The sequence below is a fragment of the Trichosurus vulpecula genome, chromosome 6 (assembly GCF_011100635.1).
Source record: "Trichosurus vulpecula isolate mTriVul1 chromosome 6, mTriVul1.pri, whole genome shotgun sequence".
NCBI classification, from domain to species: domain Eukaryota; kingdom Metazoa; phylum Chordata; class Mammalia; order Diprotodontia; family Phalangeridae; genus Trichosurus; species Trichosurus vulpecula.
This window is the reverse complement of record NC_050578.1, coordinates 111,556,134-111,700,312: the sequence shown is the minus strand read 5'-3', so window position 1 is coordinate 111,700,312 and position 144,179 is coordinate 111,556,134.

Below are 144,179 nucleotides of genomic sequence, written 5' to 3'. Positions count from 1 at the left end.
ACATAGTAATGAATAGACCATTGGACTTGGAATCAGGAAGACCTGAATTCAAATCCCACCTCAGACACTCCTAGCTATATGACCATGGGCAAATCATTTAACCTCCCTCAGCCTTGGTTTCCTTATCTATAAAATGGGGATAAATAATAACACCTACTTCACAAGATTATTGCGAGGCTTAGATCAGACAGTATTTCTAAAGCGCTTTGCAAACCTTGAAGTCCACTGTTGTTATTGATAGTAGTGGTGGTGGTCCCTCCTTTTCAAAGAGGACCAGTGATATCATGGGGTGATGTCCTGACCTGCTCATGAATTGGATTTAAGTGAGGCAGAGTCCCACAAAGTCATCAACCTCACTCTCTCTTCCAGAGTCATAGAAGTCCAGCAGTAAGACAAAAATCAAGACAACTGGCAATGACCCAGGGATACAGTGGATGACCTGGGCATCATTGGGTAAAACTGTCTCAGCAGCTGAGGATATTCGACAGGTCTCAAACTCGTCACTGGTGAGTTAGGGAGATGTCTACTGCAAGTATGTGAAACGTCTCCCAGCAGAATGGGAGGATGAGAACAATTTGTTCCAACAGACATGAAAGTGGCTGGAGCAGGTGCTGTGGAACATTTAGAGCTTGATCAGACATCAAAAGCACTATGGAAATGCTAGCTGTTGTAATTAAATTAGTGCAGAATTTAAACAGGGGTTAATTGAAGTATAAATCCTTTAGTGTCTTTTAGCCCTTTGAGTAAAGATCCTTGATGGGTGTTAACAAGCAAAAAGAATGGATTCTGGGACTAGTGAAAGTCAGCTGAGACTTCAGCCATCGAAGGTGCTAGTACACTGGGTATTCAGTGTGCTATTGGGTTGAGAAGATAATAGTGATGGTGGTGGTAGTGAGGAGGATGATGATGATGATGATGATGATGATGATGATGATGATGATGATGATAGGGGACCAAATTCTGCAAAGCATTGTACATATAGCATCTTAATTTTTTACACGACATTGTTGATTTGTAGCATTTTATTCTGATATCAGCAAGTTCTGAACCTTGTGTGGTCTCCAGAAGTCACAGAGAATGCCCAGGGGAAAGCCAATGCACTGAGATCTGGGAGAGTGGTTAAAAGTGGAGCTGTCTGACTCCATAGAACCATTGACTCCTGAGTGAAAGATGATACAAGAAAGGACATAGAGCAATGATGTGAAAAATTATATTTCAAAATGGTGTCTTCTGATCCCAGGAAATGTCCCAGGCAGGACAGTCTTCGCTGCCTGTTAACGCCTCCTGGTTTCTAAATGTTGGTTGGTTTTTAGTGAATGTGTTTTTTGACAGTGGGTAAAAAAGGAAAACATGGAATCCACAGCAAATGTTTAGCCTGGCAGACTGATAAGGCTGTTGATGTTTGCCGGGTGCACCTTGTAAAATAATTAGCCTGGAAGCAAGAAATCCAACCAGCAAATATGTGCTAAGTGGGACGATGATCCATCACAGTGAACAGGAAGAAGATTTGGCAGCTGTTGTGGGAAAATCATTGAGACGATCCGGCCAGGGTGCGACCGGCACAAAGAAAGGCGAGTGAAATCCTGGCTTCCCGAAGCCAAAGGGAGGAACACAAACTGAATGGTCCGAGCTTGTTATCGCCGGAGGCACCTGTTGGTGCCCATTCAAAGGCTTGGGGTTGATATTGATGGCTGCACTCAGGCAAAGGCCATTAGGTCGGCAAAGAGAATTATCCTTCCCAAATGCAGAAGTGATGAGGAAAACACTTTGATGAACAAGGATGCATGAGCTTTTGCAAAGAGCAAACGTCTCAGTGACTCGGGAGAAACGCTCATTACAACGAAAGGGAGAGACAGGGCTTTTACACCAGCCTGGCTTTCACGAGCTAGCTGGCATCTCAAAATGAATAAGCTAGCAGCAAAAACAAGGACCGAAAGCTAGCAAGATTATTCCTGGTAAATGAGCATAATTGTGGAGAATAAATTAAGGACGGCAACTGAAAAAGAGAGGACCACGTACATGTTTACCTTCGCGCCCAGAGAGTGTGCAGGTGAATGATTCTTCACCTAATTGCTGGATCTGGATCCCAACATCTATCTCAGTCAAGTTCTCAATCGGTGCCTCTCTAAACGAAGAGGTTGTTCTTCGCTAATGTAAATACGTCTCTATCACACAGCGTTTAATTTACAATTCTCTTGCGCTCTTATCCTGTTCTAGTATATTTGGGGGTTATTTCTCTAGGTGTCACATCCCTCCTACTAGATTATAAGCTCTATGAGGACAGGCACCATGTCTCACTTTATTTTTGTGTCTCAGACCCTAGCCCTGTGCTCTATTCATTATAGGAATAAAAAAGTGGGTGGCATAATGAGTAGGACAATGGAGTCCTAGAGTCAAGAAGACATGAGTTCAAATCCGGCCTCAGACATTTACTATATCTGATCCTGGGCAAGCTGCTTAACTTCCATCTGCCTCAGTTTTCTCATCTGTAAAATGAGGATAATAATAATGCCCATCTCCCAGAGTTGTTGGGAGGGTAAAATGAGATCTTCATAAAACACTTTGCAAACTTGAAAGTGCCATGTAAATGCTAGCTATTAGATTGATACTCCCCATACAGAAATAATAACAAAGATAGTAGACGCTTCATAAATATACAATACAGGAGATTTGGAGTTATTTATGATTTTTTTCAGTGTAATCTTCTTGTGATCTAAGTAAACCTTCTTTCTCAACCTATCCAGCACTCACAGGGCCATAGATTTAGAGAAAGGAGGGACCATAGTGCCAGGAATAAACTGGTCTGTTCTCCTTACTCTTGTGTGCCCTTCATATGTTTGGATTTCTCTGTTAAGAATTTTTTCCTCCTATCAAGCTCAAATTTGCCCCTTTGCAACTTCTACCAATTGCTGCCCTATACGGTCAGAACAAATCTAATCCCTCCCCGACTAACTGGCCCTCAACTATTTAAAGGTAGCTGTTATGTGTGCCCCCCACCTCCCTTGCTTCCCCACCCCAGGGTCAACCTTCTCTTCATTAGGAAAAACATCCCCAGTTGCTTCAAGCAGTCCTCACAGGGAACAGAATTACAGCTCGGAAATTTAGAAAGGTCATAGACTCCAAGCCTCTCATTTTACAGCTGAGGAAACTGAGGCCCACAGAGTGATTTCCCCAGGATCACACCAATAATAAGTTCATGAGGCTCTTCAAACCTACATCTTCTTGATTCCAAATGCAACCCTCTAATCACTACGTGATGCTGCCCTAACCCATCCTGGCTACCTTCTTCTGAGTGTTCTCCAAATTATCAGATAACATGCTCCAGGAATTGGGGAGATCATGATGGCTAAGGGGAACACTCTCCTTCACCTTTTACTCATACTTCTTCCTCATAAAAGAGAGAAACCAGATTTTTTCCCAGACTTGGTGGACTGAGATGGAAATAGTAACGCCAGGAGTTGGAGTACAGATTTCAACCCTGCACAACCTGGCCTCATTCTATTTCCTCTAGTCTCATATATTACTCTTTCCCCCCACTCTCTATTCCTCACAAATATCACTTTATCTCCCATCTCTGGGCCTTTTTAACTGATGATCTCTCATGGCTGGAAATGCCATTCCCTTATTGCTGTCTTCCTTGAAGACCCCACCACCTTACACAAAGCTTTTCCTGATTCCTCACTCCTAAGTGCTGCTGCTATCTATCCCTAGTTACCCTGTATTTAACCACCTTGTATTTATTCTGTGTACTCATATCTGTCAATATATAATATATACAAATACAGAACATGGATATGTACATGTTGTCTCCCCCTACCCAATAGAATGGAAATTCCTTGAGAATAGATTGTTCTGCCTTTTGTCTGTTTCCGATAGCTAATAGCTGCCATGATGCCTAGCACAAAGTAGGTATTTAATAAATGCTTGTTGAATTAATGATTGATTAAGACAGAGCCCTGCCCATCAGGTGTTGCTTTAAAAAAAAGAGAGACATACAAGTACGAATAGAGTTATAGAAATCGATCAGAAAATGACCTTTCTGTGTATTGCAGTGTCTGCAGGTACTTGCCTCTCCAGAGCGTGGATTGCTGAGTCAGAATCAAGGCATCCTGTGCCTGCTACAGGCCGATTAGTTCTAGTGGATCTGCTTAATGTTTAGTGGCTGCCAAATTTATACTTTGCTGAAAGGCTTTATGGAATGGTTGGTCTGTTGGGTGCCCAAATTCAAGCTTTCATAAGAGCACATCCACCCACAGACTATAATGCCAGGGAACATAAATAAGAGCAAAATTGAACCTACTAAAATAACCCTAGAGAATAGAATGTTGATTTAGGCGCTGGGAAGTCTAAGGGTGACCTAGTTCCCTACGGCCGGTATGGACAACAATAGGGTACCAAGCCACTCTTAGTGTCTCTCTGTCTCAAATGTGGCTTTAACTGAGTGTAAACTTCTGCTCTTTTTTTGCATCAGTCAACTTTCAGGAGAAATGCATTCAGACTGAGATGTATAAGGCATAACACATATCGGGCTAGGGGTTGGAATAAGCTAGTTCTTCAGCTCATTAAATTCACTTTCCACTAGCAGTATCCATTAAAAGCCTAAGTGTCTTTTAGTAGATCAATGACAGGTGTCATCGGGGTGGAAAACCTGAGGATGAAGCCCCACAAAAAACCAAGGGACTGCTATAGCTCCTTAGGAGAAATGGGGGCTGCCTCCCACCACACAGAGCTACCATCTTCTAGAAATTAATATAGATTCCCTAATGTCTTACTTCATGCCTCAGGAACTCTATCCACCCTTTCTCAAACTGACATTTCTCCAGTTTGGCAAAAAATTGATTCTTGCATACATATATACACATACATGCACATGCATAGGTGAATATGTGTATATATATATATATATACACACACACACATACATATATACATACATACATGCATTGCATACATATGTAAATGTGTACATATAGTCCACTTGTACGTTTATACACATGTACATATGCATATATTTACATATATACCTGAAATAATTATACACATATCTATCAGAACCATCAATGAATATATTTTATTATATTCACATAGAAATATAATTAATATATTTATTCATTAATTTATTAACCTGTTAATGTTTATTAATTTGTTGGATTTTATTTAATTATTTATTGGTTTATTAATTTATGTATTTATTAATAAATGTATATAATTTTTTTCATTCTGGTATAGGAGACTGATTTGGTATATTGGGTACAATCCCAGAAGGAGATGAGGTATCACTGGAACAGACTACCTACTACATCCTCATCCATCAGGCCTTAAAATATTGACTTCATTTCAATGACTTATCTTGGCTCCAGATGCCTGGGATGATGAAATGCATTTACCTCCTATCACTAGATATGATGAACTATGGGTGCAGAATCGTTTATGTGCCAGAAGACACTGTTACTATGTCAACTTGTGTTGCTTAACCATTTTGTTATAAAGGGGTGGTGAGGTATTAGGAAGAGACAGTGACATGAAATACAAAAATAAATAAATAAGTTTTTCACCAAAAGAAAGGAGAAATAAATATCGAATTCATTGAAAAACTGCAAAACAAATGGCATAACCCCAGGTCCATAGCCAAATCTGATCTGGAAAGCCATGTTCCATTCATCATCTTTCTGTAGCCAAATCAGGTTATTCCTCCCAGAGGTCCAGTTCGGTGAATATTAGCTACTCTGTGACCCAGACTGCCCAGGCAGGCATCTTGAGAGGAGAAGCTTATAGTCCCAGATGGTGATGGCAGCCAGGGCTCGAAAGCCATGACAGAATTGTTCTTTTTTTTAATGATTTGCACCAGGCATCTGGCAGGGGGGCAGGAAAGGGAGATGAGTGCCTTCATTTTCTTTTCTTTTTTTCATCTCATAATATTTTTGCTGCCTTATTTTTACCTCCAGTCCCCTTGGTGTATTTATTATCCATTTTATTGTGTTCTTGAGAAAATTCTGGTTTGGTTTCTAGTGCTTCCATTGGTACTACCTGAGTATATTTTTCTTCTGACATTTGTACCTTAGCTTCCTTTAAGCCATAATTGTTTTCTTTCCATTGTATAAGGGCTCTTTTGGTTTGTTCATTTCCCTGAGTGTTTTTTCCCTTAAAACCAATGTTCTTTTAAGGGTCTGAGGAAGTTTTGTTTCTTTTGGGCATTTCTATTACAGATTTTGAGAGGAGAGAGCTTGGCTTTGTCTTTTCAAAAGTCCCCCTTGTGGTTCTTTCCTAAAATTCCCACTGGGCCACAGTTTCTAACCTGGTCAACATGAAGGTCCAACTGGTCAGGCTTGGAACTCCTGAGACAAGGTAGGTCACAAAATGAAATGGTGGATGTGAAGGCAATTTCTTTGCCTTTGCCAGTGATCTGGGTATTGAGGAGGGAGCTCTAGCTTGGAGTCTGATTGCATGCTATGGCTGGATAAGGAATACCTTTGCTCTAGGAAATATATCTCACAGCACTGGCATCAGAAAGGTCCTTCCTCTAGAACTATTTGAGGTGAGATTATGCAATGCATGCAGATATAACTCCAAGAGAAAAGTAGGTTATATTCAAGCTGAGACCCTCTTAATGTGCCTACTTAAAACTTCGGGGCACTGGTCAACTAAATCACTGTTCCAAATTAAATAAGGTAACTATCAATGGTTTCATCCACCAATAGGATAGTGAGGGATTTCTACATAACTGATATTATGGGAAGAAATGTGTCCTTGAAGTTTACAGAGACTACTGAGTTCCCCAGAATCCATTATGTAGGGCCTAGAAATCAGTCTTGGGAGGTCTGGAATAGGGTGAGTATTGAGATAAAAAGCAACCAGTTTTTAAATAAAATTTAAAAGTAAAATTTAAATTTAAATAAAAGATTAGCCTATAGATTATTTGTGCATGGTGATAGGGATTCACCAGCCCCTTGTCCATGTTGTCAGGAGAACAGTCTGTGGGCGGCACCCTATTAAATGAAAAGACTTAAAGCTAAAAGAGATCTTTGAAGAATAATGAAATTTTAGAAGTTAGAATGCCCTTCAGTGGAGATCTAGTCCAACTCACATCCGAAAAAGAATTCCCTTGTACAATATACCCAACACACGATGTTCCAACTTTTGCTTGAAGATCTCCAGTAAGGGAAATCCTTTTCTCTCCCAAGGCAGCCCATGCCACTTTGGCACCACTCAAATTGTTAGGAAGCTTTTCTTTAAATCTAATCTAAATTTGCCTCTCTGCGATTTTACCAGTCATCCATAGTTCTGCCCTTATTAGCCAAGCAGAACGAGGTTAATCCTTCTTCCATGAAACAGTTCTACTGTCTCAAATACTACGGAGCGTCTAGTCTGATTCCTCCATTTTATAGATAAACTGCTGAGCAGTAAGGCTATTAACTCCAGCCCCTTTCAGAACCAGACATTTGCTTCTACAAGGTAACAAATGTGAGATATACTAGAGCCCTTTTCTGAGCTACATACCTTATGGCCATTGTGGGCTATGGGTATTTTGCATCAGTTGGGCACCAATCAACAATCATATAATAATCATAATCACAATAATAATAACAACAGCTAACATTTAGATTGTGAAAACTACATAGTTTACCCCATTTGATCCTCATAATACCTCCATGAAGAGTTATTAAGTACAATTATTCATCACGATTATTAATTATTCATGGTATTCCTGTTGTGTGCCAGGCACTGTGCTAGGTACACAAGACAGAATGAATTGAGAGTTTTTCATTACATCAAATAAACAAAATTGTTTTATCCTTCACAAGGGGACCAGTACACATCCTAAATTACCCAAGATTGAAGATTACCTTGCTCCATGTCTGGGGAGAAAGAGGTAGGGTAGAATTTAAAATCCAAACTAGTATAAACCAAAGGCTGGGCCAGGTCAGGAGCCGGAGTTTTGAGGGAATGACAGTATTCAGGAAGCTGAGAGAGAATGTGGAAAAGTTAGGAGTAGGAAAAGGGTTTCTAGTACAGGAAGGTCAACACGAGATCAGGAAGCCATGACCAAGAATATCTGTGAAATCACAAAATGACTGTCTCCTGATGGCCTTAGTGTTTCATGGTAGCATGGCAGTTTCCACACTCTGTTAAGTCTCAAGGTCACAGGTCATGTCCACCATTTGCCTGAGACCTTGGCTGAGACAGAGAGGGCAAAGAAGCTTAAGCCCTTACAGCAATTCTGATCTATCCATTTCCTGGGTAAAAGAATTCAACAAAAATATGCCTTCCCTTTATTAGTATCTCTATTTCTCATAGTCCTCTGAAGGCCAAGGCCAAAAATTATACCTTCTACGTTACAAGCTCTGCCAGATCTGATAGCCTCAAGCTTCATTTTTGGGGTACTTCACCTTTCTCAGAAAAAAAAAGGGTCAATTTCTAATCAAAAGAAGCTTATATTCAACAACAGAAATTTTTTTCATTTTTATTTTTTAATTAACAAAAATTCATGTTCTCACTCTCCCTCCTCCCCTTTCCCAACAAATGAAACAAGGAAGAACAAAATCCTTGTAATAATATGACTAATGTGGAAATGTGTTTAATATACATGTGTAGCCTATACAAGATTGCACACTGTCATGGGGAAAGGGGGGAAAATTTTTAGAATTCAAAATCTTATAGAAGTAAATGTTGAAAACTAAAGATTAATAATTTTTTTTAAATCCTTGTAATAAATGGGCATAGCATGAAAAACAAATTCCTGCATTGGCTATATCCAAAAAATATGAATCTCATTTTGCACCTTGAGCCCATCACTTGTCTACCAGGATGTATGTAATATGTTTCACCACTGGTCCTCTGAAATTGTGGCTGATCACTACATCGATCACTTCTCAAGTCTTTCAATATTATTTTATTTTACTGTGTTATTATTATTGCCTAAGTTATTCTCTTGGTTTTCACCTCATCATGCATCAGTTCATAAAAATCTTCCCATGTCTCTCTGAAACCATCCCTTTCATCATTTTTAATGGCTTAATAGTATTTGATTACACCCATATACCATAATTTGTCTCGCCATTTTGCAATAACAGAATTAGCTACCTCAATCCATTCACATGAATTATTACTGTTCCCTTTTCTGAGATCTATTGTTTGGATGGGAGTCAAATGTATAAAGGGGTTGATCAAAAATCATGAAGTTTAGAACTTTCTAACAAGAGGCTGTTATGCATGTTAGGACCTCAAGTTTATGTACTATGAATTCTGTAGCTGGTGGCAGCCCTTGAGGAGTCCACAAACTCCTAACCCTGTTTCACTTAGCACAAATTTACTTCTAGTTTAAAGGAAGGTTCACTCACACCTTCTCTTAATGGTTAGAGTAGCTCAGTGTAAGGCATTACTTTGATAGTATAGTGCAGTCTTTTTTGTGCAAATAAGTAAACACCAGGCACCCTAAAGATTTAGGGACCTACCATTTTTCAGATCATACATTCAAAGATTCTTGTTCTTTAAATCTCTACTGTACCTTCTCTTTGGAATTTCCCTTTTTACCCTATTCTGGGGCAGTTAGGTGGTCCAGTGGACCTTCCTGGAATCAAGAAGACTCATCTTCATAAGTTCAAATCTGACCTCAGATACTTACTAGCTGTGTGAACAAGGACAAGTCACTTCACCCTTTTTGCCTTTCATCTGATAGGTATAAGGTGGTACTTCAGAGTTGTTTAAATTTGCATTTCTCTAATCAATAGTGATTTAGAGCATTTTTTCATATGACTATAGACGGCTTTAATTCCTTCATCTGAAAACTGCCTGTTCATTGGATCTTCTAGACTCTTTTGCCTCAGTTTCCTCATCTGTAAAATAAGCTAGAGAAGGAAGTGGCAAACCACTCCAGTCTCTTTGCCAAGAAAATCCCAAATAGGGTCACAAAGAGTCAGACACAACTGACAACTGAAAAACAAACCCTTTTCTAGCTCTATGTAATAATATTTTCCTTAAGATGAATAATGTAAAATCATGAAGAATTCTTGCCTCCCTGGTTCTGATGTGGAATAAAAGTGATGTTCAGTGGATGTCCTTAAATTATATTTCACATTGTTATCATTTGTATCTGTGGTAAAGTTCTTTTCATCATACTAATTACGCTTTTATATACAGCTCCCTCTTAGTATCACAAGACCTCTCATTGGCATTAGATTTTATTATCATTTTGTCATTCCCAATAGTTTTACTTTTGTTCCTTGCTGGGAAATTTTCTAATTATAAAATCTGCACATACAATATATTTCTGTGTGACAAAAGCCAGTGTGTTTCCTCCTCTGGAAGAAGATTCTAATTGAGCTCAAGGCAAATACAGCTAGCACTGGGACTGTTAGGTTCCTTCTACATGTAAGTCAAGCATGGGTACCTTTCACTTGAACCTCATCTCACCAATTTCAGGAGGCCCTGAAACACTGAACTTCTGCTGAAATGCGATAAAGGCTTCAGTCATATTTATCATGATAATTTTCATACTATACATATTAGAGAAACAAGTAATAACACATCTAAATGTAGAATAACACTGCTATCCTGAAATTATATGATTAACTTAGAGGATGGAAGGAAATTTAGAGATCTTCTATGCCAACACCTCTATTCTACAGGTGATCAAGCTGAGACTCGAACTCTTGAAATGATTCCCCCCCAATGTTACGTAGGCACTAAGTTAAGGGCCTCAGAAACCAAATGATATCATTGCATTGCCAGTTGCTCTGTCATCCCTGTTGCTGACATATTCTTCCCACTGATTCCCAACAATTTTCTATAGATTAAAAACAAGATGAATGCATATCTGAGGGTTTCCCTCTTACTAGCAAAATGCAATACTAAACATACGGATTTTTATTTTAATTTTTTTAATTTACCATCATGAAGGGATCAACTTTTCAGTTTGCTAGGACCTTAACCATCCCTAGATTCATGGAAACAGTGTTCTCAACAACCCATCTGTGAATTCAATAGAACTTTCTTTTTAGGGCCTTCTGTAATACATGCATATTCATATATGCCCAAAGCCCATAAATATGGCTACAATCCATCAAGGAGCTAATGTCTATTAAGAACAAATTAGTAGAGTGTGTCTGTGTTGACATTTCTGTTCCCAGTCTAATCACTGTCATCATTAGAAGTTCTTGGCATATCACAATAGTGTTTTTTAAAAAAATAACATTGGCCTGGGAAATGAAGAGAAATACACGCATAATTTATCTTTTTGCCAGGCTCAATAAACAACTGTTTGGATGTGCTAATAGCTTCCCATGAAAATAGCAGCCATCAGATAAATAAACCATCAGCCTAAGAAAAGAAATGTTAACTCTGGCACAATCTATGAATGTACACTTGGTGGTGGGCATTGGTGGCTACTAATCAAATGATAAAATGCTGGTTTTTTGGGGTACTTGTGGCTAACTAGTCATTAATAAAAAGCCCTACAATGACAAACATAACATGCTTTCTAGGAGGCATTTTGATATAGTAGAAAGAGTTGAGAATCAGAAGACACCACCTCTCCCCAGTTAACACCCAGATCTGCCACGTAGCACTTGCGTGAACTTAGGAAAGTCAGTTGACCACTCTAGGCTCCAATTTCCTCATCTATAAAATGAGAGAGTTGGATCAAACGGCTATTAGGGTCTCTTGCAACACTAGACCTATGATCTCATACATTGTCTTTGAAGGAACATAATGTTAATGGAACAGGAAGATCTTCCCCATCCATTAATAGGCCTATGTGACCACGTGTGTTCAATAACAGCTGTGATACATCCTGAGTCACATAGAGCCCATTGGGGGATGAATTTACCTAAGGAGGAGCTTGCTTAGGGGGAAGCTTGCTTGAAGGAAGGCTTTCACACCTTTTGGTACTAAGCTAATTAGGCAATTAGTCATGAGGGTTGTGATGCCTTATGGCTCTGAGAAGTGTATATATATTCTGAGGTTGGTATTTTGTTTGGAGTCTTGCTCATGAGAAGGAACTTCTGATTCCCTGGACAGAACTCTGAGTAGCCATTTGTTAAGAGCACCCCCCGCCACGACTACTCAGATATACTGATGCTCCCCTGACTTGGTGATATATGTAGGTGGCTGTATTACTTTGTTCAAACAGTTGGAGCCCTGTCTGTTGAATATCTGTGCTAATTTCTCTGCTTGTATTTTCTACTTATCTGTAATTAGAGTAAGATTATTGACTTCTTTAAAAGTTGCCTTTCCTTTAGGAAAGCAGACGGAAGAACCTGTGCTAGCAGGCCATTCTGGGTGTGCCAAGGTGTTTGCTGTTACAAGGAATTTAAAGGGTGATTTAGACATAGTCATTAACCTGGAAAATATGCATGAAAGGGATAGTCAATAAATGTTTATTGAGCACCTACTATATACTAAACACTGGGGATACAAAGAAAGGCAAAATATAGTCTCTGCCCTTGAAGAGCTCATAATCTAATGAGGGAGACAGCATACAAACCACTATGGACAAACAAAAATCAAAAGAAGGAAGGCACTACAATTAGTTATGTGACTCATTGGATAAGAGTGAACAAGACAGTGAGTCAGGAAGATCTGAATTCAAATTGTGCCCCAGATCCTCGCTAGCTGGGTGACCCTAGGCAAGGCATTTAACCTCCCACTTCCTCCGGTTCCTCACCTGTGAGGGTTGTTGCAAGGATCAAATGAGATAATTTGATTGAACAGCACTGTGCCAATCTTAAAATGCTATACAAATGCTAGTTACTATTATTAATTGTTGTTGTGGTGGTGACAGATGTTGTTGGCTTTATTGGCTAGTACTGTTAGGAGAGGCGACTTATCTAAAGTTTGTGAAAGAAATAAGCATAATTCTATGCGATTCTGAATTATCCTAAAGATGATCCAGTCCAACCATTTCATTTTACAGGTGCAAAAACACCTAAGTGATACGGCCAAATAGCAAAGCCAATACTTGAACCCTGGTTCTCTGACTCTAAATTCAGGGTTCTTCTCACTTCACCATATTACCTTTCTTCTAATTCCTAAATCTGTGAGCATCTCAATAGATGTTTTAGGATTCTTTGAGATTATTGATATTCTGTTTCTCACACACCTAGGTGCATAGATTTAGGGCTAGAAAGGACCTTGGAGGTCATCTCATCCAACACCTTCACTTTACAAATAAGGAAACTGAAGCCCAGAGAGATTAAATAACTCGCCTGAGATTATACAAATTCAGTGCAATTCAACAACCATTTATTAAGTGCCTATCCTGTGACAGGTACTCTTAGGTGCTAAAGATAAAAAGACAAAAACAGTCCTTACCCACAAGGAGTAGAGACTCCATTGTTAGAGAAACAAGTATACAGATAAGAAAATGCAAATTCATACAAAGTAATTCTGGAGGGCAGACCACCAGCAACTGAGGGGATTGAGAAAAGATGAATGGTGGAGGTGGTATCTGAACCTAATCTTGAAGGGAACTAGGGATCTCTAGAAGTTGGAAGTGCATGGCCGAAAGCCTCTGCAAAGGCAGAGAGAAAAAAGAGAGAATGTGCTATATGAGGAAAAGCAGGCATGAATGTGTATCATCTTGCGACAAACTTGGTTAAGTTTGGAGAGGCTCATTACTAGAGGGCTGGAGTTATACATATATACATATATGCACATATTCATACACATATATGCAGGCATACATGCATATATATTTTATATATTTTTAAATAGTAGTATCTTGTTTTTCTAATTATATGTAAAGACAATTTTCAACAACATTCTGTTTTTTAAAGACTTTGAATTCCAAATTTTTCTCCCTCCTTTCCCTCCCCCCTCACCAAGACATGCTTATGTATGTGTGTATATACACATATATATTTATGCGTGTGCATATGTATGAATCTATACATATACAAGTAAGAATGTAGATACACAGATACAAAATAGGACCCCTTTTCATATCTACCCCCTCAAAGCATATGTAGCTAACATTCTAGTTGAACTTCAGGGGTTGGCTTTGATAACCTGAGAGTTTGGTTAAAGGAGACAACAGGCTAGGTGATAGAAAAATCCATATTATTTATTCCTTTAAAGCACAGTGGACATGCATGCATGAAGCCAGACTAAATCTGACTGCTGAACAAAGTGATGAAAGCTTATATATATATATATATATATTTTTTTTCTTTAACAGACTCAAAATGTCTGCATTACTTCACTTTTATGATCCCCGTGTATGTCTAACCATGATACAAGACAATGATTTTCCTTAATGGAATAGGTTGTAAATACAATAAGTCAGGATAGTTGACAAAGTGTCAATTGGAATTACAACTCAGGATCTCTGTGTTTAATTTACCATTAACATTCCATAACATAGTATATGCCCATAAAATATTAAGATAAGAAAAAGTCACATAATTCAAGATAGTGTCTGGGGTCAAGGTTCTCACCCTTCATGGCCATGGACAGAGGAAAAAATGCTCCTAAGTCAGCCCCATCTGGGCTTGCTGACATAAGGAGAGGCATTTTCTGAGTAAACTCAGAGAACAAAGAAGCTTGGGTTCAGCTCTTCTTCTAGTTGATCATTAATAAAAGGCTCTGTCCCTTACTGAAAGTTACAAAAATGATATAAAATGGTATTAAATGATCCTCAGCTTCCAGTCATGTATGACTCCTAATTGTCTGCTTAGCCAGAAGAACTAATGATATGGGGTTCCCACACTTGGTGGGAAAAGAGGCCGTTTCTGGCAGGCAACCCTCTTAGATACAATCCTCCAGGGTGAAAGAGAAGATCCTTTCTCTACCGTGACATAATGATGGCGCAGGTCACCATTCCCCATACAAAGCATGAACTCAACTAACTAGACATGTACTGAGTCCCTTGGCTATCTTTGGACTCTTGTGTGTTTCCTTCCTTTAGTATCAACCTTGTTAGCATCGAAAGGTCTGGAGATATTGAATTGGCAACATCTAGCATCTTGCTCTTCCCAGCCACCCAAGAAATAGGAGGAAGACAGTGCCTAAGCAATGCACGAGTGGGTTCACCTCAAGGGAGGAGTCAGCATTAGAAAGAGAAGCTACCGGAAAAAGCTCAAGCTTAATTGTTTGATTGAACAACATCCAGTGCCGAAGTGAAATGTGAAATGCCTAATGAGCATTATTGCATAAATTCATTAAATTCTGATAAGTCCTATTAAGGTCCCAGCCAACTATATATGTAGTTAAATGATTCCGTAATACATGCCATGATTCTTCTTTGTGTGTGGAAATAAATGACCTGTTCCTTATTTAATTCAGGTCTTTATATTACATACACTTTGGGGAAATCAGACTCTCAGGATGGAATTATTACTATAATTGTCAACTTTCCTTGGGATACTGAGCTGGAGGTGTAAGGAGCTAATGAACATAAGAATAGGGATCCTAGTTCTCTTAAATAGGGGTCAGACTTCCCAAGAAATGAACCTGGGCAAATCACATTGGCTAGGTAAAGGATAGGGAGAGAGTGGTATCAGTCACCCTATGGCTTCAACTACTGAAGGATAAAAAATTGCCTCTAGGCTCTGTGCTAGAGAAAAGCATGGGGGGCTGGGTGGAGGGTCTTGACCTGAATCAGTTTGAAAGCACACCAACGCTGATGAAATTGCAGATCTTTGAAGTACTGAAGTAAGTCACCCCATTTCACCAACCGATTTCACTATTGGAGATAAGAATGTTTTTCGCTAAGCTTTCCCCAGCTCCATCATGCTGGCTCTAAGGGACACAGAGAAATGGAGTGTTGACAATTACCTGGAGCATTCAACTATGTTGGAATTCACCACTTGGGAACATTAGTTCTTTCCTTAACTATTTAACTAATTGAAGCAAAATTTTATTTACCTTTTTTTTCACCTGAATGATTTGGATAATTGTATACATGAGGCTCTATCTGCTCAGTTCCAAGTGAGTTGCAGGCTTAGAGACTTCTTCCATAATAAATATCCTTGTGCATAAAATAACCTCTTTGCCATGTCCATGATGAGGCATCTCTCATCCTTATCTCCATTTACTACCTACTGACTTTTACTTTCTGTAGGACCCATCCCCACTTCCCTTTGGGTCATTCTCTCCTATCTTCTAGGACTCTCTTTTCTCTTTCCCTACATATTCAGTGTCCTCAGGCTTCCCAAAACATCTCCCTCTGTCCCCTATCCCAGCCTTGCAGTTCTCCAATATACTTCATGCTCACAAATTACCTTTCCATCATATTCAGTTGGAGGTGCAATGAATAGCACACCAGGCTTGAAGTTAGAAATAACCTAAGTTCAAATCTAACTCAGATACTTACTAGCTGTGTGACCCTGAGCAAGTCACTTAACCCTGTTTGCCTCAGTTTCCTCATCTATAAAATGAGCTGAAAAAGGAACCAGCAAGCCACTCCACTATCTCTGTCAAGAAAAATGGGGTCACGAAGAGTCTGAAACAACTGAGCAGCAACAATGTATCCTTTCCCAATCTTTTCAGTCTGTAGTCAATCAACATTTATTAAGTGCCTACTATACGCTAAGCACAAAAAGAGGCAAAAGGTAGTCCCTTCCCTCAAGGAGCTTTACAGTCTAAGTGGGCAGACAACAAGTAATCAAATATGTACAAACAAGCTATACATGAAATAAATAGGAACTAATAAGAGAGGGAAGAAATGATGGGTTAGGAAAGAGTTCCTATAGAAGATAGGATTTTAGCTGAGACTTAAAGGAAGCCAGGAAAAGGAGCAGGTAGAGATGAGGAGCAAGAAAATTCTAGGCATGGAGGACAGCCAGGAAAATACTTGGAGAGGAGAGGTGGACTGTCTTGTTCCTGGAACAATAAGGAGGCCAGTGTCACTGTATCAAAGGGTATGTTACAAGGAGTAAGGTAGAAGGCTGAAAAGATAGAAGGGGACTAGATTACGAAGGGCTTTGAGTGCCAAATAGAGGGTTGTCAGCCAATCAATGTTGAGCATTTATTAAGTAATTTCTTCATAAATGTGCCAGGCACTGTGCTAAATGCTAGGAATACAAAGGAAAAGCAAAAATGGTCCCTGCCCTCAAGAAGCTTACATTCTAACAGGAGACAATATGCAGATATCTACACAAGTATATATGAGTAACTCTAGTAGACAGGGCACTAGTTGCTTGTGGATGGTGATGACCTCCTGTAGAAGATGGTGCTTAGGCTTGGTTTGGAAGGAGACCAGATATTCTAAGAGGTAGAAGTGAGGAGGGACAGCCTTCCAGGCATGGGAGATGCAAAGGCATTTAGACCAGAGGTGCAATGCTGTGTGTAAGAACAGCAGAGAGGTTGGCATGATTCAACCATAGACTATGTATAGGGAGAGTAACGTGTAAGAAGCCTGGAAGGGCCTTGGTTTAAGGAACTTTAAATACTAAAAAGAATTTAGATATCGTTCTCGGAGAGGAGGAAGAAATTAGCACCTACTATGTGCCAGGAACTGTGTTAAGTGCTTTACAAATGTTATCCCATCTGATCCTTACAACAACCCTGGAGGGGCCATGAGGGTCCTGTTATTAGCCCCATTTTACAGTCGAGGAAACTGAGAAACTGAAGTTAAGAATCACATGGCTATGGAACTGAATGTTGAAAACTAAAAATGAATAAATTAATTTATAAGAAAAAATAGAAAGAAAGAATCACATAGGTAGTGAGTCCAAGGCTAGATTTGAGCTCAGGTCTTCCTAACTCCAAGTCCACTGCTCTGTCCTCTGTGCCACCTAGCTACCTAGAAGTAAAAAGGAGTCACAGTAGTTTATTGAATAGAGAGTGACATGATTTAAGATGCTTTAGGAAAATCACTTCAGCAGATAGATTGGAGAGGGGAAAGAATTGAGGCAAACAGACCACTTCAGAAACTATTTTGATAGCCCAAGACAAAACTGAGAAGGGCTTGAATTAGTGTGGAAGTTGTCTGAGTGGAGAGAAGGCGACATACATGAGAAATATTGTTAACCTAGAAATATTTGGTAATGGATTGAAAATTAGAATGAGTGAGAGAAGAGTCAAAGATGGCACTATGGTAGAGGTACCAACCTGGATGAATGAAAGGATGGTAGAACCCTTGACAGTAGTAATCAGTTCAAAAGAAGGGCGGGTTTGGGGAAAAGATGATGAGTTCTGCTTCTGGATATCTAGATATTTAAGAGGCAGCTAAGTGGCTCAGTGGATAGAGTGCTGGGCTTGGAGTCAGGAAGATCTAAGTTCAAATCCAGCCTCAGACCCTTATTAGCTGTGTTACCCTGGGCAAGTCACTTAGCCTGCCTCAGTTTCCTCAACTATAAGCTGGGGATGCTAACGGCACCTTCCTAGTACGGTTGTTATGAGGATCAAATGCCACAGTGTGTGGCATAAAGTAATCACTATAAATGTTTATTTGCTTCTCTTCCCTTTCCCCTATATGTTGATTTTGAGTTGTCTTTGGGACATGTAGGCAACTAGTCAGTGGTGAAAGACTGGATAAGGAGAGAGACTATGGCTAGATCTGGGATCTGAAGACAGACATTTGTCATCTACATAAAGATGACAACTGAATTCATAGGAGTTGGTGATGTCACCAAGAGAGTATAGAGAGAAGAGAAAGGGTCTCAAATAGTGCCTGACGTGACAGGCTACAGATGATTAATCCAGCAAAAGAGATTGAGAAGTGGTCAGACAGGTACAAGAAAGAAAAGAGATCAGTGTCACGAAAACCCTAGGAAGAATGAGCACCCAAAGGGAAAGGAGGTTGACAGTGTCAAATGATGAAGAAGGGTCAAGAAGGGTGAGAACTGAGAAGAGTCCATTAGATTTAGCTTTCTCATAATAAACATAGACATATGAAAAGTACTTTGCAAAACTTAAAATGTGACATAAATATGAGCAATTGGTATTGTTATTTATCTGAACCACAGAGATTTCACATTCAACTGGAGCAGAGAAGCATAGGAAAGAGTTGGAGGCCTGCCCAAGGCTGCCTCTGGCTATTTCAGCTCCTTCTCACAGTTTTGATCTATTCCGTACACCCAGCCGACTTGTTACATATCTATTTATCTCTTATGGTTTGTTTTAGCATACAAATATACAGATGAGACAGAGACAAAAACAGAGACAGAGAATTCAGAAATAGAAACAGAAAGATAGATACAGAGAGACAAAGGGTGGGAAGACAGATGAAAGAGGAAGAGAATTGAGGAGAGGGAGAGAGAGAGAGAGAGAGAGAGAGAGAGAGAGAGAGAGAGAGAGAGAGGAGAGAGTCATGTGTATGTACTAGAGGCTGAACATGTACCTGGATTGCCCCCTGCAAGCTTCTGGGGACTCTAAGGACATCATAGTGACTCAGCACTTGAGCCTTTTGGGGATAAAGAACCATGTGGTGACCCAGTTCTGAAAAGGCCTGGTTTTGCTACCTGAAAGATACCTTGGTCCCCCCCCAAACCTCATGACACTGTTAAAGGGTTCAAAGAAGAAACAGGTTCCAGCTCAGCTCTTGCTTCAATTCTTAGACACAGTGAGTAATGAGCTGTGCATCTAGACTCCTGTGAATTTGGGAGGCGGAGGGTAAGAAGCATTCTTTTCCACTCACACACACTACTCTGTACCACATGGACTCAGCTAGGTGAACTTGTTGATGGGATCCTGGGAGTCTATTCTCCTTTGTGTTTCCTTTCCTGAAGTCATTCTCAAGGTGAATGTGGTGAGGCCTGGAAGCAACATTATTGAGTTCCAAAAGTTTGGAGGTGTTGAGCGGACCTGACTTGTGGGAAAGAGAATTGGAGAGGTTTACCATTGATAATACCTAAGCCCCTGATTTGGCTTGTGAAAAGAACTAGACATTGAGGGAGACAGTGGAGAGACTAGGTGAAACATAAGATTCTTAGTCCATAGTTCTACAATTGTTTCATATTTAGATGGTTTTAAGTTATCAGCTTCCTGCCTGGTATAATAGTAGTTAGAACTGCTCCTTGTTTCATTTAAGTCTTACTGTCAATGCAGGCTTGAGAGAGTCTTGTGTATTTTTCCTTGGGTGAAGGAAATAGATCCCTATGCTATGCCTGACTCATACTCTTTGTGGAATACTCCCTCTTCTAGGGAAATGCTAGACATGAGCCCAAATCTAAGCTTAAGTATCTTGTCACCAGGATGCCATGTTATTGTGAGAAAGGGGAGTCTAGCCTTGCCTTCATTAAATGTCAATATGTATGTATGTATGCATGCATATATGTATGTATACATATATACATGTTACCTCTGTGTATGTGTATAGTGTGTGGAGAGAAAGTAGTCTCCATTTTCTGTCCTTATAGTCAATGACCTGCCTTAGAATGCTCCTCTCTAGAGAAGTCTGACCCATCATTAAGGCAACTATCTCATTTCCCCTCTCTGTATCTCTTTTTAAATAAATAAATTATTCTTGATATTGTTAGGTTTTCTATTACTTGTATGTTCCAATGTATCCATCTACCCTCCTTCCCTCAGGGAGCTGTCCTTTACAACAAAGAAGAAAGAGTGGTCCAGCAAAACTAACACTCCAAAAAAGTCCAACCTCATAGTGTTTTACACCCATAATCCCTGACCTCTGCAAGGGAGGGAAGGAGGGAGATCCCTTCTTATATCTCTCCTTTGAGGGCCAGCTTGATCATTAAATTTCACAATGTTCAGTTCCAATTATTTCGTTGCTGTCATCGTTTTCTTTTACTTTGTCGCAGTCATTTTGTATATTGTTTTCCTAGTTCTGCTTTCTTCACTTTGCCTGAGTTCATATAAGTGCTGCCATGCGTCCCTCTGTTCATCATACTCATCGCTTCTTACAATACAGTAATATTCCATTATATTCATGTACCACAATTATTTCACATTTCTCCAAGAAAATGACAACTGCATTGTTTCCAGTTCTTTGCTAATAAAAAAAACCATTGTAGTAAGTATTTTAGTACATACGGTCCTTCCTTTTATCCTTAACCATCCCCTCCTTCATTTCTCTTTTCTTTTCCAGGGTGAAGGACTGACACTGTCACCACCACCGCCGCCGCCACTTTCTCAAAGGTGCTTGTTAACCAACTGAACCGCTAATTGGTAGAATTTAAGGTAGTATCTGAGTAAAATTTATGGCCTGAGATCTTTTCTTAAATCATAATAATTGGCTTACATTTTTATATCAGTCTGGCTCTGAGAAGAAAAAGAAGGGAAAGGAAAAAAGAGTTTTTGTCTCCCAATTCCTGTTAAGCCACCATTTGTCCATTTCCTGCTGCCTCCCTATCTCCTACTTCTATCTTATATCTTGGTCTTAGAAGGCCGTAGCAAATATTTTTGCAACGATATTTTTTGTCCTTCAAAAGGTAAGGGGGAAAAAAGCAATAAGGGAAATTGCTATTCTAGACCTCATTCAAAATAACAAGAAGGAACTAGTTCCTGAAGTAGAAATTATGAGAATGTTAGGAAGTGTTCACTAGAGCTTAGAATTCATGATAGCAAAAGAAAGGAAAGTCAAGATAGTGTGGCATAAATCCTACATCTGAGAAAAGCAGATTTGAAGGCATTCAGAGAAATGATAGATAGGGTCCCATGACCTCAATATCAATAAGAGACGGCAAACCAGAAAGAATGGGAAGCTCTAAAGAATCAAATTCTGTGTTGCATTTACTTTCAAGAGAGGAATTAGGGTACAGTGGAAAGAGAGCTGGCCTTGGGGTCAGAAAGACCTGTGTTCAAAGCCCAATTCTGACACGTACCGGCAGTGTCTACCGAGCCCTCCTCACAGCAAGGCAAACGTTGGGCTCCCCACCTAACCAATTTGCTATCCAACTCACCATAGCAACCATTTCAAACCTTCTCACCTCTTCTTAAGTCTTTCCTCAACCCTCACATTTTATGGACTCTGCCTCACACTTCACTGAAAAAAAAACTATGTCATTTGCCAAGATCTCCCCCATCTCTCTTCCTCCACCTCAAATCATTCAGATGAATGACTTTCTCCACTACCTCCTCCTTCATTCTGGTCTTACATGAAGAAGGCAGGCTTTTTCATTGCCAAGGCCAAACCCTCCACATACACCCTTGACCTCATTCCCTCCTGTTTTATCTAGCAGATTGCCCCCTACTGTCAACCTCAATCTTTCTCTCATCTGTCCCGATCTACTGCCTCTTTGCCTATTGTCTATAAACATACCTTTGTCTTTTCCCCCCATCCTTAAAAAGCCCTCCCTTGACCCTACCATCCCTATTAGCTCCTATTCAATATCTTTCCTCCCCTTTGAGGTAAAACTCCTTGAAAAAGCCATCTACACTTGATGCTTTGACTTTATCTCCCCTCACTCTCTTCTAAACACTTGATCATCTGGTTTCTGATCACATCATTCAGCTGAAATTGTTCTTTCCAAAATCTGTCTTCTCACCACCACCGCCCCTTCCAGTTCTGGACTCATAATCAAACTCCCTACCTGTGTTCTCTTCTTATTAGAATATAAGCACGTTGAGGGGCTAGCTTCACTATTGTATTTGCATAGCCAACACTTTGCACAGGATTTGGTTCATAGTGAGGCTTAATAGGCCTTTTTATTCAAAGTACTAATCTGCATAAGTAGAGGAAATTCTCCTCCAGGACAATGAAATTATAGATCTGGTCTTATAAATTTTTGATATATTGTGATACTTGGAATTAAGATTGCAGTTTAGATCTATAATAAAGAACCCTGCTTTAGGACAGTTGTTGACCCCTCCCTGCATTACAGCGCACATCCGTGTACCAAGAAGAAAATGCCTTACCACACATTCCTGTAATCCCCCAAGGGACCCCCATCCTCTTGCTTCAACCTGAATTAGCAGACCCTGTCTCAAGACTCAGGCTTTAGGAACAAGGAACTGACCCACACCCAAAGTGAGCAAACAAGTCCTGTTATGAGTATATCCCTCAAGGCCCCTGCCCCAAACAGTAAAATAATAAGGCAACATGAATGCAGTTAGGCCCCTCAAGGCCTGTTCCTGTCAGCTAAAAAGGATAAGGTTATGCAAAGATGGACATTTGCTAATATTCCTGTTCTTTGACCTTTTTTCTGTAAATGTCTTATGCAACGACCCATACAGTTAAGGGAAGTAATCAACTGCTGAACTTCTGCTTCTGTACCCACCCACTTGCCATAAAAATCTTTCCCTGAGCTCTGTTCGGGGCCGCTCTGATTTGGGTTGCTTGTGCCCTGGATGGCCACCGGCTAATAAATTCTCCAATTAAAACTTATACTCTGTGATGTGTCTTGCTCACTGCTGGTATAACAATATATTACGTTGCATAAGATATTCTATGTTATATATATTTTCTGTGTTATAGAAAATATATATACACATATAACCACATATGTGTATAAATATATTTCAGTTATTTCATTATAGATTTTTTTTCAGTCATGTCCAACTCTTTGTGACTCCATTTGGGGTTGTCTTGGCAAAGATACTGGAGTGGTTTACCATTTCCTTCTCTAGCTCATTTGACAGATGAGGAAACTAAGGCAAACAGGATTAAGTGACTTGCCCAGGGTCACACAGGAGCCTGTGTGTGTGTGTGTGTGCGCGCACATTAATTCGTATTAACAGCCTATTTTGTGGCAGGCACTATTAAGTACTAGGGATATAAAGATACATATATATATATACATGTACATATCTACACAAATTGATATAATACATATATAATCATTCTATACACACATAGGTGTGTCTATACATGTCACACGATAATATAATACACAATATACAGATATACATATGTAATTAATATTACATACGTGCATGTAAAAATATGTGTGTGTTTCTATACAGTATCAGACATAGTTGATATGTGTGGTTTTAGGGAACTGCTTTTCTCTCTTTCTGATTCTTTCTTCAAAGGGATGGCTCACTAGTTAACAGAGAAGGGAGGAATAAAGATGATGTTAAAAAACAAAAGGTATCAATATAATAATATTTTAAATGTTTTTGTTTTTAAGAATGAGATTTTGAAAACACAAACAAAAATAATTCTGGTGAGAATGAAAAAGGACAGTTGTCTAAAGAGAGCAGCATGGATGCACAGGGAATTTATCAACCCTTTTAGGTTTTTAAAAGACATACAGAAGAATGAAGCAAGGGGGCAAGTGGTGTTGTTTTGTCCTTCAGTGATGTCTTGACTCATGCCTGAATTAGACTTAAGTGAGGCATTTGCATAGTCATTAGTCTCTCTCTCTCTTTTCTAGAGTTATTTAAGTCCAGGGCCAGGACAAAAGTCAAGACGACTGACAATGGCCCAGGCTACAGTGTCTTCCATGTCTGACCAGGTTCTAAGCATTCCACAGTGCCTGCTTCAGCTGCCTTCATACCTATTGAAACAAATTGTTCTCATCCATCCATTCTGCAAAGGAAAGTCTTTGCATGCTTGGGGTAGACACTGCCCTAACTCACCAATGGATCTGAGGCCCATCAGTTTATTCCCAACCTGGGTTAGCCCATCTGCTGAGACAGTTTACCAAGCTATGGCTGCTGTACATGCTACAGCTTCTCAGAGCCACACATGAGAGTTGAGTGCCAGGTAGACACCAAAGGTGGATAAGCAGCCCTGAAAAGGTCGGGTAATGAAGGATGATTGCAAAAGCATAATAGGATTCAGTAAGAATACCATCACGAGCAAAAATCTGGGAATGAATGGAGATTAGAAAGAAATGCTAACAGAAAGGGAGCGGATATTTTAAACTATATTGGGGGTGGAGTTGCGGAATCCTCAGCTCTTGCTTTGCTTCTAATTTCTCTGCCAAGAAGAATGCTTTGGACTGGAAATGACAAAAAGAAATGTGGCAAAGAGAGAGTTAAGGCCAAGAAAAGTAGAGAAAGTAGGAGGGCACCAAGGGGCTCTTAATGAATTGTAAGTCATGAGGCCCAGATGAATTACAGCCTAGGGTATTGAAAGAACAGGTGGATGGGATTACCACACCACAGGCTCCTGTGTTTGGTTTTAAAATCCCTTCTTCACAACTTGGTCCCCATCTATCTTTCTAGCATCTGTCTTCATTGCTTCCCCTGTACCACTGCGCATTCCAGCCAAACTGGTCTTTATGACGCACCATCTTCTCTGTCACTGTTACTTGGCTCTCTGGCTGTCCTCCAGACTTGTGTAATACTCGCTACCTTATTACCTTCTTACCTTGTCAAGGAGAAATATACCTGAGGATGAAGTTTGTAGGTCAGTTTGGAATTCTTCCCAGAGCAGAAGAAGGATTGTGTCTTAAGGAGAAAGGTCGCTTTTGTCCTTGCCCTGGGAGAGACTGAGAGGCTCTAAGACCCAACAAGATGAATTCTGGGAACTGAAATCCCAGACGGATGGCTTTGGGTTCTTCCTACCCTGGGAGTGACTCTTTTAAGAGCATATGGGGGGGGGGGCAGCTAGGTGGCACAGTTGATGGAGTGCTGGCCCTGGTAAGTTCAAATCCAGCCTCAGACACGTTTTTCCCTATCTGAAAGACCTTGGTCAAGTCATTTAACCCCAACTGACTCAAAAGAAAAAAAAAGTGTATGAGTGGACACAGAGGGGTGGGAGGAGACATTGGCACCACAGAAGGAAAAGCACCAGGGTGATGGTAGGTTGTGGTCTGGCGATGGCAGAGAGAGATGCTCCAAGATGATGATCTCTCTCAGCTTGTCAATTTGGTCTCTTCAGATCCCTAAAAGGAGGATGTGGCTAGAATGGACTGGTGATACTTTAAGTTTCTTCCCACCCCGCCTACAAATTAAAGGCATTTACTTCATGACTTTCTTATTCCTTAAATTATTCCTAATTTCTGCTTTTCATAGTGCCTTTGAGGTTGTTTGTTTCCCCCATGATATAAAATTGTGACTGGTCATAACTTCTATGTAATTCATGGCTGTCATTAATTTGCTAAGAACAGAGTGGGCTAGTGAATGGCTGGGATGGGTGAAGAGAGGAAGACAGAGGTCCAACCCTTCTGTTTAGAATAGGTAGAATTTGCTATTTTATCATGGCTTAGGGGCTCTAACCCACGATAGAAGTTCTTATGAACTTGATTATTAATTACTTTTTACAAATTCTCCAGAAGTAGAATTTAAACTGGAGCTGGGATTTATCTTCTGCCTTTCACGCTAAAAACCATAAGCCAAGCAGCTAAAGTGGTCTGCTAAGGGGAGTGGCTACACATAAGCCACGTTCTCTTCCTCCCTTTGTTTTCTCCTCAAGCATGGCCAGTGGAATCAGTGTGGTACCTCACAGGGGGCAAAATATGTGGTCTGGGAAGACTGGCCACACACAAAATTCCAAAGAGGGGCCAGAGGAGATAGTAAGAACTTCTTTTGCTTAGCTTTCTACCCTAAACTTCCAAATCAGAGATATTTAAACTAAGGTTAACCTTGTTGGATTTTGAAACATGATAACTATATTTCAAAATAATTGGTTTCCCTTGCAATTATATACATATACATATAGGTGCATGTTTTTGTTTTATGCTCTTAGAAATATATTAGTATTCTAAAGAGTACAGAGCTCCCCCAACTGCCAAAGCAGTCCAAGAGAGACAGACAGACAGACAGAAAGACACACACACACACACACACACACACACACACAGAGTTAAGGACCCCGGTTCTAAGCCTGGTCAGACAGTGCGCACTTGTTGGCTATACTTGGCATGCGTTGCTTCTGAAGAGTACAGAGTTCCCCCAACTGCCAAAGCATTCCAAGACAGACACACACACAGACACACACAGACACACATACACACACACAGAGACACACACATACACACACACACACACAGTTAAGGACCCCTGTTCTAAGTCTGGTTTGACAGTGCACTTGCTGGCTACACTTGGCATGTGCTGCTTCTGAAGAGTACAGAGTTCCCCCAACTGCCAAAGCATTCCAAGACAGACACACACACAGACACACACAGACACACACACACACACACAGTTAAGGACCCCTGTTCTAAGTCTGGTTTGACAGTGCACTTGCTGGCTACACTTGGCATGTGCTGCTTCTGAAGAGTACAGAGTTCCCCCAACTGCCAAAGAAGTCCAAGACAGACAGACAGACAGACAGACAGACACACACACACACACACACACACACACACACACACACACACACACACAGAGTTAAGGACCCCTGTTCTAAGCCTGGTCAGACAGTGCCACCTGCTGCCTATACTTGGCATGCGCTGCTTCCTCCCTTCTACCTTACAGAATCCCTTCCTTTCTGCAAGATTTGGCTCAATCATCACCTTGTATACAAAGCCTTTCCTAATGCCCCCGACCGCTAGTCCTCTCCTTTCTTACATACCTTATTTAACTACCTCGCATTTATCCCGTGTATGTTTGTTCTATGTTTCTATACACAAATACTTTCTCTCCAACAGAATGTAAGCTTGCTGAGGGGTAGGGTTTCTTTTTTTTTCCTATCTGTAGTACCTAGCACAGTTCTTGGCATATAATAGGTGCTTTAGAATTCTGAATAATTAACCAATCTTTCAAAGATTGAGGAGAACAGGAAAAGTGCTACAAGGCTGTAGAAGGTTGTGTTGTTCTGATATTCATAAAGGGAAAAGAGTAGAATGTGCAAACTTTATATCTGTGAGCTTGACTTCAAGTCCTGACAGAATTCTGAAATGTACTACACCAAAGGGATGATTTATGAACATTCAAAAAAGTGGTGCTCGACAGAGTCAGGATGGCTTCATCAAGAATAGGTCATGCCAGCCTTCAATGGTTTCCTGTCTTATATCTTCTCACCAACCTCTCTTCCCTTCCCCACCTTGCTGAAGACTAGAGGATTTAAATAGCTTCTTAAAATCTGTAGCTCAAAAGACCAATGTATTTCTTTTACCAGACAACCAGAGACACATTAGTTCAAAATAAAATGTTTAAACAAGTAGCATAGCATGATGCGGAGGAGGAGGGGGGCAGCATGGCGGAAGGAGGTGAAGATTTCACTCTTATCTACAAAGGGACACTCTTATCAGGTTCCCATACTACATGTATGACCAAGGAACATGCACAGTAAGGCATACATGTAGGCAACACAGGGGGCCAAGACACCTACATCTGGAGCAACTCATACTTCTGACACTACAAAGCCAGTTGGAACTTTGTCTTTATCAGTTGTTCAGTCAATAAGCATTCATTAAGCACTTCCTACATGCCAGGTACTGTAATGAGCACTAGGGATCCAAAGAAAGGCAAAAGGATTCCCCGCCCTTGAGGCTCACATTCTAATGAGGAAAACAACATTCAAACAATGATGTGTGAACCGGCTCTAATCAGGGAGTAACTTCAGAGGGAAAGCACTAGCATTGACAGTAACCAGGAAAGGCTTCATGCAGAAGGTGGGATATTCCTGCCTTCATTATGCATTCCTGTCAGGAACAAATTGCAGGTTTTCCTACTTTATTGACAGGGTTAACAAACTGGTAGACTGGGGTAAATACTATAAATATAGTTTACCAAGATCTTAACAAAGCACCTAACAAAATCTCACATGCTCTCCTTGTGCCTAAGATGTAAAGATATAGGATAAATGATTGTATATTTATTAAATAATTAACGATCTAGAAGCTAGGTGGCACAGTGGACAGTGTCATGTCTGGAGTCAGGAAGACATGAGTTCAAATCCCACCTCAGACTTTACTAACTATGTGATCCTAGGCAGGTCACTTAACCCTGTTTGCCTCAGTTTCCTCATCTGTAAGATGAGATGGAAAAGGAAATGGCAAACCACTCCAGAATCTTTGCCAAGAAAACCCTAAATGGGATCATAGTCAGAAACTACTAAGATGACTCAACAACCACAACAAAAGCATCAGCTTGGGAAGACTGATGAAATGCCCCACCCATATATCCTTGGCGCTGTTTGCTATTTAACATTTTAATCAGTGATTTGGAAAGGGCAATAAATGGCATTGATTATCAAATTTGCAGATGACAAAAATCCAGGAAGGATCACTAGTATGCCTGCTGATGGTAAGAACTGACTCTAAAAAGATGAAATTTAATAGGGAATGTAAATTCTCAATACTTGGGTGAAAAAGACAAATCCATTTTACCTTTATAAGATAGGGTGGATCTAACAAGACAACAGGCATTCTAGAAAAGATCTGGGCCTTTATACTGGACTTCAAGTTCAACATGAATCAATACTATGACATGGCAGCTGTTGACAATATGCTGAGAGAGGCTAGTGCTTAAGACCAGACTGGGGATGTCAGACCCCGTCTGGAGCCCTGAGTTTAGCTCTGTGTACCACATTCTAGGAATGACAGAGATAGACAGGCGAGTATCTAAAAGGCAGCAGGGAGGGCCTTGAGATCGTGCCACATGAGGCATCTTTTGATTTTAGCCTAGAGAAGAGAATATTTTGGGAGGGTGTATCATTGTCTTCACACATCTAAAGTATGCTGGAAGCAGAGTTAGATTTCCTTGGCTCAGACCCAGAGTGGTGGTGTTATTTGTTCTTCGTTCTCAAAGAGGACCGTGACATCATGGAGGTGATGCCATGACTTGCAAGCGAATTGGATTTAGGTGAGGAGGGGCTGTACAAGGTTACCAGCCTCACTTTCTCCTCCGGAGCCATCTGGGTCCACTGGCCAGATACAGATCAGGATGACTGGAGATGGCCCCCACCCTAGAGGGTAGAATTCAGGGTAACAGGTAGTAGAAGCAGATTTCAGCTCAGTGTAAGAAGAAATTTTCTGCTACTTAGAACTATACAAGAGTAAGATGGACTGCTTTAGAAGATAGTAGATTCCTTCTCATTTAAGTTTCTCCAGTGAAAACTGGGTAACTTCTTGCCCCACATGTTGGAGGTGATTCTGGTTCAAGGAGGAGTTGGGTTAGATGGTCTCGGAGGTCCCTTTCAACTCATATTCTGTGAGACTAATTCTTATCATAAAAGTGGGACAGAACAATGCTCTTCTCCCTTCCCCACTCCCTTCTCTTTTTCCTTCTCTTTCACCTACCCCCTTCTCCATCCCTTTCCCCTTCCCCTACTATCCCCTTCCCCTTCCTCTACCTTTTTTTCCCTTTCCTTACCCCTTTCCCCTTCTTCTATCCCCTTTCCCTTCCCTTCCCCTTCCTTTTCCCTCTCCTCCCCTCTCCAAATGTAACTAAAGACATCCTTATCTATCCTATTCTACCTCCCAGCAACTGGAATTAAAGGTGCTTGCCCACAAAGTGCGCTCAGACCTTCTATATAGCAGGGAAAGTCCTGGGATTATAAATACTGAGGTCTTCAAAGAAGCTCCAGAGCAACTTTCAGCTTTGTTCTGTTCCCCCCTCCCCACCCTGCCTCCAGCTGACCCTAGAAATGCTATATAATTATTAATGCTAATTACTACCATAGAGACAGAATGGCTTAGTACATTTTAGGCAATTTCTGAGTTAAGAAGGTCTGGATTTAAGTCTCACCTCTGACATGTACTGAGGCAGCTGGTGGTGGCTCAGTGTATTAAAGAACTGAGCCTGGACTCAGGAAGATCTGAGTTCAAATCCCGCCTCAGACACTTCTTAGCTGTGTGACCCTGGGCAAGTCACTTAACCTCTGATTGCCTGACAAAATAGATACATTAGAGAAGGAAATGGCAAATGAATCTAGTATCTTCAACAAAAAACCCCAAATGGGGTCACAAAGGGTCCAACATGACTGAAACAACTGAACAACTGACATATATGTACTATCTGTGTGACCCTAGACAAGTCACTTAATTTCCCCACATCCCAGACAACTCTTTAAGATTGTAAGTTGTAGAGAAGGTATGGATATTTGCATTGGTAAAGGGAGTTTCCTCTACAGGAGTTCCCCATACTAATGAAATTAAGTCCCAGTCTCACCCAAATTATAGTGATTTATATGAGTAATAGTAACACCAACATTTATCTTGCACTTTAAGGTTAACAAACGGCTTTATACACATACATGAATGATATCCCCATTTGTCTAATCACCATGAAGCACTATAACAAGCAAGTATATGATTAACTATATGTCAGATTAATTTTTGCTGTGAGTCTTATTTTATTATGTGTGCTCAGCCTCCAGGCTTTGTTGCTTAGGTAGCATGGCCTTCTGCTCCCAACATTAGAAAAATTAAAGAAAAATCAATTATAGCTATCTAGATGTGGCCAGGGAATTTATAAATTGAGTATGTTGTGTTCTCCCTTATAGAATCTAAATTCCAGTATCTTTTTCTGTGAACATAAGGACTAGTAAACATGTCCACAGCTGTTATGGATTTGAGATTTTACCTTCCTTAAAAAAAAAAAAGAGGCAACAAATAATATAAAAACTGTCGATGGAAGATCTCTGCAATAAACAACTTGAACCCTCTTACACTTTGAACTATGGCGAAGATGAATCATATGTTTTTCTTCTTGTAGAAAAGGAACCAAGAAAATCATTAAAGTTTTATGGTCTCAGTTACTTCCCAGAAACCATGTGTGAAATTCATCGCACCCTGATGGCTCTTTGTGCCCACCATTAAAAAGAAGGAAGTCTGGGAATTGAAAAAGGTTTTCACTCTACAAACATTGCTCTGGCATGACCTATCAGTGATAATATTGCTGATCACTTGGAAAAAATGTGCTTCAATGTATAGTGATAGTACATTTATGAGCTAGCAGAGGCAGGTTTGCTGAGTTAATAGTGTCCTGTACTTGGAATTAGGAAGACCTGGGGTCAAATCCTATCTCTGATACTTACCAATTGTATGACCATGGTAGCCATGCCAATTTAGAGCTATGCTCCCCTGAAAGTGACTGAAACATATCTACTCTTTGACTCAGTGATACCTACTAGTCCTATACCCCCTAAGAGGCCAAAGGAAAAAAAGGATCCATAAATACAAACATATTTATAGCAGCTCTTTTCATAGTAAAACAAAAAAACAGGAAACCTTAAGGAGGTACTTATCAATTTGAGAATGGCTGAACAAATTGCAGAATGTGAATGGAATGGAATATTGTTTCACTACAAGAAACAGTAGAATGGAGAGGTTCAGAGAAAATTGAGACTACCTGTATACACTGATGCAGAATGAAGTGAACAAGAGGATAATTGTCAGTCAATATGCATTTATTAAGTACCTACTATATGCCCAGCACTGTGCTATATAGTGTACACATTATAGCTATATAATTTGTATGTGATGGTATTACATTATATTAAAAAAAGACTCTGAATAACTCAAGAACTCTGATCAACAAAAAGACAAACCATGATTACAGAGGTCCTGTGATGAAGAATGTTACCCATCTCCTGATAGAAAGGTGATATACTCAGGGACAAAACAACCTTTTTTGGCATAACTAATGTAAGAATTTACTTTGTTTACATATTGTTATAAAGATTTTCTTTTTGTTGCTAAATTGGAAGAGAAAATGAGATGCGAAGAAAATTTTTTAAAATAAATTATTATTAACCAAAAAAAACAAAATCAATTTTTTTTAAAATGTGGGACCATGGACAAAATGAAACCTCTCAGTCTCAATTTCCTAAGCTGTAAAATGGGGATAATAATACCTTCAATTCCTACCTTATAGGGTCATCGTGAGATTTAAATGAGTTTATGTGTACAAAGTTCTACCAAAATATTAAATGTCATCACATTTGGAGGCCCTAGTTATGTGCTTAGAAAAGGTAGCTATGAAGCATATATAATTAAACTCAGCTTACGAGTGTATTAACTTGATTCTTCTTTCCATAGTCTTCACAGAATCCAGTCCAAACCAGCAAGCATTAAAGAAATCTACTAAAAATTTTATCTATAGCTTACCCAATTAATGATCACCTAGCTTTTGCATGAAGATTGCCAGTTGGGGAGCAGGCACCCATAATCCCCCAAGCTAATCACTTTCACTTATGGTCATTTCTAATTGTTACAGAATTTATCCCACTATCAAATCTACAGTTGCCTCTTTGAACTTCCACCTCTTGCCCCTTGTTCTGCCCTCTGAAGACAAACATAATTAGTTTAATCCTTCTTCTAAATGATAGTCTTTCAAATACTTGAAGATAATAATCGTGCCCAAGTCTTCTGTTCTCTAAACAACATTCCCAAATCCTCCAGCCAATTCTTGTATGGCTTCAACTTGAGGACCTTCATCATTTTCTTTACCCTGTCCAGGCTGCTCTATAGCTTATCAATGTCCTTCCTAAAATATGGGGCCCAGAACTCAATACAATATGGCCCACGTTGTCACTTGCAAGGTCCTGGATCCTTGTGCCTCTCTTTTTGTCACCTAAGATTTCATGGCTGCTATATCACACTGTTGAATCTTGTGGTACTTTCTGTCCACTAACCTTTAATAAAACTTTGGAGAACAAGTTTCTAAGAATGGAGAAATGAATTTCCTTTGCTTTCTCTTTTATGATTTCCCCTGAAGGACAAAGAGAATGAGCCTGCAGTCTTTTGGTAATGTAATTTTGACTCCGCATATTGGCTGGTAGGAATCAATCCTGCCACCATTACCACCACCACGACAGCACACAAAACTTAAGCAGGGCTGACCCTCACAGGAAAAGAGGAACTGAGACTGTACGTAGGGGAAGGAGTGATGCTTAGAAAGTTCAAGAGACATAATTTCTGGATAATTAATCATTTTATTGATAATGCCAACATTTTCTTAATAAAAGAGGTCAGTGTCACTCTCAAACACAAAAGATAATCGTGGCTGCAGGCTCAGGTTATAGAACCTTTAGTTCTATAACCTGAGAAAGGTTATGTAATCTTGGAAAAATGGGTATTTCAGAGGATGGCAATTAACTCTGATTGGTTAACAATTAATGAGAGGATGAATATTATAATGAGAAGTGGGCTCATTCCAATGAGGGGCTGAGAGAGCCACATGATGTCACTCTTGGACAAAAAGACTATCTCTACACCCAGACCACCCCCAGCCTTGGGCAATCTAGACACAGTATCTACCTCCATCCACTACCTCCAAACTTGCTTAGGTAGAAAACAATGGGCAGGAATTCACCTTAGATAACATTCGTTGTAAGGTTGGATGGGATCTAACTATGACTGAGGAGAAAGTTCAAAGTTCGGCTTTTGAAATGAAGACTTTAGAAAAAGGGGGAACTCTGGATCTCCCCCAAAATGACTGGTTATTAATAATCACTTCTCTCAAAAGTATTCAGGTTTTATCTGCTATTGACCACACTCATTCCTTGTTCAAGGTTGCTCTGCACCTTCACTATCATTGAATACCTGAATGCACAGAAAGGGATTAGAGAGCTTCTTGCCTTACCATTTGCATGAGCTCACCCTGTTATGCAATGTAGCAGAGTGGAACAAACACAGAATTTATGGAATTTGGAATCATAAATCTGAGTTTGAATCTGAGCTCTCCTTGCTATCTTTGTGACCTTGGACAAAACACTAAAATGTTCCAGGTCTCGGTTTCTTTGTCTGTAAAAAGAGGAAGTTAGACTCACCTCTCAGCATCCTGTAGTGTTAGAATCAGGCTCTTCTTGTAGGGAGGACACAGGCCTAATATTTACATCACTTCAAACACCAGTGGCTAAACCCTTGAAAGTTTTTTGATGGTTTTAGTTTTCAATACCTAAACACACACAGAGGGATTAGATAGTTTCCCAGAAACCACTAAGTGATGAAGAAAAAGGCCTTTGGTAACTCACAAATTAATTTTATTTAAGTACACTCAGATCTGATGGTAACTTTACATGATTCTCATCACTAAAATATAGGGGACCCTATATTTTACATTCAAGTACCTTTAAAAAGTGGGTCTCCAGGTAAATGAAGAATCAGATTAATGACTTTTCTATATCTCCTAACTGGTATGATTTAGAGGAAACTGAGTTTTAATGACTTAGGGTGCAAATGTTGAGACAAAATATATTTGCTTTAAATTAGCATCTAATTAAGACAGGAAGATAATAAAACAAAGGCATATTGACTGGTACTTCCATTGCATGGTTGTTTCAAATATTTTCCTCTTTGAAAAAGCTACAGTTTCCTTCATCATCACCTTTACCCCTGTTTCTGACCTAAATATTCATTTTATGAATTCAAGAAAAATCCATATAGCCACACCAAATTTTATTTTCCTTTTCCAGTTCCTAATGAAAACCTTTCCCTCTATATCACATCAGCATAAACATGATGAAAACAAAAAATAAGGTCCCATCTACCTTTCCAAAGCTGAGCATGGAAATTCCACAGGCCTTTATGAAAAATTTTCATGGACAGACCAGCTGCAGCTGCTCCCATACTGACCCCAAACCACTGGGAAAATGTAAGAAATGCAGATGACCTACCCCACAAGTCACCTGATAAATGCCCAGCATTTGAGAGCTAAAAATAATTTCACCTCAGGGAGCATTTCCCACCTCAGCTACCAGGTATGTGGAAGTTTCAACCTTCAGCTTGACTTCATCTGGTCCCGCAGGATGCTATCGCCCTAGTCACTGCAATGAAGTACAGGAAAATTTCCCCCTGAAAGTTCTCATGTCAGTCCTATTCAAATGGAACTCCCCAAAGTGCTCTTGAAGAAAACTTACAAACCCCTAAGGGTAAGGTATATTTGAAGAACTGTGAACAGTAAATAGTCAGAATATTCTAAAACAGGCCAAGTAGTATATGATGAAACTAGTTTATCTTTTACTAATAGGTACCTCAGAACCCGCTGAGTGAGCTTCTCTCTCTCTCTCTCTCGTCTCTCTCTCTCTCTCTCTCTCTCTCTCTCTCTCTCTCTCTCTCTCTCTCTCTGTCTCTCTCTCTTCTCTCTTCTCTCTCTCTCTCTCTCTCTCTCTCTCTCTCTCTCTCTCTCTCTCTCTCCTTTTTTACGCATTTTTTCTCTCTTCCACAGTAAGGAACCTCCCTCTACCAATACGGAATGGCAAGAAATGCCTGGGACACCAAGATATTAACTGACTTACCCAAAGTCCCACAATTCCTATATGGTGGAAACAGGGGAGGAGAAGAGAGAGGAGGAGAGGGGATGGGGCAGGATAGGGCATCAACCCAGGTAATCCTGTATACACTACTCTGTGCTGCCCCTAGACTTTGCACATAGAAGGTACTTAATCAATAAATTGAATTGCCCAAAAATGTACTAGATGACCACAGAGATTCCATCCTGCACTGTATAACCTAGAATTTCCATGAAATCATAGAATTTTAAGAAATTTAAGGAAATTCATTTCTCCATTCTTAGAAACTTGTTCTCCAGTTTTATTAAAGGTTAGTGGATAGAAAGTACCACAAGATTCAACAGTGTGATATAGCAGCCATGAAATCTTAGGTGACAAAAAGAGAGGCACAAGGGTCCAGGACCTTGCAAGTGACAACGTGGGCCATACTGTATTGAGTTAAAGATTATAGTGTTAGAGATGGAAGAGACCTAGGAGCAAACCAGTTCAACCATGTCCTTTTCTAGATGCTGGTACTGAAGTCTGGAAAAGTTACCTACCTACTTCAAGGTTACATAGGTACTAAGTCACAGAATAGCTATTCAAACCCCAGTCTTCTAACTCCAGATCTAGAGCTAATGCCACTTAAACCACATTGCTGTTTCATGTAACCCAACCTCCTCACTTTGCAGAGATAAACTAAAATTCAGATTGGCCTAAGGGTACACAGCTAGTAAATGACAAGCCAGATCTTCTGAATTCCAAGTCCAATCATCTATCAGAGCATGCTGACTCTTTCTTCTCCAAACATGCATAGTTACCAGTACATTGGTTATCAATCAGTCTTATTTCATAATCTATTTCCTTCCATTCCCTTCCATGTTTCCTGATCTATTCCCTTCCATGTGTTCCTTTGGCATCTCTCGAAACTCTCAATTGCCATCTATTTTCTCATCAGCTTTTTAAATATGTCTTAACCTCAATTATGTGAGAGTAGTTACAAATTAATGGAATGGTATATAAGATGGGTGATGCAGCAATATTTTACATTTAGAAAAACTGCTTTAGCAGTACATTTTGGTAGTTTGACATGAGTCTAAAATAACTCAGGAGGAATAGACTTCTTTCCTTAAACCAGCTTGAAGGGTTGGGTAGTGGTACAAAAAGAAGCAAACTTGGAATCAAGAGACAAGTCTAAATCTGAACTTTGGCTTTTACTCTTATTTATTGTACCCTGTATTGGTACAGTACTAACTGTACTGGTTAACTGTACAAACTAGCTGTACTAATTCCTTCCTCTGTGCTACCTCAGGAAAATCACTTTACCTCTCTACATGTTTCCTTTTCGTAAAATAGAAATAATAACACGTATACTTCCTTCCTCACAGGGCTGGTGTGAGGACAGTACTTTGTAAACCTTAAAGTTCGATAGTAATGTGAGTTGTTATTGACTGGAAATTATAATCCTTAAATTCATGTAAAGAACATTTGGTATAGTTGGGCAATTAAGCATATGGGCCAACAGTAACTGTTGTTTTCTCAATCATCCTTTTTCAGTATTAATACAGTCTCATATATATGTGTGTGTGTGTGTGTGTGTGTGTGTGTACACATATATATATATACACATATACATACACACACACACACACACACACACAAACACACAAACAATTCGATCTGGCCACTTTTCCCATCATTGTTCCTTTTGGTTCTGTTTAAACCTCCTCTTAAAATGTATCCAGGACTGTCATGTGGCAATCCATATTTATGCATAAAAGAAAGAAAGCAGCTACCCGTGGTAGACAACAAATTCCCTCTGTAGGCTACAGTGGACAGAACACTGGACTTGGAGTCAAGGGATCTGAGTCTGAATACTAGTTCTGTTGCTAATTACCTGTGTGACCTAAGAAAATTCATTTAATCTTTTTTGGCCTCAGCTCTTTCATGGGTAAGATAAGAGAGTACTTCTGAAGTCCCATCCCCATTGATAAAGATGTGAGGGCTAAGGTTCTCTTAATCTTTTTAAATCATAGACCAAATTTTTTTTTTGAGGGAGGTCAGACCTGTGAAATAAGCAGTAGAGAAAATGACTGGTGTAAAAACATCCTCTATTGATGCAGATAAGCTACTTACTTGTAACAGAGTTATAGAGAAAACCTGAGATACTCACTGAGAGATGAGGTGACTTGTCCAGGGTGCTAGGGCCAGGATTCTTTGAACCCATGCCTTCCTTATTCTAAGGCTGCTCACCCCTCCATCCACCACTCATTTCTACCTCTCAGCAATTTACCCTTGTAATCATTGTATTTCCTGTACCCTGGAGGCAGCCACTCCTGTCTCTTGGGTTGCTATTGTCCCATCGTTCAGTCATGTCTAACTCTTCCATGAGACCACAGACCGTACTGTCCATGGGGTTTTCTTGGCAAAGACACTGGAGGGGTTCGCCATTCCCTTCTCCAACAGAGTAAGACAAAAGAGGTTAAGTGACTTACCCAGGGTCACACAGCTAATAAGTGTCCTAGACTAGATTTGAACTCAGGTCTTTCTGACTCCGAGCCCAGCACTCCATCCACTAAGTCATTTAGCTACCCCAAAGCCTTTGCAAACCTTAAGGACTGCATAGACACACGTAGTAATTATTTTTTTCCTTCTTCTGTACAGGACTCCTTTTCCACCTACAACCATAACCATCCGTCTAATCCTAAAAGTACCTTTAGACAATTTTTAACCTTAATTAGTTATGTTTGTATCTCTCCTTTTACGATCAGACTTCTGAAAGAGTTATCTATATTCACAACCTCTGATTCCTCCATGCCCCCTGGTTCTTCAGCCCCTGGCAATCTGTCTTCTGTCTCACTTCTTTGCTGAAACTGTTCTCTCTAAGGTCACCAAATACCACTTCTTGCTGATGCCAAGAAGAAGATGCCCTGAAGCACAGAACCAAAGAATTATGCAATCAGCCCTCCAAGTGGTATGCCCACCAATTTGATTCAATTTAATTCAACAGTAATTTATTCATCGATCTGTTACAGTCAACAGAACTAGTTAGCACAGCTTGAAGCCTTGAAGGATCCAGGCACAGAAACAGAGCAGCCCGAAAGCAGACACTGGCTTAGCTAAAATGTGGTCACTTATTTGTCATAACCCCACCAAAAGACCCCACTGGGGATTCATCCAATCCTAAATTATTTCATGTCCCACCCCCTCCAAAACCCTCTGCTTCCCATAACTGGTGTCAAAGTTATTGCAACTGAGAATTCCTTATGTTTCTATAATTAGAATGCCAGGCAGGACAGCGTACCTTGAAGAGCTCAGCACCTTCGATGCCAAGGGTTCCACCTATATCTAACCTTGTATGTGAGTTGGTATAGCTCCAGTCTTAGCCATTATCAGTCTTAGCCATTGACACAAGATATCTCTGACTACTAAGTCGCTAGGGGTGGGGGAGTTTCAAAGTGGGGAGATGATAATCTGTGTCAGTTGGACTCAGGAAAGAGTCAGAGTATTTGTCTGAGCTAGTCTATTTTCTAGATAAGAACTTGTCTGGAATAGACTAAGAAGGAGATGCTCTTGTCTAAAATTGCTACCCTGTCTCTACTTATCAAAGGAGAAAAAAGACCTTAGGAAAAAGATAATAATCCCTTATCCAATTAACCTCTTAATTGCTGGTTTGAGTGATTTTTTTAGTCCTATCTTTCCTTGACCTTTCCGCGTTCCTTTCTTTTTAGTATGCTCTCCGCTGGCTTTTGCAATGCCACATTTTCCCAATACAGTGTAAGCATCTTGAGAGTAAGCATTGTTTCACTTTTTTGTATTTGTATCTCCGGCATAAAGCATAGTCCCTGGCATATAGTAGGAGCTTACTGAATGATTGATTGACCAAATCTTCCTACTTCTCCTCCTCATTTTTCACACTGCTCATTCCCTCTTTTCCTTCATTACCACTTCTCTCTTCTTCCCCCATCAGTATACAACTCCCCAAGGTTCTGTAGTTTTCCTCTCCATACTCTTTCCCTGGACAACGTTATTCACTCTCGCTGCTCCAACTATATCTTCCATGCATATAACTCCCACATCTATATCACTAGACCTAAACTAGCTTCTGACCTTCAGACCAGTTTTTCCAACTCTTTTCCGGGCTACTCCGATCCTCTATTTAGAGCTAAAGGGGACCCTAGAGGTTATATAACCCAACCTTCAGATTTTGTGAATGAAGAAACACAGGAGCAGAATGATGAGGTGACTCACCTAAAGTCACACAAGTGGTAAGCAGCAGGTCTGGATATGAACCCGGGTCTTCTGATTCCAACAAATGCTGATGACAACCTTCCACAAAATTTCTAAACCTAATTTAGAGCTACAAGAGACCCTTTTATTTTACAATGAATGAAACTGAGGTCCAAAATGGGCAAGGTACAAGCTGGCATTTGAACCCTGTCGTCTGATTCCAAATCCATCACTCCTTCCATTACACCATTGAATTACTAATTGCTAAGGTTCCTCCCAGGTCTACAGGTATGAATCAATTAGGTAAAGAAGGAAACACTATGTTATTCAATTGTTTAAGATACAGAAAGAAACTACGTTATGTGTCTCCTCATAACTCTACATAATATTATACTTCATTAAAATGGAGGAGGGGCATAGTTTTTTCAAAGTATAAACTATCAGTCACATCCCCCATTCTACCACCTCTGATATACACCTCTGCTGATAAAAAGGATAGGCACTTGTAAAGCAAAAAGCCAGATGGATGGCTCAGTTGTCCTATTGCAGAAGTATGACCCAGATTAGGCCTCCAACGTAATTTTCTCTGGATTCTACCAATTTTTCTAAATTGGTCACACGTTCACTCAGTCTCCTGACAAACCCATTACTACCCAAAGCTGCAAAAAAAAAAAGCAGTAAGGCTTTAAAAGTCTTTGGCAGCACTATCCTAAGAAGAAACAAGACAGAGCTATTATTTCATAGAAAAGACATGATTTTCTGTGGGCTGTGCTTTATGTAAGAGTGATTACTTGTCAGCTCCATAAAAAAGAAAAAGAAATTCAATGTCTTTCTCTTTGCCTCTGCAGAATAAAGTTCAGACTCCCTAACCTAGAATTTAAGACTCTCCACTTCTGGTCCCTTCCTGCTCCTCAAACCTTATTCCCCAGGTTGGTGATCTCCAAATATTTTGGCTCATACACCCCTGGCAGTGATAATAATAATAATGATAAGCATACCCCTCTAATATGTATATATATTTACTTATTAATACTACTGTAGCTATGGACATTATAGAACCTATACCAAAAAATGTTTTTGAAGGATGAGATTAAAAATGAAATAATATTTGATTCTAGAATCAATAGGGATGTACTAGAGTTCATTAAGAAAGTGGTTATTTGGTCAGACTGTCACTTTGGGAAAACCACCTTGGCAACTGTGTGGAAGGCATTTTGGAGTGGGGAGAAACTTGATTGATGTGTGGAGACCAATTAGGAGGCTGTCCTTGTGAGGAGAGAGAAGGGGACATCTCTGACATGTTTCAAAGATAGAAATGACAAGATGTGGCAATCGATTGGTTATTTGACATAAGGAAGATCAAGGCAATAAGAGCGACACCAAGGTTGTACACCTGGATGACCGAATGATGGTGCCTTCAACAATAACAATGAAGTTTGGAAAAGAGGTGGGCTTGGGGAGAAAAGATAATATCATGAGATCTCCAGTGAAGACCACAACTCAGCCATGCCTGCTTGCCTTATGTAATTCACTCTAAGTAACCCAAAATGAAACAGGGAAAGCAGGGCTCTTACTCACTAGTCAAGGTCCCCAAGTATAGAGCCTTCCCTCCTAAGGGCTATCATCACATTCATAAGATAATCTCATGGGCAGGGCTAAGCATGCTGGAGGAAGGGAAAATATTCCCAAGGGCCTAAAGCTGCTGCTTTGCTACCTAAGTAACAGTCAGAATGAAATGCAAATTACTCGGGACAGTCTTTCACATGGTATCATCATGGTACCAATACCATCACAATGATAGTAGGCTGACTCAAAACATCTGACCTTGACTAGATTTTACCAGAATGAGCTAGTTTCTCAACCTTTAATCAGCTCTCTAGTACTGCAGGGCCCCGCCTAGGACACAGACTAGAAAAAATTATTAGGGATTGAGTCAGATAGCAGAACCAAACAGGAAAATAAAAAGTAAAGATCATAGACTTTGAACCAGAAGTGATTTTAGAGCTCATATAGTCTATATTCCTCACTTTATCATTGAGGAACTGAGTCTCAAAGAAGTTAAGTAACTTGACCATGGTTGCCTGGATAGGTAATAACAGAACCAGGAGATGTGTGTGTGTGTGTGTGTGTGTGTGTGTGTGTATAAAGAGAGAGAAACAGAGAGACAGAGAGAGACAGAGAGAGAGAGGCTGAGAATATGAGACAAGCAATAATTTTGATACAGTTTCTACTGGTACTAAGTGTATAATGTTTCCTTCTGGCAACCAGTGTGGCACCCTGTCTGCAGGCCAGACCTATCTTCCCCCAACTCACGGTGTATATACAAGCATTCCCCTTAACACATTGGGAGCATAATCCCCACACATTGCTTCAGTCTCTGGGGGAGGGAAGAGAGATTAAGCTCCCAATTTAACTATTAACTGTTTCTATATGAAATTGCATTGTTTGTTTTGTTCTATATAAAATAGAATATCTATCTATATAGGACCACCCATTTCAAGTCCAAAGCTCTGCTGGGCCAACATGACCATACCTTTGCTCCTCAGGGTTTCACTGTTGGGCTGGTTGCAACACCCAGCCTGGATTCCTGGGTTCACAGATTCATATGGTTTACACTCTTCAGGAAGAAAATTCACCCCCTGCAAATAGAACAGAAAAGAATGGAAAAGGCTAAAACTCAGGCCCATTTCTCACAGTCACATGGCCTAAAAGGTGAGAAGGAGAAGAAGGCAGACTTCAAGCCCTCCCCTTTATCATATGGTGTGGATAAAGAAGTCCTTCCCCCTCAGACACAGGGAAAAGTTCTGACTATATTGAGTCAAGGAGTTAGTTTTAAAGATTCAAACGGTTACTACTATAGTGTCAATGGAAAAAAAAAAAGGTTGTCCCCAACCACATTGTAATCCATCTGCATTTCAATGCATGCACGAATTCTCCTGTCTGCCATAAGTGCTCCCATGTGTCTTCCATGTAGGTGACACCATCTTGGGTCATCTAGTCATGCACCAAAACCCTCCTCTCCCCTCCCCACCACAAGTGTCTATGTTCAATCAAAGGAACAAGGAAACAGTAACTGATGGAGCAAATACAAGGCCAGTTTTCAGTTAAGACGTATGGGTCACTTGAGATGTATAACTGTGAGAAAATTCCTTGCATCAATGTTCGGATCTGACCACGTTTCTGGTCAGCATAACCTAGGTCCTTAGTTAAGGGTCCATAAATAATAGGTAGAGGTGATCCAGCTTCCCTGCAACTCAGGGCTACGTTCAAACAATGAATAAAGTTTTCTTGCAATTCCCATAATTGAATAAAGTTTTCTCACAAGACAGAAATTGGACTCAACTCATAATTGAATAAAAAGGAAACTGAGCTAGACCCAGAAATGATTCACAAGATAGAGTCAGTGTGGTTCACTCAATTCCTACAATTCCCAAAGTAGTCTTAAAGAGCATACTTCAATAACTGTTAGAGATATTGTAGTGGCTGTTGGTTTGAGGAAAGCAAGCATTTCAAGGATCATTCAAATCTATAATTAAATAAGATAATTCAAAATAAAACACAAAAGAAAGTGTGATTAAAAAAACAAATAATTGACAAAATACTACTTCAAAATAGATGAATTATTCCTTTAAACTACATTAAAAATCATTTAGAGGAACCTGGCAGTTTGAGGAGTTGTTGATTCTGATACAGTATTAAGATTGCTATGATTAAGATGTTTATTTAAAATAAATTATTTATTAATAATTATAATATTTTTATAATTATTAAGATTATTTGAATAATCTACAATATTGTTAATATTATTGTGAAGATTACAATTATTTCAAATGGATTATTTTAATTAATAACTAATTATTAATAAATTATTGATGGGCTTATTCAAAATAAAGCACAAAGGGAAGTGTGATTGAAAACAAAAAACATCACCAACAATTAACAAACTACTACTTCAAAACAGCCTAATTACTCCTCAAAAAAAATTCCAAAATCTTTAGAGGAGTCTAGCAGCTTGAGGGGTTGTTATTGATTTCTCTACAGTATGGCATAGACTTCTTGATTCTGAAAGAGCAGTGAGAAAATCAATAACTGCAAACATTGCTATGAAAAAAATGCTTGTCATGGGTAAAAGAAAGAGACCAGAGTACTAAAGTTGGGGAAAACATCATTTTTACTGAAGAAATCACTTTTCATTCAATATTACATCAAAACTTGTCAGCACCTTCTATGTGCCAGGTACACTAAGCACCACTGATAAAAGAAAAGCAAAAGTCTTTTCCTGCCCTCAAGGAGCTTATAATCTAATGGGATAAACAAGCAAAGAAATATGTGCAAACAAGCTCTATATGAGATAAATAGGAAATAATCAACAGAAGAAAGGCACTAGAACTAATAGAAATTGGGAAAGGCTTCCTATAGAAGGTAGGATATTGAAAATCATAACCTTTTATGAATGTATCAATACACTGAAAACAGAATTATTCAAAAATTACAGAAATTCCCAAATGGAGATGACCTGATACCATGTATACATTGTGAAAGGTTAAGAACTTTATTCACAAGATGGAAATAAACATGCTTCAGTAGCCTAGGAACTCGTGATTTAACTCCCATTGAAAACCCTTGGGCTATAATTTAGGCTAAGTTTGGAAAAACAGACTATTCATCAAAGGAATGCTTAATACTTATTGTTTGAAAAGTATGGTTTTATGATGAATTAAAGAATATCTGTCAGAATCTTGTGAACTCAGTGTTAAAGCACATAAAACAAGTGATGGCATCAAAGGAAGAACATATTGCATATTAAGATTTTTTGAAGCTGCCAACAGTAGTGAGGTTTATGTGTAAGACAATACATTTAACTATTTTACTTTGTCTCAAGTAGTTCACACATCGTGGCAGGTTATATAACTGCCCTGAAAGGCCCACACTGGATCAGAAGAGATGAGGTCTAGAGTCTTCACTGGGGAGACATAGGGTGGCACAGGGGGATGTTAGTGGATAGTAGGATAGGTGTGGAAAGACCAAATATCTCTTGGGGTTAGTGCACTATGCCAAGGTCAGATTATGCCTAGGGCTTATTAAATATAGTAATTCCAGGGAAAAGTGGAGGTTTATGCTAAATGGAGGCTCAAGAATCATTCTGATTGATTAAATCTTACTATGCAATTGAGAGAGAGTGGACCTGGACCTGGAAGTCAGGAAATCAGGAAGATCTGAATCCAAATCTAGCCTCAAACACTAAATAGCTAGTAGCTGTGACATGAGATAAGTTACTATCGGCCCAAAGTTTCTTCATCTGTAAACTGGGGATAATAGCACCTACCTCACAGAATTACTGTGAGAATAAAATGAGCAAATATAAATTGCTTTGCAAATGTTAAAGCTCTGTATAAATGCTAGTTAATGTTGTTACCATCCTCCTAGACTTTAGCTAACAAGACTAGCTCTACCATCCAGGAAGACATGGTAGAAGATTGTGAACCGTCTAAGAACCATAGAGAGTTTGGCACTTCCTCAGCACTCCTTAAGTAGCAGGGTGAGCATGGGACTTCTAGTCCTTTGATGAGTAGGAACATGGAACTTCTGCGGAGCTGGTTTCTTCTGACAATAGGTTTCTATTAGTGGTTAACACTGCCACCTGGTGGATAAGGAAATACTCTAGGGGACAAAACATGGGATCTGGCATCAAAGAACTTGGGTTTGAATCCCAGCTTTGCCACTTACTTACATACCTATCTTTGGGTAAGTGAGTGTTTGCTTTCTCATTTACAAAATAAAATGATTAGACAATGAGATCTCTTAAGCGCAACTCAATTCAACAAACATCGATTACCTACTATGTGCGAGACATAACAGATACAAAGAAATAGTCCATGCCCTCAGGCAGCTTACATTCTACTGGGTCCTTTCCAGTTTCAAAATTATAATCTTACCTTTTCTTTAACACCTATCTTGAATTTCTATGTATGATAGTCCAAAAAAACCCTCCTTTTTGTTTGTGTCTTGTCTGAGATTCATAGGGTTGACTAACATCAACATACCTCTACTCTGGACTGCCTCCTCCTATGGAAGGGGAAAAGACCACCCTTTTATGGAAAATTCCATGTTCCATGCTTGTCCAGCCAGAGCCTTCTCTAGTTAATACCTTTAATCTCTCTGTCTGTAACATCGGAAATGAAAGAACAATCAGTCATGCCTGAGTGAGAACCCATCTCCTCCTTATAAAACCCACAGCCCTCACCTGCCTTGGTAAAATGGACTCATTTGGAGGGGAAAGGTCCCCCGTCATCTTGCACATTGATTAGGAGGAAAAGCAAAGACCTGGGGAAGCTGGGTATGCCAATTTCAAGGACAGCCTCTCTGTAGGACCATTGCTTACCAGACCCCTCTTATTCTTTCTCCTGATGTGGTATAAAATCCATAGCCTCCAAGGTTCTGGCAACCTCCCTGGACAACACCCTCCCTTGTTTCCTGTCTCCTGTGTTCCTAGCTCCAGGTTCCTCATTTTAGGTCTCAAGCCTCCTCTTGTGGGAGTTAAAACATAATAGACTTCTTGGTATACTCATTACTTGCCAATCTTTTTTTTTTATTTTTATGAAAACCTCTCTTGACTTCCCAAACCATTAGAACGAATTGGGGTGGTCTTCTCTAACTGTCCCAGGACAGTGATTTTTTTCCTCTTCTCAACTCCTTGAGTACTTATTACCTATACCACTCATTTGACTCTAAGTACATAGGGCTTTAAATTGTCATTTGTATTTGCTTCCCTAGTTAGCTCCTAAGTTCTTAGCTAGCTAGGAATAAAGTTCTTGCAGTTCTTTTTACTCCCAAGCCTGAAACAGCGATGATGGTGATGATGATGGCTAGCATTCAAATAATGCTTTAAGATTTATGAAACCCTTTATAAATATTATCTCATTTGGGCCTCACATGAGGAAACAGACAGATAGCAGATGACTTGCCCAAGGTCACACAGCTACTAAGAACGATGATGATGGATACTGGACAATGAAGACTACGACTGATAACATTAGATCACATGACACTGAGGGAGGAGGGGGACTGTGATGAGGATGTGATGAGGAACAGGAGGAGAGAAAGAGGACAACATGACAATGATGATAAAAATAAACTCTTTTAAGTGGAATATAAGCTTTGGGAAGTCTGTTCTGTTTTTCTCTTTGTATCCTCAGCACAGGATACCAGCAGCATGGCATAGTGGATAAAAGGCTGGCCTCAAAAGTCCAAAAGACCTGAGTTCAAGGCTCACCTCTGACACACACTAGCTTTTTGGTCCTATGCACACCACTTAATTTCCTGATATCCTAGCCAGCCATCTAAGACTATAAGCCATAGAGAAGGTGCCAACCTACATCATTAGAGGGAATTCCCTATATCAATGAAGTCACATGCCCAGTCCCTATCTAGGGCGTGGAAAATAGGTAGCTATACACTAGGTTATGTACATGTTGTCTCCCCCAATTAAACTATAAGCTTTTCCAGGGCACAGACTATGTTATCCTCTGTCTTTGTGGCACCCGAACAAAAGATGGAGAGGCACAGGGAAGAGGGAGCTGGCCTTGAAGACAGAAGTCCCAGCTCTGACCAATCCTATGCATGTGGCCTTGCCCGAGTCATTGAGTTCTCAGCATCCCAACCATCTCTCTAAGGCTATGAATTAAAGAGAGGATGCTGACCTGCCCTGGCAGAAGGAATTCCCCCTTCTCCTTCCCAGGAGCTCCTTCTATCGATTGCATCACAGATCTAGTCCCCATCCCAATGTCCGGCACTTAGCACCACAGGACAGATGCTTAATAAGTGTTTGTTGACTTGAATAGAAAGATGACAATTAAATTGATCACTCTGGTAGGAGAGAAAAACTAAAGCAATTTATCAGTCAATTTTAGAAAACCAGGGCACTAGCTAGGAAGAAATTGAAAGGTAAAGGTTTTGAGTTGGTTGGTTTTGTTTTTTTAGTCAATAACACACAGGAAGCCTGGAAAATATTTAAAAATACTTTTTCAGAAGCCTAGGACAAATGGATGCCAAATGTAAAAAATACCAAGCCCTCAAAGAATCAAAAAGCACTAGGCAGCATATCTGAATTTTCCAGTTAATGAGGCTATTTCAGAGAATAAGGCATTTTTCAAAAATTGTAAAGACAGTTCAAGTGAAAAGAACAGGGAAGCTCACAAAAATATGGCAGATCAGAAAAAATTAGAAACTACTCAGGTCAAGAAAGGATTTTAGGAGTACCTTTCATGGGTGACCAAAACCAATAATAAGGATTTTTTAAGAAAAACATCAGAGGGAGAAAGGCAGCTAAGGAATGAGTGATGGGTGTTGTGGGAGAACAAGGATTGGCAATTCTTCAATGGGAAGGAGTCCAGGTGTTAGGGGATTATTTGAGAATAAGACTCCTTGGGTAGTATTTATATAGGCCTGAGTCTTGGCAAAAGTGGTTGAATCATCTCTGTCCTGGCTGGCTGGTGTCAAGGCAAACAAGTTTCCGGGAGAAAACTACCTAAGATTTTGGGAAGTAGCTTGTTTTGGGGGGGGAAAACAGTTATTTTATCATATTCCCTACATTTTTGCTCCCTGGTTGCCAACAGAACTGTAAGAAATGGGAGGAGGAGTTTTGTTTCCACAGAACTAAAGGTGTACTTCCCCCCACTTTTCTACCCCAGCTTTAGCAGAAACCAGGCCTCAAGGTCAGTCAGGTGAGAGGTCAGAGGCTTGTACGCATGCGCATGCTTTTTGAGAAGGCAGTCAGGGGAATTAGAGAGGCCAAACCAGGTCAAACCAGTTCAAGCTTATCTAGGGTCTGGTCTTGGTCAAGAATTCAGGCCTACTGATTTGCATAATTTGCATATGTTAAAGAGGGAAAGTAGGAGAAGTAAAAGAATGTAGTTTAATCCTAAACTAAGACAAGGAAAATCTAATTAACTTCACTTGTGCTTCTGTATCCTTATTATCCTACCTATACAAACTGTATAACCTAGGAAAACTATGTAAAAATTAAAGATTGTAAACTAACCATAACTCTAGCAGGAGTGGAGGGAATGGTTACCCTTGCTCCTGCAGCTGTATCAGTGTGAGTGTTCCAGTGAGCACTACACCTATTCTCTTGAGGAGCGTAATAAAATGCCTTCCTCTGCCCACTCTAGTCCTGAGTTCTTTGGGTGAGAATGGACAAATCACATGGATTTTCTTAAGGTTAAGGAAAGAAAAGCAATAAGCAGTGGAAGCTCGTATTGGGCTTACTTCCTGTTCCTGCCTTGGGGAGTCCTGTGATCCCCACTGCAGTGTTAAGAGGGTGACCACTTGGGATTTCCCTGGGGAACCCTGTGGTCTGCACGACCATTTTAAGGGGACATCACTTGGAACTTCCGGCCCTGTCTCGGGAGCCTTGTGATCTTACTGCTGTTCTAAGGGGCCATCACTTGGGTCCTCCTTAGGGTCTGACCCCTCGGGGGCCCTGTGATCCCCACAGATTAAGGGGGGGAGGCTACCACTTGGTCTTCCTCTGGAAGTCCTGTGGTCTGTACAGCCTTCCCTAGGGATTATCACAGGGTTCTTCCTCAGGACTTTGGCTCTGCTTAGGAAGTCCAGTGATCCCCAAAACCACATTTCTCACAAGAACCCCTCAACTCTAGATTCTAATTCAATGGTTCTCAAAGGACGTGCCACAGGCCAAATTCTTGCTAGGTTCACCATAAATTGTGAAAAGCTTATGATTGTAACCAAACACACATGTGGGAGTCTAACTTTCCCATAAAGTGATAGGATTCCTCTAGGCAAAGAATTTTACTGTGTGATAAGCAGAAAAAGTTTAAAGAAAACTGCTCTAATTGATAACTTTTTTCCTGTTCAGCTCATGGTTCCCACAGTTCAAGTGATAGATTATAATTGCTAATCCTTTAACACAAGCTTCACCACTGTACCCTCACCTCACCTCCAAAGGCAAAGATTATCCTTACCCCATCCCTGAGATTTCCCTAATTTGTATCAACAAAGCTAAGACTGGGCAGGTAGATAGTGGCCTTTTCTGCCCCATTTACCATATTCCCCCATGTATAAGATGCACCTTAATTTTGCGGCCTGAAATTTGAAAAAAAAATGTATTGCGTAAAGTTATTGAACTCAAGTTTTATTCATCTGCTCATAGCTTTCGGGCATCTTCTGGGCAAGTCTGGTGCATGTACGCATGCTTAGTCCATTCCGTTTCATGAACCTGAAGCACCAGTTATGTCCTTTGAAATCAGTAACTTCTTTTTCATCAGCAATTCTTCTTGCCTCATGCTGAACCATCTTTGTGGACACAGGAATTCCAATTGCCCTTTGCTCTTCAATCCATATCTTCAATTCCCTTTCTAAGTCAGGCCATTTTGCTGACTTGCCTTTCATGGCCTTCTTCTGCCATGGCATTTTCAGTAGGGTTTCTTCTTCCCATAGCCAGTCTTGGATTGTTTTCTCAGTTGGAGGAGGACCAAACTTACATTCAGCAGCACGATTTCCTTTCACTTTTGCAAACTGGATTGCTTTTAACCTGAATTCAGCACTGTACGGAAAATCTTTTCTGAGCCATTTCTGTGCAGAACATGGCAAAATGTAACCTAGTATACTGGTAACAAATGCGAAACAAGGAGCGCAAATACAACAAGTGTGAAAAAAGTGGGAAATGCAAGTAAAAAAATCTACAACCATTGTATAAGACGCTCCCAGTTTTTAGACCCCAAATTTTTCGGAAGAGGATGTGTCTTCAAATGCAGTATATTCCTTTGGCTGAAATAGTTCTTCTTCTATCCCTCTTTGTACCTGAGGTTTCTTCTTCAATTCTATATCTCTTCATCCTAATTATCCCCTTAACCCTCTTTTCTTTGAGTGTCTCTTTCTTTGTTTCATATGTCTTTCTTTTTCTCTTCCTTTTCTTTCAAATCGATTTCTCTCCTCTTTTCCCCTGTCTTAATTGGTCTTCATGTGGAATTAAAATGTTTTTTTAATAACTTGTAGTTGTTTTAATTTCATTGTCTTTGTCCTAACTATCTGAAGGAGTGGGCAACAGCACATATTAATATTTTTTTTTAAAAAATGTTAGAACCTTTTATGTTTCTTTTTCTATTTCAAACTTCTCTTCTCCACCCTTTGTGTGACACCCTTTGTTGATTTCTTTTTTCTGTAAATTAGTGGCCTTTCAAAGGAGAAAAGCTTCCCCACCTCCACTCTACTGTTATTTCAGCTCGGCCTCATTAAATCCTATCCACTGGCAAGTCAAGATATCACCCTCATGATGTCATTGGTCTTCTTCTGGAATGAAGGATGAACAAGAAGAATTTCAAAGAGGTAGAGTAATGGTTTACAGCATTACAACGGCCAAAGCGCTATAAAAATATTTGAATACATGTATGCTTCCCCCATGGCAATAGGAGCGACAGAGAATTTTAAATGTTGGGGCTGCTCTTCTCCTTTTCATATTCCTGTGGGAGTTGGGGAAGGGGAGTTTCTTTCATTCAACTAAATGAAACTTTAGAATTCCAAGGCTTTGTTTGCAAAAAGAATCCCAGTGGTTTATGTGCTGAAATAGTCTTATCCATCTGTTCCTGCTTGGTCTGGCCTGCACCTTTACTGGCACTTTGCCTTCTCTTCATCTGAACCAGAGCCGTAACTAGCAATTTTAGTACTGGGGGCAAGTTTGATTAAAAAAAAAGTGCTCAACACTATACCCTCAAATCTATTTTTTAAAAGAAACTCAGCTGAAAGGGAAACATCCCATGACACAAGGCCCTGTGAGGGAAGTGACCCTGGCCCACTTGTCCATGGTACAGAGATAGAGATACTAGACCACCAGGAGATTGCTCCTGGGGTTATACCCGACCTAGGACCACATGTAACAGGGAGAGGCTAAACTGGGTAGGAATTCACCTCCCCTAAAGGTGGAGGAGGGGAAGCAGGATGTGAGCCATCTGTTAGTTTCTTATTTTAACTAATCATTCTTGCTAATTAAATGCTAGGCTCAGTTTTTTCTATGCTAATGAAGGATCGTAAATGGTCTCAGCCCTACAAGTTTGTGTTATTGTTTAGTCATTTTCAGTCGACTGACTCCTTGTGGCCCCTTTTGGGGTTTTCTTGGCAAAGATACTGGAATGTTTTACCATTTCCTTCTCCAACTCATTTCACAGATGAGGAACTGAGGCAAACAGGGTTAAGCGATTTGCCCAGGGTCACGTACCTAGCAAGTGTTTGAGGCCAGATTTGAACTGAGGTCTTCCTGACTCCAGGCCTGGCATTCTAGCCACTAGGCCAGCTAACTACCCTAAGTTTTAGTGGATAAAGGTCCAGTTGCCCTGTGCTTGTTCTGGTTCTGGCTTGAACCATGGTTTCTTAGGTAGGAAATAAGGTTTCAGTTCAATAGATACCCACATCAATTTGCTATTTTAACATTTTAGATGGCTTGACATGACAAATACACTCCAAGGACTGTCAGACTTTCTAGATATGAACTGGAGGATAAAAGCTTGCTATATGTGCCAAGTTGTGCCTGTGGCTAAAAATGCAGAAACTAATAAATGAAAGACACACGCCTCTGGGGTCTTGGCCATTAATAATACAAGGTAATGCCCTTCCAAGGAGGTGAATGACTCCACGGAGATCACCTTGTAGAATCTTTCCATATCACTTGAAAAGGGTGCTCTACAGATAAGGAAATTGATATACCCAGAGTCAAGAAGGAATAGAACTAGTATGAAACAGACCTGAATCAATGGCAAAGCCAAAACTAAAAAGTCTTCTGTGCCCCATCCAATTCATCTTTCTCTGGGGGGAGGCAGAGTGATCACACGCAGAGATTTGGGGTCAAAGGGCCAAGTTTTAGTTATAGTTCTGTCGTTTACTATCTATGTGACATTTGGCAAGTTATGCAACCTCTCTGAGCCTCAATTTCTTCATCTATAAAATAAGGAGGTTGAACTAAAACAATCCCTCGTAGCTTCAAATCCGTAAGAAAATGGTTCACAGTGTTTATCAGCTCAGATGAAAACCTTGTCACATAGACAAAGATGGAGTCTTACTGTTTGAACTTCTCTATAATATTGAAGAACTCAAAACCGTTTGAGCAACTATAGTCTCAGACTGTCATGTTTGAATTCTTCCTTCTCTTTTAATGCTTAATGACGTTCCTTCCTGGTTTGTCTGCAAACTGGGGTAAAAGACTTCTAAATAAAGCCTGACAAAATAGACACCATGGGAAAGGAAGAGACAGTAATTGCAGGCACCCTGACATCCCTGTTCAAGCTGGTGGTGCCTGGCATCAATTCAATGGGAAATGCTCCCTATTTATATGAGAAGGGAGTTGCATTTCTTGCCGTTCGCCTTTCCAGTCACACCACCTTTAAAAACATTCTCCACATTTCTATTCTCTTTAGAAGGGACATCTTGTCATTTTCCCCCCTTTCTTACAGGCTCACAATTGGCCTCTTTGAATAAATATTTTTCACATCATCAGACCTGACTCCTGGAGTGTGAAGTGTGAAGAATGTTCCCTATTGTTAACCGGATCTTTCTGCTATTCTTCACTCTATACATAGAATCCCGAATATCAGAATCAGGATCCAGTGCCCACACTGGACAGAATGGTCAAGTAGGCTGAATTGGCTTTCAGCACCTCCACCCTCAGCCATAATGTAGTGGCAAGAGGATTAATTTTATAGTTGCAGAACCTGGGTTTAAATTCCAGCTCTGCCCTTCACCACCTGTGTAACCTTGAGCTTCCCACCTCTTGGATTCCATTTTATTCGGTGAAAAATGAGGAGACTGGACTAGATGACCTTTATGTTCCCTTCCAGCTCTGAATCTATGATTTTATGACCCATTATTCAACTCTCTTTTTCCCTGAAGCCATCCAGGACATTCAAACATAACCCTGGCTGTCCAGAGCCTCTCACTAAATGACCCAACCAGGCCTACCTGGAAAGGCAGCAAGCTATACATCATTGATAAAATGGTGGACTTGGAATCAAGAAAACCTGGATTCCATTCAGGCCTCAGACATTCATTGGCTATGTGATTCTGGGAAAGCCTCTTATGGTTCTCTGAGCCCCAGTCTAATGCAGATGTTCATCATTGCAGTGCCTGCCTCACAGAGGTAGGAAGCAAAACTCAAATGAGATAATGTACATAAAGTGCTCTGAAAACTTTAAAATGCCACATGTATACCTGTTATTATTACCTTTCCCAGGTTGCACCCCACACTCCAGTACTTTGGGTGCTTGCTTGTTCCCATCAAAGCTGTTCTACACTATTTCCCATTTCCTGGCAGACGTGCTCATGGCAATACGATAACTAATCCGATACATACTGTGCTAATGGTTACTATGGAGAATCTCTCAGATACACATCCAAGTGTCTGAATTTGATAATTTCAGTCTAACCATGCTGACATTGTGCATGCGTTCAATAAATAATTGAACATGTTAAATAATTAGGGGCTGACAGATAATCTAGTTTTCCCCACATCCTCCCCAGATAGATTAAAAGCATACCAGGTAAAAAGTAAGCACATTTAGTAAAGAAAAGGTCTTTGATTCAGTAGAAACTGGGAGTGGTAGAAGACAAGATTGTCTCTTCAATCTAATCAAATCAAAATAGAAAAAAAGCAGATTGAGTCTCAAGACACTGCCTTTTGGGGCTGCAGGAGGAATAACTCTCAGATCCAACTAGGCTCAAAGAAGATGCCTCAGAACTACCGCTAGGAATGTTTGTATTTGGGGCAAGTGCTACAAATGGTGTCTGGGCCAATGAGCCTAAAAAGGCCCTTCAGTTAGTGTCTCTAATAGTGAAAATTTCAGTCATGAGACTACCTACTAAGGGAGAAATTTCTGAACAGGTAGTTTGTGTTGACCACCCCCAGTGCTTCTTAAACTGTGGGTTGTGACCCTATTTGGGGTCATAAAAAAAATTGGCAAGAGTAAAAGGTTTCTGAACAATGACCAAAAATTATTTAAAAATCAAATGTGCAATGAATCCAAGGTGCTTCTGGCAGCCCTTGCCAGTGTTGCATTAGGCAACTTTACTGAACCCTTAAACTATGGGTTGTGACCCTATTTCAGGTCACAGAAAATTTGGCAACAGTAAAACGTTTCTGAACACACAATAAGCACACAAAAATTAATTAAAAATCAAATGTGCAATGAATCCAAGGTATTTCTGGCAGCCCTTGCCAGTGTTGCATCAGGCAACTTCACTTCAGCCTTAGTTCTGAACACAAAGCATGTGCAGTTTGCACTGCACATGTCCTCAGGCCATGCGATGCCAAAGAATGCTGCTAAAAGGTGAAAAGGGGGTAGCCTGTGTAAAAAGTTTAAGAAGCCCTAAGCCTAGCCTATGCACCAGTTGGCCTATTCCTGAACGAAGCAGGAAATGAAGCAGAGCTAGGCTCTGTCCATGCAAACTGAACAAATCCACAGAACTGTTTCCTATTTTAAGTCCTGTTCTCCTCTTTCCATTTCCATTCTTCCCTATCCTTCATTCCTACTCCCAGCTCAGGCTTGCCCATGCTCCTGACCAAAATAATCCAGAACTACAAATGACAAGAGATCAGAAAGACAAGATTCATTATGTGCTAACCCCTTCTCTAAAAGGACGTAGAAAGGGAAAACAACGTTTCTAAAGCATTTTCTAGTTACAAAGTACTTTATACACTTCGTCTCATTTGATCTTAACATCAGATTTGTGAGTAGTGGTAAGTAATTTGCTTCTTTTGGGGTGGGGGGGAGTGTGAAGATCTAGATCTGTGATTTCAAAAGTGTAAGAAACAACTAGTGTGGCAACTCCCTTCACCAACATGGTTCAGTGACTCCTTCCTAACCTATAGTCTTAGAGAGTTATTTAGAAGCACTGAGATCCAAAAGATCTCAGCCATGGGCTTACAGCGTGCATCCAAGGCAGAGACCTCTATCCATCATACCACATTTCCTATTACCCCTAAAACCATGTTTCTTCAAGATACTATGCATAATTTTAAATGTTGTGTTCAAACAACCGCAAAATGTTCCTTTTTTCAACCTTACTAACAAGCCATAATTCTTCTTTGAGGGGATGAGTCAGAAAATCTGAGGCACAAGCTGTTTCTCCGCTCCCCAGTGTGAATCAGCCCATGTCTCTGCCAAGGGAGGGGTGTGCTGGCTGGTAGCTCTCTCCTGCCAGGCAGGTTGCAGGCATCTCCAGTGCTTCATGAGGCCCTACAAGAGCCAGTTTGACTTGGCCTCACTCCAGAAGGTATAGGCCAGTTGCCCTGGCAGCTCAGGGGCAGCAACTTCCAGCAGTTCTCCATCCCGCCTCGATGGGCAGTCTGCACCAGCTACCGGAATATTCAAAATCCCCCAGCAGGCAGTGCCCAGAACAGGCCAGTGACTGCTCAACCAGCTAGAAAGTCAAGACACTCACGGTCTAATCCCAGCTCATTTATTGACTTATTAAAAGGGATGAATTTCTGGGCCTTCCCTGGGGATTTCTCCTCCCTAAAAAGTGGTCCTGCCTTTATATGGGTTAGTGGGAAGCCATGAATATTCATAAGTCATAGATTTGGGGATGAAAAAGACCATAGAGGTCACATAATCCAATCCCTTCATATTATAGGTTAAGGAAGTGAGGCCTAGAGAAGGGAAGGAAGGAAGTAAGGAAGGAAGGGAGGAAGGAAGGAAGGAAGGAAGGAAGGAAGGAAGGGAGGGAGGAAGGAAGGAAGGAAGGAAGGAAGGAAGGAAGGAAGGAAGGGAGGGAGGGAGGAAGGGAGGAAGGAAGGAGACAAAATATACACATTGAAGATTAAAATACAAAATATCTGTGCTGGTCACCTCACTACCATTCAATATTATCAAGGGCTCCATGAGATCCTGGAAGTGGCTGAAGACATAGAGATTGACATCCCCCACGTGTGGCTGTACTTGGCAGAACTGGTGACGCCCATCCTTCGGAAAGGTAGGGTACCCATGGGGGAGTTTTTCAGGGAAATATCGAAGCCGCTGAAACCCCTAGGCGAAGCTTCTCCCCTGCTGGGAGATCCTGGGGCCCTTGTGCAAAAGTGTGGGTCACAAGAAGGTCGGGGTGCTGTGGCGAGAGGCTGGGCTCAGCTGGAAGGAATTCCTACCTGAGGACCAGAACATCAACGCTTTGTCATCCAGCAGAAAGTGGAATACACACTGGGAGAGGAGGCCGAGCCCCCCAGCCGGCGAGAGATGTCCCCTGAGGAGCTGAGCCAGCAGCTGAAGAAGCTGCTTAAGGAGAGCACCAGCAACCAGCGAATGTATGACTGGACAGAGGCCAACCTGAGCGAGGAGCAGGTGGCATCCAGTACGTTGGTCCATGCGCTCATGACTGCTGTCTGCTACTCAGCCACCATTTTTGAGATCCCCCTGCGAGTGGATGTGGCGGTGCTGAAGGCGCGAGCGAAACTTCCACAGAAATACGTGAACGATGAACAGAAGGAGCTGCAGGCGCTCTACGCCCTCAGGCGCTTGTGGTCACCCTGGAGCAGCCAGCCAACCTACTCCGCATGTTCTTCCATGCGCTCTAGGATGAAGACGTAATCAAACAGGAGTCCTTCAACAGCTGGGAGAGCAGCAAATACCCCGCCGAACAGCAGGGCAAGGGTGTGGCCCTCAAGTCCTTCACTGCTTTCTTCACGTGGCTGCGTGAGGCCGAGGATGATGAGTCTGATGATCACAACTGAGGGGGGCCGGGCCAGAGGCCTCCAAAATGGACGCACGGACAGCGGCTGCACAGACTGCAGGGGGCGCTGCGGGGTGCGCCTGTAGCGCGGTGTGTGTCTGAGCTAATAAAGTGGCTGAAGAGGCAGGATGGCTTGGGACTGCCTGCCCCGCCTCCCACTCCAGGATGATGCCAGGCGCCCCTCCCCCTGGAGGCGTAGAGATATATTATATATAAAGTCATAAAAATTGGTGTGGGGGTGGGGTACCACCGCTTACCCCTGGGGTCCTTTTTATATTTTAAGAAAATCACTTTTGGGTCGGCCATCCTCGCTGCTGGGGGCGTTCTGCCCCAGCCCCCCGCACCTCCTCTGCTGCTGCCTGGGCAGGGGAAAGGGGGGGCACGGTGCTTGTAATTATTAAACACGAATTCAATTAAAAAAATACAAAATATATACAAATTTTCCCCAGCTCCCCATATCCAATCTGTCTTTAATAAAGTACCATTGATTCTGTCTCCGAATTATCTCTCATATCTGAGCCCTCCTTTCTACTCCTATGACCAAGTACAAGTTCTCCTTACCTCAGTTTTTAACTGATGTCTCAGCCTCCACTCTCTCCTCTCTCTCACATCTTTTACATAGCCACCAAACATAGACCTAATGTGTAAGCCTGACCAGGTCAACTTCCTACTAAAAAGCCTTCAATAATTTATAGGATCCTAGTTATAGAGCTGAAAGGAAACTTGAAGGATGTCTAGTACTTGTCACCATTAGGATAATATACAAACTCTGCCTCTGACTTACCTTTTCAGACCTTATTTGACATTACTTCTCCATATGTACTCACATTCCTAGCAAACCCGACCACTAACTGTTGCACGATTAATCTGTCCTATATTCATGGGCTTCTCAGTGCACTGACCCAGGCTGTCCCTCATGCTTAGAATTCCTTCTCCCTCACCCCCAACTCTGCTCCTCAAAGGTTCTGTTTCAATGCTACCTCCTGTGAATCCTCTGATACCACCAGCTAAAGAATTCTGTCCCTCCTCAAATTTTCCTAATGCACTTTTCCTGAATCTCTCCTTCACTGCCATCGTTCCTTACTATGTACTATATTTAGAATGGGAAATGAGGTGGATCATGGAACCCTTGGTCAAATGAGTCCCTCTAATCTATTGGATGATATTACCAAGAGAGAACCTTTGTCATATTGAAATACCATGCATTGAGCTGGATATGAACACTTGGCTCCTTGGTGAGGGGCATGTGTTTTGTGGGGATGATGTAATAGCTCTTTATTGACAGCCATGACTTTCTGGAGATGGGGTAAAGGAATATTAATGACTGGCGATTGAGTATGGAAGAGATACCTACTCTGTTGTTGTTGAGTCATTTCAGTCATGTCCAGCTCTTCATGTCCCCATTTGGGGTTTTCTTGACAAAGATACTGGAGCAGTTTGCTATTTCCTTCTCCAGCTCATTTTATGGATAAAGAAACTGAGGCAAGCAGGGTGAAGTGACTTGTCCAGGGTCACACAGCTAGTAAGTGTCTGAAATCAGATTTGAACTCACGAAGATGAGTCTTTCTGACTTCAGGCCTGAACACTCTATCCACTCTGCCACCTAGCTTCCCTAGTCATACTAAAACTAGTGACTCCGTATTACTTCTATCATCAAATATAAAGTCCTCTGTCTAGAACTTCAAGCTCTTCACAACCTGCCTACTTTTTCTTCCATTTTACCCCCTCCATGAATTCTATAATCCAGCAACACTGGCCATTTTGCTATTCTTCGCACATGACACCCTGTCTCCCAACTCTCCATCTTTTTACTGGCTGTCCCTCATACCTAGGATGTTCTCCCTCTTCATCACTACCTCCTGACTTCCTTTAAAACTCAGCTCAAATCCCACCATGCAGGCCATCTTTGTTGATCCTTCCCACTGCTAGTACCTGGCCTCTGAAATTACCTTTTATGTTCATTGTAAATATCTTCTATATGAAATTATTCGTATGTTGTTTCACCCATTAGAATGTGAGCTCCTTAAAGGAAAGAACCAAGTTTTTGTTTTTCTTTATATCCCAATTTGATGGTAGTCTTATGGATCAAAAGTGCCAGCTGCGAAAGTGACAAATGTTGGAGGGAATGTGGAAAAATTGGGACACTGATTCATTATTGGTAGAATTGTGAACTGATCCAACCATTTTGGAGAGCAAACTGGATTTATGCCCAAAGAGTTATTAAACTGCCTATACCCTTTGACACAGCATTACCACTAGTAGATCTGTTTCCAAAGATAATTAGGGAAAAAGGAAAAGAACCTATATGTTCTAAAATACTTATAGCAACTCTCTTCATGGTGGCAAAGAACTGGAAATTGCTGGGATGCCCATCAGTTGGGGAATGGCTGAACAAGTTGCGGCATATGATTGTGATGGAATACTACTGTGCTACAAGAAGTGATGAGCTCGGGGCAGCTAGGTGGTGCAGTAAGTAGAGCACTGGCCCTGGAGTCAGGAGGAGCTGAGTTCAAATCCAACCTCAGACACTTGACACATTTACTAGCTGCATGACCTTGAGCAAGTCACTTAACTCCAATTGTCCTGCCTTCCCTCCTCCAAAAAAAAAAAAAAAGAAATGATGAGCTCAATGATCTTAAAAAACAGGGGTAGATTATCATGAAATAATGAAGAGCTAAATGAGCAGAACCAAGAGAACACTGTATACAGTAACAGTAATATTGTTTAAAATGACAGAGCAAATAAGTCATTTTGACTATTATAAATACTCAAATTAACTACAGAGGACCTATGAAGGAAGACACTATCTGCATCCAGAGAAAGAACTAATAAATAGAAGTGTTACAGAAAAACTTTACATGTATATACCTATTTGTGTCTAATGGTAGCCATCTCTAGGGTAGGGGAGGGAAGAGGAAAGGAAAAAAAAGGGGGGGGGGGGAAGTTACCTGATCAAATTAATATGGATTTAAAAGAAAAAGCAAGTTGTACATAATGGATTTGCAGTTTCGTATGCAATCATCTTTTTTCTATTCTGTTATAGAAATATTTGTTTTGTTTCTTAAGTCCAGAATAACATAAAATAAAATAAAATAAATTTTTAAATGGCCAGCTTCCAGGAGGAAGTAGGCATCATTTACTAACTGTGAGATCCTGGGCAAACTATAGAATTTCTCTGGGCTACCGTTTGCTCACCTCTAGAATGAGGGGGGGGTTGGACTTGATAATTTCTAAGGTCCTCTCCAGCTCTAGCTTTCTGTCACAGTCTTAAAATATAGCACAAATGAATTGTTTTCAAATTAAAATGAATTAAAGATCATCCCATTCTGAGACTTTGTTGTTCTTAGATTGTAAAGAGACTGTTTGAAATAACTGGAGGCTCTCAGGGCTGTGTGAAATCCCACCGAACAAGCTAATACTTTATAATAGTTCACAGAGGAACAAGACATGAAAATATGCACCTGTGTGCATATATACTGTGGGCTGGATCATGGCAATTGTGTGACACTGAGGACTTTAATTATAAATCAAGCCTTGGTGGTATTGCACTCAGCTTCAAGATTCAATAAATCTTGGCATTTTGCTTATGTGTATATGTGAAGAAAATAAGTCAGAGGGAAAAAGGAAAGAAATTGTAGCTCTCACTTCTCTTCCCAACTAGGTTCCTGGACTCAAGCTACCTTTAATTAATCTTCCCTCACTATTTCATCCTTACCCTACCTTTCCCTCTTCTATCCATTCATCTCAGTTCTCAGTCTCTTCTATGTATAATTTTTTGGGAGGTGGGGGAGGGGAGGCAATCAGGGTTAAGTGACTTGCCCAAGGTCACACAGCTAGTGTCAAGTGTCTGAGGCCGGATTTGAACTCAGGTCCTCTTGACTCCAGGGCTGGTACTTTATTCACTGCACCACCTAGCTGCCTCCTCTATTATTTTTAATTGACCAAGGCAAAATAAAAAGCAGTTTGGTTTGTTTTTTTTTTAAATTGTTGAGCAGGGTTTATGGTGTATACATGAAGTGCCTATTACCTCATCATTGTAGGGGAACTCTTGGTTCAGAACTCCATCCACTGGTGCAGATCACAATCCACCTGGGTTTTAGCATTTAATATGAGTAATAATTCACATTTATACAGTGCATTAAGATGGTTAAAGTGGGGGCACCTAGGTGGTGCAGTAGATAGAGCACTGGCCTGGGAGTTGGGGGACCTGAGTTCAAATCCGCCCTCAGACACTTATTGGCTGTGTGACCCTGGGCAAGCTACAACAGTCTAATAAGCCAGGTGCTATAGCTGCACTCTTTTTGTAGATAAAGATACTGAGGCTTAGCAAAGTTAAGTGACTTGTACAAAGTCACACATCTAGTCTGTGCAACAGGAGATACTTACAGGGTATATTGCCTATCTAGGTTCATACAGCTTAGATCTGAAGAGGAATTTGAACCAGTCTTCATGACTTCAAGTCAAGCTCTCTCTCTCTCTCTCTCTCTCTCTCTCTCTCTCTCTCTCTCTCTCTCTCTCTCTCTGTCTTCCTCCCTCTCTCCCTCCCTCTCTTCCCCTCTCTCCCTCCTCTCTCTCCCACCACCTTTTTTGTAATGTATTTATTGTTATTCATCATTCCAGTCACATCCAACTCTTCACGACCCCACTTGGATCAAAGATACTGGAGTAGCTTGCCATTTCCTCTTCTATCTCATTTTACAGATGCCAGGAACTGAGGCAAACGAGGTTAAGTGATTTGCCCAGGGTTATATCAATAGTAAGTAGCAGAGCCAGGATTCAAATTCAGATCCCCTGACTCTAAATCCTGGGGGCAGCTAGGTGGTGCAGTGGAGAGAGCACTGAACCTGGAGTTCAGGAAGATGCTTAACCCTGTTTGCCCCAGTTTCCTCATCTGTAAAATCAGCTGGAGAAGGAAATGGCAAACACTCCAGTATCTTTGCCAAGAAAAACCCCAAAAGAGGTTATGAAGAGTCAGACACAATTGAACAAGGCTTCAAATCCACTGCCCTTTCCACTGTATTACCATAAACCAGGACCAAAACACACACACACACACACACACACTTATTTTTCTCTTTTCAAAGATTATGGGGCCAAAAAGATTAATTCAAGAAAAACAGTTGCCCTACCCCCCACCCTGTCAGGCCCCACCCCCCAAATAATGAAAAGAGCTCTGGACATGGGTCCTGTGACCAGGAGTGTATCTCCAGTTCTGCCCCTTTGGAAATGTCACTTCAAAACTCTGGGTCTCAGTTTCTTTACCTGTACAATAAGGCAGGGAGTGTCGGGGGTGGGGTCAGATCTTAGAAGACAGAGAGTCAATGCAGTCTCTAAAATTCCCTATCAGGTCTGGTATTTAGCAGTCCTCTGGGAAGCCCCAGCACACTGCCAAGGTCCTGTTCTCAGGCGCCAGTCTTGATAACTGCACACCAGACTGGTTTATCTGCTCCAGTTGTTCCCTCGCCATAATGACACATCGCCAGAGGCTGTGTATGAGTATTACTTCTGTGCTTCCTCTTTTCCAATATCACACTTGAGCTCCCTCCACACCAGCCCCATGGATCTCCTGCTGCCATCCATTCTATGAACACCCTCAGCTCAGTGGAGTTGGGTTATTAGGACTGTCACTCCAGGGAGGGGAGATTGGCAACATTCCAGAATGACATTGATCATACCCAGTCACTCGATGCTCAAGATGGGGATGGTGACAGGTGGCATCGCTCTTGCTGCTTACGAAGGCAAGTGTCAGCTCTGTGGTTGGTCCAGTGCTTCATCTTTATGAGAAGGCTAGAAGTACTGCTGTCCTACAGACTTCTATTGTATGTCGAGTCAGATGCCACCATGGAAACACCCTCCCAAAGGACGTGCTTCCCTTCTTGACTACCGGCCTCCACAAGGATGTGGTAGCCTTCAGACTGTAATTCTCTTGTTTCTTACATAAGCACACAATAAATACTGGGTGAATTGAACTATGATGTGCCTGTGATACTGGGCATGTGCCCCAGGGGAGTCAAGGACAGAGGGAAGATCCCACAGGTGCAATACTTTTTATTGTGGCCAAAAAAGGTAGGAGGGGAGGAGAGTGGGTACCTGCAAGTTGGAAAAGAGCTACATAAATGATAAATGAACGTCCTGTAGTCCAGCACCCCAAAATGTGGGCCTACACAGATCAGGTTCCATCCAGCTAGTTGGTATAGAGTACAGGACTTGGAGTCAGGAAGACCCGAGTTCAAGTCCTGCCCCATATACTCCCTAGCTGTGGGACCCCAGGCAAGTCACTTAACATCCCTGTGTCTCAGTTTCCTCATCTATAAAAGGAATAATCTACCTCCCAGGGTTATTGTGAGAATAAAACGAGATTATATTTTCAGGCAGCTAGGCAGTCCAAGAGAAAACAGCCATGGAAATGGGAACCATGTGGATAAATGGGATTCCTAAACTCCAGCTCCTTGGATAAAAGAACAGCAACAGCTCCAAATTCACATCTCTAGCAATGCCAAGTCTGAGAGAACCAGGATCCACCCCTTTAGAAGGAGAAAGGGAAACCCTGGGCAGTGCCAGCTTCTTGGAAAGAGAAGAGGGTTGTGCATACAGCATCCAAAGCTCAGAAGAACAGCAGGGAAGCAAATGGGAAGAGGGAGAGGAGCAAGCATCTATTTATTAAGCACTTACTACTACTGGTCAGGTATTGTACTTACTGCTGAACAAAAGTTAACTCTTTTGGTCCTCGACAATCACCCTGTGAGGCAGGTACTGTTATCATCCTCATTATACAACTGAGAAAACGGAGATAGCCAGAGATCAGGTGACTTGCCCAGGATCATACAGCTAGTTAGTGGCTGTGGCCAGACTTGAAGGCAGATCTTTCTGACTCCAGGCCCAACACTGACTGGGAGATCAAACCATCTGGATTTTGCTTTCTGATGTTACCGTAAGTTTTGGACAGCTCCAAGGGAAAGCAGCTGCATTCATAGCAACCTCTAATTCATTTCTTCTTGGACAAGATTTGAAACCATAGTGTGGTGCTATGAGTGTAGAAGATTCTATAGGACCTGCAAGGTGGGACTCATTAGAGACAAAAAGATGTTGAATGTATATTGCATAAATAAAGTACTACAGAAAGTGCTTACTGTTTTTTCTGCATCTTCAGGAAAATAAAGATTATTCTGGACCCAATTTACTTTATTACCTTGAGTGCTTATATGAGATATGAGGACCTTTTTACCCACATCTCTGGAGACCTAGACATCAGCTATATTCTCAGACTTCCCAAAGGCAACTGTGGGGGAAATATTAACCAAAGAGAAAGTGATTTGTTGGAGCAGTCTACAACATTAGACTAGATCATGAAAGCTCAGAGCTTGAGGATGCTGAGCCATGGGTTACATAAGGAAGCCCCAGCATGTTGGGTGGACTCCCTATGGAAAGACATGGACAAGATACCTGCAGAGTGGGCAGGCATGGATAGATTGCAATTTACTTTGCAACAGAAGTGACTACCCAAATGTAAAATATCACAGATTTTATTGGAGCATTTGGAGTATTAAAGAATTTTCCCTTGTATGCAAGAATTCAGTCACCTTGGGTTAAATCCTCAGTCCTAGAGTCATAAGGTCCTAGAAGTCTAATAGGTAATCTGGTCATAGGATCAAGGGATTTTAGACCTAGAAATGACCTTCGAGATTTAGTCCAAACCTCTCATTTTTAAGGATCAGGGAACTGACAACCAGACTGGTGAAATAACTTGCCCAAGATCACATAAGTCATAAGTAGCAGAGCTAGATTTCAAATCCAGATCTTATTCCAAATCCAACATATTTTTCTTTAATAGATTAAGAATCTGAAGATCAGAGATTTTTGCCCACAGTCCATAAGGTTGAACCCATTCTATGAAACAGTCTATAGATGTTTCTCATATATAATCTTTAAAACTACTGCCTTCTCATAAAGAAAGTCCTAGGTCACTGTCTTCAGGGTTCTTCAATTCAATATAGCAACTAGTTATTAATTTATGTAATTTTATTAATTTATTTATTAATTAATAAATACTCATTATGTCCAAGGCACTGAGCTAGGTGCTATAGATACTAAATTTTTAAATATAAATCACTGTCTTCAGGGAGATTACATTCTACTGTAGGTTATGACATTTGTACAAATAAGAAAATATAAAGTGTATGTATACATATACATATATGTATGATACAAATATAAGCCTATAACATATAAATTAACAGAGAGAGGGGAATGAGGCAGTGAGGCACTAACAAGAGGGCAAAAAAGAAAAGGCCTCCTTTAGGAAGTGATACCTGAGCTGAGCCTTGAAGGGAGGAAGGGAGGGAGGGATTCCAAAAGGCAGAGGTGAGGAGGAAGGTCATTCCTGGCATTAAGGAAAGCTTCAATGCTCAGGCAAAGAGAAGGAAAAGAAGGTCATGTGCAAAAACATCAAATAAAGCTAGTTTGACTGGAACATAGAGGAGGAGTAATGGGAAGTAAGTCTGGAAAGACAACCTGGAGCCAGATTGTGAAGGGATTTGAATGCCCAATAAAACTTTTTCCCATGATACTCTTAGACTACTGGGTTGGTGCAGTTCACCACATGTGTGTGTGTGTGTGTGTGTGTGTGTGTACATATATATACACACACACACATATATATGTAAATACATGTATTGTGAATATGGCCATGCTCTTACCCATACACATACACATATACCACTCTTTAAAATACTTCTAACTCTTCAATAATCAGCATTTTACTATGAGCAATGAATTGAGCACTTTTATCTGAAGAGTTTTAATAGTGTTCTGGAAATCAAGCAAATGCTCATATTTTTCTAAGAGACTTACATAGCTACTTAGACAGCTACCACCACAAGAGAATGATTATCCATGACTTACTGATAAGGAAATGGAAGTAAGAAGCTTTGAAGGACTTGCCTGGGGCTTACTCAGAAAGTCAGGTAGAAGACTAGAACAGGACTCGTCAGACTGTCAAATGACACTCTCTGATGAGGTTTTCCTTTCCCATATTCAGTTGTCCTGAGGGAGTTACATCATTTTGAAAGCATCAGAAGAGAAAGTGCCTGAAACAAAAAACAGTCCAGGGAGGGTGTGGAAATAATCATTTGGGTTGTTACTTAAGAAAGCTGTAAAAGAAAAAAAAATCTTTTGTATTAGTGTCTGTGTGAAAAATAAACATTTTAATTTTTTTAACAACTGAAGATCAAGAATGGTTCGGATCTTGTTTTATCCCAATAAATGTCCAGTCTTAATTGGCCTCTTTCTTTGATATCTCTATATGTTGCAGTTTGGGGTGCTGGGAACCCCAAAATGCAAGGGTACAGGGTGAGTCTGCCTTGAAAAAGTTCAACCACTCAAGCATTCCAGTCAAAGTATGAGTTTATTGTGATGCCAATACAAGCAGGCCACATTCTAAGAAACTTCTAATTTGATGAGGATAGTACTGATACTTTTATACAGAAAAACTGGGAAGCTCTGGATGGGATTAAAGAGTGGCAAGTAGCCTGGAGTGGTCCAGAGGCAACAGAGAAAGGGTCTGGGCTGGGTCAGAGGGCCACAATGAGAGGACAGTTGAAAGGATTATGCTGGGATAGGCCAGATGCCTCAGCAAATGCCAGGGATCTGGGTTGCTGAAGTTTGTGGGAAAGTTCAAGGACCCCTTTTAAAGGTTCAGGTCCCATACTCCTTCATTTCCTTAATTTATTTTCAAACCTTTAACTCAGAAGCTACCTGATTTGTTATTTATTTTGCTTCATCTATACTTTGAAATTCCTATTTATAGGGTAAATTAAATAGCCTCAACCAAAAGAATCTCCAAAATATAGGACATTCTCCAATCTACTAACGAAAATGTTTCTCTCCTTCAGCAAAGTTTTACTCTGCTGCCTCATGGAAGTATGAAGTGACCCCTGGTTCTCTAAGGCTACACTACTGATAGGCAAGCTCAGGTAGGTCCTACCAGGATGGAAAGGCTTCACATATGAACTTGGCTATGAACTGGGTATGGGCAGTTTGGTGGTGCCATAGATAGAGCACTGAACCTAAAGTTAGGAAGACTCAAGTCCCTGAGGTCAATCTGGCCTTAGACACTTACTAGCTGTGCAACCCTGGGCAAATCACTTAACCCTGTTTCCTGAGGCCTGTTGGCCTCAGTTCCTCCTCTGTAAAATGAGCTGGAGAAGGAAATGGCAAACTACTCCAGTATCTTTGCTAAGAAAATCCCACAAAGAGTCTGAAACAACTGAATAACAACAACAAACTGGGTGCAGTTTGACTGAGAGAGACATAACACCAGAAGGTAGATCTCCAAGTGATAAACTTTTTGACCCCAGAAACTCATAAAATCATTTATTAAGATGTGCAAGGGCTGTTATCTGTATTAGGAGAGAGAGAAACTGGAAAGTATACGGAGGAGGGCAACGAGGATGATGAAAGGCCTTGAGCCCACAGCATGTGAAGATTGGTTGGAAGAACCATGAGAGTTTAATCTAGAGAAGGGAAGATTTAGGGGGCAATGACAGTTGTCTTGAAGTGTCTGCAATTGCTTCGAAAAGAGATCAGTCTTAAGTATTCTTACGAACTTTCTACTATTCACTACCTCTATCTCTGTCCATCTCTCTGTCTTTCTCTCTGTCTCTCTCTCCCTCTCTCTCCATTCTCTCTCTCAGTGATCGCATTTACCCCACAACTGCTTCTAGTATCACCTCAACATAGATAATTCCCACATCTTTATATCTAGCCCCAGCCTCTTGCAAGCTTCAGTCTCACATTTCCAATTCCTCCTGAACATCTCTTCCTGGATATCCCAATGGCACCTAAAATTTTACAAGTACAAAACAAAAGTCATAATCTTTCTATACAAGTCAGCTCCTTACTCTGATAAATCTGTTTCTGTTAAGGTGCATTCATTGTCCCAGTTATCTTGGTTCAAAACATCAGAGTCAGAATTGATTCCTCCCTCTCCCCTGCCCAACCTCAGCTGTCCATATAACATATTTTATTTACACAATACCTTTCTTATCATATCTTCTAATTTCCTATTCTATCCCCTCCTTTCTTCTTCCATTTCTACTGCTGTTACTCTAGTTCAAGGGCACATCCAGTAGAATGTAAGCTTCTTAGGGGCAAAGATTACTCCATCTTTTTTGTCTTCAAAACACTCATACTTAGCATAGTGCCTGGCACATCATCAGCACCTAATGAATGCTTGTTGGTCACAAGAACAATTGTTAGGTATGTTATGGCGAAGATTCCTTTCAGTCTGTGAACCCTAAGGGTCCATCTGACTCTAAAATTCTGTGATTCTGAATTTAATTTAATTTAATAATTTGAATTAAACTGAATGAATTTTAATTCAATCCCTCATTACCTATCAGTTGGGTTCAGAAATATTCATTACCCATGAGTCGAGTTCAGAGGCATAATCTTTTAATTCAATTCAATTTTTAAATGCTTATTATGTGTAAGGAGTTATACTAAACATCAAAGAAAAAGACACCATCCTCAATCATACTACAGTCAAATAGGGAAAATACACATACACAAATAACCACAGTACAAGGAAGAATGTGGTAAGGGCAATGGCGCAATCTAAGCAAATTGCTATGAGACATTTGAGGAAGAAGAGATTTCTTTTAGCTGGAGATTGAGAGAGAGGGTTAGAGGAGACAGGAGAAAAATTCCATGAAGGAGGGGATAATTTAGATAGACCTTAAAGGAAGGCATTTCATCAGGTGGCAGTGATGAGAGAGAGAGAGCCCAAAGCCAAAGTGAGACAAACCCTGAAAAAGATATTGAGAAATGGAAATACAGGACAAGAGCATGAGATTGAGGGTAGTTGGTTTTGTCAGGAATGAAGGGTACTTTTAGGGGATCTATATTCAATAAAACTGGAAAGGTAAATTGGGGAGAGACTATGGTGCTTCTTGCATTCTTAATCGTACTCATGTTAATAATGGGGAGACCAAAGTCTCTGATCCTAATAACAAACTGAGGGGCTGAATGACATGAGTCTTTCTAACATAGTGTGGACTGTAACATTGCAGAAGATTTTTTGTATGTAGTAAGTACTCAGTGCTCTCTAAACGGAACTGAACAAATGATGGGGTGATGGGACCTGGACCCCTAAAAGGAAAAGACCATGTCTTTGAAAGCAACCAAGTCCCTAAATTTTCCTACACATTTCAGCACCCCCAGATCACTGGCATCTTGCCCAGGACATCTGGCCAACCTCAGCCTACCTAGATACTTAATATTCCTTTCACAATTGCTCTTGACCCACCCCAGACTATTTAATACTCCTTTCACTATTGCACCTGGCCCACTCCAGGCTATTTACCACTCCTTGATCTCATCCAGATCTTTTCAGTGTCTTTTTTTTGTCTATAACTATCCATCTTACCCCCATTAAATTGCAGATTCTCTAAGAATCTCACCTACTCCTATTGGCCATAAACCTTGCCACTTTGACTGGAAGAAGGTTTGAGTGCATGAATTCATTCTAGGCAGACCCCTCTGTACCCTGACATTTTAGGGTGCCCAGAAATCCCAAACTGCATCACGAAGGGGCAAGCCCCAGCCATGTGGAATGTCAGTTGCTTTAAGGGCAAAGAACTCTTCATTTTTCTCATCTTAGATCAGCAATCACTTGAACCAGGTATCAATCAACAAGCATTTTTGAAGCCTTTACAATAAGACAGACACCATTCAAAGCCCTAGGGCAAAAACAGTCCTTGCCCCACCCCCAGGCCACATTCTAATGAGGGAGACAACATGTAAATAAATAGGGATTATAAGATAGGTAAAGAGTAGAAGGAAAGTAACCCAGGGGAAAGTGCAAGTAGCTGGGCCTGGCAGGGCAGGGTGGGGAGAGAGATGTGGCACTTAATAAATGTTTGTTGACTTGTTGATAAAAAAAATATACTTAAAATAATTATTTTAAGTCCACCCTGCCCCTTCCAACTTAAAGTACCTATGAGGTCAGTAACTATAAATAATCATAAGAGAGCTCTGTGGTTATTGGATTTTTTTTCCCCAGAAAGACAAGAAGCAGAAAGTCTCCAAAAAGAAGAACACTGCCTCACCTGGTAAATTATTTAGTTCTACATCTTTAAAAAACCTCCACTGAGGTTTAGATACCCTTAGGAATGCACGCATTTCTGAACACAGTCATAGAAGTAGAAAATATATTCCCTGTTTTGGTTGTTTTAATAAGGGCAAGTCCTTGTTGCTCAGTGTCTATAGTAGGGTCAATGCTTATTCTACTAACTTTCAAAAGCTTTGCCTCAGTAGATCACTTGAAAAGTGAAGACTGAAAATAAGTATTAAAATTGAGAGGGAGAAAGAAAACTTTTAAGGTTGCTGGGCTATACAGGACACTTCTACTAGTTTAGTCAGGAGAATATGGCCCAGGAAACTTCTAAGGAGGAGTGGAGGTTTGGTGGCACCTTTCCTGGGACTCTCTAACCAGCCTGTGAAAGAAGCAGCTGATTCTAACCCAGCAATTCCACTGCCCTTGTAACCAGACTTTGCAGGGACTGACCCACCCACAGAGCCATTGCCATGAAGGCTGATCCACCTTAGAGCATAGCCAGCTCCACAGGATTCCCAAGGTTCCTGCAATCTCATCCTTGACTTTGAATGGACTGCTGGTAACTTCTAGGAAGAAGCAGCCAGAGGGAAGTCTGAGAGATACTAAAGAGCTGAGAATGAGGCTGCAGCTGAATCTCTCCTAAGATACATTCTATAGCATTCAATCATGGATCAGAATGGTAGGCACAGGCAGATTTGTGGGGAGGGGGAGATAAATGGATAGGAGCTGGAGTAAAATCCAGATCTTTGTTGTTGATCAAGTTAGAGAAGAGGACAAGATTGTGAGTTCCTTGAAAACAGACTCTCTTTTGCCTTTCTTGTGCCAACAGCTGGCACACAGTAGGCACTTAATACATGCCATGTATTAAGATTGACTTCAGTCAGACTGACTGACTGAAGACAGTGACCTCCCCCTCTCTTCTTTTCTCCAAGAAAAAAAACATTGTATTCCTTAGTTGCCAGTCAATTGTTTCACTTACTATATTTCCCTCCTGCCCCTTCCTGGCTTCACTTTAGCTGGCATTAGGAGTTTTGATTTCCCTGCTTAATTTAATGTTTAGAGTATTTAACTGGTTATTGTTGTTTTTTAAAGACTCGATGACATTCAAAACCAAGCTGTTTGCATTGGTTATGAATGGTGAAGAAAGAGATCGTGAGAAGGGAGATGGCATCCTCTAAAGGAGGGGAGACTTTTCTCTTCAGCACAGGTTGGGGGTGGGGGCAGAACTGATCTCTCTCTCTCTCTCTCTCTCTCTCTCTCTCTCTCTCTCTCTCTCTCTCCCTCCCTCCCTCCCTGTTTCTTTCTTTCTTTCTCTTTCTTTGTTTCTCTGTATGTGTTTTTCTCTCTCTCCTTTTCTCTACCTTCTCTCTCTCTCCCTCCCTCCCTCTACCTCTCTCTCTCTCTCAAACCTTATAGGTTGCATAAGTCCCAATTTAAACCTAGATTTATTTCCTCTTTTTCTTACTCTTTCCTTTTCTGAGCCCAAATATGAGAAAGGGGATAAATAAGCCTAGAAAAGCCATCCACTGGCATTGTAAGCAAGGCAGCCAGCCACCATTTCTACGGCCAGAGGGCACTAGGAGTGGAGGACTCCTGCCATATTTCCATGAAGCTACTGAAAAGAATAACCTAGCCCAAGAAAGGAGAGAACTCCCCACTTGTGCCAGTCTCCAGCCAGAGGACTTTTGCCTGCACAGGCACCAGCTTTAGTGAGGTTGTCAGTGCCTGGAGCTGTCACTGTTGAATGCTAAAGGGCTGCTGGGGTCAGTTTTTCACTCCCTTAGTGACTGGAACACATTTAAGGAAGCCAGATAACAGGAAGGGAGCTGGTACATCTTGGCCTTAAACTGCTCTTACTTGATAGTGAGAAGCAGTGTGATGAAAGCAAGGTATAGTTAAAAAAAAAACTATTTATCCAGAGTCAAAAGACCTGAGTTCAAATTTCACCTCTGCTACCTGCTCCATGAGTGACCTTGGATAAATCATTTCACCTCTTTAGTAGTCAGTTTACTTATCTATAACATGAGCAAATTATTGGTCCAGCCCTTGTGGAAAGCAATCATCCCAAGAAGGTGACTGGAATGTCCATACGCACCTTTGACCCAAAGATCCCACTGCTAGACATATACTCTATGGAGGACAGTGATAAGGCCCCATGTGTAGACCAAAATATTTATACAGCACATTTTGTAGTAGCAAAGAACTGAAAACAAGGTACAGTACATACCCATATCCGAGGAATAGTTAAGGAAGTTGCAGTATGTGCGTGCAATGGAATGTCACTGTACCATAAGAGATTATGGTTATAACAAGTACTAAGACAGAAGCATGAGCTGATGCCAAGTGAAGTAAGCAGAACCAAGAGCACACTATACACAATGACAAATAAAGTAAAACAGGAAAAGCAACAACAATAAAGCAACTGAACCTGAAAGATGTGAAGTCATAACGACAAAGCTTGGCCCACAGAAGAGATATGAGAAGATCCTTTCCTCCTTCTTTGCAGAGGTGGGGGGCCATGGTTTGGAACACTGAATATACCAAAGCTTGGGGTATTTTTTAGCAAGTTGGTTAGTTTTGAACTGGGTATTTTTCTTCTCTTTTTTTTCTTTGTTATAAGGGAGGCCTCTTTGAGAGGTTGAGTGATGAGGAATACATTAAGCAATGTATGTAATATAAAAATAAGAAAGAAATAGGTACTGGGTCTATGATTTCATTGGCATGGAGAATCCCACAATAAGAAAACTTCTATCAATGAAGTTCGGCACCTTCTCTGCAATTTAGAGTGTTAGGAAGTTGCCTAGAGCAGTGGTGTCAAACTCACATAGAACCAGGGGCCACTAACCTATGCATAAGGATCTCTGTAGACCATGTATTGACTTAGTTTGAAAATGTAATATCTATGTTTTATGATTTTTCTCTTGTTAAATATTTCCCAATTACATTTTAATGTGGTTCATTTCGGAGTGTTGTAGGCTGCATGAGGCCTGAAGGGAGTTCGGGGTGGGGGGCAGGGAGGGGGGGTGGAAGTAGGAAAGCATGCTTGACACTCTGGCCTTAAGCACTGAGAGATTAGATTACTGGCCCAAGATCACTCATCCAGTATGTGTCAGAGGCAAGACTTGAACCCAAGTCTTCTTGGTTTTGAGGCCATCTATCCACCCACTATGCCATGTTGCCTCTGGGAAAATAAGATATCAATAATTATTTTTAATGAAGGAATCAGACTAGATGACCTCTAAGCATCCTTCTGGCTCCAAATCTATGATCCTAAATGAGTAGAATGAATGTAAGAAAACCAATGGCAGGGGCAGCTAGGTGGCCCAGTGGATAGAGTACCAGCCTTGCAGTCAGGAGGACTTGAATTCAAATCTGGTCTTAGACACTTGACACTCACTGGCTGTGTGACCCTAGGCACACAGCTTGCCTAAAAAAAAATGGCAGCTGGGATGGGCAGTGATCATTGTGGTAAAGGAAGGCAATTGTTTGTTCTTGGGTATCTGAGACCTCCATACAACATCCACCTTAGATGGCAAGGTGAACTGAACAAGGGCTGTAATCAGCCATCTGAGTAGTGCCTGTCTGAATTGTGCCAGCTGAGCTCCCTCCCAATCCCATCACCTGGAAAGGCGCTTAGCTCCAGGCAATATATGTGACAGCTCAAGTCTATGTACATGAGCCATGTTCAGTCTCATGGTTTTTACTAATCATAATTCTTCAAGGCCAAGACGGAGAGAAAGCCAAAGTCTCCTTTAACACTGCCCCACTCAACATCATTTTATAGTAAAATCATTTGCTCTCTCTTTAGTCGTTCCTTTGCTATAGCAATCTACCCTTCAGCCAATCAGCCAAGCCCTGCCCAGCTCTCCCCACTTGGGCCAACTCAGCCTCTGGGCCAACTTGTCCTATAATCAATTCTTTGGATCCAATTCTTTGGATACCTTTGGGTACCTTCCATACTAGTTTGCCCTTACTTTCTACCCCAATATTGAGTTTTTGCAGCCCCCTAATGGACTAATAATAACAATAATAATCGTTACCATTTATATAGCACCTACTGTGTGCTAGGCACTATGCTAAATACCTTATAAATATTACCGCATTTGAGCTTCACAACAACCCTCAGAGGTAGGTGCTACTATCTCCATTTTATAGTTAAGAAACTGAGGCAAACAGGTTAAGTGACTTGCCCAGAGTGAGACAGTTAGTAACTGTCTGAGGTTGGATTTGAACTCAGGTCTTCCTCTATATTTATTGAATACCTTCTACGGATCAGGCATAGTGCTTAGCACTTGGACATGAAGCTGGGGTTGCACAAAGTTATGTAAAATGGTCTCTGGCCTCAAGGAGTGTTTCTCACTTTCAGGGTCACCAACAGAGCAAAATTCTTTTTTTCTTCTGGGTGCTAAGGCTGCTCCTCAGTTTCAGGTCAAAGCAGCTCTAATTGAAGGTGCTAGCACCCCAATCTAGTCCACTAAGTTTTCATACCTTCTGAGGACTGGAGCACTTCAGTAAGTGCTAATGCACTTGGTAAATGTAACTCTAAGCTACTGCTGGGCCTCTCTTCTGCAAATAGCAGCCTTTGAAGCTATATGCTCATCTTAGATCATCCCCTCCTCCCTCCCTAAGCTAAAAGGTTCAAGCTGGTTTATAGCTCTGCCCACCTAGAGTCATTCCTTGACTCTTTCCAATTCTGCCTCCCCAAACATATTAGCATTTCAGAAAGAACTCAACGCTATCATTAATTCAACTCTTAAGAGTCCCAGCCTGGGACTACAAAAGCAATATTTCTCTCTCTTACAAATGTAATATTTTTAAACGATTCATTTACATTTTAGCTAAATTCCCCTGATTCACGCCACACACATTAAGGAAAGAAGAATCACAGTTTCTCAAAACTAGGGGGGATTTTGGAAATCATTTCCTCCAATTGCCCGTGTTATACAGGAATCCCCTGCTCTGTGGCCATCCAGTTTCTGATGGTAACTCCCAACAATATGGAACACACTACTTCACAAAGTTGCTTGTCGGATTATTGGGCAATATTAATTTAACCCAATTTAATTCGTGTCAATAAATATTTATTAAATGCCCTCTATGTGTAAGGCAACTATGTTAGGCAATGGGGATCCAAAAATGCCTTCGAGGAGCTTACGATCTATTAGGACACATACACAAATTAGCAAAGACAAAATATGATAGAGACAAAGGAAAGATCAGACGAAATGTTTATGAAAAATTTGAGGAGGGAAAGAGTACTTTCAAATAGGTTGATCAGGGAAGGTTTCAAAGAGGAGCTGATTTTTTGACTTAAGCAGCTCTAGTTGAAAGTACCTGAACTTAACCTTGAAGGAAGATAAGGCAACAGGCAAAGATGTGGAAGAAGTACCTTCTAAATATGAAGAACATCCGACATACATGTAGGAGAATGCCATAGAGGCTCAGGGAATAAGGAATGAGCCATTTTAGTTAGAATATGTATGTATGTAGAGGGGATAGTGTGAAATAAAGTGGAAAGATAAGTGGAGTGCCAGGCTAAGGCTAGCATAATGAGTTAATAATGAGCTCAACCTCTATTCCTGGAATAATCATAGAATCCATTGTCAAGCAATACTTTGATGAGTATTTGCAAAGGGAAGCAGTTAACCCTAAAAGGCTACATAACTTCATGAAGGACAGGTCAACTTCATTTGTGGAGGGGTCCTAGGAAGTCCTAATAGGGAGAATAGATAAGTGTGACATAAGGAAGAAGCAAAATCTGTTCTTGGCTATATATATTTCAAGGTCCTCTGTTTTCTTTTCCTTTACCCTTCAGAGATAACTTTCTGTGTACCATTCAGTGTAGAGAATGGATAAATACATTGAGCACTAGGACTGGGGCAAGGGACAGGAGGCTTTGAGTCAGACTCCCAAGTTCCCAATGACTATGCTCAGTATCTCTCTCTGTGGTGATCAGGACCCATACTGAAAACTTCTTTCTCTCTTCCACACATTTCCTTTCATTTATCTTGATACAATCTACTCTAGACCCTGACTCAGGGCACCAAACATGACACAGGCATGCGCATGCACACGCACACATGTGCGCACACACACATACACACACACACATACTCTTTTCCTTATCCTCCTTCCAAAATCTACAGTTGTGGGAAAAGTTTTCAGAAGATGTTTGGGTGAGTGTTATGGAAAGGAGATTTTGGCATATTTCTATTCTAATTTCTTCTCTGTCCAATAAACTATATGGCCACAGTAAATTGAGAGTTTGTGTTCTATGAATGTGGTTATTGCTCAAATTGAGGGAAAATCAGATATGGGGTAAAGGTAAACCATGGGTTTTTCTTTCTTTTCTTTTTTTTTTAGATATTTTCTAACAATGTTTTATTTTCATTCTCTACCTTAAATTCAGAACCTGACCAATACTGCCCACAAGGAACTGCATAGAGAATATTTTCTCACTGAGCACCCTCCAGTGGCCAGTGAGGATACTACACCAGAGCAATTCTAACAAAATGACTATGTTGGGTGCTTGAGTACAGCACCACCTGTTGGAAAAAGCCAATATTACACTCCCTCTTTGGATAATTAATATAGTGACAACCTGCCCTTTTATACTGATGTGGAAAACAATACTCTAGACTGTTTGAGCTGTTCACACTACTGCAGCACACCAAAATTATAGTCACAGGCAACCTATACTTAAGTCACACTAGCATCAGGTTTCTGATTCTGTGGCTGTTAATGTCCTAAGGCATTCCTGCTTCAAGTACTTTATATTTATCTTCCTTGATCCTAGATTAGTTTATCTGAAATCTGGTCCCTTGAGAATCCCTGGGAAGCTTAGTTTTAAATGGTGGCTGAGATAAGGAATTAGAGAATATAATCTTGTTACAAACTCAAGAAGATTTAGGCATAACCTCGAGGGAAATACTGAAGTCCAGGATGTATTTTGAAAAATATTTTCTTCAAAAATCACTGTACAGATTTTACAATAGCTAACTTTTATATATTGCAATTTAAGGTTTGCAAAGTTCTTTACACACATTATTCCTTTTGATTCTCACAATTCTGGTGAGATGGATCCTTCAGATATTATCATCATCCAGAATTTATAAATGAAAAGAGTTTAAGTGATTTGCCCAAAGTCACACAAGAAATGGTCAGAGGTGAAGTTTGAACCCAGATCTCTTCTGAGGGTATCTCTTCTGAGTATGCTTCAACATATTGTAATGAATACAGGCTTTGATCCAGTCACATTATCATATTTGCTGTCCCTCATGTGCAATACTTCATCCCACATCCTTGTACCTTTGCAAAGGCCATTCCCCAACAATAGATCCCAGGCCAAGCCCCACTTGGTCATTGTTTGGGCCCTGATTGGCTCAGAGTGAACATAAATAGCAATTGTTTCTGTTTTGGCCAGAAACCCTAAGGTTCTTCACCTCCCACACTGATTTTATTTTTGGACTAGGTAAAAGAAGCCATTCTCTGCCTTGTATTTTACCTAGGCTTAATAACTGAATGGGCATTGCCTCAGTCAAACTGAGACCTGTTAAAGACCTTAGCTTAAAAAGGCCAAGTTCTCCCACTGAATCCAGAGCCACCTTCCATCATCCTGAACTGTACCTTGCCACTAGACCCAGATGGCTCTGGAGAAGAAAACAAGGCTGGTGACTTTGCACAGCCCTCCCTCACTTAAATCCAATTCACTTTAAGTCATGGCATCATCTTCCTGGTGTCATGGTCCTCTTCCAGAATGGAGAACAAACTACAACCCCATGTCTGGAATGCTTACCCTCCCAACCTCTGACTCATGGCTGCATTTAAAATCCAACTCAAGTGGATTTCCTTTAGAAGAGCTTTCCTGGTCCCCACAACCCCAGTACTAGTGACATCCCCTCTGAGGTTACCTTCTATCTACTCTGCATTTATCTTGAATATTGTGATTTACATATGTTGACCCCACCACTACCACCACCAGCAGCATTAGAATGTAAGCAAGGATTATTTTTGCTTTTTATTTGGACATTCAGACCTTAGCACAGTGCCAAACAAGTAGTAATAAATGCTGACTGATTGATTTAAAATTTTTTGAGGGGGGTTTTCATGGAGGAAATAATAGCTGTCATATACTTGATCTACATTGTAAATCAAGTAGTTTTCTACTCACTTTTGGAAAGAATCTAGATAAAAGCCAAGCCTAAGCTTTAAGTGATTCTTCCTAGGGCTCCAGGGTCGGTATAAAGTGATTTGGGGTTGCTGGGATCCCTGAAACTTCCAAATGTGAGGGTACAAGGCAGAGTTGCCTGGAACGAATTCACACACTCAAACCATCTTCCAGTCAAGTGGCAAAGTTTTTTGTGATGTTAATAGAAGTGGGCAAAGTTCCTTTGGGGAACTTGCAAACTAATGAGGATGAGACTGATCCGCTTATATACAAAAGGGACAGTGAGGGGATCTGGGTGGGATTAAGGAGTGGTAAGTAGTCTGGAGTAGGCCAAGTGAAACAGTAAAAGGAATATCAGGTAGGCTAATTAGGTGACTTGCATGGGATTAAGGAGTGGTTGGTTGGTATATGCATGTAATCTGGACTGGGGCCCAAACACAAGCACCCCATGAGGTATATAAAGGCTCAAAGAAAAGCCTGACCCCTCTCTAAAGGCACCAGCCTCTCGAGAACTGAATGAAGGCCATGAGCTGGGGGCCATTCACCAGAAAAAGGTGAGTGCCCCATTTCCTCTGGGCCCAGCAGTGGTTCTGTTAGTAGTCAGTTTGCAGTCCATGTAGTAGTCTAGAAAACTTCTACCATTTTCTGGCCTCAGCCTTTCTCATGAAAAATTAGCTTGCTCTAGAAATCTTCCCACATCTCTAGCCTGGCATCTCTGCTCTATCCTGCCCCTTTTCTAGAATCTTGGATTAGAAGAAGCCTCCACATTGGAAACTTCTACGCTCTCTGCTCACTAGCCAATCCCTGGCTTCTTGTTGCCTATGACATCAGAGATGGAAAACCAATCAGAAGTGTCCTGAGTGTGAGTGAGTCCCTGCCTCTCCCTTATTGTTTCTGACTCAGTAGATAAGTTCCCCTCTTATGTATTTGGAGCAATGGCAGGTCAAATGTTGCCCTAAGCTGCACCGATGTATAAAAGACAAAAGATACAGGGGACTCCACTCAGAACTAAGGGGAGTGATGAAAAATTGACAAAGCCTGCAAGCTGCAACCTAAATATCATCTCAGCAATGTACCAGGAAAGTCCAGTTGTCTCTTTGATAGCCTTCCTGCTTCCATCAGTACTGGATAGCCCCTTGTTGGAGGGCGGGGAGGGGATGATTTTCCATTTCCTTGGTTCTGCTTGTTTTGCCCCTGCCCATACCCTGGCATCTCTATTTTGGACCTCATTTCCTGTCATGCAAGTTAAAACATAAACAAGAAAGGTCTACTGCTTTTGACATCACTAACTAATTTAAACGTGAGCAGAATTCAAATTCAGATGCTCCTTACTCCAAATCCTCATCCTCCTCCTTAAATTCGAAGCATCTACCATGAATTGAGACAAAGGCAAGACTTCTAAACTTGGAACAACAGGGCCTGAGATCAAATCCCAGCCCTTCCACTTTCTGAGTGACCCTGGAGAAGTCACTTAATCAACCTGAGTCTCCTGATCTGTAAAACGAGGGGGTTGAACTTGATGGTTTCTGAGGTCCTTCCCAGCTCTAGATTTGTGATCCTACAATCCCAGGACAGCATCCAAAGACACTAGCTGTGTGAACCTGGACAAGTCACTTAAATCTCTGTTTGCCTCAGTTTCCTCAGCTGTAAAATGGGGATAATAATACTCCCTACTTCCCAGGGTTGTTATAAGTATCAAATTAGATAATATTTGTAAAGTAACTTAGTGCAGTACCTAGCACATAGTAGGTGCTATATAAATGCTTATTCTCCTCCCCTGTCCCCTCTCCTATGTCTATGAAAGTCAGGTGATTCCTAACCCTTGTGACATAATAAACCCCACTAAGTAGGAGACCTAAGAGATAACCCTTAGAAAGAGGAAACCATCAACACACAGGCAGTAATAAATGTATTTTCTGCTTAATTTTTAATGCAGGTGTTAGGGTCAGAAAGGGAACGTGTGCTTCTTTTACACATATTGCTATGATGGTGAGATCTTTCCTTTCTGGGTCTTCAGTGGTGATGGCCATAGCTCCTGCAGGAGCAGTTGCTAGCTGCATCTCCATAGGTGCCGCCTCCCAAGATGGTAACTAGACACTGGGCTAGAAGCATTGCTACTCCCAAGGCTTTTGGGTTCAGGATCCCAGCTGTCTCCATCAGGGTCTGAAGGGAGGTCAGAGTGGTGGTGATGGTGATTGCGCTTGCCCAGTACTCGCTGCCTCCTGTCTCTTCTTCAGGTAGCTTGCTGCTTCAGCTAGGCTGACTTGTCTGCCCTGTATATGGCAGCTGGTTAACAGCTGCTGGGATAACTAAATTCTTCTCTGTAGAAGTTGCCTCTCCAGATGATGGCTTATAAGGACTAAGCTAGAAGCAAGTACTGATGGTCTGGGTGATCTGCCCCTCCCGGGGCTCCTGTGCCTATCTGCCTGTTGGTGGCAATTGGTCAACAGTTGTTCCTTGTGGTGATAAGGAAAGTGGGGTCCCTTTCCACAGTGACTTCTCCCCTCAATAATGACGTGGAGGCTGAGCTAGAAGCAGGTCTGGTTGTTTGTGCTATTTCCAAGTCAGTATCCTGGACTGCCCCCATCAGGAGTCTGAGAGGAGATGGTGGTCAAGGTAATAGTGACATTTGACTTGCCTGGCATATACTGTCTCTTGTCCTCCCTCAATTTCCTTGTTGATCAGCTAAGTTGGATTGCCTGCCTTATTAAGCATATAGAAATAAAATCTCTGTTGATAGTATTGGGGATATATTAGCTTATGGATAAGTATGTAAATATCAAAGTTAGAATAAGCTCAAATAGCTACTTTGTATTAGGAAATTAGCTTTAATAATTTCTAATAGTAAATTACTCACCACCATAGTTAGACAGAGAAGGAAATAAGGTATTAGGTTCCCATCACCAAGATCTCAATTTTTCACTAGGGATTGCTAAAAACACACTTTTCTGCATACAATTCTTTATAACAAAACATTAGTTCTGATAATATGTACTTTTCTTAACACAGTAACCATGAAATAACCCATAAAATACAGTACACAAAATAAAATTTGTAACATGCAAAACTTTTTTCTCCCTTAGAATTCCCCAGAATTCTATGACCTGTGCTAACATCTCCATTGTTAAAAAAATTGATTTCAGAGAATATTCACTTTTCATAATACATGAAATTTACAGTACCATAAATATTATGCAGCAAATGGAATTCTTAAAATTAAAACATTTTTTAACCTGAATCTTACCAGATGACAGGGTGAGGACATTGCGTTATATACTGATGTAAACCTCTCTACCTTGGCCACCCTTTGAAAACCAAGGGAGAGGTTGCTGAGACTTTAGTTGCCGCTGTCTGAAGACACAGACTGGCACTAAAAAGTGAAAGTGAGGTTACTAAGAAATGTGAAAGTTAAGCTCAGGACTGACTGTACATAAAAGAGGAATGATCATAGGTAAGGTTCATGAAAGAGAAAGCTATACAGATAGACTGCTAGAAACAGATGTGGAGACTGAAACTTACATTGTACGAGTCTTAGGAAGATTGGACGGAGGAATAAAGACATACTCCTTGGACCTTGTAGAAGTGTTCTTGCTGCTGTACATTAGAACTCTTGGATAGGCAGACAAAAGGTTTCTAAGTCTCTCCATGACTTAGAAAAAGTAAGAGAGCTCTGTTAACAAAAGGATGGAAAGTGTCTCCTAAAATTCTTTTTAAGCCTTATAGAGAAAAAGCACAGGAAGTGAGGTTTAAGGGGTGGGGAGGTGTAATGTATAACATTGCCCATCCCAAACCAGACATTAGCAAGAGCAAGAAAAGATAAAATCACCTTTCTCAAGAAGTAGCAACAAGAAATGGATTCTAAAATGGAAATTTATTGCTATATATTTTGAATCCTCTCTTACATTCTGCTGTGCACAACATGCTTTTTTTCTTTTCTTATTTCGTATTTAAATTTATAATATGTCTCTTTTTCTTTTCTCATTGTGTATTTAAGTTTTAGTAATAAAAAACAAAAACAATCATGATCATCATGTGAGGTCTATATTGCATAGTTGTGCACATACTCCATAATGAGAAAAGGGTCATGGAGAAAGCCGGGGTTTAGCTGAAATACACAAAATTTAAATTGGAGCAGGGAACTAAAGCAATGTCAATAAATGTTAGGAATTTTCCAAAAAAGAAGAAGAAGCAACAAGAAACAAAAACATTGCTTCTACTCTCTAGCATGTGGGTATTTTTTTTCAAACTGTAAAATGCATAGCAATTCCTGTCACCCTTTATTTTCCCAGTGTATCAGGCAATATTAGTATATCCCAGGGTATACCACCATGGGAAGAGTGTATAAAGAAATCTCTTTTGTTCTAATAGATCTCTTTCTATTTTAGTCTGTGTGCCCTTTGCAAAGAGTCACTGCTTCTTTCTCTACACAAGTTTGATAGCTGCACAAAGGATCATTCTGGAGCACTCCAGTATCTTCCTCAAGAACAAGTTTAATTTGTTGGGGAGTAGAAAGAGGAGGTGAGAGGAAACACCTGTGGGGCCCTACCGCAGGCTACTTCTGCCAAGATATGCTGTGAGAGTTACAGCCTGATCTTGCATATTTTTTTTCCTGGACTTAGTTTCTTTGGTTTTAACACTGTTTGGTTTTGGGTAAAGTTTGGTTCCAGAATAGTCAGTTCATGCAATACATCTTCACACTAACCAAGCAATAAAATAGTCAGGTCTGTAGACAACCAAGGGTGTATAGTGGTGATGGTAGTGGCTCTGGTTCTAGTGCTGGTGCTGATGCAGGTATGGGGGTTAGATACTGCCCCTTTCAAAGGAGGAAAAACAATGAAGTCTTCAGAAAATTCCTACTACTACTCAACCAATCAATAAGCATTTATAAATATTTGCTATGTGCCAGACACATTGGCAATCCAAAGACAAAAGATTTTCCAGGGACAATTTTGCTATTCTGAGTCAGATCATAGGATCATTGATTTAAAACCAGAAAGGAATTTAGAGGCCATCCAGACCAACTCCCTCTTTTTAAAGAAGAGGAAAATGAAATTCAGAAAGTAATATTACTTGTTCAGGGGCAACAAGCTAGTGCCCAAGACAAGATTCACACTCAGATCTTGATGCCAACCAAGCCCAGGACTTTATCTCACTATACCACCCACCTTCCTGAGACAAATGCAATATTCAAATGTGATACACAGAACCATTATTATGGTTTCAATATGGCTTTGAAAAGCATTGCAGAAAACAGCTTGCTAGAGGGCCAAGGGAACCTGGATATCAGAATATATTTAGATCAACCAAATCTGGACATTTTCCATAAAGTTGTATCTGTTTGTGCAGCTCAAACAGGTCACCCCTTTAAAGGGAGTCTTCTATAAGTATATGAAATGTCCTGATTTTCCTCTAAATTATCTTAGGAATCTAATTGCTGAGTAAAACACAAAGAACAAGGTACAGTAAATGAAGGAATCATCAATGTAACATACAACCCATTCAGGCCTCCACTGCAGGTAGCGCTGTACAATTCATTCAATGTCATTTTTTTTTCCCTGCATCAGTTCATGGCTTGCCATAAGGCAAAATGCCCTGCTACTGAGAGCCCAGAGTTCCTGCAGGTGCTGAGATAACGAGCTGAAATAGGTGGGAGCAGATCAGAGGACACTCTTCAACGATAATACAAACATGGTGGGTGGCACAGACAAATCACCCACTAAGGCCATTTCTGTATTCTCTGATTGTACACTTCAACTGAATTCCAAAGGATGAAAAACTCCAGGTAGCTGAAGAAATGATTCCTTTCTGAAAGATAGTGTCACCCAGCGTACATACAGAGGTGAAAAGAAAGAAATGGTCTTATGAGCATTGAAATTGAATGACACTTCTGATTTTGTTTATAATTGGGACACAGGTAAAGCAATATATAATCCTAAATTATCTGATGCATGAATAATGGAAAATGTGATTCTAAGATGAAATTTATTCCAAAAACTCTGCTTTGGAAACTACTTCTAGATTGTCCTTTTAAAGAGGGAAAGGAAGAAAATGCGAATGTAGTGACTTGGCATAGCAAGAACAAAGAGTTTGTAAGTGTAGCATGCTGTACTGTAAAGGTTTGGAGATTTATTTGATTGAATGCAACAACAAAAGGGAAAAATACTCACTGCCTCCCCTGACCCATCACCTTTGGAATACAGACATTACTCTCTTGGTCCAGCTATTCCTTTATTCTTACCATAGGGCATGACCTACTACCTAGTCAGACTCTAACCCATAAAGAGAATTTTTCTGGGCAATGGGGGAAGCAATAGAGATGGCATCATGGCCTAACAAACCAGCCTCATATCAGTAAGCCACGGCAATTGATTCACTTTCTTCTAACGGCAAAATCCTGAGAGCCAAGTTTACCTCTTTGGGGCCATTTATGAAAACTAGTAAACCAGTTATTTTCTTTCACATTGTTCCTGAGCCCTAAGTTGGTAACCAAATAAGCCAATAATTCATTTTCACATGTACACTAAGATCATGAGCCCACTTTTTTATAACCCTCATCTTTACAAATAGTGAAAAACAAAGGGACGATGATCATATTTATCAAAAGCTGCTGTTAAGGGTGGCTAGATAGCACAGTAGATAGGATGCCCAGCCTGAAATCAGGAAGACTCATCTTCCTGAGTTCAAATCTGGCCTCAGACACTTACTAGCTATGTAACCCTGGGCAAGTCACTTAAGCCTGTTTGCCTCAGTTTCCTCATCTGTAAATGAGCTGCAGAAGGAAATGGCAAACTATCTTTGCCAAGAAAATCCCAAATGGTGTCGCAAAGTCAGAGATATCTGAAAAAATGACAGAACAACAACGAAGCTGCTATTAAAGTAGTCATTAAATCAGGAGTTATGAATAAAGTTTTCGAACAGAAAAACTTTGGGATAAACGTCTGCCATCTTGTTCAGTGAGCAGTGAGGAAGGAGAGAGCTACTTCACTGCCTGATACCACTGAAAGGAGAGGTGCCTCCAGTACCCAGAATTCTGACAATAGGCCTCATTGTCTCAATGCTTAGTCTCCTAGTCTAGACTTTCAATCCACACAACTAGATGCTAGCATAATCTCTCTCCCTCTTTAAATTATTTCATGTGGCTACAAGTTGCGGAAGAGTTAACCTGCTCAGAGAAAGTCTTGTCACCTGGGAGACTCCTATACTAATACCAATGTAACTACAGGTCCAATCTCAATCCCCTCTCCCTATTAATTTGTGTGTGTGTGTGTATGAAGTGGTGTGTCTTGTGTTACCCATGTAAATTATATGTGTCCACATGGGTTTATTTAGATGTGGCTGGCAGGGAGGCGTGATTAGATAGCTTTAGAATCTACTCCGTCTATCCTTCTCTAAGGAAAATTCCTTCCAGGAGAGAAAACAGGAGGTTGGGATCGAAGACCAGCCACTCTTTCTCTTCAGAGGAACAGTATGAGGTTGGAATTATATCAACCCATCCCCCTAAATATTAGTCTAGGGAAAATAACTCCTAAAGTTCAAGCTACACTCCTGATCCTAATCCCTCAACAGGGAAGACGTGCCCCAAGCTATATATCCAAGGTTTGATTCCCTTCCTACCAAATTCTAGCTATAAAAAGGCCATCACACATATCTAATAGAAAGAAGGAAGGAAGGAAAGGGAAATGGAAAGGGAAAGGGAAAGGGAAAGAGAAAGGGAAAAGGAAAGGGAAAGAGAAAGGCAAAGGGAAAGGGAAAGGGAAAAGGAAAAGGAAAAGGAAAGGGAAAAGGAAAGGGAAAGAGAGTAATGAGGTGATGGGACCTGGACCTCTAAAAGGAAAAAACCATGTCTTTGAAAGCAACCCAGTCCCTGAATTTTCCCATACATTTCAGCAGCCAAGACCACTGGCACCTTCATCCAAGGCACTAGGCCCACCCCAGCCCACCTAGTTGGCTTACTTGACATTCCTTTCACTGCCACTCTGGTCTCACCCCAGACTACTGGCATATACAACCACTCCTTAATCCCATCTGGATCCTTTCACTGTCCTTTTTGCATCAAATCATCAGTCTCACTGCTATTAAGTTGCAGGTTCACTAGGAACCCTGCCTGCTCCTATTGGTGTCACAATAAACCTTACCACTTGATTAGAAGATGGTTTGAGTGTGTGAATTCATTCCAGATGGACTCTGCCCTGTACCCTGACATTTCAGGGTCTCCAGCAACCCCAAACCAGGAAGGAAGGAAGGAAGGAAGGAAGGAAGGAAGGAAGGAAGGAAGGAAGGAAGGAAGGAAAGAATAAAGAAAGGAAGGAAGGAAGGAGGGAGGGAGGATGGGTAAAAGAAAGAAATCCAAGCCAATAGCAAACAGAAATAAGAGAAAGTATTCCTTGAAAATTAAATATCTCATCTCAGCCAAGAAAGAGTCTCTGATCTCACCCAAAGGGAAATTTCCCAATGTCTCTAGTGTAGTAAGTGGGAGATAAGTACATAATAAAGCTGCTGGCTCCTCTACATGACAGCTTCTTCTCATAGTCTTTCTCTCCCTTCAGAGACATGAAGAGAAGTTGGTATGTCTTCTTTCTTGAAGCTGGAAGCCCAGGATTTCTATCCATTCTCAATCTCTTGCCAACTCTATCCCTCTTGAAGGTTAGGAGCATCAAGTAATCAACCCCCGCTAAGAAGGAGCTTCTTATGCAAAGAGTCTTTGAACCAAGGGCCATATATGCTTTGCAATTACTTACTTGCATGCATATTGTATCCCCCATCCCCAGAAGAACATGAGCTCCCCCAAGGGCCACAACCCTTCGATTTCATTGTCTTTGTGTTCCCAGCCCTTACCGTAATCCCTTGCACATAAAAAGCATTTAATAAATGTTTGCTGAATCTAAGTAAATGAATCCTCTTGACAACCTCTTATACCTTGAACTTCAGGTATTATTATCCTCATTTTATGGATGAGGAAACTAAGGATCAGAGAAAATAAGTGACTTTTCCCAAGATCATCAAGTTATAGAGACAGGATTCAAACTGATGCCTCATTGCACATTCTTTCCATTATTCAGAGTTATTTCTTAAAATCCTTATCAACACAGTATCACCTACAATTCACTAATGGGGATAAATGTGAATAAAATTCAATTTATTCCTTAAGTCAAAATATACCAATATAGCATAGCAATAATCTTTTACCCAGCCAAAAACAAATCACAAGAGACTGCCTCCAAGATCATTTTGTCGTATTTATCACAATCTTTCAACCTTTCTGATGCAGTGCTGTGTTGTTCTAAGTGTAGCACTCTTTATGTGCCTTTAGCACATAAAATCCATTAAGACTTTATTCATTTCCCACATAAACAAAAACTTTACTTGACTCTGATGAAGTGGAAACAGCACAGGATTTCGGAATTTGAGGACATAGTTTCAGATCCTGGCTCTGTCATATATTAATTTGTGAAAGCTTGGAAAATCGCTTCACCTCTGAGTCTCCATTACCTCAACCATAAAAAGAAGGAATTGCATTAAATTAGGTCAAAGATCCCTCCAGTTTTAAATCTGTGATCCTAATACCTTCTTCATCCTCGTGATGGGGTTGGGAGAGTTTTGAGGGGCAGGGGAAAGAGGTATTTTTGTTCTTCAGTTTCTGTTGTATTGCTAAACACAAGACAGGGTGTTGGCTTGAATTTTCTTCAACCTACCCCTTATGTTAACCCTGAATTTGGTAAGCTTCTATTGAATGCAGCTGACTATGAGCTGACCTTGCTTGATTCCAGAGTTATGAATTGCCTGAGAGTGATCAAAACCATTTAAAAGAGGACTATTGAAACCAATTTTAAAAGGAAAACAATACAGGGGCAGAGCCAAGATGGTGGAGTAGAAGCAGGGACCTGACGAAGGTCTCCCACCAAACCCTTTGAAATACCTGTAAAAAATAATTCTAAACAAATCCTAGAGCAGTGGAAGCAACAAAATGACAGAGTGAAGCAGATTTCCAGCCCAAAACAATCTGGAAGACCCACAGGAAGGGTCTATCACACTATGCTTGGAGCTGAGTGCAGCCCAGCCTGGGCCAGGCCAGCACAGACAGAATTGGAGCAGGCCTCTGGGCACTGAATCACTAGCAGCTGCAGTGGTTTCCAGACTTCTCAACCCACAAATGCCAAAGACAGCTTCAAAGGTCAGTGGAAAAGCTCTCTCACCTGGGTAAGAGGGAAGCATGGTCCCACTACAGTCCCAGCCCTAGGGTGGAGGCAGCCACTGCTGCGGCAGCAGCTGCTTCTGGAGCTCTCAGCTTACAGATGGTGGGAGAACCAAGCTGCTGATCTGGGTCACAGTCCTAGGTAGTGGTTCTGGGGTGAGGAGGAGCATTGGTGTGGCAGAGCTGGTGGTGGCTATGGAGAGGGAACCCTCTTCGCAGTTCCAGAAAAGAGTGCTTGTGGTTGCTCACAGACCAGAGCATGGGCCACCAGAGAGATAAACACCTCTCTTTTGATCATACCACTTTGGAGCAACTCAGAATTTACAGGTCCCTACGAATATCTCTGAAAACAGCTACACAAAACCCCTGAAAATTGGGGCAGTACACCCTCCACTTAACAAAGAGCTCAAAAATCAAATAATTGGCTGGGAAAATGAGAAAACAGGGGGAAAAGAATAAGATGATAAAAGGGTACTTTCTTGGTGAAAAGATGTTTTCATACACACTTACTGACAAGGAAGATCAAGACATGCATCCAGAGGAAGACAACAAGGTCAAGGCTCCTACATCCAAAGCCTCCAAGAAAAATATGAAATGGTCTCAGGTCATGTAAGAGCTCAAAAAGGATTTTGAAAATCAAGTAAGAGAAGTGGGGGAAAAATTGGGAAATGAGAATCATGCAAGAAAATCATGAAAAATGAGTCAACAGCTTGCTAAAGGAGACCCAAAAAATTGCTGAAGAAGATAACTCCTTTAAAAATAGACTAACCCAAATGGCAAAAGAGGTCCAAAAAGCCTATGAGGAAAAGAATGCCTTGAAAGGCAGAATTAGCCAAATGGAAAAGGAGGTCCAAAAGACCACTGAAGAAAATACTACCTTAAAAATTAGATTGGAGCAAGTGGAAGCTAGTGACTTTATGAGAAATCAAGAAATTATAAATCAGAATCAAAAGAATGAAAAAATAGAAGACAATGTGAAATATCTCATCGGAAAAACCTCTGACCTGGAAAATAGATCCAGGAGAGATAATTTAAAAATTATTGGACTACCTGAAAGCCATGATCAAAAAAAGAGCCTAGATATCATCTTTCAAGAAATTATCAAGGAGAACTGCCCTGAAATTCTAGAACCAGAAGGTAAAATAGCGATGGAAAGAATCCACCAATCACCCCCTGAAAGAGATCCCAAAAGGAAAACTCCTAGGAATATTGTAGCCAAATTCCCAGGTCAAGGAGAAAATATGACAAGTGGCCAGAAAGAAACTATTCAAGTATTATGGAAACACAATCAGGATAACACAAGATTTAGCAGCTTCTACACTAAGGGATCAGAGGACTTAGAATATGATATTCAAGAGGTCAAAGGAGATAGGATTAAAACCAAGAATCACCTACCCAGAAAAACTGAGTATAATATTTCAAGGGAAATAATGGAATTTCAATGAAATAAAAGATTTCCAAGCATTCTTGTTGAAAACACCAGAGCTGAATAGAAAATTTCACTTTCAAATAAAAGAATCAAGAGAAACATGTGAAGGTAAACAGAAAAGAGAAACCATAAGAGACTTGTTAAAGTTGAACTGTTTACACTCCGACATGGAAAGATGATATTTGTAACTCAAGAGACCTTTCTCAGTATTAGGGTACTTAGAGGGAATATATACATGTATATGTGTATATATATGTGTGTATGTATACATGTATATGTATATATGTGTACATGTATGTATATGTGTGTATATATAGACAGAGGGCACAGGGTGAGCTGAATATGAAGGGAGGATACCTAAAAAATAAAATTAAGTGTTGAGAGGAATGTACTGGAAGAAAGAGAAAGGGAGAGGTAGAATGTAGTAAATCATCTCACATAAAAGAGGCAAGAAAGAGCTTTTACAATGGAGGGGAAGAAGAGGGAGGTGAGAGGGAATAAGTGAGCCTTACTCTCATTGGATTTGGCTTAAGGAGGCAATAACATACACACTCATTTGGGTATGGAACTCTATCTTACCCTACAGGAAAGTAGGGGGGAAGGAGATAAGAGAGAGGAGATAATAGAAGGGACAGCAGATTGGGAGAAGGGGCAATCAGAAGCAAATACTTTTTGTGGATGGACAGGTCAAAGGAGAGAATAGAATAAATGGAGGGCAGGACAGGATAGAGGGTAATACAGTGTCTTTCACAATTTGACAGTTATGAAAGTGTTCTGCATAACTATGCATGTATAACCTATATTGAATTGCTTGCTTTCTCAATGAGGGTGGGTGGGGAGGGAGGAAGGGAGAGAATGTGAAATTCAAGGCTTTAAAAATGAATGTTGAAAATTGTTTTTACATGCAACTGGGAAATAAGATATATAGGCAATGGGGTATAGAAATCTATCTTGTATGGAAAAATAGAAAGGAAGGGGATAAGAAAAGGGGATGGGGAGTAATAGAATGGAGGGCAGATTGGAGGAAGGGATAATCAAAATGCACACTCTCCTGGGGTGGGAGGAGGGGAGAGATGGGGAGGAAATTTGGAATACAGAATGTTAAAAACTGAAAATAAATAGATTCATGTTAGAAAAAAAAAGAGTTAAGAGGGAGGGAGGGAGGGAGCCCACTTTCTGACCAAATTTACTACTCCTGAGCCTTCCTACCCTTCTCAATGGACTTTCAGTTGTTATGCAAGACAACTCATGTAACAGCTTCTCAAGAATGTGTCTCCCATACACTCCCTCCATGTCGAAATGTATTAAATCTTACTTCCTTCCGACCCTCTTGGATACTCTACTTTAGTGCTGTGTGGTAACCCTCAATTGCAATCCCTTTGCCTCCATTAAAAGACCCTTTGTTGTTACTACTTTGGTAGTCTTCTTTCGTTCAGATCAACATTTCAAATTCCCATCTTCTCCTATGACATTAGGCTTTTCCTGATAGCAAAATACCAAAACACTGAGGACAGACTGTTGAAGGGAATGGCATGTGTCACAGTGTTCCTCTTGAAAGAATTCAAACTCAGACTATCTCCAAACCAAGTAAAGGCATTGATTTGGGGTAACACACCCAGTGGGTTCTTCTCCTTAGGGGAGGCAGCAGCCCAGCTGGGCAAAGTTAGGGGTTTATACAGAGGAAAAATGCCATGTTGGCATGAAGATTAAGTAATCAGGGACAAGAGGTGGTAGCCTGTAGGTGCTATATGCAGGATATGCAGGCTTATCACTTATCTTGTGCCTGCAGCAGGAAGTTACTTTCTTGCTTGCTTGGGGCCCACTCAGATATTGGGTCCCTGCCCAGGACATGGTCTTTTACTAATGTCCAGATACATCATCAAGACTATAGAGATATCTCAAGAGTCTATTTATCAGAAACATGGCAGTTTGAGTGTAGACAAAAGCAGCACACCTTGCCATGTGAGGAGAGACTAAAAAGCTTAAGAGCCATCAGCCTGGAAAGAAAAAAGCTAAGAAGGGATATGATTAAAATCTGCAAAAACATGAAAGGGATTCATGAGCCTAGACTGTCTCTGAATTTTGTTGCCCCTAGAGGAGCACTCCTTGAAGCTGGAAGAAGGTCAGCTTAAAAAGAATAAGTAACAGTCCTGCTTCACACAGTGGAAAATAGACATAAGGAATTCATAGCCCACCCACCCCACCCCACCCCTGCACCAAGAGGTTGTATAGATTGAGAGACTGAAAAGTCTAAGATAAAAATTGTTGACAATGCAACCTCTAAGTCTGATGTCAAGAAGGCCATGCCCTTCCCAAGGCAAGCTGTGGTGTCACTAGCAAAGATAAAATACTACTTCGTCAGACATTTAGTCTCACTACACATAGCAATTCTTGTGTCTTTCTGGTTATAGAAGCCAAGCCCACAGAATAGAGCCATTCCTGGTATAATTTTCATCAGAGAAACAGAATGCAAAGAATGCTTAATTCAGCTAGTTAATGTCTTACTAACTTTACTAGTGCTGTGTGGGTTCTAGTCCTTGTAATTTTGTGAGGGGTTCAGATGTTTATTCAGTGGAGCACTATAAAAATCATACTATATAAATAAACAAGAACAGGTTCTGGGGATATTTACCAAGTGGGGCTGCTGTAAATGTCAAAATCACAATTTAAATTTTGATTTACTTTTGCCAGACTATTAAATAGCACTGTGGCAGCGTAACTGTCTTCTCACTGGTAAAAATGCCTTTCTGTGGTAAAAAGAAAAAGCATAAAGTAGTAGAGACAGCTATATTTAAGCATTGTATACAGTAACTTGGAAGAGGGAAGATACACTCCTAAAGATTTTCCTTATAAGATTTTCCTTCTAAATTTTCCTTTATAAGAAGGAAAGCACTTGTGAATTTCGAAGAATAGAGCCATTAAATAAAATTTAAATATTGAACCAAGCTGCCTGAATAAGAGAATAGAAGGGAGTCAGGCTCATCTCAAATCTTTGCAAAGAAACAACAAAGATAAATACTAGAGATGAGATAAATCCATTAAAAAGCTATATAAGAAAATAAAAATAAGCAAAGATAGGTGCCAATGCAATTTTATATTTTAAATTTTTTTTTCAATCATCAAGTTATTTTTCCTTCCTCCCAGCTCCCTCAATCTACTGGGAAGAAAGGAAGGAGAAAGGGGAAAAGGAGAGAAAGGGAAAGAAGGAAGGAAGGAAGGAAGGAAGGACGGAAAATATTCTTCAATCAATCAAGCAAAACACATTCCCACATTGTTCACATCCAAAAATGCATTTCTTTTTCTCTGTATTAGACTAATAATTCTCTGTCATATGGTGGGCTCCATTCTTATTGACCAGTCCTCTGGAATCAGTTGATCATTTAATTGATCAGAATTCATAAGTCTTCACTGTTATAATATTGATATTTTAGTATATATTGTTCTTCTGGTTCTGCTCATTTTAATCTGCATCAGCTCATACAAGTCTTTTCATATCTCTCTGAAGTCATCTTTTTCCTCATTTCTTGGAGCACATGAGTATTCCATTACATTCACACACCATAAGTTTAAAAAATACACATACGCAGGATCTTTTATTTTGTCAGAGCACAAAACCTTCTTCCACCATCACAGATTGAGAATATACCTACGATTGAAGCGAAATCATCATGGCACAATGGAAAGAATGTGGGATTTAAAGCCAGAGAGCATGACAAAATAATTGAGTAATAATTAAAAGACATGGAAAAGAACCAACAGAAAACAAGGGAGAAAATGACAAATCTAAACTCTTCATCCTATGTTTGACACCAATACATCTAACAGAGTGTTGTTACTGCTTAGACTATACACATTTTAGCATATATTGTCCAGGTTTTTTAAAGAAATTACTTTATTTTTTCCTTCTATAGGTTATGGGAATGAATGATAAGTCCATTGGTGGAAAACAATTTCAGAAGTATATGATTTAGGCTTATTTGTTGCTTTTAAATTTATACTTGCTGTATAATTTATGGAGTGTTGAAGTAATATGAATTCTTCAATAGGATAACCAATATGTAAAATAAAATTGAAACCTTTAAAATCCATGGAAGCGAGGGGGCAGAGCCAAGATGGCAGCTGGAAAGCAAGGACTTGCTTAAGCTCTCCCCCAAATCCCTCCAAACATCTGTAAAAATGGCTGTGAACAAATTCTAGAGCTGCAGAACCCAAGAAATAGAAGAGAGAAACAGGTCTCCAGCCCAGGACAGCCTGGATGGTCATTGGGAAGGGTCTACTGCACATTGTTGAGAGCGGAGTACAGCCCAGTGTGGGCCATGCCAGGACAGACCAGACTGGGAGTTGGCCTGGAGCAGGCCTTAGAGCCATGAATCATTGAGCTGTGGCAGTTACCAGACTTCTCAACCCACAAATGCCAAAGATCACAGAGCAGGTTAGTGGGAAAACTGCTAGATCAGGTTAGAAAGCAGTCCAGCCCCAGCCCTGGGGGTAGTGGAAGTGGTGCAGTGGTGGTGACAACAGCAGCAGGAAGCTCCTGCGGCTGCTTCCAGAGTTCCAGTGTCAGCTGCTTCCGGAGTCCCTGGATCACACAGTGGGAAGAATCAAGCAGCAGACCAGAGCGGGAGTGCAGGGCTTGCTTTGCCCTGCTTGGATCTGGGTCACAATCCTGGTTGATGGTTCTTGGGGGAATGGGGCATAGAAATCTATCCTGCCCTACAAGAAAGGAAGGTGAAAGGGGATGGGGATGGGGATGGGGGGGAGTGGTATGACAAAAGGGAGGGCTGACTGGGGAACAGGGCAATCAGAATATATGCCATCTTGGAGTGGGGGGGGAGGGTAGAAATGGGGAGAATATTTGTAACTCAAAATCTTGTGGAAATCAATATTGAAAACTAAAATATTAAATAAATAATTAAAAAATCCATGGAAGCAACAACAACAACAAAAAGAATAACCAGTGGAAAGTGGAATTAATTAACAGGAAGACCAACTGGAAAATGAGACTAGTAATAATTAACGGATAAGTCAAACTATTGGAAAACACAGAGACCCAAGTGACAAAACTAGAAGATAGTTACAAAAATGTCAGGATTACCGAAAACTAAGAAAAGAATGTGTACACTATATTTCAGGGGAAAAAACTTTCCAGTGTTGATGAAAATAGCCAACATAATACAAATAAAAGAATCTATAGTCTATCCACAAGAAAGAATTCAAAATATAACATACTTGGACACATCTTAGAGAAACTCCAATGTTACAAGGATGAGAAAAAATACTTCAATCTTTCAAAAGAAGTGTAGAAATCACTTAATAAAGATTGATAATTATGATCATAGTGGACTTTTGGGATAGACAATTAAGGATCACAGTAATCAGGATGTCATATTTACAAAATCAAAAACTACGGGCCATGAACCCAGAACTATCTACCCAGCAAAACTCAGCATGATTCATGACGACAAGAAATGGATACAAGAGAAGGGGACTTTGAAAAGTTGGCAGAGAGACATATACATTTTAATTAATTATTTGAACTATAAATAATAAAATAAAAAAGGCTCCCAGTCAAAAAGAGAAGTACTTTAAAAAGCTAATATAATACTGCTAACAAAAAGTGAAAATCCTTGGCTCATTGTAATGGCTAAACTTTTAGGAAGAGGTGGGGGAATGGGAGTGACAAGAAAGAGAAAGGAAACAATAATTCCTAAAATAAAAATTCCATCTTTCATAAAGGGCAAGTCCAAACAAAGTTTCCTACAACACTATTAATATGAAATAGATTTTTTCAGAGTGATCCTAAGTCTGGATAAATACCAGATTAAACAAGAATAACAAAGTGTATGTTCCCTCTAAATAGAATAACTGAAAAAAGACAAATTTAACAATTATAACCCCAAAATGCAGAAGAGTAACAAAACATTTTTTAAAAAAAGAATCAAATAATATGTTCCATAAACAAAACACATTTAATCAAGAAAGTTCTAAATAGATTCAAAATTTTAAATGAGTCTAAATTTTACCATCTTACTGCCAAAACAAACCACACGAAGAATTCTAAAGATATTAGACAAAGCAGAATTCAAACCAGAAAGGATTAAAAGAGATAAAGAACATTATATAATGACCATATTCATAATAACTGGCTTACTATGTGCCAACACTGTGCTAAGAGTTTTACAATTATTATCTTATTTGATCTCATGGCAGCCCTGGGAGGTAGTGCTGTTATTACTCTCATCTTACAGTTGAGGAAACTGAGGCAAACAGAGATTAAGTGATTTGCCCAATATCACATAGCTAGTGAGTGTCTGAGGCTGGATTTGAACTCAGGACTTCCTGACTCTAGTCTCAGAGGCCTAGCCACTGCTTCACCTAGCTACCTCCATTTCATGCTAAAAAGAGTATATCAGTCTTTAAAATATACTTACCTAACACCTCTGTGGCAAAATAAACAAAAGAAAACCTTGCAACTTCACAAAAAGAAACAGTTTTCAAAATAGCAGATTTTAATACTCCATTATCAGTACCTGAAAAATACAAGGGGAGAAAAAGAAAAATAAGAACTAAAGTATAAAATTCTCAAACTAGCCAATAAAAAGGTGGGAAACCTAAAAAAAACTAGTTTCAGGAAGGAATCAGAGAGGCCAATAGACGTTGGCCCAGATGGATTCACGAGGGAATGCTAAAAAATTATGAAAAATAAGTAACATCTATATTATAAGAAGTGTTTCAAAACAGAAAAATATGATGGGTTCTCCGGTTCTTTCTATTAAGTAAATATGGTGCTAATCCTTAAGGCAAAGACAAAACTGAGGAATAAAAATAATAAATCAATACTGTTATTGAAAATTGATAGAAAAATTCTAAGTAAAATGTTCACAAAGAGAGCATAGCAGTACGCCAAAAATGATTATCTGTTATGATCAAATAGGACCTATAAGAGGAATGTAAGGCTTATTGGTTACTGGGAAAACAATAAATTAAATATTAACAAGAGGAAAAAATAAAGACTCCATGATCATATCATTAGATGTGAAGAATACTTTCAATTTAATAAACATACATTTAAGTCAGAAATATTTTAAAATAGAGAAATAGAAGGATCTTTCCATAATGTAATAAAAAGTATAGCTTTGAAACCATGAGTTAATGTTGCATACTATTAAGATATTCTAGATATATTCCTGTACGATCAAGTGTTAAGTAGAGATGTCCATTCTTATTTAATATAGTTTTAGAAATCCTAATTCAGGATTGGATTGGAGAATGTGTGGTGATGGGGCAATGGAGGCCATCCCATGGCACTAAGACTGCATGATGGCTAGTTATGGTGACACATGGAGCTGATCCTGTACCCTGGCCAATTCCAACAATGTATGAATTCTGACTCAAGGCTAAAACTGTACATGACATTCCATAGTCCACTAAACAGAGAACTCAACCTGTACATTTCTTAGTCAGATCAGTTCTACGTTTGGGGATTTTCAGGGTCTAGGAGAGTGATGGGCTAACAGCGCCACTTAAATGTCGGTAAATGTTGGTTATACATTGTTCCCTTGGCTTATTGATTTTATGCTAAAAAAAAAAACTGTGTGGTCTCCTCTGCTTCAGTGGAGATCTGACTCCCTTTCCTCAGATCCCCAGGGTGATGATGGGACTCCCCAAGATTTGAATCCTTTTGCTACACAGGATTGGGTGGCAATCAATGACACTTAGTGCTTAGGGAGATATAAAAAGGACCCACCCAAAGACAACTACAATGCTGACTGAAATCAAGCAAGAATTGAACAGATAGAGAAATATTTCCTGTTCATGATCAGGTTAAGCAAATATAGCAAAAATGGTTGTACTTCCCAAGCTAACTCATAAATTTAATCCAATATAAATCAAAATACCAATCGTTTATTTTATAGAATTAAAGTCATTAAAAGTGACAAAAGAATAAATATCAGAAAGAATTATGGAAAAGAAAACTGGTAAAGTAAGAATAGCACACCCCAGATATCAAAATGCTATAAAGCAATAATTATAAAATGTCTAGTGCTTTAAAAAGAATAGAGAAATAGATCAAAGAGGAGAATAAAGAAACCAGAAATAGAACTCAAAAAAATAGAATAAAAGGTTAGAGTTTGATGAACCCACATAATATCATGGAACAGAATCAATAATAAAAGTTAATAAAAATTTCTGGGGAAACAGGATAACTATATGGTGAGAAATTAGTTTGAATCCATACCTCCCAACATACAAAATAAACTTTAAATAGATCAAAGATCTAAATGTGTTTTTAAGTCATTTTAAAATGCTGAGGTAAAAAAAGAATAGCATATTTATCACAACCATGGAAATCAGGGACATTTGTTTAACAGTCAAACAAATGGAAGCACTCACTGGGGACAAAATAGATATATTTCATTATACAAAAATCAAGGAATTTTGTGCAGGAAAAAAGCAATATCTTTACAATTAAAAGAAAAGAAACATTATTTACTGGCATACAATCCTTACATGGAAGCAGCCCTCCCCCCAGCCATTTCCACCTGAGAATTGCCCCATTACAATTGAAAATCGATATTTGAAGAAAACATGTCACACGATAGTCTGAAAATTAGAATCTACAAAGAACTAAAAATGAATACAAGACTAATACTACATACTTCCCAATGAAGCAGCAGTCAAAAGAAATGAAAAATTTGTGAAAGAAGAAATTAAGCTGCTAATAGTCAAGTGAAAAAATGCTCAAAGTCCCGGTTAATCAAAGTTATGTTAAGATACCACCTTATGCCAAATAGAATGTCAAGTATCATAACCCAGTACTGTCAGGGCTTTTAGAAGACAGGCTTTCTAACACATTATGGATGGGCCCGTAGACTAGTGCAAACATTCTGGAAAGCAACAAACGTATCAATATGCAACATGAATCACAAAACTCATCATACCTTTCAAACCAGCAATTTCATTGCTGGGACTCTTTCCAAAAAAAAAATCATCATAAAGAAAAAAGGATCTATCTATACCAAAAATATTCATAGCTTTTTTATTTTAATGGCAAAATTTAAAAAAAAAAACTGGAAACAACTTATACTTCCATCAATGGCCGGATAAATAATATGGTATGTTAAGGGTATATAATGGAATGGTGCCCTAAAAAATGAAATATGAACTATACAACAAAATATAAAAAGGCCTGTATGAGGTGATGTGAGTAAAATCAATACAACCAACACTGAATAGAGGGGTAGGGAAGGAAGGGGAAGGAAGGATGGGGGGAGGCTAAGGGTTCCAGGTTCAATTGCATTTGTTTTGTTTATTTTATACTTTATTTATAACTATGGTTTCCAATTTTATAATGAAACATTTATCTCATTTAATCAAAATATTGTATGTCTAAAACCTTGGATAAAGACATTCATCCACTAATTTAAACATACAAGAGTATGATATAAGGGGAAGCATTTTCAACTGTTTTAAGTAAGCTGAAAACGTGCATTCCAAGATTTGGAAGAACATTTTTTTTCAACATTTGAGGGGCAAGGATCAATGCTTCTGAAAAATGTTTTTTTGTGTGTGTATTTTTCTACTCTCATGGCTTCTTCTTTTTTTTTTTTTTTTTTACTTATTTCTCACACCTTCGCAATATGGCTTCCAAACTTACCATTTACCAATTGAAACTGTCCTCTCCAAAGTTACCAATGATATCTTAATAGCCAAATCTGACAGTCTTTTTCACATTCCTCATTTTTTTTAACCTTAGAAAAATCCCTTTGGCAGCTCCATGGACTTTATTTGTACACCTTAGTTCTCGACCATATAATAAAACCTTTGACTATGTCTTCACTAGATCATTATCAGAAAATTTTAGTAAGCACCTATCTGAAAATGTGCTAGGTGCTATATCAAATAAACAGTTCCATCTTCTCCCTCTGGAAATTTACAATTCATGACAGGGAAGGAGGCAGAGAATTTAAGAAACAAATTGCATTCTATTTAAGAAACTATATAAATGCCAGGGTGGTAAACTAGAAAATTGGGGAGGGTTTAGAGTTTGGGAAAGAAGGCAGTTATCAAAGAAGAGCATAGAATTAGAATGATAAGCACTATTATTTTACATTATTTGCTTATCTGGTCAGGGTTTTCAAGACCCAGAGACAGAAACTGACATTCATCTGGTCTAACTACTGGGTTTCTTGCCAACACTAATCTACTAGAGAAAGAATACTAGGGATACATATGCTCTGATCAGCTCAATACCATCTGGACCTCAGCATTGGCTCTGGTTCTAACAAATGAAGCTGCACAGCCTGACCCAGAATTTCATTGTTTGATTAAGAGTGATTGAGAGTTGTTATGGTCACTGGGGTTTTGTCCTCAGGAGGACAAAGGCAGAGGCTTTTACAAATGCACCAGTCTTGGGTAAGCTAGTCTCCAGTCACCAAGCCTAAACCAATCAGGAATATCTCAAATGAGGATAAACCCAGGGTTGGTCCAATTCTTGATCAGCATCTAATGAACTCAGCAATTATTCAACCTATTTCTGTCTATATGTTCCTACTCCTCCCCCAGGGAGGAAGAAGCCCAGTCTGACCCAGACATTATCACATACAGAAAAAGCTATGTATCTATTCAGTTTGGCATGTTGGTGGTTTTTTTTTTAATTCATCCCAAACAAAACTTTAGATTATTGTAAATTTAACACATTCTAACAGAGGTCTGATCAAGAAGCTTCTGATGACTGAAACAGAATTAACCAAATGAATAAAATCTTTTCCTGAAAAGAAGAAAGCTTCACACATCCCTGAGAAATAACAGCTATTTTTTTTTCAGTTTAATCATCATGCTAGAGGTATTCCTGGAAAGCAATTAGGTAATTGGAAAATATCAGGATTAGCAACCACTCCTATTCCTACCTAACCTAGGTTCTTATCATAATCAGCCAATAAACATTTATTAACCACCTACTGTGCACCAGACATTTGCTAAGTTGTGGTTGTTGTTGCTGTTGTTGTCATTGTTGGGTGGAATCTAACTCCTTGTGGGATACTGGGGTGCTTTGCCATTCCCTTCTCCAGCTCATTTTACAGATGAGGAAACTGAGGCAAACAGTATTAAGTGACTTGCACAGGGTCATACAGCTAGTGTCTGAGGCTAGGCTTGAATTCTATCCACTGTGCCATCTAGCTGCCCTAAGTACTAGAGATACAAGTACAAAAAAAAATGAGATAGTCATTGCTTTTAGGGAGTTTACAATGTAACAGAGTAGGACAACACATAAAAGAAAGATAAAAAACTAGGGAAGGTATTCTGGGCAGAGCAGGATAGTCAAAGAAGGTAGTCAAAGGTAGTCAAAATGGTATAAAGGTCCTCAATAATCTAACCCCACACTATCTACCCAAATATTTCCTACTAGATTCTCACTCATCAGACTTACCTCCCTCCTCATGCATATTTCCATCTCCACACTCCGATTCATTCACAGAAATTTTCTATTAATTTAAATCCTAAGGTCACTGTTTAAGGACCTTAGCAAGAATTTCCCTAAGTCCCTGGCCCATGCTTTGCCTCTCCTCCTGTAGGAGATGTGATCTTTGCCACACTTGTCCTATCCTTATCCTTTCTTTAGGGCACAGATCATCCTTCTACACAAAGTTATTCCTGATTTTCACCTCAACATGACACTGACCAAATTGTTGGTGCACTCTCCCTCCTGAAATTACTACATAATCCATATTTACTTCTCCATGTGTTTATTGTAGTTTCCCAGTAAGAATGAAGGCTTCTTGAACACAGGAACCATTTTATTTTTGTCTTTCCCAATGACTTCACATACTAGGTACTTAATAAATAAGTTGAGTTGAATTTGGATACCCAACAACTCCTCCTATAAAGTCAGACATATGGTTTATTTAAGTGACAAAAATGTAAATTGGAAGATGCTTCTGGATCACTTAGGTAAAAGAATTAAGTCAGATCCTGAATCATTCCCTCCACAAACCCTAATTCCTTAAGCATTACCCACCCAGTCCCCACACAGAAATCTCTGCCAATCAAAACTAATTTCTATAGGTTGAAAGCATAATTGTAAAAAGTAGAAACCTTCAAAATTTGGAGAGCAATATAAATGGGTAAAAACTTCTAGTATTGACTAACTTGTCCTTCCTTGTAATTTTCCTAAATTCTTCAAGGTTAGCTCCTTCATCTCATGAACCTACAGAGGCTAAATTCTACCCTACTCTAGATACCTTCAGATTGGCACTTTTATCACTAGCTCTTCTAAACCTGATTACCCCAAGAATAAATAAATCAACGAGCATAGTAAACCACCTTAAAAACTTTTAGCAGCCTCAAATAAACCAAAACATCTGCTACTGTGGTGATTTTAAAGGATAATATTGTTACAATTTCATTTATGCAGATTGCACTTAATTAGCAACTTGAACAATATAGAATACAGTCAAGAACCAGGAAGTAAACACAAATGTATATCTGAGCAATTAAAATAATTGCATAAAATTCAAGGTAATTTATGCTTAGTACAGTGCCTCCAGCACTTAGCACAGTGTCTGGCACACAGTAGGCATTTAATAAATGTTCATTGATTGATTATTGAATTTACTCTAAGTGGAGTCCTTTAGGCAATGCTTCTTTTAGGCACCAATATGACAATCTTTATTCCAACCCCACAACAATTTATAAGACTGATGAGAGAGGTTATGGAAGGGAGACATCCTGATGACAGCAATAACAGTAACTTAGATTTGTTTGGTGCTTCTAAGTTTACAAAGTACTTTTTCCACAACAGCCCTGTAGGTCATACAAATTACCCTCATTTAATACATAAGGAAAGAGGGCTGGGGCGCCCTGGGATTTAGGGATACTCTGAGTGACCTTCCCGAAACCAATGCAGCCTCCTATGGTGCTGTACCAGGGACCAGTGCTTGAAACCAAGACACTTATCCATAAGTGTCTACACAAAAACAAAAACTGAAAGACCACTGAGAGAATTGTGGGAATTGAGTGACCAACATTGACTCCATGATGTGAGTCAATTCTGGAACTAGCTCAGTTACCCTTTCTATTCAGTTATAAGTCTAGTCTGATTTCTCTCTTGTGAGAAAACTTTATTTAATTATGAGAATTGTGAGAAAACTTTATTGCACTATTTGAATCTAACCCTGCATGGCTCAGGAACTGGAACACCTCTACCTGCTGCCTAGAAACCCTTAACTAAGGACCTAAATTATGCTGACCAGAAAGCCAGTCAGATCCTAAGACTAATGCAAAGGGTTTTCTCATAGTTATACAACTCAAGAAACACATATGTCTTCTCTGAAAACTGGCCCTGTGCTTATCAATCAATTGCTATTTCCTTGTTCCTTTGATTGAATACAGACATTTGGGGGAGGGGGGAGGGGACACATCTTTTTCTGATTTCAGGGAACTGTACCTGTTTACTCTCCCCCTCCCAATTTATAAAGTCCCTGATCTTTCCTCCAATTAGAAATCAGATTATCTAATCTTGTATCCTAGTTTATATCCTGTTAATTGTTTTCTTTTAATGTGTAAAAATCTGTCTCCCCCTATATCCAGGGTCCAGTGTAAAGCTGAGAAGACCTCGTCCCAATTTGTTATGCAATTGGCATGTATTGCTTAATAAATTTATATGCTTAGAAGCTCAAATCTTTGTTTCCGCAGTTATTTCAGATTTTACCTGTCAAACCATCATGACCAGAGGTCTGGGTACAGCCTCAGTGGAGGCTTGAAACAAATGCGATTCAGGGTTGGGCTGTTCCAAGGACCACAATCTGAAGCAGCTGGCAAACAGCTGTGAGGACCAAAATGGCCAGGATGAACAGAAGACCCAGAAAAGAGATAGAAGCTAGAGATAACAACAGTGGGTAGGATTTGGAACCAAAGCTAAGTCCAGCTCCAGGCTCCAGATGAGGCTACTATTTCAGATCTGGAAAGGGGTGGAAGGTAGGACCTGGCCCCAAGCCAGAAATGATAGGGCAGCAACTTCCAGGCTACAGAAAGAGTAGAACCTAGCCCCAGGAGAACATTTTTCCAAAGTGTGCCTAGCAAACACAACTGTGAATGTAATGAACTTACCAATTATATTGAGAAAAGCGGCAAAATGGATTAAAAAGAAGAAACCAACAATGAGTTGTTTATAAGAAACACAAGTGAAACAAAGATTCACCCAGTACTGAGATGAAGGACTGGACTAGAAATGTTTATGCCTCAGATTAATATTTTTTGCCTTAGATTAATTTTAAAAAGCAGGGGAGGCAATTATGATCTCAGAGAAGGCAACAATACAAATAGACATGGTTAAAAGAGATAAAACAAGGAAACTACATTTTGCTGAAAGGCATCATAATAATTAAATAATATCAGTACTAAATATATATGAGTGGGCTGACATACATATTATCTAAATGCATACAGGAAAAGTCATCTGAACTACATGGAAAATTAAAAAGCAAAACAATTATTGTTAGGGTCCTTGTTATGCCCCTCATAGACTCTGACAAACCTACCAAAATGATAAACAAGAAATGAGTTAAAAAATATTAATAGAATTTTTTTAACATTAAATATGATAGAATTCCTACAACTACTGAATGGAGATCATAAAGTATATACATATTTCTCAGCTTTTTATACTATCTTCAAAAAACTGACTATATGCCAAGCATAAAAAACTCATAAATAAATTTGGGGGGGAAGGAAGAAGGGAACAGACAGTAACACATCCTTTACTGATCAAAACACAGTAAAAGATTATAAGCAATAAATACAACTTAAACAAAGAATCCAGTCTTAACTGGAAACTAAATAACAGAATACTAAAAAAAAAAAGTGTGAGTCAAAGAACAAATCATAGAAGCAATAAAAAACATACTAAATGAGACAACATACCAAAATTTGGGGGATTCATACAAAACAGTCTTTAGAAGAAATTTTAGATTTCTAAATATATTCATCCAGAAAAAAGAAAAGCAAGAGATTAATGAATTGAGCTTTCAACCAAAACAAAAAAAAACTAGAAAAGCAACAAATCAAAAATCCCAAATAAACATTCTGAAAATAAGAAAATAAAAATTTTAAAATGAATTAAATAAAATTAGGTTTTAAAAAAGATTAATAAAATAGACCAATGATTAGTTAATTTTCTCAAAAAAGAGAAAACTCAGATCTCCATAACAAAAATTAAGAAGAAGAAATTTTTAAAAACTATTTTATAACATTATATGCCAATAAAAATGATAAAAAGAAATAGATGAATAATCATTTTTTAAAATTAAATACCCAGATTTAAAGGAAAGGAGAGAGTTTACACAATCCAATCTCAGGAAAAGAAATTGAAGAAGCCATAAATAAATTAAAAAAAAAACAATTCCAGCCTTAGATGGATTGACAAGTGAATTTTACTGAAAGAATAACTAGCTCCAATATTGCATATGTTTTTGTGAATTCAGAAGGGGAAAAAAAAAGCACTCTACCAGATTCTTTGTATAAGACGGTTATGGTCCTGATACCTAAACTGGGGAAAGAAAACAGAAAAAGAAAGTACAGACTAATATATTTAATGAATAATGAATAAAATATATTGAATAAATTCTAAAAGGCTACATTTGAAATATTTCACTGTAATCTGATTAGATCTATACCAAAATTTTAAGACTAGTTTAAAATTATGAAAATTACAAACATAATAGAACATTCAAATTAAAAAAAAATTAAAATCACATGATTATCTCAATAGATGATGAAAAGCTTTTGACAAAATACAATATTTGTGTATGTTAAAATAACAGAAGGCCATGAGGTGGCACAGTGTGTCAAGAATATCAAAGGAAATAATAAAAGCAAGTAGGAATGAAGAATGTCTACCAGTATCAGATTTCAAAATACATTGTAAAGTAGTAATTATGAAAACAATTTGATATTAGTAAAAAACAGAAAAGTTGATCAATGCAAAATAAAATAACTAAATGAAACCCAGGAGCAATTGAACATAGTAGCTTAGTCTTCAACCTAAGGACACTAACTATGGGGGTAATTGCTGATTTGTTGGGACTGGTTGGGGTTTTTTTAACTTCTATTTCTTTTTTTTTAATTCAACATTTATTTTCTCTCCCACTTAACTCCCCCCTCTCAAAAAAAAAACCAAAAGCAAAAACAAAAACATTATAATAAATATGCAATATCCAGCAAAATAAATTTCCATCTTGACTACGTCCAAAAATGGGAGTTTCAGCATGACTAATGTCTATCTCCTCAAAATCTGGAGGTGGGTGGTATGCTTCTTCATCAATCCTCTAGAATTATAGCTGATCATTGATCAGAGTTCTTAAGTCTTTCAAAGTTATTTGCTTTACAATTGTCAATCTTATAGAGTTTGTTCTAAGAAAAACAAAATGAGGCTGAAAAGCCAGTTGAAGGAGACTATATACCCATAGAGCAAGGAAGTGACCCGATGCCTGTGTCAGCCAAAATTATAGTTTCCAAAGAACAAGAGGGTACCCCCAAGATGTCATAAAATAAGTGTCATAACATGATGACAAGAGGAATACCATTAATCAAGATAGTGTCTGGTTCGAGGCACCTGGTCCTTAGCAGTCATAAACAGAAGGCTCCAAGTAAGCTTAATTTTGAGGTTTGCTCAGACAGCATGCAAAGGATTATGGTATGTTAACTCAGAGTGGGCCAAAATGTCTTTTTCCTGATTGGCCAATCCAGGTTTTCAGCCTTTTTCAGTGGGATGAGGGGCATCAAGCTGGTTCACATATCTCCTCCTTTTGGTCAAAGGTACACCAAAAGCACCACCAGCAGACCAAGGAAGGCACAGGTAAAACCTCACTCTTCCTCAGGGAGCAGAAAAGGGAGTTTTATCAGTCCTTTGCAATACAACCAAAAGCAAGCAAAGAAGGAACTAAAAGGAAGCCAGAGGTAAGGGGGATGAGGGGCATGGTAAAAGAAAATCATACAGCCAGGAAAACCAAAACAGCATATGGCATGTAAGAATCTGGAAAGGAACTTAAGTGGAGAAGGGGCCCTTTCTTTTGCAAGCCTGGTCCAGATTCTTGGGAAAGCCATCTGCATCATATATTGTCTTCTTCAGTCCCTTACGGAGCCAAAGGGCAAGGTCTCCTGTGGGCTCGGATATCCACTTGGGAGGGGGGGCAGTCAGTAGATGCCCACAAGTTGGCAGCTGTAAGAGTAGTCAGAAGGATTTGATAGGGACTCTTAGAACTCTTGCTTAGGCCATGGAATGACTATAAATTCAGATCAAATAGCAAGATCTCTCCCACTCACAATTCATTACAGCAATTTAGCAATAAATTAGCTTACAAATGAAAATTTAGTAGGCCTTCTAAAAATCACACAAAAGATTTTTATAAAACATTTCTTCCTAAAAGTATTTCCCTTTCTTAAAAACAGCTTAAAATTTGTCCTAATGTAAAAAGGAATAATCACTAAACTTTTATGGAGTTAGTTGGAAACCTCTAAAATGACAGAAATCTCTCTTCTCAACCTTAAAGCAAAAATAAGTCTTTAAAATTGGAATTTATCAAAAATAAGTTGATATAAAATGTGTTAGCAACATAAATAAATCCCCAAAGCACTATAACAAACTAAATTCTTAGTTATCAAAAAATTCCTGAATTGCCACCTCCCTCTACTCAAAAAGGTGTTTATAGCAAGGAGATTCAGTTTTTATAAGCCAAGAAGAACATACCCAATTAGATTAGCCTTATCACAATAACAAAGTTACCAGGCTGTAGTAGCAATTAGGTTTGAAGATCTTTCTCACCCATTAATAGGCCATGTGACTTGCTTATGTCACAGGAAGCCTAAGTTACATGTGGTAGAAGGAGCTTCCTGACAGGAAAAGGAAGTTATGTCACAGGAAATGATGAGAGAAAGATGTTATGGCTGTTAATGGCCACCCTCATGATTGTTAGAACTGAACAGGCTGACTTAGCTATACTGTGAGTTTGTCTTTGGGGAGACTCCAGCAGGGGGTCGGAGAGGTTTTGGGATGGCCAGACTCCAGGCTGTAATATGGTGTTTTAAGTTCCTTTTTGTTATGATAAAGTGGGCTGACTGGCTGTGGGAGCTGAACATTTGGTTATGGGATATGGTTTTCTAGTGTCTGAATAAATGGTTTATTTCTTTTACCCTCTTTATGGAAAGTCTCTCATACTTTGCGATACAGAACTACATAGCCATATTCATGATTATCATTGATGTTGTGTTTATTGCCTCGCTGTTTCACAGGCCTTTGAAAATTTTCTTCCTTTTGGGAAATCTTTTCTCCCCTTTGTCTTTTAACATATCACTAGAAATTAAGAAAATCATTACCTTCTGAAATCTCACATAGATAGTGAATGTGGTAGTTCACAAACCTCCAAATCAAGATCTATAAATAGATAAATATCCTTGATGAAGCAGGCTTGAAAATTACACCCCTATTTTGTATAAGGATTCCCATTTATTCAGCAGAAATTCCACAGCACAAAAAACTGTTGCACAGAGTTGACAAGAACTTTAAGTGAAACCTCCTCTGAAATATAGACAAATCTTGGGAGTTTGTAAATTTCTTAAATTATAGTACTTTAGAATATTATAGCACATGGTCAACAGGCTGATAGAATGGCCTAACAGCTTCCTAATCCGCTCATTCTTCCTTTTTTCTTTTTTAGGTACAATTCTTAATCTAACATCTAGATTATAAGAGGAATGCTTTTTCTGACAATATAGCTGATATGATTGTTTACCAAATTATACAGTGAGAAAATTTAGAAATATAACAACACCCTAAACAATATTATGTATTTAAAACTTGAAACAAACACATTATCAATTCAGGCTGATGCACTTCCAAATTACCTTGTGTAAAAAAATCATTCAACTCATCATTAATATGTTGAAGCTACCTCTTTAAATCACCTTATATAATTTCAAAAAAAACCCAAGATTTTCAAATAAAAATTTGCTATTGTAGTAAATATCATTATTATTACCTGTTTATAGCTAAATGTACTTCATTAAATATATAACAGTTTTCAAATTATCTAATTTTATCATTTTCTTTTAAAAGCCCGATTCACATGCAACAAAATCCAGATCAAATATCGCTTTGTCTAATACCATTTCTGTTTTACAGTGGTCTCTCAAATTTTACAATATAGGAAAATTTTAGAAATACAATTATAATACAAACAATAAACTTCAGATGACATCAGTTCAGTTGCATTTCCAAATTATCACATATAGAAATCATTGATCTTATTACCTTCGCATTTTAAAACCACTTTAAAGTTATCAGGTATGGAACAATTACATTAAATTAGAGAGATAATAATAATGTAGTGCCTAACATATGCCAGTCACTGCATTAAGCATTTTACAATCATTATATGATTTGGATCTCACAACAACTATTACTTTTCCTTTTACAAATCAGGAAATGGTGGTAAACAGAGAAAAAATAGCTTGTCATAAATTACATGGCTGCTTAATCTGATCTGAGAGAGGTTAACAGTGTGAAAAATGGTGGGAGCAGTTTTATTTCCACAGAGTTGAAAGCATCTCCCCTCTCCTCCAGCTTTAGCAGAATGTAAGTCAGACTGATTAGAACCAGTTCTAATCAGAGTTATAATCTAGCAGAGCCCAGGCTTCTGATATGGTTAGAGGCTTGTACGCATGCTTAAGGAGCTGTTTGAGGGAGGCATGACATGGGCAGTTCAGGGGGTTGCATCTGGCCAATGAAGAGCCAGGCGGGAGATTCGAATTAGGAGCCATTAAAAGGATTGGCATTTGTCTGAGTCCCTTGTACTCCCCTTACTCTATTCAGGGGAGGTACCCATTTATTCAGGAGGAATAAATGTAAGATATAATTAAAACCTTCCTGGCCTTGCAATGAGTATTGTTTATTCCTAGACTAAACATGTTTCTAACAACAGGAAAAACATGGGCTGTTTCCAATCCCTATACTGAGATACATTCTTCACTCTGGGGGACAGAGTGGGGAATGCTGAGTGATCAGGATTATGGGGAGGTGTTTCAGCAGAGGGTGAATTCCTGGAATTACCCCAAAGTCTCAAGAGTTTTCCCCTGCAATCTTAAAATGATTAATTTCCAAAATCTTTAATGATTACTCTTAAAATCTCCAGAATCTGCTAAGATATTTTTAGCAGTATCTAACTTTTTTCTGCAGCTCCAAGTTGGCCAGAGTTGGGATCACAACAAAAAAAATCTTACAGGTTTCTATTCTTTTTAAAATAATATGGTCTGCCATGGAAAGCCTAAGGTGGGAATTAGTCCTGCTTCCAACTATGACCTAAACACAAGAAAGTTCATTCATCTTTCCCAGTATTTTCTCTAGCTACAATCCTTAGAAGTTTGTTTTGTTGTTTGGTTGATTTTTTTTTGACTGGCTGCATTTTAAAAACTTTCAAGGTAACAAAATCTAGCTCACAGCAGAAACATGATACAAACATTTTACCACACAGACACACAAACAAATATGATTTTAGAATGGCAGAGAGAGGGGAAATCCCACAAAAGGCTCAGAAGGGCTTGTTAGAAAACCTCCATCACTAATAGACTATCATTACTCTGAGGAAGTGGGGGGTAGGGAATTTCCAAGGATCCAAGACAAACAGGGTGGCCCCTGGATTCACCAAGGTGGCAATGGAGTGCCTGTATACACCTCTCCCAGTTGAGAAAAGGGCAAAGAAGGGCAGATGGGAACTGGATCCTGCAAACTTTCCTCAGAGCACCCCTAAGAATGGAAGGAGTTAAGTGGTCTGGGCTGGGTTGGAGAGCCACAGTGAAAGGACAGTTAAAAGGATTATTGAATTTCTAGGTAGATTGGAATGGGCAGATGCCTTCGGTGAACCTCCAGTGTGGAAAAATTCAGGCGCTGGGTTGCTTTCAAAGACATGGTCTTTTCCTTTAGGGGCCCAGGTCCTATAACCCCATCAGTATCTTCAAGCATTCCTGTGATTTTATTAGCAACCTCGTTTTTTTCATTTATTTTATTTTTAATTTATGGAATAAAACAAGCATTTCCATAACAAAGTATAATTTTAAAAAAAGATATGAAACTGCAAATCTATTGTGTAAGACTTGCTGTGCCTTTTAAATATATAATAAAGTTATTATGTATTTTTTTCCTTTTCTTTCTTCCCTCCACCCCCCCCCCCACCCATCCTGAAGATGCCTACCATTAGGCACAAATAGGTATGTATATGTAAAATTGTTCTATACTTATATCCATTTATCAGTTCTTTCTCTGGATGCAGGTAATATCTTTCTTCATTTATCCATTATTTTTAATTTGTGTATCTACAATAAGTAAAATGACATTCACTCAAAGTCATTCTTAAAATAATATTGCTCTTACTGTATACAATATTCTCTTTGTTCTGCTCTTTTCACTTTCAGGTTGGTGATCAGGCACATTTGTGGCTATGCAAGAGAGAGAGAGAGAGAGAGAGAGAGAGAGAGAGAGGAGAGAGGTACAATGCACATGAATTTGTGGAGTGGCTGATGAATGAGGAGTTAGATACAAAGGCTTAGGAATCTATTCAGGACAGTAAAGATGATGACAACAAACAAGCTCCAAAGATTGTGCCACTCACAGTTCCCAAGCTTGAAGGGTAGCTTGGCATAATTAACCAGCTAGCTAGAGATATCAAGGCCACTGATCCCATCATTGAATGTAGCCTCAAGGTGAAATGTCAACTCACCCCTGCTATGTTCCCATACTCCAATACCCATAAGGATCTAAAAGCACATGAAGTAGGTATTGCTGATACATTCTTTCAATGTAGAGACCTTCATAGTCTCCAATGCCATTCACCAACCATGAAGGACAGAATGTCAGACATGATGTTGAGATCTCGCCAGTCTTGGCATCTTCCAATGGCAGTGACTAAAGTCCCAGCAACCTCTCCCTTGGTTTTCAGAGGACAGCCAAGATAGAGAGACTTACAGCAGTATAATATACAGTACAATGCCTTCACAACACCATCTGACACAGTAGAAGATAAGATTCAGGTAAAAAAAAAAATTGGTTTTAAGAATTTTATTTTTATGGTATTTATGGTACTGTAGATCCATGTGTTATGAAAAGTGAATATTGTCTGAAATCAATGTTATTGTTTTTATTGAGATGTTAGTACAAAAGATCATAGAATTCCAAGGAATTACTAGTGAGAAAAAAAGGTTTTACATGTTACCAATTTTATTTTGTGTACTGTATTTTATGGGTTATTTCATGGTTACTGTGTCAGAAAAAGTGAACATTCTCAGAATTAATGCTTTGTTACAAAGAATTGTATGCAGAAAAGTGTATTTTCAGCAATCACTTGCAAAAGATTAAAGTTTTTCATGGTAGCAGGAAGATAACTCACTAAGTCCTTTAGGGTCCATGTACCAATATTTGCATTTTTTTACTTTTGCATCATTTTCTAGGAACATTACACTGGCAAAAGTTGAGGACTTGTCTGTCCCAAGAGTCTCTAAACTATACCCACTCATTGACCCAATTACTATCTTTAGGCATATAACACAAGTCAAGGATAGAAGGAAACAGGCCAGTTATTCAAGAACATTTATAACAACATTCCTTGATATAGCAAAGAACTGAAAAAAAAACATCAATCAAATGAGCAATAGTTGAATAAACTGTGGTATATAAGTGTAATAGAATTTTACTGGGCCATCAAAAATTGTAAGTATGAAGGTTTCAGAGAAAGATAGGAAGACTTACCAACTGACACAGAGTGAAGTGAGCAGAACCAGGATAATAATTCATATGATGCCCACAATGATAATAAGTGGAAACAATTTTGAAAAATTCAGTACTCTGACCAAAGCAGCAACCAACCATTGTAACGACAATGTTGCTAGCAGCTGCTGTGGAGGTGAAAGACCAACAATACCAGCACACAGGAGGGCTACTTTTCCAAGGAAAGCAACTTTAAGGGGTTTACAATCTCACTTTAATCAAACATACATATATCATTCACTTAATTCAGAGGAAAAAGTCAGCACCCTGGATTTCAGAACAAATACAAAGAGAAATTACAAACAGAGAAAATATAAACAGAGCAAATAACACAAATCAACAGACAGGCTTCTAGCTATCTGACCAAAGCTATCCATACAAAGTTAACAGAGATAGAAGCACCAATATTTGGGTTTTCAAAGCCAGGGGGCTCCTTAACAGCTACCCAGAGTCTCCACACCAACACTCTTCCAATGAGTGAGCCCCAAACAAAATGCTAACCTGAGAGTGTATATACACTTCTTCAGGGTCAGAGAGCTTCACACCTCTCAAGGGTTTCACACCTCTCATGACCTAACCAGCAAAAGGGTGTGGGCCTTCTTACAAACAAAGGCAAGATTCAACCAAAGGCACTTGATTGCCTTAGTGCTGAGAAGCACTCCAAAACAAAAGACAACAAAAAGTCCCACTTTGCTTGCCATTACAACCATCAACCAATCAACATCTTCAGAAGGTGAAAATACCCTGCTCTAGGCAGAAGGGTGATAGACTAGAGAAATGGAACCAGACATGCATTCTCAAATATGGCCAATGTATTCATTGTTTTGCTCAACTATACATACTTATTAGAAAATAGGTCTTTTACTTGTGGAGGAAAGGTAGATAATGAGGAGGTGGGATCATGGGTAGTGATAGACATGAAAGAAAAGAGAATTAATTATACAATTTAAATGCACAGAATAAAAAAAGAGGTGGAAAATTGGTCATGGCAACTTTGTTACTACCTTGTTAAACATATATGTGTGTATACATATATGTATATATAGAAAATGTAAGCTATAACATATATATAACTGTATATAACCTGTAAGCATCAGAAGTTCAGTTTTTCATACAATTCTCTTCCCTGTTCCACATAGATGATTGTTAGATTCATCATAAAATGGAAAATTTTTAAAAAGAAAAAGCACTGAATTTTGTGTCAGAGTTTCTGAGCTTAAATCTTGGTTCTGTTACGTACTACCTATGTCCCTTCGCCTCTATGGGCTCATTTCCTCACTAATAAAATGAAGTCATTGTGTCAGATGGTTTCTAAGGTTCATGATCCCAGATCCTAGATCCATGATCTTAATTTCACTTATTTGGAAAATTCTGTCTTGTGGAACAGCAAACTACTCAATGGCAATGGGTAAGTAAGCATGATTCTATCTTGTTGAATGACCTATAGGAGTGCCACACAAGAGTTAAAATCTATACAGCTGAGACATTAATGCACTATGGGTGGAGTTATGAACTGATTCAGCCATTCTGTAGGGTGATTTGGAGCCATGCCCGAAGGGCTATAAAACCATGCATATTAATATCTTTGACCTAGCAATACCATTACTAGGACTGCATCCCAAAAGAGATAAAAAATAAAAAGGAAAATGACCTATATGTACAAAAAAATTTTATAGCCACTCTTTTCTGGTGGCAAAGAATTGGAAATTGAGGGGATACCCATCAAATGGGGAATGACTGAACAAAGCATGTAAGAGAAGTAAAGGAAAAATTGGGAAGAGAAATAAGAGTGATGCAAGAAAACCATGAAAAACAAGTCAATGACTTGCTAAAGGAGACCCCAAAAAATACTGAAGAAAATAACACCTTAAAAAAATAGACTAACCCAAGTGGCAAAAGAGCTCCAAAAAGCCAATGAGGAGAAGAATGCCTTGAAAGGCAGAATTAGCCAAATGGAAAAGGAGGTACAAAAGACCACTAAAGAAAATACCACCTTAAAAATTAGATTGGAGTAAGTGGAAGCTAGTGACTTTATGAGAAAGCAAGATATTATAAAACAGAACCAAAGGAATGAAAAAATGGAAGACAATGTGAAATATCTCATTGGAAAAAACACTGACCTGGAGAATAGATCCAGGAGAGATAATTTTAAAATTATTGGACTACCTGAAAGCCATAATCAAAAAAAGAGCCTACACATCATCTTTCAAGAAATTATCAAGGAAAACTGCCCAGATATTCTAGAACCAGAGCATAAAATAGAGATTGAAAGAATCCACCAATCACCTCTTGAAAAAGATCCCCAAAAGAAAACTCCTAGGAATATTGTCACCAAATTCCAGAGTCTCCAAGTCAAGGAGAAAATACTGCAAGCAGCCAGAAAGAAACAATTTGAATATTGTGGAAACCCAATCAGAATAATACAAGATCTAGCAGCTTCTACATTAAGGGATCAAAATGGCTTGGAGTATGATATTCCAGAGGTCAAAGGAGCTAGGATTAAAACCAAGAGTCACCTAACCAGCAAAACGGAGTATAATGTTCCAAGGCAAAATATGGATTTTCAATAAAATAGAGGACTTTCAAGCTTTCTCAGTGAAAAGAGCAGAGCTGAATAGAAAATGTGACTTTCAAATACAAGAATCAAGAGAAGCATGAAAAGGTAAACAAGAAAGAGAATTCATAATGGACTTACTAAAGTTGAACTGTTATGTTTACATTCCTACATGGAAAGATGATGTGTGTAATTCACGAGACCTTTCTCAGTATTAGGGGAGTTGAAGGGATTATAGACAGAGGGCACAGGATAAGTTGAATATGAAGGGATGATATCTAAAAAAATGAAAGAAACTTAAGGGGTAAGAGAGGAATATATTGAGAGAGGGTGAAAGGGAGAGATAGAATAGGGTAAATTATCTCACATAAAAGTCTCAAGAAAAAGTGTAGTTCTGTTGGAAGGGAAAGGGGGGCAGGTGAGGGGGAATGAGTGAATCTTACTCTCATCAGATTCAACTTGAGGAGGGAATAACATACACACTCAATTGTGTATCTTACTTCATAGGAAAGTAAGGGGAAGGGGATAAAAAGGGGGGATGATAGAAGGGAGGGCAGATGGGGGAGTAGGTAAGCAAAAGCAAACACCTTTGAAAAGGGACAGGTCAAGGAAGAAAACTGAATAAAGGGGCACAGGGTAGGATGAAAGAAAATATAGTTTGCCTTTCACAACATGAGTATTGTGGAAGTGTTTTACTTAATGATACATGTGTGATCTATGTTGAATTGCTTGCCTTCCTAGGGAGGGTGGGTGGGAAGGGAAGAGGGGAGAGAATTTGGAACTCAAAGTTTGTAAAGGCAATCAGTGAATGGGAAGATCTTTCCTACCCATTCACTGGGCTTCAGGGGCGGGGCTCTCAGGGTCCTGGGGGGAGTGGCTAGGACTGGAGCCAATGGTAGGCACCTGAGTTCTGGTCCACATGATGACACGAAGCCTGTGGTGGGAGGAGCTTGCTGAATGGTTGGAGATTGCAGCAGAAGCAGTGACAGAGGGACTGACCCTCGTGGAGATCAGAGAGCACTGAGCAGGGGCCTGAGGCCAGTGGGTGGTCTTCTTGCTGGAGGGCCCTAGCATTAGAAGGGTACCACCAGTATGGCTTGGCTTGCTGCCATAATGTTTTTCTGTGGCCTCCTGGTCACTATTGTGAGATGGGCATACTGGTTTTGGAAGGTTCTTGCCAGGATGTCGAACTGGGGACACTGGTCCGTGGGTCTGCTACTTTTGAGTTTCAATAAATGCTTTAACTCCTCTGCCTTCCACTTAGAGAATTCCTTATATCCTGAGATTCTGGACCATTCAGGCATATTCATGGTTATCTTTGAAGTCATGAATTCTGCCTTAATGATATAAAGTTTTAAAAGCAGATGCTTAAAAAATTTTTTAAAAAAGTTGTTTTTTGCATGCAGCTGGGAAACAAGATATATAGGGAATGGGGCATAGAAATCTATCCTGCCCCACAAGAAAGTAAGGAAAAAGGGGATGGCGGCGAGGGGAGTGGGGTGAAAGAGAAGAGGGCTGACTGGGGAATGAGGCAATCAGAATATATGCCATCTTGGAAATAGTGGGGAGAGTAGAAATGGGGAGAAAATTTGTAACTCAAAATCTTGTGGAAATCAATGTTGAAAATAAAATATTAAATAAAATCACTAATACATAAGAAAAAGAAAGAAATGGTGAGCAGGATGCTCTCAGAAAAAACCTGGAAAGACTTACATGAACTGATGCAAAGCGAAATCTACTTTGTACAAGTTAACAGCAATTTGTGCTGTTATTCTCAGGAATACAATGATCCAAGACAACTCTGAAGGATTAATGATGAAAAATGCTATCCATCCCCAGAGAAAGAACTGATGGTATCTGAATACAGATTGAAGCATACTTTTCTTTATTTTTTTTGAGTTTTATTTTTTGTCTATGCTTTCTCTCACATGGCTATTATGAAAATGTTTTGCGTAACTACACATGTATAACCTACATCAAATTGCTTGCCTTCTCAATGAGGAAAGATAGGAAGGGTGGAAGGGAGAGAATTTGGAACTCAAAGTTTTTAAGACAAATTTTTAAAATTGTTTTTGCATGTAACTGGGGAAAAAATAAAGCACTAAATTTAAAAAATGATGTAAGGGAAAAATCTACACAGCTTACAGATTAGTAGGAAAGACCTGCATATTTTCTTTCAGGGAAATGCTGCTGAAGAGAAATGACATGGGTTTTATAATGGCAAAATAAGCCTTTTAAGAGCTCAACCTCAGAACCATGTTGTACCCACACAGTGCATACTACAGAAGGCCTTCTTTCTGAAGGGAAAGGAATCTTTGCTTGTCCTTTGTTATCAGTGCCTGTGGCCTGAAACTGAACTGCTAGGTAAGCATAGAAACCCAGGCATAGAAGGGCATAGTTCATCTTGACACATCTTTCAGATTCCGTAAGCTGTTTGCCACTTAGGGATTTCATTGAATCTAAGTGTTGAGTTATTCACAATGCCAAACATTTCTTTCTTTAAAGAGGAAAAAAAACCAACTCTGTAGCTCAGCTATCAGTAATTTTTCCCCAATTGTGACAGTTTTCAAAATTCAAGAAACTTAGAGAAAGCAATCCAGCAGGCTCTCAGTAGGGGAGGTAGTTGTAAAGATCTCTCTAAAATTCTAAAAGTACTGTGCTGATGACAGAGAGAAGATGAGAGGAGGTCTTGTGTGAACATATGCTCTTTTTTTCCCCTCTTTCTCTCTTCCTCCCAGAGAAAAGAAGAGGTAGGTATTATATGCACTTGAAAACTGAGAGATTGGACTGAACCACCCTGGACTTGGGAGACTGGGTTATCTTATATTTGATCCTTACAGCAACCTGTGAGGTGGGTGCTAATATTATCTCTATTTACAGATAAGGAAACTGGGACTGAAGGACTTTAAATAACTTGCCTAGAGCTGAATAGCTAGTAAATGTCTGAGATGGGATTGGAACTAGGGGACTCTAAAGCCTTCTAAATTTGTCCCCATATTTTATTATTAATAAGAACTGACCTGTATGTAGTACTTTATATACATTATCTTTTTGGAGACTCACAAGAACCTCATGATGTAGGTACTAAAGGAATTATAATCCTCATTTTACAGGTGAATAAATTGAGGCTTAGAGGTAAAAGAACTTGCTGAAAGTAATAGGTAATAAGTAGGAAGGGCAAGGCATCTGACCCAGATATTTCTGATTCCAAATCCAGCCCACCCCCCACTCTGCCCTTCAACCTCTCCCTTAACTCAGGCAAGCTCATGGCAGTTGCTGCTAAATAGGCAAAGTTTGTCTTGATCACCCCCTCATCTCTTTTACTGAACCCCTTTCTGTCTTCTTAGGGAGGGGCATCACATCAAACCCCAACTCAGGAAAGACCTGGGTTCAGGCACCTATGAGCTATGTCAGAGCTTCATTCTCCTCATCTGTATGTGGCACCCCCTCACTCTGGCTGTTACCCCAACCCTTGTCTGGAGTAGCAAGTGAGGAGCTACCCTCAAGATAGAAGGGAAGGACACAGGGACATTTGACTACTTATTGTGACTGCCTGCTAAATCTACTCACCCTGCTCCATGATTTAAAGATCTGTGTTCTCATCAATTGGGGTACCTCTTCCAATGGTGCAAAATGCTCATGCATGCCACCTTCTTAAGTAACTTGTTTATGTTCTCACAAATCATCCATGGGGACTCTATCCATTGTGTTACAGGCCTTTCCCTAAGCCTTTTCACATCCTTTCAATACCAGCGCAGCACTCGTGCTATCCACTTGTTATCCTTCACTATATGATTGATCCAACTCCTTTTCCGATTATACAGTCCTTAGATTGTCTCTAACACCAGTTTTTGCATATGAGTCACCATTGATCATATATTGAATTCCACTGAAGGAAAAGTTATGTCTCCTTTATGTCCTTCCACTGGACTTTAAGTCACCTGAAATTTTGGTTCTTCAAAGACTTCAGTAACATTCCATAATTAAAAGTCATAAAATATCCTTGGAACAATATTGATGCAAAAAAGATGGGTTTTTGTTTTAAGGAGTAGCTTGGGATTGTTAAAAGTGTTGGGTAGTGTAATAAGTAATAAGGGTAATAAGTGCCAGGCATTTCTTAATATATGAAACACGGATTCCAGAAAAGCGATGGGAGAAAGAAATCAACATGTTGAAATAACAACTTCCTAAATGCAATATTTAGTTGTGCATACAGCTCATTTTCTATCTGCAGTACCTGTTCAAAAGCTGTGTGTTTCCAGACTAGCTCAATAGATTATCCCTTTAATTGCATGTCATGATCTGGAAAAAGGTATTCCTCTTCCACTTGGCTTTTCTTGTGTGAATTGTTAGGATAACTTCTATTGAATTGTTGTGGATCTCATTAAAGAGGCCTTCAAGATTTCTGGGGACCGATGCAAGTAGAATGACTGTTTCTTATAACAGTGCTCTGCTGATCCTGTGGTCATTGCCAGGCATGGTTCCACTGGGCATGAGGCTGTGATATTTTTATCTAATTCTTTGATTCTGGCTTCACTTGGAATCTTTTGCTAAGGCATGACCTCTTCACCATAATAGAAAGAGTTTGCTCTGTCAATCCTCTTTTGGCTTAGAGCTCAGAGGCCTAAGCTTCAGCTCTTCTAGGAAGGAAGACCCTTCAGCCCCCCAATTTTAACTTGGGAATGATGCTTAGCTATAACAACAACAAAAAAAACCAATTTTGAAAGACTTAAGAGCACTAATCAACACAATAATCTGTCATTATTCATGTCTAATGATAAAACATACTACTGGCTTCCCGATAGAGGTGATGGACTGGAGATGCAGAATGAGAAAGGCATTTGGGGGCATGGCTAATATGAAAATTGTTTTGGTTGACTATGCATTTTGGTTACAAGGGTTTTGTTTTTCTTTCCCTCTCCCCCATGCCTGGGGAAAGGTATGTGGTCAGAAGAAAAAAAATGCTTGATAATTGAAAAAAATAAATTTTAATTTTTAAAAATGCCTGGCTGTCTTTTCTCCCCAATAGTAGAATATGTTAAGTATCAAAGACATGAATATATAGACTTTTCCTCCCAAAAGAAGAGTTATATCTCCAGGACCCAAGTTATTCTGGAACACATAATAGCCTGTTAAGAAGTACCAAAAGATATCAAGTCTATCATTTTAATATTCTTCTTCCTCCTCAGCAAGGACAAATTCTCTGTCCCAAGTCTCTATCTGGCTTATTGTTAGAAAGTCCCTGTCAGAGGAGCAGAGCCAGGATGGTGGAGTGAAAGGGAGGAGTGTGCTGAATTCCCATTATCTTAAGCAAAACACACTCTAGCAATGTATAAAAATATTTATAGCTCTGAGGTGGCAAAGAATCAGAATCTGAGGAGCTGTCCATAAACTGGAGAATGGATATACAAGTTACGGTATATAAATATGATGGAATGCTATTGTGCTGAACTCTTATCAACATAATGACCAACCAGGATTCCAGAGGACAAGTGATAAAGCATCCTGATAGAGAGGTGAAGGACTAAGAATAGAGAATGAGACAATTTTTTTTCTGGTTATGACCAATGTAGACATTTGTTTTGATTCTACATGTTTGTAATAGGCTTTGTTGTTTTCATGTTCCCAATTGGATAATAGGGGTTGAGATGGGGGAGGAGATGAGAAAACAGATTTTGGCTGATTAGAACAAATCAAAAATTTTTTTTAATTAAAAAAAGTCCTTGAGAGTCTCACTTAATGTTTCAAACTATAACCCTTCAAAATCATTGGGGAGTTGCCCTTTCTATCAAGTCTGAGATGCCCCCACAGCCCTAAGTCCCCAGTTTTCATAAATCCAGAATTAGTTCTGATCTCCCAGAGAAGTTATTGGCTGGGGGGAAGGGAAAGGAACAAAAACTACTCCACAAAAGGTGGAGTGGTATCACTTCATTTAAATCCTTAGTGACTATCAAAAAACCATCTTATACAGACATGGGGGAACGTGTGCATAAGGCTCAGAGGCAGAAACAGAATTTTGTGTATGGGAAATGGTTAACTGGCCAACTGAACTGAAATAGACCCCTATTCACTGGTGCTCATCCAGAACTAAAGCACTGGCCTTCCACAGGCAGGGTCATTGATCTTCCACCAATATCAGTATTAACCATTTGGTCCTGACAACATTGAAATATAGCCAATTTATCCTAGTCTGTGTTTTGAGGATAACAAAGTAACCCTGAGCAAATTTTAATCTAGTTAATGGGAGGAAGCAATGCTTTAATCAGTTAAGAACATTGTAAATGAATACTTGTCCTCTTATTGGACAGATTAATGTTCACATCATTAGGGGAAAAAAGTTAGAGGGATCTTGTTTTTGGTGAGTTGCAAAGAAATAATCATTAATGTCAATTAGATTTTGAAAAACCATAATGCAATGTTGCTTTATGCAATATCAATCTAAAAGGGCCAGAGGAAATACAGCATTTATAGAACCTCTTACTTTTCATATTTGAATCAGCTTTGCTTTGAAATTAACCCATAGCATACTATACAATAGTGTAGACCTGTATATCTTTATTGTTCCATGCTCTAGAAGTAATTTCCTTTTGTGATATGATTCTATCACTATGTTATTAAAATTATATTAAATAGAGAATAAAGGATCAAGATTAGTTCTTTCACAAAAGAAACTAAAAAATTAATGAAGCAACAAAATCCAGCCAGAGATAAAAAGGTAATGTACAACAACTTTTAAGGCTATTCTACAAAAAGGATGTCAATAACCACTGATGAGTTTCCATGTCATTACCCAACAAATCCTATATACAAACTTTCCACTTCATGGGTGGTGGGAGTAAAGGTGCAGAGATTATAGAAATCAATGAAACCAGACAGCTCCCTAGTGCCTGTATAACAGAATATACAAAGGATCTGTGATTCCATCCTACTCCCCTTGTGGGAACTCCTTCCTACAAAGCCAGTCCCAAACAGTCTATGACTTAGTAGATCAATCCCAGTAAGTCACCAAAGAAACACAAAGGTTAAGTACCTTTTCTAGGGTCATACAGTTATTAAGTATCAGGGGCAGAATCTGAACCCAGTTTTTTGTTTTGTTTTTTTTTCCTGTCAAGCCCAGCACCCTACTCCCAACACCACACTGCCTCTACAAACATCAGAGATACCTACAAAAAGAGAACTATCTTACACTAAATATTAAAATATTAAATATTCACTAAATATTAAAAGCATCAGAAAAGTTCTCTAAAAATATTGGATATGTCTTCTATGAAGAATTTACTGACATGGACCAAAAAAAAAAATGACGCTACACGAGGAGGTACTGGATGAGGGTTGAGATCTGCTCTGATTGAGTGAATAGATAGACATGGGCCCAATGTAGGAAGAAATTGAATGAGGAGTGGATAAGTGACAATGAAAATTAGGAATTTTTTTCAAAAATTATTTTAGGCAAAGATAGTAAGCAAATGGCCAAGATATAAGTATGTTATCATTATCATATTATCCATGGTCAATGATTCTTTTTGACTCGTGTTAAGCGGTCCAATAAGAACAATAGCAGAGTAACCACAGACATGGTATAAAACAGCTCTTAGCTCCAATCCAATTTGTCTGTTGCCCCTTTAGATTTTGAAAAAAAGGGAAAGTGGGAAAACATGCAATATTTTGCATAATTCACATTTTAATCTTTCCATTTGCCACCACAAGTTTAGGAAAAAATATTTCAGGAAATAATTAACTTTTTATCTTGAATACTGAGATGAGAAAAGTTACAGGGACTAATATTTTATCTTTCTTTCATTTATTGAATCATTTAGTTTTTAGGGGTAATACGACATTTGACACATCTTTAGGAATGAGCTCAATGGAGTATACATGAAATCCATTTTCAAGAATGGCCTCTCAGTTGGTCGTTCTACAGTGAATGCTCTATCTTATTTCCAAGCCAGAGATGGTTTTCTAGCCTATCTGTTACTACAACTTTCTGACAGATCACTATGATGATGTATAACTCCATTTATATAAACAGGCTGTTTTCACAGCAGGTATCTAAGCTCTTTCCAATGAGTCATTCATCAAAACAATTTCTTCACATAAACTTCGCTTTCCTTCACATTTAAAGCAATTTGCACTTAAAAAAAAAAGTCATCTTATCCTAGGCTGCATCATTATTACTTTTTCCTTTTCCCAGGAAAGATTAAACTTAAAGCAACACCATACAGGCATACTAGTGCTAAATACAAGTCTATATAAAGCAAAAGCCCTAATCATCTCCCTTTAGGACCACCACACTAGCATTCCTGACACATGTTAAATCATCTCCTTCATCTACTACTTCAACCACATCAACCCCTGCAACATTCCCCTACAACATGTATAGAAAAACCCCACTGTTTCTCGTTGTTTCAATAACCTCTAAAACTCCCTAAACTGTTTACTTCATCCCCAGTAATCACTTCCTCTTTTCATTCCAGATAAGACTACCATCGTCTTCTTCCTCTTCTACTATGCTATTAACACCCTAGTTTAAACCCTCATCCTCTATCACCAGGATTATTATAATAGCCATTAATTGGTATCTCTGTTTTTATTCTCCCCCACTCCCCACCCCTGCTAATCCATCCTCCAGTTAGCTGTTAAAATAATTTTTTCTAAGCAACAGGTCTGACCATGTCATTCCACTTTCAAAAGTTTCCAGGAGCTACCTAATTGCCTCTACAATAAAATATAAACTCTTCAACCTAGTATTTAAGATCTTCAACAGATTGCCAGCTACTTTTGCAGTCCTATATCACATTATTGCTCTTTATGCGTTCTGTTTTCCAGACAAATTAGATTAGTATCTGTTCCCCTAACTTTTTATTCCATCTGCTGCCTTCTTATATTTGCATGTCATCCCTCATGCCTAAAATATATTCTCTTCTCTTTTCCACCTCTGGGAATTCTTATACTTTCAAGCCTCAGTTCAGGTATGTGTAGACCAAAGTCCCCTGGTATAATGATAAAATCTCCTGTAGAAAGAAAGACTACGAGCCAGGTCCCAAACTACCTGAGAAAGGACAGAGAATGACTTGGTCACTGATAGATTTCTGCCACCAAGATCTGGATTAACTGATATATTTCAATTGGGTATACTTTAAAGGAGGAAAGATTGCTTGGTGGTAATGGCAGAGGGAGGGTCTAGAAGTTGCTATGAGGAACAATAGAAGTAAATTGGTTCCTCCTCCAGGACTAATGCATTGAATGCATGAGAAAAGGTGGAACCAGTACTGGAAAGAATGTTCTGAGATACATAGCCTTCAGGAGAGAGCCAGGTATCCACAAGCGCCAGAAGATGAAAAAAGCATGAGAGTAATAGGTCCAAGATCAAAGAGACCTAATAGTGGTATTGCTGGATCAAAGGGTACACACAAACTGTGTATAACTCTTTGAGCATAATTCCAAATTGCTCTCCAAAATGGTTGAATCAGTTCACAGTTCCACCAACAGTTTATTAATGCCCCAGTTTTTCTATATCCCCTCCAACATTTGCTATTTTCCCCTTCTATCATCTTAGCCAATCTCAAAGTGGTTTTAATTTGCATTTCTCTAATCAATAATGATTTAGAGCATTTTTTTCATATGATTATATATAGCTTTGATTTCTTCGCTGAAAAACTGCCTATTTATATCCATTTATCAGTTGGGGGATGACACATACTCTTATAAATTTAATATTTTTAAACTCTTAAATATAAGACATTTGCTTTAAAAGTCAAAAGCAGTAATAATTATAGCATTTACTAAATAGAAGGTGAAAAGGGAAATAATCATAACTTTTACTTAATAGAAGGCAAAAGCAGGAATAATCAAAATATCACAGTCTATCCATAAATACCCTCTTACCAATGCATGTAATGTTAATGGGTGAGAGGGGGCACAAACCCATAGATGCCTATCAAGGAGGTACATGTATAGAGATATTCATATGCCTAAGGCAACTCACAGCCCTGGGCTATAGACTTTGATGTCCTTCATCCTTTCAGGAACAATCTGTACTACATGAAGCCACTTCTCTACTGGTTGCTGCCATTTTGGTTCTCATCACTCTCTTTCTGGGCAAAGATATTCCTGTTCTGCTCTCAAACCAACAAAGCATTAACATGCTCTTTTTGTTAACAGACAACTTTAACAGGGCACTATAAAAGTGCTCTTCTAACTAAGCTCTTCTAACAAAAACAAAATGAAACCAAACATTTTACTTGTTCAGCAACAAACAGTTTTCTTAAGCCAGAGAACTGCACAGCAACTCAGGTTGGCTCTCTGGGCAATGCAGAAAAACCCAGCCAGCTTTTCATAGGACAGGAGTATGCTTTCTACAGCAAAGCAAAGTCTCTTCTCCAATAAGTGCATCAAAACAGATGCAAAGCTTCTCTTCCTCCTGAATTTTAATAATGGGCAACCACACCCAGGGAAGTTTCCCTTCTCTCAGCCTGTAGATGGCACCAGAGAGCAATAAAGTCAGCTCTGTTCATTAGCCTAGAAGCGAAGGATGACTTTCTAATGATCCAGCCAGTTTCCAAACAATCGGCAAAGCAATGCCTCTCTCCAGATCAGCAGGTTCCAAGCAAAGCATCTTAGCACTCACGTATGAGTTGGAAGAACCTTCTCTTATAAATTTGGCAAAGTTCTCTATACATTTGAGATATGAGATCTTCATCCAAGAAACTATCTATAAAAATGTTTTCCCAATTTTCTGCTTTCTTTCTAATCTTGGCTACATTGGTTTTATTTTCATAAAAACTTTTTAATTTAATGTAATCAAAATTATCCATTTTATATCTCATGATGTTCTCTATCTTTTTTTATTCATAAATTCTTCTCCTATCCATAAATCTGATAGGAAATATGCTCCATGGTCTTCTAATTTATTTATGATATCTCCCTTTCTGTCTAGGTCATGTATCCATTTTGACCTTATCTTGGTAAATGGTGTAAGATATTGTTCTGTACTTAGTTTCTACTAGACTACTTTCTAGTTTTCCTAATGTTTTTTTACCAAATAGCGAATTCTTATCCCAAAAGCTTAAATTTTTGTTTATCCAACAAAAGGTTAATCATTTACTACTATGTATTATATATCTACTCTATTCCACTGATCCACCTATTTCTTAGCCAGTACTAGATAATTTTGATAATCCCTGCCTTAAAATAGAGTATAAAATCTGGTACTGCTAGGCTTCCTTTCTTTATATTTTTTTCATTAATTCCTTTGATATTCTTGACCTTTTGTTCTTCCAAATGAATTTTGTTATTATTTTTTCTAGCTCCATAAAATAATTTTTTGGTAGTTTGATTGAGATGGCACTGAATAATTACATTAGGTAGAATGGTCATTTTTATTATATTGGCATAACCCACCCATGAACAATTAACATTTCTGCAATTATTTAAATTGGACTTAATTTGAATAAAAAGTGCTCTATAATTATGTTTGCTTAGTTTCTGGGTTTGTTTTGGTAGTTATACTCCCAGGTATTTTATTCTGTCTGTGGTTATTTAAAATGAAATATCTCTTACTATCTCTTCTTGTAGGACTTTGTTGGTGATATATAAAAAATGCTGATAATTTATGTGGGTTTATTTTATATCTTGCTACATTGCTAAAATTATCAATTGCTTCAATTAATTTTTAGTTGAATCTGCAGGATTTTCCAACTATGCCATTATATCATCTGAAAAAAGATCTATATACATATACATGTATGTATATATATATATATATATGTATATATATATATATATATATATATATATATAAAACCTTATTGCCTATTCTGATTCCTTTGATTTCTTTTTCTTCTCTTATTGCTATTGTTAGCATTTCTAATACAATATTGAATAATATTGGTAATAAAAGGTTACCTTGTTTCAATCTGATCTTATTGGGAAGGCTTCTAGTTTATTCCTATTACATATAATACTTGCTGATGGTTTTAGGTAGATGCTACTTATCACTTTAAAGAAAAATTCATTTATGCCTACACTAGTGTTTGTAATAGTAATAAGTATAGTATTTTGTTGAAAAGTTTTTGTGCATCGACTGATATAATCATGTGACTTTTGTTACTTTTGTTATTGATATAATCAATCATGTTAATAATTTTCCTTATGTTGAACAAGCCCATTCCTGGTATAAATCCTTCTTGGTCACAATGTATAATCTTTGTGATATATTGTTGTAGTCTCCTAGTTTGTATTTTATTTAGGATTTTTGCATCAATATTTATTAGTGAAATTATTCTATAATTTTCTTCCTCTGCTTTTATTCCATAAAAAAAGTTTGATAGGACTCCTTTGCCTATTATTCCAAATAATTTATTTAACATTGGAATTAGTTGATCTTTAGATGTTTGGTAGAATTTACATGTAAATCCAACTGGTCCTGATGCTTTTTTCTTAGGAAGCTCTTTTATGGCCTGTCCAATTTCTTTTTCTAAAATAGGTTTATTTAGATATCCTATTTCTTCTTCTGTTAATCTGGGCAGTTTGTATTTTTAGAAGTATTCTTCCATTTCACTTAGAGTGTTAAATTTGTTGGCATGTAATTGGCCAAATAAGTCCTAATAATTGCTTTGATTTCATCTTTATTAGTGGTATATTCACACTTTTCACCTTTGATAGTACTTATTCGGTTTTCTTCTTTCTTTTTTTTAAATCATATTAACCAATGTTTTATTTATTTTATTTTGTTTTTCATAAAACCAACTTCCAGTTTTATTTATTAATTCAATGGTTTTCTTACATTCAATTTTATTATTCTCACCTTTAATTTTTAGGATTTCCAATTTGGTGTTTAATGTGGGGATTTTTAATTTGTTCTTTTCCTAGTTTTTTAACTTGCATATTGAAGTTATTGATATGCTCTTTTTCTTTTTTATTGACTTTAAAGGTAAAAAGATTTTATATAAAAAGATATATATAAAAATCTTTATAGAAAGATTTTAAAGATATAAATTTTCTTCTTTATTCCATACCATAAATTTTGATATTTTATGTCATTATTATGATTCTCTTTAATAAAACTATTTATTGTTTCTATGATTTATTATTTGATCCACTCATTCTTTAAGATTACATTATTCAGTTTCCAATTATTTTTAATCTGTGTTTTCATGGTCCTTTATTACATGTAATTTTATTGCATTACGATCTGAAAAGGATGCATTTAATATTTCTGCCTTTCTGGATTTGACTATAAGATTTTTATGTCCTAATAAGTGATCAATTATTGTAAAGGTGCCATGTATCACTGAGAAAAAAGGTAAATTTCTTTCTATTCCCATTCAATTCTCTCCAGATGTTTATCATACCTAGTTTATCTAAGATTCTATCCATCTCCTTGACATCTTCCTTATTCACTTTTTGGTTAGATTTATTTAGTTCTGAGAGGGGAAGGTTGAAGTTTCCCCACTATTATTGTTTTGTTATCTATTTTTACTTGCAATTGATTTACCTTTTCCTTTATAAATTTGGATGCTACAGCGTTTGATGCATATATGTTTAGTATTTATTATCTGTGAATACTAAATACTAGCATTCTGAATAACATACTGAACAACATACTATAACATATTGAATACTAGCATTCATTATCTATGGCATTTTTTAACACAATGTAATTTCCCTGCTTATCTCCTTTAATTAAATCAATTTTAGCTTTAATTTTGTCTGAGATAATAATTGCTACCTATGCTTTTACATCAACTGAACCATAATAAATTCTACTCCAGCCCTTTATTTTTACTCTATGTGTGTCTTTCATTTTAAAATGTTTCTTGTAAACGCTTTTTGTATATTCTGCTATGCATTTTCCATTTTAATTGTGAATTCATCCCATTCACATTCAAAGTTATAATTACTGGTTGTATATTTCTCTCCATCCTATGTCTCCTCACTGTTTATCATCCTCTCTCTCTCTCTTTTTTACCCTATCCCTCCTCAGAAGTATTATTTATGGCTAACTGGAGGTTGCTGTGGGCTTGACCAACAGAAGAGATGTAGTAGTCCTAGAACTCTGGGATATCTCATAAAAGGGCTGGAATCACTCCTCTTTGATGAAGAGGTCTCCTCAAAATTGCATTTCAGCAGAGAAACAGTATATGGTAGTAACAACTCAGCCAATAAATTCAGATACAATGGAGAAAGAAGTCCAGCAGATACTCAAGACATGTCCATAGAGCAGCCCTTAAGCCTTGTGACAGCAACCATTGGAGGTTCAGCAATAGTAGAGCACAGATCAAAAACTGACCTCCCTGCTGGGTCAGTGAAGTGGTATAAGGGCACTGGACCTTATAAAAGGGTCACACACCCAGGTCCAAAGGGTGAATAACACAAACTGCGTCTTGGACATCCACATAAGCAACATCACTGGCCAGGATGAAGGTGCCTACTACTGTATGAAGTTCCGGATAAACTCTGAAAGTGAACTCAGCTCTAGGAGTGGCACCCACCTCATCATAGCAGATGAAGACCACAGTTAATCAAGCATCCTTGTAGCTGCCATGGCCAGATCCATGTGCCTCATCTTTATCCTCTTAGTCCTCTGCTGCTACTTCAAGAGACGGAAAGGTCCAAGCTGGTGTTTGGCCAGGCCAGAAGCCTCAAAGAAGAACCAGTCACAGAGAGAGCCAACCAGGAACAATGAGATTGTATATGCTGATCTCCAACCCACTGGGAAAAATTCTCAGTCTAAGAGCCCAGTGGAAGAGAAGGGTCTCCATTCTGAGTACGCCCATTATTCATATCCAGTAATTGGGACCCAGCAGAAGCAGCCCCAACAAGGATGGAAGGACCAATTCCCAGGGAATCCTGAGGATTCTCCAGTTCCAAGCAGAAAGAGGAAAGTTGAAAGTTCTTTCAGGGACCTGAAAATGGAGCCATGGGGATCAATGAGCAGCAGAACCTGTGTAGGAGGCCCAAGCCTGCCAATTACTAGGCTACATAGTTTTAGGCATATCCCTTCCCTTCTCTGGTCCTAATTTCCTCATCTGTTAGTTGAGGGGATAACAACCCCTGAACTTCTTACCTCACAAAGCTCAAATGAGATAATAAAAGTAAAGCCCTTTGTAACTATAGAACCTTATATCAATATCATCTCTCCCTTCTGGGAAAAAAAATGTATTAATGGTGACCTGGGAGCAGCTCCTCATCTTCCAGCAAGCTTTGAAACTATGTACCCCTAATTCAATTGGGGTGCCAGGTCTCCTCAGATCTTCTGGCCTTGGTCTAGAACAGTGGTGTCCAATGCACCACTAATCTATACATAAGGATCCTGGCTGGCTGCATATTGGATTAGTTTTTAAATGTAATGTTATCTTTGTTTCATTGTATTTTTATCTACTTTGTTAAATGTTTCACAATTATTATTTTTCATCTGGTTCAGGCCATACTTAGGAGGTGACATCTCTGGCCTAGGACCCTAAAACGACACAAAAAAACTCTCCAGAGTTTACTCTAGGAAGAGAAATACTTTAAGGAGACCATCAAAATAGAGACAATGGGGGGATTCTTAGCTCAATAATAAATTGGTCAGTCTAGCACCAGGTTGAACTATTGAGCACAAGTGATCCATGCATGCGCCAACAGGGGAATCTCTAGACAACATATAAAACCATCAATATCAAACTCTATGTGGTAACAATTGAGTCCTTAACAACAATCCTAAATATATAAAACACACAAGAAGCCTGGTATAGTGGATAGAGGACTGGCTTCCAACTTAGAAAGACCTGGGTTCAAGTCCCATCTCCACCACATACTGACTGTGTGTCCCTGGGCAACTCACCTAACCTCTGAGTGCCCCTGAGCATTTCTCTAAAACTATTATAAGTTTTATTTATCACTATTATTTTCATCTGCTTCGTTCAAGGGAGTTCCTCACAGGAACAAAATCATATGGCCTGTTAAAAAAGCAAATAAATAAAGCACATGAGGAATCCTAAAAAAAAAAAAAAAAAAGCATAATTTATTTTTGACCATTGCTTCTCTAATCTGCACACCCTTCTAAGAGTCCCTCCCTTATTCTATCCCCTTCCCTACCTATTTCTCTGTAAGTTAAGAAGACTTTTATACTCTAATAGTTATATATGTTATTCCCTCCTTAACCCAGTTCTGATAAGACTAAGGTTCCCTCACTACCTGCCCTCCATCCTTTCCTCCCTTCCACTGTAACAGTTCTTCCATTCATAACGCTTTTGTATGAGATCATTTGCTCCATTTTACCTCTCCCTACCCAATTTTATTTTTTAGGATCATCTCATCATAATCAACTCAACCCCAAGCCTTGTTCTATGCATACTCTTTCAAACTATCCTAGTAATGATAACATTAAGTGTTATGAATACCAATTTCCTATATAAGAAGTAAGCAGCTTAATTTTACTAAACCCCTTATAACTAGGTTTTCATGTTTGCCTTCTTATGTTTCTCTTGATTCTTGTAAAGAAAATTTTCTGTTCAATTCTGGTCTTTTCCTCAAGAATACCTCAAAGTCCTTTAATTCATTAAATATCCATCTTTTCCTTTACAGGATTATACTCAGTTTTGATGGATAGATTATTCTTGGTTGCAAACCCAGCTCCCTTGCTCTTTTTTTTGGAGGGGGGAAAGGCAGGGCAATTGAGGTTAAGCAACTTGCCCAAGGTCACACAGCTAGTAAGTGTCTGAGGCCGGATTGAACTCAGGTCCTCCTGACTCCAGGGCCGGTACTCTACTCTCTGTGCCACCTAGCTGCCACCCCCCCTTGCTCTTTAGAATATCATATTCCATGCCCTTCAGTCTTTTAATGTAGAAACTTCTAAATCTTCCGTTATCCTAACTATAGCTCCACAATATTTGAATTGTTTTTTTTTTCTAGTCACTCATAACAATTTCTCCTTGATCTGGTAGCTTTGAAACTTAGCTATAATGTTCCAATGAGTTTTCATTTTAGGATGTCTTTCAGGTTATGATCAGTAGATTTTTTCAACTTCTATTTTACCCTCAAGTTCTAAAACTTTGGGGCAATTTTTCTTAATAATTCCTTGAAGAATAGTGTGTAGAGTCTAGATTCTTTTTTTTGTCATAACTTTCAGGTAGTCCAACAATTCTTATATTATCTCACCTTGATCTGTTTTCCAGGTCAGTTGTTTTGAACCCTGATCTTCTCTATCACCATAGTAGCTATCTATAGTCAGCTTCTTTCTCTGTTGTTTACTCATTTTTAGTGGCCTATTTCTTGGCTGTTAACTTTGTGTTAGAGTCAGGCTCTGCTCCTGGAGTATGGGGGATGATATCTCAGGCTTTGGGGTTTTGTTTTGTTTTTTTACTACTGTTTTCTGACCTCTGTCTTGGGGGTCTTTGACTCTGTTTCTTCCAGTGTTCTATAATCCAAGACCAGGAGAGGTCATGCCTTCTCTGCCCCATGTTCTAGTCTCTTGGTGCCTCTCTGACCCTGAGCCATGACCAGGGCTCCCAACACCACTGCAAGCACAAACGCTATTGCTCCCTGAAGTCACTACAGCACCCAACTGTCAGCTCACCCCTGCTGTGGAACTAAACCCAGGGACCTCACTCTCCTAGAAGTGCCCACAGACAGCAGAGGCTTGCCCCTCTGTGACCCTACTTGAGGCCTATGCTTACTTCTTCTCACCTGAAGCCACAGCCTTGAACCATGTCTAGTCAGGGCACCTGGGTCCCGTATCCAGCAACCGTGAAGTTTCCTGCAGTCTTCCCCTGATCAGTCACCCAACTCCCACACTGTGAGGTGAAAGCTCCCAAAGCTGCTGCCAACACAGCTGCCCACAGGGCTCACTGTTTGACTCCACATTTATACTTCACTCTGACCACACCATCTTCCCAGGAGGTTAGATCTTTTCTAACCCTTCCCAAGTTGTCTTCAGCTAGACTACTGCTTTACCCTGACTTTTAATTATTTCTGCTGTTTTAAAATTCACTTTGAGAAGTTATTTTAAATTACAGGGGAGGGGGAGGGAATTTGGGAGAGCTAGGTAATTTCCTTTCTTACTCTTCCATCTTCCAATAATTCCCTCCTGCTTTCCTCTTAAAAAAAAAATCAATGCCACATTGGAAGGAAGAGAAGGGGAAAGGAATGGAGAAAGGGAAGGGAAAAGGGGAAGAGAAGGGAAGGGGAGAAAGAAAGAGGAAGAAGGGGAGGGGGAAGAAAGGAAGGAGAAGAAGGGAGAGAGGAAGTATATCAGTGGTAACTTGTGCACTGTAGTCTTAGGAGCAGTGACCCACAGAGGTTACCCTCAGATTCCAAGGCAGCAATTATCTGTCTCAGGTATCCAACCTGCCAGTGAAAGTTGGGGGAGCTATATAATAGAAGGGGTGCTACATAAAAAGAAAAAATTTTAAAGTATCCCCAAGTCTAGCTCATCCTTCAGAAACCTTCACTAGACCATAGCTACCATCTCCTCACGCTATGGTTCTTTATCTAGTCTTTCTTTTTCAAATTCTTACTAAAAAAAAAAAAACTTACCACAATCATTGCCTCCATGTGTTGAAATTATAGCTTATTATGGTCCCCACAAACATCCCACCAGTTAGTATAGTAAGCATGTAAGTAATCAGTGTAAGGTAACAATAAGTAGGAAATAGTAACTAAGAGTATAAGGGGTAATATAGAAACCCCTCGCCAAAACTGCCTCCTAAATTAATTAAGGCCACATCCAGAGACTATGTGCAAAATTAAAAGAAGCCAGCTAGGCCCCAAGTAACTAATAATAAGAGAAATGCAAATTAAAACAACTCTGAAGCTTTCCTTCTTATTCATAAGCTTGGTAAAGATGACCAAAAAGGAAAATTATGATTATTGGAGAAAATGTAAGGGAAAAGGCACAATGATGCATGTGATTGGAAATTCTCACTGACTATACACAACTTGAATATTTAATAAGGATACTGACTTTCTTATGATTTTAGTTATTTGGCACTGTTTCCTATCTTAAAGAAGTTCGTGAAAATCCTTTTTCAGACTACTGGAGACAGAAACAGCACTGAAGGTAAATATGAATAATGTGGCACAAGAAGCAATATGCGTGTTCACCTGATACATATCCTGATTTACAACAAAGAGATTCTAACTCATGCCTTACCTGATCCATGATATTTAATGTTGAAGCAGTAAGCAAGGGTCTTCTGGGAGTTGCTCCCTCTGAGACTGCCTTAAATCCATGTGTCATATATACAGATTGTTTCCTAAATTGTTGTGTCCTACCAATTTTCAGTGAATATGCTTAAAGTCAATTTCAGGCAAAGAATCTAACATAAAAATATCAATGGCACTGATAATCCAAAACATCAGAAAGTTCCTAAAATCATTTCCATTAGATTTTGATATGAAATGTTCTAGTTATATAAAAATATTCATTTTGTTTAATTTCTTGTTGTTCTTCACTCTGTATGGATCAGTCATACAACTGTGTGCAACAGCACAATAAAGAGTTCAGAGTCCAAGCCTGAAATCAGAAAAGGCATTTATTATTCTTTTTCATGAGAAAGGACGCCACCCAAGCAAAGAGAAGTCAGGGGCATGCCGAGCAATGGAAAAAGCCTATATTTGTGGTCCTAAAGCAAATCCCATCCCCACTTCTCCCCCTTCCTCCCATTGGCTGGGATTTAGGGTGCACAATCTAAACTCAGATAAACTCTGTGCAAATTCCTTAAAGGACAAAGGTCTTTGCGAAAAACAGGGTATCTGTTGTCAAACTGGTCAGGCATGCCTGGAGGTTATGCAGCAATGTTTCCATACCGCCCCCCCACCCTAGTGCTGGTCTCCTAATCTAACTGCTTAAAACTGTTCAGATAACTATTAACCCTTGAGGAGACTTCACTCACTATCCATCTCACACACAACTGATTCAACATGTTACTGTAAGTGGGGCTACTTACTCATTCACACTTTCTCTAGAGGCAGGGAATTAAATGTTTTTATTTTAAAAGAGGTAACCTCAGATCCATGCACTTTTAACTTGTTGGTTCTACATGCAACTGTGTCAGAGTAAAACAACAAGGAGAAACAGAAATAAAAACAATGAGAAAGTCAACAAAGCAAGAAAGTAGCACCAAAGGAATCATTAACAAAGGAATAATCATTACAGAGTTGAAAATGTCAAAAATGAATTTGAAGATTTGTAAGAACACATCCTAAAAAACTGAGAGGAAAAGGTCAAGCAATATAAAGATACTTTGTGTCTCAATGTTTGTTTAGGAGCCCTGCTTGGAGACAAAGGGATATTGTGTGATTTTAATGGTCCTTCTATCACCACCATCATTATTATCATTATCATCATAATGGTGGTAGATAGGCTTTAATGGCCTACTTTAATTCTTCACTGTGACATAATGTTGACCCTGGGTTCACAAAAGCAATACCAGTACAGCACAAGCATTACCAGACTGAACAAAGAGTGGCCACAGACTTTGTCATGATGACTTCACAGGCAGTGGTTTCCCTCAAATTTACAAAGACCTTTTACAAACATATTCTCATTTGATCTTCATAACAGCCCTATGAAGTGGGTATAGCAAGAAAGTAGCTTTGTAAACCTTAAAATACTATGTGAATGTGAATTATTGTTACTAATGCCAGTAAAATCATTCCCATTACAAATGATGAAAATGAGGCTCTTAGATGTTAACTTACCCTAAGTTATATAACTAATAAATAGGGCATATACATTAAACAGCATGACAAAAAGATGGTCAGAGTATATTATGGAACACAAGCCAGACACGGTGAATGCTCAGCAATTGGAAAAGAATGGCTGCAAACTCACTGCTCATACTTCTGCACTTTTAGACCAATCAAAACAAGTCAAACTGCTCTTTTCACATTACAGCCCTTCAGATATTTGAAGATAGCTATCTCTCTTGCTCTTTTGTCCCTGCTAAGTTTTCTCTTCCCTAGCCTAATCATCTTCAGTTTTTCTATCATTCTTCCATTTCTGGATGCTCTTTTACCAAGCCTTTCTTTAAAAAGCATCCAAGAGGGGGTGGAGCCAAGATCGTGACTGGAAAGCAGGGACTTGCCAGAGCTCTCCCCCAGGTCCCTCCAAACACCTGTAAAAAATGACTCTGAACAAATTCTAGAGTAACAGAACCCACAAAATAACAGAGGGAGGCAGGGCTCCAGCCCAGGAAAGCCTGGATGGTCCCAGGGAAGGGTCTATTGCGCAGAGCTGGGAGCGGAGTGGAGCAGAGTCCAGCATGAGCCTCACCAGGAACAACCAGACCAGGAGCTAGGTGGAACAGGCCACAGGGCCCTGAATCATTGACCTGTGGCAGTTACCAGAATTCTCAACTCACAAACACCAAAGACAACAGAGAAGGTTAGTGGGTAGAACTGCTAGAACTGAGTGAAAGGAGTGCGTGGTCAGCTCCAGCTCCAGGGGCATGAAAGTGGTGCAGCTCTGGGGCTGCTTCCAGCTGCAGCTACTTCCATCCCCAAGCCCACCAGGTAGGAGGAATTAAGCGGTGGATCAAGGGTCAAGTAGTTGGCTGGGAACATGAAGAGGCAGCAAAAATGGACCCAGATTCACTCAGAATCTTTTTTTGGTTGACAAAGAAGACCAAAACATACAGGCAGAAGAAGTCAACAAAGTCAAAGAGCCCACATCAAAAGCCTCCAAGAAAAACACGAACCAGTCTCAGGCCATGGAAGAGCTCAAAAAGGATTTGGAAAAGCAAGTAAGAGAAGGAGAGGAAAAATTGGGAAGAGAAATGAGAGTGATGCAAGAAAATGACGAAAAACAAGTCAATGACTTGCTAAAGGAGACCCAAAAAAATACTGAAGAAAATAACACCTTAAAAAATAGACTAATTCAAATGGCAAAAGAGCTCCAAAAAGCCAATGAGGAGAAGAATGCTTTGAAAGGCAGAATTAGCCAAATGGAAAAGGAGGTCCAAAAGACCACTGAAGAAAATACTACCCTAAAAATTAAATTGGAAGCTAGTGACTTTATGAGAAAGCAAGATATTATAAAACAGAACCAAAGGAATGAAAAAATGGAAGACAATGTGAAATATCTCATTGGAAAAACCACTGACCTGGAAAATAGATCCAGGAGAGATAATTTTAAAATTATTGGACTACCTGAAAGCCATGATCAAAACAATAGCCTAGATATCACCTTTCAAGAAATGATCAAGGAGAACTGCCCAGATATTCTAGAACCAGGGCATAAAATAGAAATTGAAAGAATCCACCAATCGCCTCCTCAAAAAGATCCCAAAAAAAATCTCCTAGGAATATTGTCGCCAAATTCCAGAGCTCCCAGATCAAGGAGAAAATACTGCAAGCAGCCAGAAAGAAACAATTTCAGTATTGTGGAAACACAATCAGGATAACATGAGATCTAGCAGCTTCAACATTAAGGGATCAAAATGGCTTGGAATATGATATTCTGGAGGTCGATGGAGATTGGATTAAAACTGAGAATCACCTACCCAGCAAAACTGAGTATCATGCTCCAAGGCAAAATATGGATTTTCAAGAAAATAGAAGACTTTCAAGCTTTCTCAGTGAAAAGACCAGAACTGAATAGAAAATCTGACTTCCAAACACAAGAATCAAGAGAAGCATGAAAAGGTAAACAAGTAAGAGAAATCATAAGGGACTTACTAAAGCTGAACTGTTTGGTTTACATTCCTACATGGAAAGATGATGTGTGTAATTCATGAGATCTCAGTACTAGGCTAGCTGAGGGGAATAAACATATATGTATGCATATATATATATATATATATATAGACAGAGGGCACAGGGTGAGTTGAATATGAAGGGATGATATCTAAAAAAAAATCAAATTAAGGGATGAGAGAGGAATATATTGAGAGAGGGAGAAAGGGAGAATGGGGTAAATTATCTCACATAAGAGTGGCAAGAAAAAGCAGTTCATTGAAAGGGAAGAGGGGGCAGGTGAGGGGGAATGAGTGAATCTTGCTCTCATCGGATTTGGCTTGAGGAAGGAATACCATACACACTCAATTGGGTATCTTACCCCACATGAAAGTAGGGGGCAGGGGATCAAAAAGGGGCACACTAGAAGGGAGGGCAGATGGGGGAAGAAGTAATCAAAAGCAAACACTGTTGAAAAGGGACAGGGTCAAGAGAGAAAATTGAAAAAAGGGGGACAGGATAGGAGGGAGGGAAAAATAGTCTTTCGTAACATGACTATTTATGAGAGGGTTTTGCATAATGATACATGTGTGGCCTGTGTTGAATTGCTTGCCTTCTTAGGGAAAGTGGGTGGGGAGGGAGGAGGAGAGAGAATTTGGAACTCAAAGTTTTAAAAGCAAATGCTCAAAAAAAAAAAAGGTTGTTTTTGCATGCAACAGGGAAATAAGATATACAGGCAATGGGCCATAGAAATCTATCTTGCCCTACAAGAAAGTGAGGGGAAAAGGGGTGATAGAAGGGAGGGCTGACTGTGGAATGGGGCAATCAAAATATATGCCATCTTGGAGTGGGGGGGAGGGTAGAAACGGGGAGAAAATTTGCAACTCAAAATCTTGTGGAAATCAATGCTAAAAATAAAAAAAAAATCAAATAAAAAAAACTTTTAAAAAGGCATCCAGGACTGAACACAATACTTCAGAAATGGTCTTGCCAAGGTACAGAATGGCAAAACTGTAACTTCCCTCCTTCTGGATATTAAGACCGGTTTAGCATATCCTAAGATTAAGTTATCTTTTTGAGCTGCTGTTTCATACTCATATTGAACTTGTGATTCATAAAGGGATGAGAATAGAGACTGGACCTGTGATTTCATTGGTATGCAGTAACAAAGAAAATAATTTTGTAGCAAATTTGTTTGATAAAGGTCTGATATCTAAAATATCTAGGTAATTGATTCAAATATATAAGAACAAAAGCCATTCTCCAGTAGATGAATGGTCAAAGGAGATGATGCAGAAGTTTTTAGAAAAAGAACAGCAAACTATGAAGAACTATATAAAAATGTTCTGAATAACTAATAATAAGAGAGATGCAAATTAAAACAACTCTGAAGCTTCACTTCATACCCATAAGCCTGGCAAAGACGACCAAAAAAAAAAAAAGGAAAATTATGACTATTGGAGAAAAATGTGGGGGGAAAGGCACAGCGATGCCTAATTATTCTGGAAAGCAATACAGCACTATACCCCAAAATTCATTAAATTGTACATATCCTTTGAGTCAGTGATACCACCATGAAGCACATGCCTCAAGGAAATAAAAGAAAGAGGGAAAAGATCAATATGTAGAAAAAAAATATTTATAGCCTCTTATTTTATAGTAGCAAGGAACTGGAAACAAAGAGGACTCCCATCAATTGAGGAATGGGTAAACAAATTATGTTATAAGTAATAGAATGTTATTGAACCACAAGAAATGATGAAAAGAATAGATTCAGAGAAATCTAGGAGGACTTGTACGAACTGATACAGTGAAGTGAGCAGAACCAGGAGAATAAGTAACATGTCCACAACACCATAAAGAAAAATAATAATGAAGATTTAAGAATCAGAACTCCAAAAGACTTATGATGAATTATGCCTCTACTTCTTGGAAGAGATGTGATTAACTAGAGACACAGGATGAAACACATTTTCAGACACAGCCAATGCATGGATTTGTTTTGCACTGCTATATTTATTTGTTAGAAGGCAGGGTTTTTCTATCTGGGGAAGGGAGATTGCAATTGAGAGGGTAATACCAGTGATACTATAAAAAGAAAGGAAGGAGAATCAATGAATCTTAAAAAAAAAAAAACAGAAGACATCAGAAGGAAATTCAGAAAGAGAGACAAGCAGGAAAATGTTGAAACTCATTTCAAATTTAACATTAAAAAAAAGTTATACACAGTAAAGATTAACAGTTTCATATAGCCCTCTTTTTCTGTTCATCCTTGTGTACAGAAATGTTTGTTTTTGTTGATTTTCATTAATAATAATAAAAAGAAAATGTAGTTAATTGGGAAGATGTAGCAAATATCTATCAAAAATCTGATATATCTAAGATATTTTGGGAATTACATATAAGAATAAAAGCCATTCTCCATTATGTAAGTGGTCAAAATATATGGAGATAGTTTTAAGAAGAGAAGATGCAGGTTATAAATGACCGTATGAAAGAATGTTCCAAATCCCAAATAATAAGAGTTGCATATTAAAACAGCTCTGAAGTTACACCTCAAACCCATGATAAATATTGGAGGGGCTGTGAGGAGAAAGGCACATTAACGTATTGCTGGTAGAGGTATAAATTGGTCTAACCATGGTTGGGGGCGGGGGGGAATTAGAATTTTTTTCACTAAATTGTATGTACACTTTGGCCTAGAGATATCGCTACCTGTTATATTCTTCCTCCTCACTCTAACCTGCCATCTGCTTGTTTTCTCAAGGCTTCACCCAAAACCTTGCCTGTCTTTGTCCCTTTCAAAATCAGACTCCTGATTAGTCAGTTGAAGTACCCTCTATCCTCACTACTCTCTACTGTTGAACTCTTTGTCTCTTTGTCAAAACCCAAACTGAATTACCCTCAGTATTTCACCTTCTCCGTACCTCCTTATATGTCATGATGAAAGCCATCTTCACCACAAATTTAGGTCATCTGCCAAATAGCCTCGTATTTGGGTTCAGTTCTCAGACCTTGTAAATCTACCCTTTTCTCTATGCATATAGGGATTTATAGGGATTATTAATCTAGTGAAGCACTTCCATTTCATCAACCAACATTATCGCCTCCAATCCTAATGTCTCTCTGGACCTCCTACCCTGCATCATCACCTCTAATTCAACATATCTAAATCTGAACTTACCATTTGTACTCTGAAACTCATTCCTCCTCTAATATTCCTATCTCTTTCATGTTACTTCTTCTTCCAGTCTCTTAAGATGGCAACTTGTAGTCATCTTCCCTCATCTCACAACTAACCATTCAATTCCTATTAATTCATTCATAATCGTGTCTCATATCTATCCTTCTCTTTCCATTCCCACTGTATTTCCCCTAGTTTACTTTATCTCAGAATCACAAAATTTCAAAAATAGAAAGGACCTCAGAAGCCATTTAGTCCACCTCATATCTGAACAAGAATTCTCTCTACCATATACTTAACAAGTGATCATCCAGCTTGAAAACCTCCTGAGGAAGCCTAGTTCATTTTGGGAGAGCTCTAATTGGCAAGGCTTTTTTTCCCCCTATACCAAACCCAAATTTATTTCTCTGAAACCTTTAATCATTGCTCCTCATTTTGCCTTCTGGGTCTAAGCAAAATAAGTCTAAGCCTTCTCCCACATGACAATCCTTCAAATACTTGAAGATACACTACCCCTACCCCCTTATAAATCTTTACTTTTCTAGGCCAAATAAACACTTGCAGTGCATTCAGCTTATCTCCATAAAGCATGATGACAAAATTTTACCACCCTGGCCTCTCCTCTTGATGCTCTCCAGTTTATCAATGTCCTTCTTAAAATGTGACACCAAGCATCGAATGCAATGCTCTAGATTTGGTCTGACTAGCACAGAGTACAATGGGACAAATATCTCTCTTACTCTGGAAATTATGCCTCTCTTCCAGTATCCTAAGATCATGGATCTCCTTTCCCAGCTACACTTAGGTTCTTGGTACCTGTTTGGGTCCATCATCTAGTCCAGGGCTGTCCAACCTTAGGTTTTTATTGAAACAATAGACAATATATTTTGTTTTGCCATTTTATTGAGAACTCTGTGGTAGCTCAGCTTACTAAAGCATTTATGTGAATTTCTATGCTTGTAGGTGGGCCGCAGGCCGCATTTTGAACAACCCTAATCTTGTCAAAGCTGCAGCTTCGAGCTTACGATATAGAAATCTCTGCCTCAGCAAGCCAAATGACACATGAATTCAAGGGAAATAAGCACTTAACTCCACCAAAGACCAAGGCAATAACATGGAAGTGAATCAGGTGGCAAGTCCTTTTTGTACCCATACCCATACAACTACAATAGCTTCCAAATTAGTTTCCGTGCCTATTGTCCTTGCGCCCTTCCAGTCCAGCCTGCAAACTACCACCAGATTAATTTTATCCAACGTTTCTTTGATTAAACTACTCCCCTGCTCTTAAATTTTTAATTGCTACCAGAATGAAGTCCAAACAGTCTGGAATTTAAGATCCCTCACATTGCAGCCCCAATCTAATTATCTAGTCTTATCTTTTAGTTCATCTAACATAAGTCTACTAGTCTAACATATCTTCTCTACTTACTGCTACCTTTAACATAAACTCTAAGGTACCTGCTACTTTACATGCTCTAAAGGAGACCACAAGTTTCAGTTCAAGACCCATTCAGTTTCTCAGTGACCCCAATGCAGTAAGAGAAGGATGCAGTCTGTTTAAACTCACAGCAAGGTGTAAGAAAGTCACTTGTCTAAGCAGTCTTAGCTTCAGCTTGGTACAGCAGTTAATGGTACTAGTCCTCCTAAAAAATGAAGCTTAAGGCTGTCAGGACCACACATCTGTGCTGCCTGTGTCTCTTCCATCGTCTGCAAAATAGAGAGACAAGTGTTGGACTTAATGGCCTTCAAGGTCCCTCCCAGCTCTAAATCTATGATGCTATAGTCCTCTTTTCTGTTGTTTCTCCCCCAGTACCACACCAGCCTCTTCCAGCCCAAAGTCCAGGTCCTCAGAATTGTCTTTGTGGCCACCATTTCTTCCTGTGCCCTCTCTCTGTCTCTTTCTCTCTCTCCTCTCTCTTGGCTATATCTGCCCACTATTGCAACTCCATGCTTCACCATTACTTCTTCCACCAGACTGTTGTAACCCTTTTAAGCTAGATGCACAGGGGACATGCCTAATCAGAGTATGTGCTAGGTGATATTTCTATTTGGTGAACATGGAGAAATAGCTATAAAGAATTTCCACCAATCATTAAGGGTGGGAAATGAAGATCACCATGTTTCCCTTACACTTTTTGCTTGTCATAACACACTGTTGGCTCATATTAAGATCTTTTTCAGAACTATTGTTTAGACATATCTCCCACTAATTATTCATGAAATCAA